General features: G+C 31.5%; 16 protein-coding genes, 1 long non-coding RNA gene, 1 other non-coding gene and 1 pseudogene across 45 annotated transcripts; 9 read left to right on the top strand and 10 right to left on the bottom strand.

Annotated features, from left to right (window-relative positions):
* Nucleotides 1-22,919: 22,919 nt before the first annotated feature.
* On the top strand, nt 22,920-28,454 carry LOC107418362 (probable boron transporter 2). 2 transcript variants are annotated; one of them, XM_048473142.2, is made up of 12 exons: nt 22,921-24,351; nt 24,551-24,633; nt 24,729-24,921; nt 25,019-25,157; nt 25,375-25,540; nt 25,774-25,940; nt 26,079-26,252; nt 26,354-26,449; nt 26,765-26,902; nt 27,004-27,323; nt 27,527-27,797; nt 27,916-28,454. In XM_048473142.2, exons 1-12 carry the CDS (start codon nt 24,248-24,250, stop codon nt 28,231-28,233), a joined length of 2,169 nt encoding a protein of 722 aa, XP_048329099.1. In that variant the 5' UTR covers nt 22,921-24,247; the 3' UTR covers nt 28,234-28,454. The 2 variants fall into 2 exon arrangements, with proteins under 2 accessions (XP_060670263.1, XP_048329099.1); XM_060814280.1 differs by lacking the exon at nt 26,354-26,449 and having other exon boundaries at nt 22,920-24,351.
* A 3,249-nt stretch (nt 28,455-31,703) lies between these two features.
* On the top strand, nt 31,704-35,074 carry LOC107418344 (GDSL esterase/lipase At5g62930). The gene is made up of 6 exons (XM_048473150.2): nt 31,704-31,922; nt 32,086-32,163; nt 32,953-33,093; nt 33,581-33,657; nt 34,205-34,369; nt 34,649-35,074. The coding sequence occupies exons 1-6, from the start codon at nt 31,824-31,826 to the stop codon at nt 34,815-34,817; spliced, it is 729 nt and encodes a 242-aa protein (XP_048329107.2). The 5' UTR covers nt 31,704-31,823; the 3' UTR covers nt 34,818-35,074.
* Nucleotides 35,075-36,013: 939 nt separating this feature from the next.
* Nucleotides 36,014-38,245, top strand: LOC107418345 (transcription factor MYB98). Its single transcript, XM_048474676.2, has 3 exons — nt 36,014-36,654; nt 36,854-36,980; nt 37,271-38,245. The coding sequence occupies exons 1-3, from the start codon at nt 36,014-36,016 to the stop codon at nt 37,976-37,978; spliced, it is 1,476 nt and encodes a 491-aa protein (XP_048330633.2). The 3' UTR covers nt 37,979-38,245.
* Nucleotides 38,246-39,111: 866 nt separating this feature from the next.
* Nucleotides 39,112-43,416, bottom strand: LOC107418346 (phosphoenolpyruvate/phosphate translocator 1, chloroplastic). The gene is made up of 9 exons (XM_048473143.2): nt 42,658-43,416; nt 41,717-41,839; nt 41,461-41,613; nt 41,089-41,174; nt 40,878-40,962; nt 40,612-40,731; nt 40,438-40,506; nt 39,585-39,714; nt 39,112-39,495 (listed from the first exon to the last, which is right to left on the bottom strand). The coding sequence occupies exons 1-9, from the start codon at nt 43,078-43,080 to the stop codon at nt 39,419-39,421; spliced, it is 1,266 nt and encodes a 421-aa protein (XP_048329100.1). The 5' UTR covers nt 43,081-43,416; the 3' UTR covers nt 39,112-39,418.
* Nucleotides 43,417-44,837: 1,421 nt separating this feature from the next.
* Nucleotides 44,838-47,795, bottom strand: LOC107418364 (probable BOI-related E3 ubiquitin-protein ligase 2). Of its 2 annotated transcripts, XM_016027048.4 has the most exons (4): nt 47,400-47,795; nt 47,161-47,282; nt 46,114-46,475; nt 44,838-45,551 (listed from the first exon to the last, which is right to left on the bottom strand). In XM_016027048.4, exons 2-4 carry the CDS (start codon nt 47,276-47,278, stop codon nt 45,018-45,020), a joined length of 1,014 nt encoding a protein of 337 aa, XP_015882534.3. In that variant the 5' UTR covers nt 47,279-47,282; nt 47,400-47,795; the 3' UTR covers nt 44,838-45,017. The 2 variants fall into 2 exon arrangements, with proteins under 2 accessions (XP_015882534.3, XP_015882535.2); XM_016027049.4 differs by having other exon boundaries at nt 46,114-46,526; nt 47,161-47,795.
* A 1,425-nt stretch (nt 47,796-49,220) lies between these two features.
* On the top strand, nt 49,221-52,228 carry LOC107418365 (uncharacterized). Its single transcript, XM_048473148.2, has 6 exons — nt 49,221-49,692; nt 49,834-49,947; nt 50,808-50,888; nt 51,057-51,229; nt 51,370-51,466; nt 51,867-52,228. The coding sequence occupies exons 1-6, from the start codon at nt 49,387-49,389 to the stop codon at nt 51,981-51,983; spliced, it is 888 nt and encodes a 295-aa protein (XP_048329105.1). The 5' UTR covers nt 49,221-49,386; the 3' UTR covers nt 51,984-52,228.
* A 5,588-nt stretch (nt 52,229-57,816) lies between these two features.
* Nucleotides 57,817-65,237, top strand: LOC107408297 (uncharacterized). Of its 2 annotated transcripts, none has more exons than XM_048473144.2 (9): nt 57,817-57,983; nt 62,010-62,361; nt 62,912-62,945; nt 63,085-63,315; nt 63,697-63,786; nt 64,171-64,236; nt 64,327-64,418; nt 64,524-64,571; nt 64,804-65,237. In XM_048473144.2, the coding sequence occupies exons 1-9, from the start codon at nt 57,959-57,961 to the stop codon at nt 64,919-64,921; spliced, it is 1,056 nt and encodes a 351-aa protein (XP_048329101.1). In that variant the 5' UTR covers nt 57,817-57,958; the 3' UTR covers nt 64,922-65,237. The 2 variants fall into 2 exon arrangements, with proteins under 2 accessions (XP_048329101.1, XP_048329102.1); XM_048473145.2 differs by lacking the exon at nt 57,817-57,983 and adding an exon at nt 60,750-61,103.
* A 2,220-nt stretch (nt 65,238-67,457) lies between these two features.
* LOC125422298 (uncharacterized) lies at nt 67,458-70,622 on the top strand. 2 transcript variants are annotated; one of them, XR_007240747.2, is made up of 3 exons: nt 67,490-67,667; nt 67,751-67,931; nt 68,445-70,622. It is a non-coding gene; the product is annotated as an uncharacterized LOC125422298 (long non-coding RNA). The 2 variants fall into 2 exon arrangements; XR_007240746.2 differs by having other exon boundaries at nt 67,458-67,931.
* Nucleotides 70,170-76,264, bottom strand: LOC125422292 (uncharacterized). Of its 2 annotated transcripts, none has more exons than XM_048473106.2 (5): nt 73,931-76,264; nt 72,320-73,306; nt 71,896-72,121; nt 71,452-71,594; nt 70,170-70,963 (listed from the first exon to the last, which is right to left on the bottom strand). In XM_048473106.2, the coding sequence occupies exons 1-5, from the start codon at nt 75,782-75,784 to the stop codon at nt 70,652-70,654; spliced, it is 3,522 nt and encodes a 1,173-aa protein (XP_048329063.2). In that variant the 5' UTR covers nt 75,785-76,264; the 3' UTR covers nt 70,170-70,651. The 2 variants fall into 2 exon arrangements, with proteins under 2 accessions (XP_048329063.2, XP_048329064.2); XM_048473107.2 differs by having other exon boundaries at nt 70,170-70,960; nt 73,931-76,261.
* Nucleotides 76,265-76,551: 287 nt separating this feature from the next.
* On the top strand, nt 76,552-81,192 carry LOC107418372 (M phase phosphoprotein 10). The gene is made up of 13 exons (XM_016027058.4): nt 76,552-77,348; nt 77,470-77,531; nt 77,796-77,913; nt 78,040-78,150; nt 78,276-78,413; nt 79,181-79,249; nt 79,388-79,429; nt 79,618-79,686; nt 79,798-79,869; nt 79,999-80,052; nt 80,153-80,294; nt 80,676-80,738; nt 80,819-81,192. Exons 1-13 carry the CDS (start codon nt 76,662-76,664, stop codon nt 80,845-80,847), a joined length of 1,656 nt encoding a protein of 551 aa, XP_015882544.3. The 5' UTR covers nt 76,552-76,661; the 3' UTR covers nt 80,848-81,192.
* A 3,022-nt stretch (nt 81,193-84,214) lies between these two features.
* LOC107418371 (phospholipase A1-Igamma3, chloroplastic-like) lies at nt 84,215-86,157 on the top strand (annotated as a pseudogene).
* Nucleotides 86,158-87,638: 1,481 nt separating this feature from the next.
* Nucleotides 87,639-90,123, bottom strand: LOC107418382 (uncharacterized). Its single transcript, XM_016027069.4, has 5 exons — nt 89,809-90,123; nt 89,306-89,410; nt 88,767-89,022; nt 88,512-88,589; nt 87,639-88,101 (listed from the first exon to the last, which is right to left on the bottom strand). Exons 1-5 carry the CDS (start codon nt 89,851-89,853, stop codon nt 87,953-87,955), a joined length of 633 nt encoding a protein of 210 aa, XP_015882555.1. The 5' UTR covers nt 89,854-90,123; the 3' UTR covers nt 87,639-87,952.
* A 1,370-nt stretch (nt 90,124-91,493) lies between these two features.
* On the top strand, nt 91,494-93,497 carry LOC107418381 (uncharacterized). Its single transcript, XM_016027068.4, has 3 exons — nt 91,494-92,823; nt 93,058-93,105; nt 93,301-93,497. The coding sequence occupies exons 1-3, from the start codon at nt 92,004-92,006 to the stop codon at nt 93,339-93,341; spliced, it is 909 nt and encodes a 302-aa protein (XP_015882554.1). The 5' UTR covers nt 91,494-92,003; the 3' UTR covers nt 93,342-93,497.
* A 285-nt stretch (nt 93,498-93,782) lies between these two features.
* Nucleotides 93,783-97,670, bottom strand: LOC107418380 (anthranilate phosphoribosyltransferase, chloroplastic). The gene is made up of 10 exons (XM_016027066.4): nt 97,100-97,670; nt 96,805-96,948; nt 96,437-96,598; nt 96,241-96,324; nt 95,646-95,834; nt 94,825-94,915; nt 94,659-94,718; nt 94,418-94,536; nt 94,185-94,319; nt 93,783-94,085 (listed from the first exon to the last, which is right to left on the bottom strand). Exons 1-10 carry the CDS (start codon nt 97,307-97,309, stop codon nt 94,077-94,079), a joined length of 1,203 nt encoding a protein of 400 aa, XP_015882552.3. The 5' UTR covers nt 97,310-97,670; the 3' UTR covers nt 93,783-94,076.
* Nucleotides 97,671-104,602: 6,932 nt separating this feature from the next.
* LOC132802736 (small nucleolar RNA Z103) lies at nt 104,603-104,682 on the bottom strand. The gene has a single exon (XR_009637841.1). It is a non-coding gene; the product is annotated as a small nucleolar RNA Z103 (small nucleolar RNA).
* Nucleotides 104,683-108,750: 4,068 nt separating this feature from the next.
* On the bottom strand, nt 108,751-123,729 carry LOC107418383 (protein MICRORCHIDIA 6). 16 transcript variants are annotated; one of them, XM_060814380.1, is made up of 23 exons: nt 123,708-123,729; nt 123,400-123,504; nt 123,230-123,272; nt 118,212-118,546; nt 117,580-117,654; nt 117,391-117,425; nt 116,773-116,884; nt 116,572-116,661; nt 116,415-116,490; nt 115,352-115,430; nt 114,614-114,742; nt 113,218-113,316; nt 112,998-113,099; nt 112,779-112,916; nt 112,414-112,506; nt 111,823-111,874; nt 111,610-111,721; nt 111,020-111,273; nt 110,837-110,949; nt 110,118-110,197; nt 109,980-110,022; nt 109,287-109,383; nt 108,751-109,192 (listed from the first exon to the last, which is right to left on the bottom strand). In XM_060814380.1, the coding sequence occupies exons 1-23, from the start codon at nt 123,712-123,714 to the stop codon at nt 109,104-109,106; spliced, it is 2,358 nt and encodes a 785-aa protein (XP_060670363.1). In that variant the 5' UTR covers nt 123,715-123,729; the 3' UTR covers nt 108,751-109,103. The 16 variants fall into 16 exon arrangements, with proteins under 16 accessions (XP_060670363.1, XP_060670365.1, XP_060670367.1 ...); XM_060814382.1 differs by having other exon boundaries at nt 108,751-109,175; XM_060814384.1 differs by having other exon boundaries at nt 108,751-109,157.
* Nucleotides 123,730-124,859: 1,130 nt separating this feature from the next.
* On the bottom strand, nt 124,860-131,050 carry LOC107418367 (serine/threonine protein phosphatase 2A 55 kDa regulatory subunit B alpha isoform). Of its 8 annotated transcripts, XR_003056021.3 has the most exons (15): nt 130,766-131,049; nt 130,414-130,517; nt 130,120-130,224; nt 129,886-130,005; nt 129,254-129,445; nt 129,050-129,141; nt 128,682-128,800; nt 128,106-128,229; nt 127,840-127,963; nt 127,119-127,187; nt 126,586-126,677; nt 126,384-126,458; nt 126,040-126,317; nt 125,296-125,369; nt 125,126-125,191 (listed from the first exon to the last, which is right to left on the bottom strand). XR_003056021.3 is itself a non-coding variant. In XM_016027052.4 (14 exons), the coding sequence occupies exons 1-14, from the start codon at nt 130,854-130,856 to the stop codon at nt 125,055-125,057; spliced, it is 1,518 nt and encodes a 505-aa protein (XP_015882538.3). In that variant the 5' UTR covers nt 130,857-131,047; the 3' UTR covers nt 124,860-125,054. The 8 variants fall into 8 exon arrangements, 4 of the variants coding, with proteins under 4 accessions (XP_015882538.3, XP_015882539.3, XP_015882540.3 ...); XM_016027052.4 differs by lacking the exon at nt 126,040-126,317 and having other exon boundaries at nt 124,860-125,191; nt 130,766-131,047; XM_016027053.4 differs by lacking the exon at nt 126,040-126,317 and having other exon boundaries at nt 124,860-125,191; nt 130,120-130,215; nt 130,766-131,047.
* Nucleotides 131,051-131,571: 521 nt separating this feature from the next.
* LOC107418373 ((+)-cis,trans-nepetalactol synthase NEPS2-like) lies at nt 131,572-132,652 on the bottom strand. The gene has a single exon (XM_016027059.4). It carries the CDS (start codon nt 132,487-132,489, stop codon nt 131,692-131,694), a length of 798 nt encoding a protein of 265 aa, XP_015882545.3. The 5' UTR covers nt 132,490-132,652; the 3' UTR covers nt 131,572-131,691.
* Nucleotides 132,653-135,195: 2,543 nt separating this feature from the next.
* Nucleotides 135,196-136,368, bottom strand: LOC107418376 ((+)-cis,trans-nepetalactol synthase NEPS1-like). Its single transcript, XM_016027063.4, has one exon. The coding sequence runs from the start codon at nt 136,168-136,170 to the stop codon at nt 135,376-135,378; it is 795 nt and encodes a 264-aa protein (XP_015882549.3). The 5' UTR covers nt 136,171-136,368; the 3' UTR covers nt 135,196-135,375.
* Between the last annotated feature and the right edge of the window lie 4,335 nt (nt 136,369-140,703).

The following is a 140,703-nucleotide window of genomic DNA, read 5'->3' as shown; positions in this document are numbered from 1 at the left end:
CCTCCAATTTTTGCTTTTTGCTTTCCATTGAAGCACTTGAATCTCAAATGCCTTGCATTGAACCAAAATTGTAAAATAAGGCAGAGAGACACCTTCACCATATCCTCTGCCCTTTCTTACCCCAAAAAAGGAAAAGATAGATTCCAAAGTGCTCAATTACATTTTCAGCATTACTAGTACGTAGCCTTGATTCTTGAACCTGGTTGCCATGGCTAAGAGAGTGACTGCAAAATATATATTGCTTAGCTTTATTTTATTTTATTTTTTTCTTTGTCCCTTTTAGCCTCTGTTGTATCTGTATAGGTACTTTAAAATTGACCTTCAAATAGTTCCTGAGCACTGATGGGCTAGTCCTACTAGGATACAACTGGAACAGAACCAATCTAAATGCTCAATGAGGCAATTTTTCAAACAGAAGACAGACAAACCATGGGAAAGTTAATGATGATCTTGTTCTTTTTGGCTAATTTCTGTTATCTGTCTAGGTGTTGAAATTTGACCCATGAATGGTTGAGTCGTCAACACTAATTTTATAGCAACTAGAGCTCTAAAACATGTTAGTTTTTTTTCAATTCTAAGAGATTAAACAGATAGGAAGAATACCCATTTATGTGTATCAAACCAATTCTGATATTTCAATTATACTATAGCAGAGTGGAAATTTCCCATGAATGATTGAGCCGTCATTGTAGCAGGGTGGAAATTCTCAGCAACAATGCCTCTTCTTGGGTTAGCTGTTTATAATTTTTTTTTTTTTATATTTGAGATTCAGTGGGAGTTGGTAAAAACTGATGAGATATATATAACAGCAAATACAGTAAAAAAACTTTTATCATGTTGATTCAGACAGAAGCAATATATAATTTCCCTATTATTTATCAATTTCATGTCCATATTTTTTCAGAAGAAGCGCATGCTGCAGCTTTTTGAATCTGATTCTGAGAGTAACCTTTGTTTTGGTCTGAGAGAAGTAATTGAGTAATTTTATTTGAGGAACTGTACCATGATCTGTAAAATTTTTTCTTACAATTCAAATATTCAATTCAACAAATACAAACAAATAAATATATATCAGTTTGAAGATAACTTTTTCTACAGCAAATATGTTTTTATCTAATATTATTTTTGATAGTATTAGTGAACAAGGTTGTAGCTTTTTAAAAGACCAAGATAAGGTGTGGTCTTGTTTATAGACCTAAAACAAGTACCTAACCTCTTTGACGATGCTTGATATATATATATATATATATATATAAATTTATATACATATTGAAGGTGTGATCTCTATATTTTTTTGTTCTCTCACCCTCCATTTCATTTGTTGTTGTTCCTTTATGGGTCATTATCTTTTGCTTACCTTAAAAAAGAGGATGATGATGAAGAGGATAATGACAGGGGGATTCCTTCTTCCCATGATCCAAAAACTTTGAACTTTGCAGATACCACCAATCACAGTAGTTGCATAAAGGAGGATTACAGCCAACCATTTTGGTACATGATAATTCTATTTATAGTACCATATGTAGTAAAGTTGGCAAGCACTATCTTTTGAAGCAAATATATATATAGTCTTGCTCCAATCAGTATAGTCTAATTAGATAATTATCTTTATATATATATATATATATATATATTATCAATATTATAAATATGTTCTTATTATATTCACTCATATGATGCAATTAGGAACACAAGTTAAGTTGTTCCACAGTCTAAAGATTTGCACTAATACAAGTATTAGGATCCACACTAATGGTTATTTTTAATAACCTTGTTTATATGATGGGTTATTCAGTTGATAATTATGTCTCTAAGCTCCATTTAGAATTGATTTTGGAGCTCCAAAACATGTTATCCAAAAATCTAAAGCTACTTTAAATGTTTGGTAAAATTTAAAAATTCTGTTTTTACAAGAATTTATATTCTCTAATAACCGTTTTTCAGAAACATAAAAATTAACTTTTAAAATTCTGATTTTATCTTCTTTAACTATCCATGATTAAAATACCAATTTTAACCCATAATGAAAAGTTAATATTATATTTGTCCTATATCTATTGATATCCTCTTGAACAACTTTATAATCAACATTTTTTTTTCTTCATTTTTTCCCATATACTATTTTTTTTAGATCAACATTTACTGTAATTGTGATAAAAAAAATTATATTAAATATTCAATAATATATGTTATAATGATAAAAATATAATACTACAAATAAAGAGATGATAATAAATAATATACTCTTCAATCATTATATATCATAAGAGCAATCAAATACTATTATTAACTAAATAATTAAATATTGATTTTGAATCATACAATAGTTTACCAAAACTTAATCGATTATTTATAGATTTTCTTATAAATCTTAGAATGATTTTGTATTCAAACAAAACTACTTTTAAAAGAATAAAAATAAAAAGTAAAAAATAAAAAAATAAAAAAGCTTTTGATAGTGTTTGGAAAAAAATGAAAGGAATCTATTTTTTCTTTTGCAAATCTTATAGTTTGTTGGTTCATATCAAATTCACTTGGTGTCAATAAGTGATTCTATGAGAAAGTGAAGTTTCCTAGTATTTGGGTACATTTTTGGAAGAGAAAAAAAAAGAAGGAAAAATGTTGGCTCATAAGTAATCAATTTCAACATTGAAAAACAAATTGTTTCTTTGGGATAATCCAATTGGCAATAATCACAAATAATAGCTTATATACTTTGGGTTCAACAATTGTGCCTTTGAACTTTGCTAAAAAAGATTGTGTGCAATCCCATCTTGACATCGTAGAATAATTAATTTCCTTCCAAACTTTACTACGGACCAAATGAATTAAAACCCACTTCCTTAACATAATTAAATCCTACAAATCATTTCCATGTGGAGACTTAATTTATTTATTAAAAAAAACTTTTTTAACATAATTTCAAAAAAATAAACCTAAAATAAGAATATTAAACATTTCTCTTATATTTATGGCGTGTGCTTGATTAGGTTTAAAATAATGAAAATAATAGCTGTTATTTGACTTGGTAAGAGAAAATGTGCGAAGATCTTGTAATTGTGTTTTTCGACGTTGAGATTGTTTTCCCATCTACTAAATTAAAATTGTTTCGGTTTTAAACAATAATTTTGCATTTAAATTAGGAAAATGTGGTTGTTTTCAATATGTGGCCAAATATAAACACTCTTTATCTTATTCGTTTGGCTAAAATTAAAATATTATGTATCCCTGCGGATATTGCAATCCTTTTGCACTATATATATATATATATAATTTTCTTTTTTTTGGTAAATATTCCTTTTCCTTCTCCATTCTCTCTCTCTCTCTCTCTCTCTCTCTCTCTCTATATATATATATATATATATACATACATGTATCATATTATACTTTCATACATATAATGCATGATAAAAACATTTCTAAGTTGTATAGTTTTTTTTTTTTTAATTTACATTTTTTTAGTTTTGATATTATTTTATTTGAGCCCTTTTTAAAAAAAAAATCACAAATTATCTCCCTTTAGTTGTTTAAATTATTAAAAAAGATTAATTTATCCCTTTTTGTCAATTTTTACATAGTTTTTACATTTAAAAATTAATATTTTATAATATTATTCAATCTTAAAATATAGATTTTTAAATTTTTTTATTTCTTAATTAATAAAATTAATTTTTAAAAATAGATAAAAACTGATAAATAAATCTATTTTGATATATATATATATATATATATATAATTGAAAAATAAATAAATTATAATATTTTAAAAATATAAAATTTAAATAAAATAACAATGAAAATAAAAAATTAGAAATAAAATTTGCCATATTTTTTTTTTTTGGCCTTTTCTGTTTGGTACAGTTGGAGTACTAAAAGAAAACGACAAAAAGTCTCTTGATCTTTATAAGAGATCAAGAATAGATGGAATAAAATTGTAACGCATCAAAAAATAAAATAAAATAAAATATTTCATGGCTGCAAATCAGACACGATAGCAGTAATTCTTGACTTTTAATTAAAAGCAAATGCATGCTTGGGTCATATTCATATAGTTTTGCCAACTAATTAAATATTTATATGTATTATATTGCATATAATTACACTACTTTATACTGAATACTTGACTTCGATTTTTTTTTTTTTTTTTTTGGTTGGTAAAATATGCTTGACTTCTAATTGGTCATTTACCTTTATATTTTATTGAAACCCAAGTGTCCAAATCAACATATATTTATATAGTATAAATTTCCAATATAATTCATTCATTTTCAACTTTGGGAGTTTATTTCTCAACTCATCAAAGATGGAAATTACAAATTTTCTATTGTCCACAAGCAAATATCTCCGCAATAATTTATATTTTTTTTTGGCTGAATATCTCTGCAATCTTTCACTGTCACAGAGACAGGCCACGCAAACTTAGACAGAGAAGCTACATATAATTTTGTATTACAATTGGTGATTCTTCAAAAAATTTTTTTTTTTTCTTGGGTTTTTCCATGTATAATCCCAACCAACTCCCTGTTCAATCTTATTAACTGTTTTTTCTTTCATAAATACAAATGTAGTGTCGAGAAAAACCTTGGAAAAAATTACGGATTGGAATGTTTTGTCTCTTTGTTCAGTTTACATTTATATTCTATCAATGATATATAATGTCTCACTCTTTTAAAAAACTGTAGCAAAACCAGGGATAGAATATCCCGATACGAAAAATATCTGTCTTTTATTCCAAATGAAAATTATTTTTTTACCTTTTTTTTTTTGTTTTTTGGACATATTGTTAAATTAGAAAATTGATATTTAAACTTAAATATTTTAAATTTTTTGGACATATTATTTTTTTATTTTTTTATTTTTTGTGATCACTTGGTGTTAAATCAAACTAGATGAAAAAAAAAAAAAAAAAAAGGAAAATGGCTTTTGCCATTCCATTGTTATTTTCTAAACTTATAACAATATGTATCTTCTCTTTCACTTTCTCTCTCTCTCTCTATCTCTTCACTTCTTTTATCATTTTTATTTTTATATGAAACCCATCAAAATTTTGCAAATTAAAGCCAATCATTTTTTTATGAGAAAAACCGAAGCAAAATAGGACGCCAACACAAAATAATATTTGATATTGCAGCCTCTTCAAACAATGTACGGAATCGTCTATTTTTTCTTGGAACTTTATCGTACAAAATTATAAGATAATTTGTATTCCCCAATATATAAAGAATATTCAATCTGGAACTCCTGAAAAGGAGTAGATGATATTGTTTTGATCAGTGAGAATAAAATAACTACGGAGAAAAATTATTATTATTCGAAATTTTAAGATGAAGTTAATATTATTTTTAAAACTCGAAAAATCAAATTATTTTTAAATCAAATATTAGGAAAGGTGGATAAAATTAATTCAAATATGTATATATCTTTTGTATATAATAGGTCACATGACTCATCTTACATGGTGGCTACATAGGGTTGAATCAACAAATTATAGATAATAATATTGATTTACAACATTTATTTTCATTTTTAAGATCAAATACATTTTGTCCTAGTGAATTATTATATTTTTTTACTTTACTATTTAAACTTTAAAAGGTATTACATTACCATCAGATTTTTTTTTTTTTTTTTTGGGTCACCTTAGTGCAACTCTTCGGTTTTTTTCAAATAAATTTGGCAAAATTAGACCATAAACATTAGTTAAAAATAAAATAAGAAAAATAAAATTGTTTTTCAATAGAGTTACATTAATTGTGTATGATCAATTTCATAAAATTCATCTATCAAAATGACATAATTAGATTCAAGTGATAAAAAATAGCCATAGTAATGTGACATTTATTTAAATCTTAGATGATAAAGTGTAAAAGGTGTAATAATAGAGTTGGATAAATTATATTTAACATTAATTTTTAATACTAAAAAGTAAAATTTAATATATAGAAGTAAACTTTTTAATAATAGCTAATTAAATTGTTATGATGTATATATATATATATAAATATTTCGCAAAGAAATAGAGAAATTTTATTAAGAATAAATCAAATTACACATATTTAATCAATTAATTTAAGAAGCTAGTTAGGTCCATTCTTAAACCAAAGATTCAAACGAGCCTATAGAAAAAGCATGATGAGCAAGAGACAGCGATCTGTTAGTCTCCTAGTTGCATAAAAAAATTGATAAAAACCCCACCTCACTAAATCCTAACATAGACTCAATTTTTTAATCAAAAAATATTTCTCTCCCAAATAAAGCTCACTATCAAGAACTAAATAAATAGCAAAATACGAATCACTATGTAATATTCCTACTATATAATACGAACCACTATGTAATATTCTAAATTTTTTTCTCAATGATATATAATGTTTGGACCACATATATTTAATATGGTAAACAAAATAATATTCCAATGTTATGTCATCAAAATACTTCTAAAAGAAATGGAAAAGAGAAAATTAGGTTAACATTGACTATAGAAATTAGATTGACTATAGACAATGAGGGTGACAATTTAATTATTTTAAAATATTACGTTTATAGTTTTTTTTAATTGCAAGCTAACTTTTTATCACATAAGCACTGTTCACGCCAATAAAATTTGCAACCAATTGAAAATTTATGAGACAGCGGACGATAATTAAGTCCAAAACATTAAACAAAACAAATTATATGGGCTTCGCATGTCTAGCATCAAGGGGAAAACAATAATGTTCATCTTTAACTTCATATATTACTACTTTCTCTTCCAATTCAAACTTGTGCATCTAAAAAAAAAAGAAAAAGAAAAAAAAAAGGACTTGTGCACTATTTAATTTCCAGTGTCAAATTTTTTATTTTTTATACTTAATAATTAATATTTAATAATATGCCAAAAAACCTCCTAAATTATTCCTTTAGATGTGGCTGTTATTTATTCCGTACTTCTAGTACGGTGAACTATATCATTTATATTAATTGTTAATTTGCTATTTAGGAAAAATAATTTATAGATTAAATTTAAAAAATATTTAATTAAACTTTTTATAACAATTATTATGGATTTAATGCAAAACTAACATGTGGTTACTTTCTCATTTAAATTTTATATAAGAAAAATTTTAAATATTTAAATGATGTGATATTATAAATTAATTTTTAAAAGGATGAATGTTACCAAATATAAACTAATCAAATAATAATATATATTTTTAGTAAATATATTAGTTAAATAGATAATATTTATAGTATTATTTTTTATATCATCAAATCTATATTATATCATCTTTTTAACTTTTAAATTACACCATAATTAGTTAAATATGGAACAATAAACATATGTAAAAAATATGTACGTATATAAACCGTTTTATTTATTTAAAGATACAGATAAAAATTCGGCCAAAATATATATAAAGAGAGAGCGTATAAATTCAGTTTATATGTGTATAATATATTATAGATTAATAAACCGAGTAAAAATTATTTATTAAAATTCATTATTTATATATATATATATATGATAAAACAAATATAATTATTAAAAAGATAATAATGAATTATATATTAAAAAAATAGTAAATAATTATTAGAATCTTTTCATATATTTTTTTTATATTGTTGTAAAAGATAAAAATAATAATTAAAAGTATTTATTTTTAAAAAAATTCATATTTTTTCCACATGTATAATATAAGGAAAACGTATAACTACTATAAGGAAAACTTCGGTGTGTCCGTCCTTCTATGGGGCGCACCCACAGCATTTATGGGCTCCACATAGTGGGTTTTACCAGCATGTAAGTACACCCTACAGTAAGATGAGTGTACCAAAGTACTTTTTATATAATATAACAATATGATTAATATGCGTTTAATCCTTTTCATTTGAAAAACCATGTTTTATTTTTTGTATATTTGAAAATAATAATTTTTTTTATTATAAAATATGTATGTATGTATATCATTTGCAAATTTACTGACTAGGATTACCGTTATTAAAGTGATTGAATAACTTATAAAAAAAAACAAGGTAATAAAATTATGTAAGATCCAAAATGATAGCCTAACTATATACAGAGAAAGACAGAGAATAAATATATTAAATGAATTAAAGTAAACCATTAATGTATACTCTAAAGTAGTTTAAAGACAGATAAAAAGGACGGTCATTCCATACCTATATATAAATATTAATTGATTCAATGCATTCTAATACTAGATAAGATTGCATCATTTTGTTTGTACTGATATTGATTTTTGGACTATAAAAATTAGAGTGGCTAACCGACCAAATTTATCCTTATACACGTTATGTACACATCTATATATATATATATATATATATATAAAAAATTAAAGGAGAAAAATTTAAGCAGCCTTATTTACCAAAATAAAAAACCAAAAAGAAGGGGAAAAGTTTAAAGGTCACCTGGTGTAACAAATTAGGCTGACTTTTTTGGACAAAGAGGTAACAATCAACAAATATTGCCAACTTGAACAAGCTATTGCTATATAAGATTTTCAATACAAAAAAAAAATTGACTTTTACCATGAAAAATTTAACGAAATTTTGTACTTTTTGTGATGCCGTAATAGTTTATCCTCAAAGTTTTATAGATTTAGTTTCAGATCATCGTATATTTAATTAATTTGTATAAATAGTGTTTTTAATTATAGGTACTAACCAACAAAAAAAAAAAAAATTATATATTATAATAATTTGTCTATGTGGGAACAGGCCGGTAATAAAAACTGCTATTTTATCTACCTGTAACCAATGCAAAACGTGGGTAAGAATATATATGGACATTGAAAGGGGAAAAAAAAAAAAATTCACAAATCCAAAACATTTTCCTTAATATATATCACAGTAATTAGAAAATGAAAGATACATAGTGACATAATGATATAATTTGGTGAAGTGTATTTTTGTTAATCTCATAAACGATTAGGATTATATTGGTCGATTTTTTTTGTTAATCAAATGTACAATTTAGGATTATGTTGGTCAATTTTATCACATTGCATCATTGTGACACCTGTACACGTGATGGCTCAGTTAATAAATCTCTCCCTCATTAATAATTATTCCAATGATCGTCTAATAAAATTAAAATATATATAATTTTAATAACATCTCATAATTTCACTTAAAAATGTCAATTCAAATTAATCTCTAAGTTCTTATATAAAGTGATCATATATAATTTGATCTAGGAATGATATATTGAAATAATTCTAAATGTAATCATGATAGTGCAGCCAGATATAAAATTGAAAGTGTAGACATTGTCAATTCTGATTTTATCTTCTTTAACTATCCATGATTAAAATATCAATTTTAACCCATAATGAAAAGTTAATATTATATGTGTCCTATATCTATTGATATCCTCTTGAACAACTTTATAATCAACATTTTTTGTTCTTCATTTTTTTCCCATTTACTAATTTTTTTTTAGATCAACATTTACTGTAATTGTGATAAAAAAAATTATATTAAATATTCAATAATATATGTTATAATAATAAAAATATAATACTACAAATAAAGAGATGATAATAAATAATATACTCTTCAATCATTATATATCATAAGAGCAATCAAATACTATTATTAACTAAATAATTAAATACTGATTTTGAATCATACTATAGTTTACCAAAAGTTAATCGATTATTTATAGATTTTCTTATAAGTCTTAGAATGATTTTGTATTCAAACAGTCCAAAACTACGTTTAAAAGAATAAAAATAAAAAGGTTTTGATAGTGTTTGGAAAAAAAATGAAAGGAATCTATTTTTTTTTTTTTGGCAAATCATATAGTTTGTTGGTTCATATCAAATTCACTTGGTGTCAATAAGTGATTCTATGAGAAAGTGAAGTTTCCTAGTATTTGGGTACATTTTGGGAAGAGAAAAAAAAAAAAAAAAAGAAGAAGAAAAATGTTGGATCATAAGTAATCAATTTCAACATTGAAATTTTTTTTGTTTCTTTGGGATAATCCAATTGGCCATAATCACAAATAATAGCTTATACACTTTGAGTTCAACAATTGTGTTGAAATCTCCTCTCAATACCCAAAAAAAAAAAAAAAAAAAAAAGAACCTTTGAACTTTGCTATATAAATTGTGTGCAATCCCATCTTTACATCGTAGAAGAAAAATTATTATAAATTAAAAAAAAAATCTGATCTTTTTTGAAATTGAATTAATTTCCTTTCAAACTTTACCATAGACCAAATGAATTGAAACCCACTTCCTTAACATAATTAAATCCTACAAAATCATTTTCATGTGGAGACTTAATTTATTTATTAAAAAAACTTTTTTAACATAATTTCAAAAAATAAACCTAAAATAAGAATATTAAACATTTCTTTTATATTTATGGTGTGTGTTTGATTAGGTTTAAAATAATGAAAATAATAGTTATTATTTGACTTGGTAAGAGAAAATGTGCGATGATCTTGTAATTGTGTTTTTCGACGTTGAGATTGTTTTTCCCATCCACTAAATTAAAATTGTTTTGGTTTTAAACAATAATTTTGCATTTAAATTAGGAAAATGTAGTTGTTTTCAATATGTGGCCAAATATAAACATTCTTTATCTTATTGGTTTTGCGAAACTTAAAATATTATGTATCCCTGAGGACAATGCAATCCTTTTGCACTATATATATATATATATATATATATATATTATTTTTTTTGGGGTAAATATTCCTTTTCCTTCTCCACTCTCTCTCTCTCTCTCTCTCTCTCTCTATATATATATATATATATATATGTATATATACATACATACATGTATCATATTATACTTTCATACATATAATGCATGATAAAAACATTTGTAAGTTGTATAGCATTTTTTTTTTAAATTTTTATTTACATTTTTTTAGTTTTGATATTATTTTATTTAGGTCCTTTTTTTAAAAAAACAAAATCACAAATTATCTCCTTTTAGTTGTTTAAATTATTAAAAGAGATAAATTTATTCTTTTTGTCAATTTTTGCATTTTAATTTTTACATTTAAAAATTAATATTTTATAATATTATACAATTATAGACTTTTAAATTTTTTTATTTTTTAATTATTAAAATTAATTTTTGGATTAAAAACTGATAAATAATCTATTTTGATATATATATATATATATATATATATATGTGTGTGTAAATCTAAAAAAATAAATAATAATATTTTTAAAATATAAAATTTAAATAAAATAACAATGAAAATAAAAAAATTATAAATAAAATTTGCCATTTTTTTTGGGCCTTTTCTTTTTAGTATAGTTGGAGTACTAAAAGAAAACGACAAAAAGTCTCTTGATCTTTGTAAGAGATCAAGAATAGGTGGAAGAAAATTGTAACGCATAAAAAAAAAAAATTCATGGCTGCCAATCAGACACGATAGCAGTAATTCTTGACTTTTAGTTAAAAGCAAATGCATGCTTGGGTCATATTCATATGGTTTTGCCAACTAATTAAATATTTATATGTATTATATTATATATAATTACACTACTGAATACTTGACTTCGATTTTTTTTTTTTTGTTAGTAAAATATACTTGGCTCCTAATTGGTCATTTACCTTTATATTTTATTGAAACCCAAGTGTCCAAATCAATTTCCAATATAATTTATTTATTTTCAACTTTGGGAGTTTATTTCTCAACTCATCAAAGATGGAAATTACAAATTTTCTATTGTCTACAAGCAAATATCTCCGCAATAAATTTATTTATTTTTTTTTTGCTGAATATCTCTGCAATCTTTCACTGTCACAGAGACAGGCCACGCGAACTTAAACAGAGAGGCTACATATAATTTTGTATTACAATTGGTGAATCTTCAAATTTTTTTTTTTTTTTTTTCGCTTGGGTTTTTCTATGTCAAATCCCAACCAACTTCAACTCCCTGTTCAATTTTATTAAGTGTTTTTTCTTTCATAAATACAAATGTAGTGTCGTGAAAAACCTTGGAAAAAATTACGGATTGGAATGTTTTGTCTCTTTGTTCAGTTTACATTTATATTCTATCAATGATATATAATGTCTCATTCTTTTAAAAATCTGTAGCAAAACCAGGGATAGAGTATCCTGATACGAAAAATATCTGTTTTTTATACCAAATGAAAATTATTTTTTTACCATTTTTGTTTTTTTTTTGGTTTTTTGGACATATTGTTGAATTAGAAAATTGATATTTAAACTTAAATATTTTAAATTTTTTGGACATGTTATTTATTTTTTGTGATCACTTCTTGGTTTGAAATCAAACTAGATGGGAAAAAACAAGAAAAGAAAAGAAAAGAAAGAAAAGAAAAGAAAGGAGAATGGCTTTTGCCATTCCATTGTTATTTTCTAAACTTATAACAATATGTATCCTCTTTCACTCTCTCTCTCTCTCTCTCTCTATATATATATATATACACATAGAAATTCTATGGTGAGGACAGTCCGTATGAGAACCGCAGTATTAGTAACGGTTTTTCATACTATTAACGACGGTTTCTTAAAAAATCGTCACCAATACTATGAAAAACCGTCACCAATACTGTGATCCGCATGAGGACCGTCCGCATTACAAACGGACTGTATATATATATATATATATCTTCACTTCTTTTATTATTTTTATTTTTATATGAAACCCAATCAAAATTTTGTAAATTAAACCCAATCACTTTTTTTATGAGAAAAACCGAACCAAAGTACGGCGCCAACACAAGATAATGTTTGATCCTGCAGCCTCATCAAACAATGTACGGAATCGTTTATTTTTTATTGGAACAAAATTATAAGATAATTTGTATTCCCAAATATATAAGGAATATTCAATCTGGATATTTTAAAATTTGTACTGATTTTAATTTAGTTTATCAAATTTTAAGAATAACAGCAAGCATTCCTGGAAAGGAGTAAATAATATTATTTTGATCAATAAGAATAAAATAACTACGGAGAAAAATGATTATTATTTGAAATTTTAAGATGAAGTTTATATTATTTTTGAAATTCGAAAAATCATATTATTTTTAAATCAAATATTAGAAAAGGTGGATAAAATTAATTCAAATATGTTTATATCTTTTGTACTATAATAGGTCATATGACTCATCTTATATGGTGGCTACATAGGGTTGAATCGAAAGAATTATAGATAGTTATATTGATTTACAACATTTATTTCATTTTTAAGATCAAATACATTTTGTCCTCCTGGTGAATTATTATATTTTTTTTACTTTACTATTTGAACTTTAAAAGGTGTCACATTACCACCACATTTAAAAAAAAAAAATTTTTTTTGTCACTTTAGTGCAATTCTTCAGTTTCTTTTCAAATGAATTTGGCAAAATTAGACCATAAACATTAGTTAAAAATAAAATAAAAAGAATAAAATTGTTTTTCAATAGAGTTACATTAATTGTATATGATCAATTTGGTATAATTCATCTATCAAAATGACATAACTAGATTCAAGTGATAAAAAACAGCTATAGTAATGTGACACTTATTTAAATCTTAGATGATAAAGTGTAAAAGGTATAATAATAGAGGTGGATAAATTATATTTAACACTAACTTTTAATACTAAAAAGTAAAATTTACTATATAATCTCTTTAATAATAGCTAATTAAATTGTTATAATATAAATATATATATATATATATATATATATATATAAATATATATGTATAAATATTTTACAAAGAAACAGAGAAATTTTATCAAGAATGAATCAAATTACACATATTTGATCAATTAATTTGAGAAGCTAGTTAGGTCCATCCTTAAACCAAAAATTCAAATGAACCTATAGAAAAAGCATGATGAGCAAGAGACTGAGCGATCTATAAAAACATTGATAAGAACCCCACCTCACTAAACAGAGAATTTTTTTAACCAAAAAATAATTCTCTCCCAAGTAAAGTTCACTATCAAGAACTGAATGAATAGCAAAATACGAACCACTACGTAATATTCCCACATGAAAACTTATTTCAACATGAAAAGATAAACTACTTTTTTTTTTTCTTTTTTTTTTGGCTATGCCCCCCAGCGTCCGCTGGCCGGGGCTGTGGTGCTCTAACCACTGAGCTCCCACGAGAGTCATGCAAAAAGATAAAACCTTTAGCTATATCCATTTCATATGATGTATACGTTAATGAGTTCTCCTTAAAAAAAAAAAAAGAAAAAGAAAAAGAAAAAGAAAAATTTATCCATTTTCTTTTTACCTCAAACTTAATATTGTGCCAAATTTACTACATCAGAATCCATATATGTGATGTCCTCCTAGTTTTTATAATTGTTTATCTTGTATTTTAAACATATCTGTAGATATATTCTAAACTTTAATCTAAATTTTTTTCTCAATGATATATAATGTTTGAACCATATATATTTAATATGGTAAACCAAATAATATTCCAATAATATGTTATCAAAATACTTCTAAAAAAAAGAAAAGAGAAAGTTAGATTAACATATCATGAACGTAGAAATTAAATTGACTATAAACAATGAGGGTGACAATTTAATTATTTTGAAATATTACATTTATAGTTTTTTGTTTTTTTTTCTAATTGCAAGCTAACTTATTATCATACAAGCACTGTTCACGCCAATAAAATTTGCAACCAATTGAAAATTTATGAGACAGCAGACGATAATTAAGTCCAAAACATTAAATAAAACAAATTATATGGGCTCCGCATGCCTACCCTCAAGGGGAAAACAATAATGTTCATCTTTAACTTCATATATTTCTACTTTCTCTTCCAATTCAAACTTGCGCTCTCTTCTAAATCAAACTTGTGCGCTCTAAAAAAAAAAAGAAAAAAAGAAAAAAAGGACTTGTGCACTCTTTAATTTCCAGTTCAACTTTTTTTTTTTAATACTTAATAATTAATATTTAATAATATGCCCAAAAGACCTTCTAAATTATTCCTTTAGATGTGGCTGTTATTTATTCCGTACTTCTAGTACGGTGAACTATATCATTTATATTAATTGTTAATTTGATATTTAGAAAAATTAATTTATCAATTAAATTTAAAAATATTTAATTAAACTTTTTATATCAATTACTATGGATTTCATGCAAAACTAATATGTTGTTGCTTTCTTATTTAAGTTTTATATAAGAAAAATTAAAATATATTAAAATAATATGATATTATAAGTTAATTTTTAAAAAGATGAGTATTATCAAATATAAACTAATTAAATAATAATACATATATGTAATAAATATATTAGTAGACTTGAGGATACTTATAGTATTATATTTTATATCATCAAATCTATATTATATCATCTTTTAACTCGGAAATTACACCATAATTAGTTAAATATGGAACCATAAAAGTATGTAAAAAAATATGTACCAATATAAACCGTTTTATTTATTTAAAGATACAGATAAAAAGTTGGCTAAAATATATATAAGCGGAGAGCTTATAAATTCAGTTTATATGTATATAATATGTTATAGATTAAAAAATGGAGAAAAAAATATTTATTAAAACTCATTATTTTATATATATATGGTAAAAAAATATAAATATTAAAAGATAATAATAAATTATATATTAAAAAATAGTAAATATTTATTAGAACTTTTTTATATATATATTTTTATATTGTTGTAAAAGATAAAAAAATAACTAAAAGTATTTATTTTTAAAAAAATACATATTTTTTCCACGTGTATAATATAAGGAAAACGGATAATTAATATAAGGAAAACTTCGGTAAGTCCGTCCTTCCATGGTGCGCACCCACAGCTCCTATGGGCTCTACATGGTGGGTTTTGCCAGCATGTAAGTACACCCTACGGTAAGATGAGTGTACCAAAGTACTTTTCATATAATATAACAATACGATTAATATGCGTTTAATCTTTTTCATTTGAAAATTCATGTTTTATTTTTTGTATATTTGAAATTGGAAAATAATAAATTTTTTTATAAAATATGTATGTGTATGTATATCATTTGCAAATTTACTGACTATGATTACAATTATTCAAGTGGTTGAATAACCAATGATAAAAAACAAGATAATAAAACTATTAGATCCAAGATGATAGCCTAACTATATATAGAGAAAGTCAGAGACTAAATATATTAAATGAATTTAATATGAATTAAAGCATTAAAGCAAACCATTAATGTATACTCTAAAGTAGTTTAAGGCAAGATAAAAAAATATAGTCATTTAGGAATGACAATTTGCCCTATATGATTCGGTTCCCACGGTACACCACTCTTAACGGAGTGGTTTTTTTTTCTTCGAAAAATCGGAATTAGGAGACAAATTTGGGGCAAAGGTTTAAAACCTAAACCGGAAACGGAGAATAAACATCCCGTTCCAAACTCGGTCCAGTATATATATTTATTTATTTATTTATTTAACTTTTTTTTGTAGTTTCATTTATTTAAAATATCATTTTTTTATTTTTTTACAAGCTCCAACATTAAGCCTTCAACTTTGGCCTCCGATATCGATGTATTGTATTATATTTTAATTACATTTTGATCATTTTATTTACATTTTATTTATTAAAAAATATTATATAAATTTTTTTTAAAAAAATTATATGAATGATAAAAAACAGAAACGAAGAAAACCATTTTATTCCGTTCCCGATTGGAGAATCCCCATCCCTGTCCAGTCTATAAAAAAACAGAAAAAACCACAGGACGGGATAAAAAATCTTCCATGGAGATGGGGATGGGATTTTAAAAACCGGTCACGTCTCGTTCCATTGACATTTCTATGATCATTCCATACCTATATATAAACATTATTTTATTCAATGCATTATAGTACAAGATATAAGGAACTAAATTAAATTACATAGAAAATGATGGAAGATGATTGTTTGTGCACGCCATTAGGCATGGAAGATTGCATCATTTTGTTTGTACTGATATTGATTTTTGGACTATAAAAATTAGAGTGGCTAACCGACTTTGCTGTATAGCAGCCAAATTTATCCATATACATGTTATGTACACATGTGTATATATAAAATCAAAGGAGAAAAATTTAACAGCCTTATTTACCAAAACAAAAAACGAAAAAAAGGGGGAAAATTTTAAAGGTCGACTGAGGTGACAAATTAGGCTGACTTTTTTGGACAAAGAGGTACCAATTAACAAATATTGCCAACTTGAACAAGCTATTGCTCTATAAGATTTTCAATACAAAAAGAATTGACTTTTAGCATGAAAAATTAACGAAGTTTTGTACTTTTTGCGATGAAACTATGCTTTTAGTAGCAGAAAATGTACGTGTTGTGACCAAGATGTTCTTTTACCAATTGGCCGTAGTAGTTTTTCGGCAAAGTTTTATAGATTTAGTTTCAGATCATCGTTTATCTAATTAATTTGTAGAAATAGTGTTTTTAATTATAAGTACTAACCAACAAAAAAAATATTATAATAATTTGTCTATATAGGGACAGCCAGGTAATAAAAACCGTTATTTTATCTACCTGTAACGAATGCAAAACGTGGGTAGCAATATATATGGACATTGAAAGGGGTAAAAAAAAAAAAAAAAAATTCACAAATCCAAAACATTTTCCTTAATATATATCACAGTAATTAGAAAATGAAAGATATATAATGACATAACGGTATAATTTGGTGAAGTTTATCTTTGTAATCTCATAAACGATTAGGATTAGATTGGTCGATTTTTTTTGTTAATCAAATGTACAATTTAGGATTATATTGGTCAATTTTATCAGATTGCATCATCGTGACAGCTATACTTTGATCGGTCAGTTAATAAATCTCTCACTCATTAATAATTATTCCAATGATCGTACAATAAAATTATAATATATATACTTTTGATAACGTCTCATCATTTCAACTAAAAATATCAATTCAAATTAATCTCTAAGTTCTTATATAAAGTGATCATATCTAATTTGATCTAGGAATGATATATTGAAATAACTCTAAGTGTAATAATGATAATGCATCTGGATAAATCTTATATATATATATATATATAAGAAGACGCTAGGATGCGGTTTGTTCATATGTAGATTCATAAGGCCAATATATATTTTTTTTATTTTCTAAAAGCATCGATTTTAGTGTAGATTCTCATCCAAACGGACTGCACCGTTGCCTTTCTCATGTGTATATATATATATATGATCAATTGTTTATCATATCCACAATAATAATATTGTACAATAAATATATTAAATTAAAAATTAGTTTAGACTAAAATTTAAAATATAGTTTCAGCCCACTTAAAAATGCAAAGAAATCCATTTCTTTTATTACCAAAAGAAAATCTTTTTTTTTTTTTTTTCTAATGCAAAGAAATGCATCTATGATAAAAAGATTTTAGTTGAACATCATCGGATTGATGTAAGAAACTGATCGGAAGTGTACTCATAAGTAAATATAAATTCAATCACAGCAAGACAAGTATGAGGGTTGTTTTGTGCATTTAGGAGAGGACCACATGAAAGCATAAGTTTGTTGATCAATCTTGTCATGGAAAGTGACAATAAATAAATAAAAGACTTCAAAATGACAATTATTTAATGGTAGGCTTTACCATGGTGGTGATGCTGCACTTGCGTTTTGAACACAAATTAAAGGAGATATTTTATTCATTATTCATTTTGGACTCATTTCAATCTCCACGTAACCATCTTCTAAGGACCTTACATATACTTTAATTTTTTTTTATCGGTAATAATACATTAATTTAATACATTTTGGATGTATTGTAGTAGAATTTTTCCAAAAGAAAAAAGAAAATTATGTGTAATAAAATTTTATTAAGTCAATATATTTCTTTTTGCGTACAGAGTTTTCCATTAAGTTTTTTATATAAACCACTGGCATGCTATCGTCATTTAATAATTAATCTTAGAAACCAAAAGCAATTTTTGTTAGAGCACCATAACAGACAAGATCTAAACTAATTTAATTAAAAATACATATATAGTACTGATCTTTTAGGAACAATCTTTGATGTGGTCAAGTTATTATTTTTCAAGATTATCTCTGGGTTCAAACTATCAAACTAATGACGTATTGTTCACAGTAAAAATTTAAAAACAAAGTATAAAATAAAATAAAATGACATATGACATGGAACTATATGTGGTTGATAAATGATGAACAAATAAGGATGCGACAACACTACCATGAACTCCATGTACCATATATAATTCTTTTGGAAGGGTATTATCAATTAATTATCATATGTAAATTATAAACTATTATTTTGGCAACTAACAAATAAATTAAAGGAAAAAAAGAATCTCCACTGAGAATATTTTTGTGCTAATTATTTTTCATGTGAAAAGTTTGAAGAAGTTAGTTTTTATAGGCACCCTTTTCAACATATCAAACCTAAAAAGGTTTGCTTAGCTTTTTACTTAACAAATTAAAAACTTTTGAGATATAGATACCACTCCAAAAGCTTGATCTTATTCATCAAATATATTCTTTTGCAAAAGATAATCAAAGCTTTATTCCCCAAATAAGAAACTTATATACCGTATGCCTCTTCTTCTAATAAAATATATATATATATATATATATATATTATATGTAATTTATCGCTTTTCAAGTTGTTAGCCCAAAAATGATATAAATAAATAAATAAATGAACAAGAAGACAAAAAAACAAAAAATAATAAAATAAATAAATAAATAAAAAAAGGGAAAAAAAAATCATTTCTTTTTTTTTTCCCCCCCTAAAAATATTGCATATTAATTTTAACTACGCATAGTATATAGGTAACTTGTGTGCATGTGCATGGTGCATACCGGCCATTAACTGCGTGCTGCTTTAAATTACAACTTTGTCCTTTCATTTTGTTTTAGTTTTTAAACATCTTATGTTTAACGAAATAATAGCATATTTATCCACAGCTGCATTCTCTTTTTCTATAATTAGATTTTCCAATAAATTTTAGCATGATGAAAGATAGATTTTTCAATGAATTAAAACTAATGTTAACAAAACCAAAATATATGTTTATTAAATTTATTTACCAAATAACATGGTAAATGATGTACAATTTTTTATTTTATTTGTATTATAATTTTAATATATTAAGTTAAAAGTTTACTTATCTATGTTTTATATGCTCAACAGTAGTATAAGTTCTATCTTCATTTATTATGTCTTCAAGTTTAGCAAAATCATGAATGCATCTATAAAATTAAATCCAAAATAAAAAATAAATAAATAAACTTTTAGTGTGATTTCCTCCGATCGTTTGTTTTCGGATGCTATAATACAAAACCAATGGTAATTAGTTTCAAATTTTTGTCCTCTAATATGCCAGTGAATTGTTATTATATAATATATTTCTTATCTGATGTCCACTGAATTATTAATTTGTTATAGTTTATGATTGTCTCTAACTAATTTTTGTCGTTAGTAAACCTAGTCTAAGACCTACTTATGTGACAATTAATCCAATATATATTTTGAGCCTAGGACAAAACGTCAACGGGCTCATCTTCATGTATGATACACAGAAATTAATGTGGTTATCCATTTCAATGTAAATGTGATTTAAGTATATAAATATATATATATATATATATATATATTAAATTGTACTGTAAAATCTCTTTATAGTCATGTTGTTGGGATTAAACTATTTTTATAATTATGGAAAGATTATCACTTAGAGTAGATGTAATTAAAAATTCTATTATTTATATGTAATTCTCAATCAATCAAGTTATATATTACTTTATTAAAAAGGAAATTACAAATAGTTTATTAAGGTATACAAATATAATCTTGAGGAATAGTATAGAAATACATATCAAGAAGCTCTAAAATTGTTTGACAAGTTAAAAATATTATGGCTTCAATAAAAAAGTATCTATATTAACAAGTTATTACATATCTATATATTCATAGGTATTGTAATAATTTAAAAAAATAAATTGATTTTCTAAACAATTTTGCATAAATATTTTATATCATGTTAAAATGTAATGTATAATATATAAATAATTATTATTATGTTGGGAGAAATTTTTTTAAAATGAGTCCATAAAAACTTATAACTTATTGCAATTAATATATAATTGGTCAAAGTTGAAAATAAAATTTTTTATGACTAAATAGAAATTATTCCATTATAGGATATTATTATAAATATGCTTTTATTACATTTAGAAATATTGATAATTATGAAATTGTGAAACAGTTTACGATTCAAGAGAAAAAGGTCAAATCTAATTCTGAAAGCACATATAAAGAAAAAAAAAATTTATTTACCATAAAGTGCTAGTAAGAATAATTTGTAATTTTATTGTAAAAAGTCAATGCATTTGGCGTTTCGACAACTTCAATATTAGACGCAAAATTATAACAATGTCAAATTAATATTCCATCCAAATAAGGTTAAAAATAATATTTACAATTATTGCCGCATCAATTTCTAATATTGCCATTTTAATATTTTGTGTTGAGATCGTATGTCCAAAATTTAACAATATTCATTTCATCAAAGAAAAATAAAATATTGTTTGTAACTAATAGAAATTATTCTTGCAAGAACAATCAACTTTGTTGGTTTCCAAATTAAACAATCATCCCAAATTTAAATCTCTTTATTTTCAATATGAAAAGAAAAAAGAAACAACAAAAATTGATAATAAATAGGAATGAAAATAATAGAACTGATAGTTATATGATGATTATCAATAGATAGAATATTATAAATTTAGTTAATTTTTATATAGATTTTTAATTTTATTTTAAATAAAATAATAATCATATCAACCTTAACGTGAAACCTACGATTATTACTGTAACAACAGCGTCAATTTTCAATGTCACACTTTGAGTATTTAATTGCATATGTGTATAGAGAAAAAACAAAAAAAAAAAAAAAAGAGTATATATATATATGTAAAATAAAATAAAATAAATAAATAAAAGAAACTGGCAAGCTCGCCGGTATGTTGTTATTTCTTAAAGCCAGGAAGGGTAATTTCGGAAATTTACCATTTATCGAAATTGTTCATTTTTCAGCTTTTAATATAATTTTTTTGGGTTAAATTCATTTCAGCCCTTTAAATGGTTTTTTATTATTTATTATTATTTTTGTTTTAATATTTTTTTAATTATTCTTTTGGTGTATATATATATATATATTTTTTTTTTTTTTGGGGTAAATGTGGCTTAGCATAGAGATAAAGTTTTGTGGCATGGGTATATTCTATATTACCCAGATCTTTTATTTGACTCTTTTGGGTGCTTTTTTAAACCCTGTTTTTGGTAAATTGCTTTCAAACCTGTTAACCCAAAAGACCTCATACGGATCAAAGATTGAAAACGTTGGGGTCCAGAACACACGTGCTTTCAGTGAAAGCTTACAAATAAAAAATAATTACTTTATTCTCACATAGTTTTCCAACTGGTTTTTTATTAAATAACCCATCAATGAGATACTATTTATTTTTGTTTCCCAAAAAAAAAAAAAAAAGAGGAAAAAAAAAAACCTTAACTGACCTAAAAAAGTTAGGTCTGATTGTACCAGTAGCACCATGAAAAAAACATATGAAAAACAACAAGGATTTTTTTTTTCTTTTTTTTTTTTGGGTTAATAAAAGCAGAAGGAACTTATGTAGGCACTGTTTGGTTCTTGAAGTGGACTAACAAAAACAATGTAAAAGCAGAGAGGGTGGAAAATATTTATTTCGTAGTTGTAAGACGATTGATCGAATTTGGAAATGATTTTGTCATAATTTCATTTTGGAAAACAGATGGGCATGCCAACTTTGTGGTTGATTAAACTATTTGGTTTTTTGTTTTTATTTATTTTTCAATATATATATTTTTTTCACCGTCCCTCTCTTTTTCTCTCTCACTCTGCTATATGGTAATGGTGATATTTATGCTTAGTCACCAAACACTATCTCTTTCACGCGAAAAATCCTTACATTGCAGAGTTTGTTTGCAAAAAGAACACACCCTCTCTTTGATTCTTTTGCTCTGTTCATTTATTGCTTTAGAATCAGAAGCTGTCATTCTCCTTTACCTGAATTTTCTATGCCTTAAGCTTCCTCTCTCTCTCTCTCTCTCTCTCGCTCTCTCTCTCTCTCTCTCTCTCTATATATATATATATATATATATCTATCTGCTCTCAGCTCTTGTCATGTAACTTAAAGCTTTAAACATTCCTCATCGATTGTGTGTTATCAAATTGTTTCCTTTTATGCTCCTGAGAGTCTTTTTCTGAATAATGTAATTTTGATTTTCTCCCCATCTCGTTGGTTCTCTTTTCTGTTTGTTAAATGCTCATTTGCTCAATAGTTTTCTGAGTCATTCCTATTATGATTTTAATAATGGGTTCTCGTTAAGTTTACGGTTTGAAGATCTCTTTGTTTAGTTTTCTTAGATTTCAAAGTTTTCTTTCTTGTGTTCTGTGAATGCCCATTTGCTTCAAATTGTTCTAAACCATTCCAAATGCAGCTATCGATGATGGGTTTTCGTTAATTTTCTGGTTCTTGCTCTCAATACCTCAAAAGCCTAAAGCTTGACTTCAATATTCATTACCCAGATTTTAGATCGAAAATTATACTATGTAACAGTTTGTTTAGCATTCTTCTGGTGGGAGCTAGCTGATGAAAGGGAGGGCTTTTAGATAAGAGAAAAGAGAGGTGATGGATCTAAGCTTCATCGAAGTCCACCGCTAGTAGTTTTGTGATTTGATCATATGGAGAGGTCCTCTTTAACTCGTTAGTATTGAACTTTTTAATTCATAATGAATTCAATTCGCTAAAATTTTCTAGTTTTTATCTAAGATATGGAATTCAAGTAGCAATTCATTACTCATTCTTTTGTTCTTCATAGCTTAATCCAATTATTCTTTGCAAATTACTCAGGAATGTAAATTCTTTCCACTGGATTAATTCATTATTTTCAGGACCTATACCAGGGGTCTATATTATACTTCAGAAATAATGAGTTTGATATTCTTCTTTCCCGCTATTTTTATCCTTCAAAGTCCTGTTATGATCAAGAATTACTTGCTTCTCTGCCCATAATTTTGGATATATATTATCACTAATGCAAATTTAAAACCACTGTGGCCTCTCGAGTCCCTTAGAATTTGGATCTGCCTTCAGCATCTTATTGTTTTTACTACCCTCATATTTGTTTTCTCAAACAAAATCCGGGAAGATTCTATTTACTTATTCTTCCCTAAGTATTAAACTTATCATGGAAGAAACATTTGTTCCCTTCCGTGGAATCAAGAATGACCTCAAAGGAAGACTTTTGTGCTATAAACAAGATTGGACTGGTGGTCTGCGAGCGGGCATCAGGTTTGTTAATCTCTCATATCTCATTTAGCATCACCAACAAAGTATAAGAGCTTCTTTTCTTTTTATGCTATGATCATCGAGGTGGTTGCTGTTGCTGTTTAAGAACAAAATTGCTGTTACTTCATTTAGTATGCTGTTGCATATATTCTTGTTTTCAAATTTATTACTGAAGTTATAATCATTATTGGCTATCATGCAGGATCTTGGCCCCAACAACCTATATATTCTTTGCTTCAGCAATTCCAGTTATATCTTTTGGGGAGCAGCTAGAAAGAAACACAGGCAAAAATTCTCTTCATTTTTCGAGTGTCTATGCCCTCATATGGTGCTATTTAAAAGTAGTTTGCTAATCAATACCTTGTTTGCATGTCCTGCAGATGGAACTCTGACCGCAGTGCATACTCTTGCATCAACAGCCCTTTGCGGTGTTATCCATTCAGTTTTTGGAGGACAGCCCTTGCTTATACTAGGGGTGGCTGAACCAACAGTGTTGATGTATACATTTATGTTCAACTTTGTTAAGGACCGGAAAGATGTAGGGAAGGAACTCTTCTTAGCCTGGACAGGATGGTATCTCTTTGACACTCTTTTCTTAAGTGTGATAAATATCAAAATCTACTGGTGTAACTAAATATTTTTCATTTTTCCTGCTTCTTTTTGCATTTAGGGTATGTGTGTGGACAGCCCTTTTACTTTTCTTGCTGGCCATTCTGGGTGCATGCTCCATTATCAATAGGTTTACGCGTCTTGCTGGTGAATTATTTGGTCTGCTAATTGCAATGCTTTTTATGCAGCAGGCCATAAGGGTGAGAGTACCTACTGATCTTGCAAATCGAGTATAGTTTGGTTTCCAAAATATAACAAATTGGAACCTATTGACATGGATGTGGAAGGAAATGGTTTCGTTCAAAAACTTTATTAGCAATGATAGGTTTCCACACATAGCTTTCCCCCAGATCAATCAGTTTGCATAAATGCTTATCAATCCTTGTGGTATTTTCAACTTATGCCTCTCATCTACAGGGAGTCGTGGAAGAGTTTGGCATACCCAAAAGAGGAAACTCTAACGGGACTGCACTCCAACCTTCATGGCGATTTGGAAATGGAATGTTTGCATTAGTTCTCTCTTTCGGCCTTCTTCTTACTGCACTTCGAAGCCGTAAAGCTAGATCCTGGCGCTATGGTACTGGTATGTGGATGTTAGTTTTGAACTCTTAAGAGCTAAAATAGCTAGTTGTTTTTGTTAGAATAAAATTTTTAATTTTTATATGGTAAAGTCTATATTGTCTCTTATTGTGATCATGTTTCTGGCTCAATTTACTATTTTCTAAAATTTGGGTATACTTTATTGAAATTCAGTTTCTTGCTTGGGAGAGAAAGAAATTATGATATATGTCTGATAAGTGTGCTTTGGTGCTGTAGGCTGGCTGCGAGGATTTATTGCAGATTATGGAGTTCCTCTTATGGTGCTTGTATGGACAGCCATTTCTTACATACCAGTTAAAGATGTTCCCAAAGGAATCCCAAGACGGCTTTTCAGTCCAAATCCATGGTCTCCCGGAGCTTACTCTAATTGGACGGTTATCAAGGTACGAATTATAGTTTGGATTTACCTAGTATCTGATAGAGAACTTCTGCTAGCACTTGATTAAATCTTTGGACGTAGAACCAAACTATGCGTTATGCTTTAAATCCCAGCTTGGAACTCATGCTTTCAAATTGTGCAGGAAATGCTGGATGTTCCTCCATTATATATAGTTGGAGCATTTATACCAGCAACCATGATCGCTGTGCTTTACTACTTTGATCACAGTGTTGCATCTCAACTTGCTCAGCAGAAGGAGTTCAATCTGAAAAAACCAGCTTCGTATCACTATGACCTTCTTCTTTTGGGTTTTCTGGTAATCTGCATTCCTGAAATACTATCTTTAAAATTCTGGTGAATGAACTCATTATTTTGGGTAAAACATTTATTTTGGTTCCAATATCCATCTCCTTCCAGACCATTCTATGTGGGCTTATCGGTATTCCTCCTTCCAATGGTGTAATTCCACAATCTCCTATGCATACAAAAAATTTGGCCACTCTAAAACATCAGGTATTATCCAGTTTACTGGGCCTTCGAAGTTTCCTGGATTTTATATCATGCCTTGAAAATAATTTTTGCTCTTTAAGCTAAAAAAATTGTTGGACTTTTTGGCTGCTATTAATCTCTTTGCCTTGCGTTTGGCCAATTGAATATGGATAATAGGAGCAGAGATATTTTCTGTCTCTGTGATAGATTCCTGATGCACAGGCCTTTGTTATAGTGTCTTTCAATTCTGCATTTGAAGAAATCTTCTGTTGATACTTGTCTGTAGTTAATATATTCTTTTTCCTAAATTCTAAATTGAATTTTTTTCTTTGGGATTAGCTGCTGCGGAATAAACTTGTATCAACTGCACGAAAAAGTATTCGTAGAAATGCAAACCTGAGTCAATTATACCGCAGCATGCAAGATGCTTATAATGAAATGCAGACTCCACTAGTATACCAATTTCCATCTACTCTGGTAAATTTTGCTCATATACGACTTCTGATGCAGAATCTTTTTACCTTTTTTTTTTTTTTTTTTTTTTTTTAAAAAGAAAAATGTTCTCTGCGATTCAACAGGGATTGAAAGAGCTCAAAGAATCCACAGTCCAACAGGCCTCAAGTTCTGGCTATATTGATGCCCCTGTTGATGAAACCGTTTTTGATGTGGATAAGGATGTTGATGATCTTCTGCCTGTTGAAGTTAAAGAACAACGTCTCAGCAATCTGCTTCAGTCATTGATGGTTGCTGGTTGTGTTGCTGCTATGCCTCTTCTGAAGAAGATCCCAACTGCAGTTCTTTGGGGTTATTTTGCTTTCATGGCAATTGAAAGCTTGCCTGGAAATCAATTCTGGGAGAGGATATTGTTACTTTTCACTGCTCCAAGTCGAAGATACAGGTAAGTTTACAAACATTCTTAGCTTTTATTCATGTTATTGCCTCATGTTTTAGAAACGAACTCAGACATTCTAAGCTAGATCGATTCATGCACACATGTATCTCTGGCAATGTGTACGTTCATTTGAATTGCAATTAGTACCATTTCCTTGAGCTTATAATAATTTTCAGGAAAAAAGCATGATTGTTGTCTAAATTGTTTAGGGTTCTGGAGAAGTATCATGCAACATTTGTTGAAACCGTGCCCTTCAAATCAATTGTCGCCTTCACCATGTTCCAGACAATTTATTTGCTTCTTTGTTTCGGAATAACATGGATCCCAATAGCCGGGGTGCTTTTCCCATTGTTGATCATGCTTCTTGTCCCGGTGAGGCAATATTTTCTCCCTAAGTTTTTCAAAGGAGCTCATCTTCAAGACTTGGATGCTGCAGAATATGAAGAAGCCCCAGCCATTGCTTTCAACATGTCATTTGGAGTAAGTTGTCTAAATCCGGCCTTATGGATCAAACATGATGTTTCAAAATGTTCGGTTTGGTAGGCATTAGTAGTTAAACATTCAGTATTAATGCTGACATCTTTTTTGTACTTGGCAGGAACATGATCTTCATAGAAGAAGTGGTACCATCGACAGTGGAGAAATACTCGATGAAATCTTCACAAGGAGTCGCGGTGAGATCCGCCACTCTCAAAGTCCGAAAGTAACAAGTTCAACACCTACTTCACAAGAGGGTATAAAGCCTGCCTGCAGTCCACAGTTGTCACAGAAAATATACAGCCCGCGTGTAAGTGAACTGAGGGGCGAGTACAGCCCCCGATTGATTGGAAAGGAAGCTGAAGCAAAACAATCTCCCAGTCCTGGACCATCTACACTTGGACAAAGTACCCCTGGTTCTTCGTCAAGCCAAACATAATAAAATTATAATTTCTGGTGAGCTCATTTGTCAGTGGTTCTCGAGAGGTTCCGTATGTTTTATGTGTGTAACTAAGAGTAATGTTGTAGATGAATGTGTTTCTAACCTTTCACAACAGTATAGGTCGTTTGCCAGTGTTACTATTTATTTTATTTTCCTTTACATCTGTTGGGCAGAGAACATGGTCGTTATAATGGAAAAGTTGTTTTTATTTTTATAAACATGTCCTGTTCTTTGTTTTTCAGTTTTTCATTATACCACCCACAGCTTCATGTAACAACAGCAAAATTAGCAATCAAACTTAAGAAAATTAACAGACGGATTAGGAAGACAGAGATGAGAGAAAGATCTCTATAACTAGCTTTTGATTTGTCTGCATTAAGAATTTTTTTATTTTATTTTTAAATGATAATAATATCACTGTCGATCTTTAGTTTTGATATAGGTGGTTTTTTTTTTTTTTTTTTTTTTTTTTTTTTTTTTTTATAACTTGGTTTGGATATAGTATACTATAAAAATACGCTCTATTTCGTAATATTTATGTGGAATTGAAATTTTTAGGATACATAATGATTCAAGTTATATCAAGAACTTTTGCAACTAGAAAGTCTTAAATTTAAGCCTTGGTGTCCCATTAGAGCATGATCGATATTCATGGACGTGCTCAGATTGGCTTCCATTGAAAATGACAAATTCCGTGCTTACATTGGCTTCCATTGAAAATGACAAAAGTCCTGTCTTTATCGTCTTGATTACATGAATGATTATAACAAAAAATCCATGTGTGCGATTCTCTTAAATTCGGTGGTTGTCCACTTATCAAGCTTTCAGGTGCTTGCCACTCTTATATATCCTTGGAATGAAACATCTAAAAAGCACCCACTTTTTGAATGCCCATTTCACTAACTTTTATCCACCATGATGCAGAAAAACACAAACTGGAAAAGGAAATAGAAATTCTATATTCTTAGGCTTTACTAAAATTTACCCTACACAAATTTTTGGGCTACTGTATATAAATATGCATAAGAACCTTAGATTCCATCTCCACCCATGTCTTCATTGGTCTTCCTCAACAAATATGTCTGCAAATATTTATTGATTAGGACTTTACGCATGTAACTTCTAAAAGCTGGATTCTCTATATATGATTTTGTATGATTCTCTTAAATGCATTATTTTTAATTTTTTATTATTATTATTGTTTTTTTGTTATCCTGAATGGGTATATGATTTTGCTGATCCTGGTCTGCCACTTGGAGTAAGCTGGTGGAATGCAAACTTTCTTTCCATTATCTCTTTTAACCAAGGGGATCAACCTACTTGGGATCCTAGCTGTCACTGTTTCATAAATACCATTGTAAAAAAAAAATAAAAAAATAAATGTTTTACTTTCAAAATCAATATCATTTTTCAGGTTTTCATATTGATTGATAACCACTTTGGAAATCCATTAAATCTGTACCACCTTTCTCTGAAATTTAACATTATATTTTATTTATTTATTTTTAACTTGGATAAAAGTGAGAGGATAATGGAGACAACCAATGGTACAATTAAATCCTGTTATGAACAAAATAGTGTCCATCTTTTTTAAATGTGGAAAATCTTAAGTATTTTACGGAGTATGTACTTTCACCCCTCAATAATGAAGTGGATTCAACATATTCTTGAGTGCGGATTCGAAAGAATTATGACCTAGACCCACATATATATGCTTACCAGGGTAGGAATGTTGTAGATTTTCTTGATTAAATGATTACAAAGAAAGTTCATTTATTAGAGATTAATGTATGGCCAAACTTTTTATGAGATCTTTATGCTGATAAGGGTATTAATATTGTTGATTTTCTCGATTAAATGATTACAAAGAAAGTTCATTTATTACTTATTAATGTAAGGCTAAACTTTAATTAATTAATTTATTTATTTTTGAATTCAAGGCCAAGCTTTTATGAGTTCTTAATTAATTCTCATATTTTCTTAAAAAAAAAAAATAGTTTTCCCATGATTAGCAAAAATAAAATAAAGAAAATAAAAAACTAGTCATAAAGGGTTTTTTTTTAGGGGGAAAAAAAAGAAAAAAAAAGGTTCTCATAATGGGTTTAATGTGCTGAAAAACACAGAAGGATTATCATAAATCTTGATGAAAGTTATGTATAAAGCTGTGAAATTGTTCTCTTTTTTGCAATTTTGCTCACCTTTTTAGTATGCCCAAAAAATGGGTAGTTTTCTTTTCTTAGTGAAATCGCTTCAATGTTGACCTTAATTAGGATCCCATTATCATTTGTATTTGCATCAAAAAATTAAGAATGAAAAAAGAAAGTGTCACAGATTAAATAAATGGTTAGTACTAAGCTCCAATTAGCACATTTGGAACTTTACGATAATCATATTATTTTTTTCCCAAAGAATATGATTTGCTTAAGTCATTTGTTTTTTTTGTTAGGTTAAGGCTCAAGTAGCCTGCATTTTGTAGCCATCAAAGAAAGAAAAATTAAATTGTAAAGCCAAGATTCGTTGTACTAAGTGACCTTCTAAAACAGCAAGGGTCAGAATATTTGCTATGTTTAAATTAAATAAAGAATATGAGCATTTCTTTTTCTTTATGATTGGCTTAGAATAATTCCACCCGTTACGATCCAGGAACAAAAATACTCATTTTATGACATACCTCTTATTGCATAAATAGTTTGTTAATCAACATCAAGGGTAACAAATCTTAATTATTTAATATAATAAAATTCCATATATATTAAAGATGAATGATTTTTACTAACATAAATAATTCGATCTTATCTTATGATTTATTTTTTAAATCAATATAAACGCCAACTAAAATCATATTACTTGATGCCTAATCACAATATTTGTTTTGACTTTTTCTTTGTATAGAATTTTTATTTTGTTTATTGAAAATTGTGACAAGTTTGATTGCAAATCAACATGGGAATTCATTGGAAAAATGGATTAAAGAGAATGGGGAAACGACTTGGGCCCTGTAACTTACAAAAGAGTAAAAGGACGCGACGTGTCGTTGCAGATGATCAGAGAAGACAGGTGTCACATGAAGAGAGAGAAGAAAGAGGTAGTGATTAGTGAAAGTGTGAAACGACGTGTGCCGTTTAGTCGTTACTCAGTACTTGGATGGGTGACTAAAACGCTGCGTTTAATGGGTAGAAGGCCTTAAACAGTTTTTCACCGACGACCTCGAGAAACCGTTGCGTATTCAAAACGAATCAAAATCCGACGCCAAAAAAAAAACAAAAAACAAAAACAAAACGGTGCGTTTTGGCTAGTCAAACAAAGTCGCCTAATAGTCCAAATCGTGAAGCAAACGGTGCGTTGTGGACGACCATGTGTCAAACTATGGTCCATACAGTACCACGTGGAAGCAAATGGTTGGTGAAAACCTACCGAAGCGTTTTCCTTTTGCAAAACCACCACAAAAACAAAACTCCACCTGAAACGTTGCGTCTACTTCATTCTCTCCCTCTCTTTTCTCGGTGGAAGAATCTCAGTATTTTGCATAGAGAGAGAGAGAGAGAGAGAGAAGAGAGAGAAACGACTTAGTATCGGAAGGAGGGACAATGAGGCCTCAGATCGTGTTGTTTGGGGATTCAATAACAGAGCAGTCCTTCAAACCGGGTGGTTGGGGTGCTTTTCTTGCTGAAACCTACTCTCGGAAGGTCTTTTCCTTTTAAATTTAATTTCTTTTCTCTAATTTGATTTCCCAATTTTTGTTTTTTTGGGAAAATAATAAATACCCACAAATCAATTGGGAATCGAATCTTTATTAGTAAAGTTGATTCTTTTTTTTTTTTTTTTCACAAATTAATGTGTGTTTGATAGGCTGATGTATTAGTTCGTGGTTATGGTGGGTACAATACCAGATGGGCTTTGTTCTTGTTGCACCACCTTTTTCCACTGGTATGCTACTCTTCCTTACGCATATTCTTAGCTCCACGTGATACTTGTTGGAATGGAATGTATTGTATGTGTTTGGGGAGAATTCCTAATTTTATGGATGAGTGGAGATTTGAAGTTTGTCAGTGTGCTAACATGTATTGATCTTGAAATGGTGGTTTGTCTGTTTTATAACATTTTTGTTGATAGGGCATTTCTCGAATAACATTGCTTGAATCTATCATTATGCCTATGTAAATGTAATTACGATGGCAACTTCTTGTTGGCTTTTTTTTTTTTTTTTTTTGCTTTGGAATTAGTTTAAAGAGCTCAAATGAGATATATTTACTGCTTGTAAAATTTGCTTGTTTTTTCTATTCATTAATTTCTCTAAATGGTAATTGCTATGAGAGGGATTTAGTGAATGTTGAAATTGATAACTGCACTGGTAATGTTAACTCTATTTGTTCTGTTGGATTCTTGATCATCACCCATGACCCAAATGACCTTTCTTGCATCTTTTGATATTTTTACAACTTTTTGAGATATATTTGTTGAAGATTGATACTTTTTCTGTTTGACTTGCGGATTGTTAATCAAAGTTTTATTTTCTTTTTTTACCTTTTAATTAGCTCTTGTTTCATGAAAGCTGATAAAGAATATTACCATTTGACAAACTATAAGGAAAGACGAACTTACTATATAGACAATTCAGTTAATTGTGATAAGGACTTGTAAAATTCTTTATCTTTTATTGTTTGATCAAGGATAAAGACTTAAATTTAAACATGTTAAAATATGGCTTCTTTTCAGGACTCTACAAAGCCTCCTGCTGTTACCACAATTTTCTTTGGAGCTAACGACGCTGCTATCTTAGGGAGAACAAGCGAACGACAACATGTTCCTGCTGAAGAGTACAAGGAGAATCTTAGAAAGATGGTTCTTCATTTGAAGGTTTATATCTGATCCTTTAATTCTTAGACAAATATTCAGTTTTTTGAATTCTTATGTGGAGATATTATATCATTTGATCTTGGAGTATCCATTCAGCTCCCTTCTAGGAGTATCCATGCTACCTAATGAGCTATAATGTGCTTAGTAATCATAGATTTATGAGGCTTTTGATTTATAATTTTAGCATGCTTTGTCTGGGTAAACTTTTAGGCCATTTTTGTAGAGCTTAAATGCTTCCAAATTCTTACTTTCCTAACATCTGTCCATGCTAATAAATTGTGTAGACCTGATATGACATTTACATTGTGTTTCAAGCACTACATTGTCTATTATCAGTTTTTCCCATCTTTATGGTTTCATTTATTTATTTTTTAAAAATTTCCAATTATGATCCTCTCACACTGCACATGTTGTTAAGTGACAACTGCTGTCTAAGTGCTCAATTATTTGATCTCTTGTTCACTGTGTTAATGGAATTTAATTGCAGGAACGCTCTCACACCATGCTGGTTGTGCTTATTAGTCCACCACCTGTGGATGAGGAAGGGCGTAATGAATATGCACGGTGTGATATTTTGTTCTTGTATCAAATTCTATATTGATAAAGCATTGTGCTTTGTTGCTTCATTACAGAATTGTTGTGACAGTTAGACATTGACCTCTCTTCTGGCCATCGTCATCAGGCCATGTATTTTACATGCCATGCCACGGCTTCCTGTCTCTTAAGCCATTGCTGCGCTGGGTCTTCATAATCCTTATCGTCTTTTTTCCAGCTCATCTCCATCCTCCCCTTTTATCTAGTTTTGCCTCTGCTGTACTGCTTTGGATTCTGATTTCAGTTTATGATAATCACGTAGCTGACCGTGCTGCTTTGCAGCATTGTACCTCTGCCATGCCATTGTCGCTCCTCAACTGTACTTACATTCCCTCTAGCAGTACAACCACTATCAGTATCTCTTTTTATATTCGCCTTTATCATTCAAAATCCTTGAGAAAAGAATGACTTGGGAATTCTTGAAACTTGTTCTTACAGATCTGGAGGACTTTTGATATTTTATCTGAATATGTTGCCTATTTGATCTGTTTGATAATCTCATTATTATGTTCAACAGATCTTTATATGGTGAAAACACCAGAGAACTGCCAGAGAGGACAAATGAAGCAGCCGGAGTTCATGCTAAGAAGTGCATTGAACTAGCTAAGGAAATGAGCGTGCCTTTTGTTGATCTATGGTCCAAGATGCAGGAGACAGAAGGTTGGCAGAAGAAATTCCTAAGGTTTGTCATTTAAGCCTCGTGTCTAAAGTTCATGATCATTAAGAAATTGGATTTGACTGTTGTCCTATTTGTTCCTTGTCAGTTTTATAAATATTTTAGCTTCTGCTAGTTAACCAAATGATTTTCTTATTATCAATTAGAGAAGGGAAAAACTAAGATAAACATACATGTAGTTTAGGCTCAAACAATGCAACAATTTTGCTTAAAAAGAGTTACACTTAGGCAGAAGTACTAATGAAAATTGCTATGTCTGAATTCATTTGTGTTTCTCCATTACAGTGATGGTCTGCACCTGACACCAGAGGGCAATGCTGTGGTCCACCAAGAACTCGTCAAAGTTCTTAATGATTCATGGTTTTCTGCTGAAGAAATGCCTTCTGATTTCCCTCACCACTCGGTAATTGACGGGAAGAACCCTGAGAAAGCTTTCCAGCAACAGTGCATATAAAATTTTCTATTTTACCCGAATACATCTCAAATCTGTTTCTAGTGTGGTCAAATTCTTGGATTCCAAGATTTTTTACTCTTCGGGCCCTTTAAGAAGTACTGCTGTCTTTCTATACTGTATACCGTATTTCTCAAGCTGCTGTTGCCTTTGTATAAAATTTTAGTATAAATGGCAAACATTGTATACATGATTCAATCAGCTTCTGGAAATGAATTCTGTTCTTGGATATATATATATATATATATATATATTTTTTTTTTTTGGGTCAAAATATTTCTCTCTTCTCTAGCTTCAATGTCTTCATGGAAAGTGGCAAAATGGGATATAAAAAGATTGTGTTTTTCTGTCTGCTTGAAAGCTGTAGTTGAGTTTGTACTAACATGCAAGCAAAACCCATTTCCTGTCGCTATAATATATTCATTAATTTGGTAAAATTTATGGCTTTCAATTAATTGTAAGTAGGAACGGTTCGCACATGAGGGTAATAAAAATTCTTAGCGTTACCTCAACATCTATACTAGTAATTAGTGGTGATTTTAAGTCTAATAAAGATCGACTTTTTTCATTTTGCTTTCATTTTTGAAGACCGAATACCGTATTAATTATGTTATTAATGGCTTGCTAATTTTTACATTAATACTGATTATAAAATTAATGATGTTGAGAAGGAACTAAATTTCAGTTTTAGATTTGAAAAAAAAAAAAAAAATCATTTAATATGCTCCTATTCAAAATTTGTGTATTATTTTCATTTCAAGTTCAATAAGTCTTAATATTTCAATCTCCTCCTACTGAGATTAGAGAAATTTCCTAGGACCCCATGTCGTGGCATTATTTACTCGTCAAGTCTTTGTTGGACTTTTTTGACCATATGTTCCAAGATGGTAATAAACATAACGGCACTTTAATACTTAAAATTTTAAATGGTACTTTAATTGCAGTAGCTAAAATACCCATCAAATATCTGTTAATCAAAATAACTTAGTTTTTAATGATACCTTTTTGCTTATGCAAAAAGCAACACTGACCATTAGATGATTTAGAACTAATGGTCATGATCAATCACTATAGTAAATGCTCAACCATCCTCACCTATTAAGCAAAGAAATTAAGAAACATAAAGTTGTGAACCTCCAAAGAAAGCTTTTGGCCATTTTCTCTGTAAATGTTTATTTATTTTTTCCTGGTTTTCTCTCATGGAGCTTGACGACAAAGTAAGAGAAAACAATGTCTACCACCATCCATCACTTTTATCCAATCAGAATTATATGAAGCCCTACAATATGAAAGATCATGATTTTCCCTTTGAAGCTTCTTCATCAAAGGGTGATTACTATTTTCAAGATTTTCACCATCTTGATGATCAAGCATTCCATGTTAATGGGTCTTCATCAGGACCCATTTTTGGGTCCCAATCCCAAACCCCATGTTTTGACATTCATCATCCTTGTGATCCTTATTACATATATGATGTGGGACCCACAAACCCCGATCAATTCTATGAGTGCAAGCCATTTGTAGAAAATGGTGGTCATGGCCAAGTCATGGACAACTTCCAAGTTGGAGGATATTCAAGTTTCTCTAGTAGAAACCCCATGGACATGATTGGACCTGCTAATTCAAGTTGCTTGTTACCATTTAATTTCCATGGCCAGGAGATCATCAAACCAGTGAATTTTGTAGTACCAGATGAAGTTTCTTGTATCACTGCAGAAAATGGGTATTACAAGAAAGTTGGAATGAATAAGAGCAGGACTTCCATGGTGACTAGAAAGACATGCAAAACCCGCAAGAAGTCCAATGTTGTCAAGGGCCAATGGACAATCGAAGAAGATAGGTATTCGTTACATACACATAAACATATAATAGTCAATTCTTTTTCAGATTGACATGATAATATTATACTTAAAATTTATCGTCTCAAATGCATCAGATCGACTTGATAAGAGACTAGTTGTATGTATTTAATCCAGTTTGATTTGATAATTATTTTATATGATCTCTTGATGAAAATCGTGTATTGTTTATACAAATAGGCTTTTGATTCAACTAGTTGAAGAATATGGTGTGAGAAAATGGTCTCACATTGCTCAAATGTTGGCTGGAAGAATAGGAAAACAATGCAGAGAGAGATGGCATAACCATTTAAGGCCAGACATCAAGGTCTTCTATCTTTTTTACTTTCTTTTATATATTTATTAGTCAATCTCCTATCAGATCGATATGGTAATATTATATTAAAATTTTATTATATTGATATTTTAATTTTAATTTTTAAAAAATAATCCTATCCAATTAAAAAGGTAAAAAATAAAAAACCTTATGATTGACTGTGATGAGAAACTTTAATTTAATATATTATGAGTTGATGTGATAAAAGATTGATTATATATATAAAATCCCAAAACATGCATTAGGCATTGGTTATATATGTATTTGATGTGGTTGTGCAGAAGGATATATGGAGTGAGGAGGAGGATAAGATATTGATCGAAGCACATGCAGAGATAGGAAACAAATGGGCTGAGATAGCAAAGAGATTGCCAGGGAGAACTGAAAATTCCATCAAAAACCACTGGAATGCAACAAAACGAAGACAATACTCAAAAAGAAAATGTAGATCAAAGTATCCAAGAGGTTCTCTTCTTCAAGATTACATCAAAAGCTTGAACTTAGATTCTTCATCAAACAAAGGAGGCCGATATCAGCGAAAAACTACCACCACCACTACTACTTCTTCAACCAGTATTGACATAAGAACCAAAGCACCAGAAACCGACCAGCAAAACTCCTTGGAATTCTGTCCTAATAATCGTTTGGTTTCGAGCTGCTACGGAAATTTCGATGAGGACCCAGATGAGTTTTGTTTCGATGAGAATATCTTTCAAGAGGGTTGTGCTATTGAATCTCTTCTTGATGATATGCCTGCCGCTTGTGCTCCTGATCTTGATGCTGGGATTAAATTTCCATTCCATCCATCTACTTTGGAAGACAATAAATTTTCCGGGAAAATTACCGGTGATATTGATCAGAAAAATTGTGATACGGAGATGCCAGAAATGGATGGTGTTGTTGCACCAGTGATGAAGAGTGAAGTGTTGATGAAGAAGGAGATGGATTTGGTGGAGATGATCTCCAAAGTTAATGAAGCCGACAAGTAAAAGATAATTAATCTGAAGCCCAGTAGATATAAATATATTTACGTATCATAAGGGGTACTAACTAGAAAGAAGAAGCAGAAAGATTTCGGATTCCAAGCATTCTTTATTTCATGGTTTCTTTGTGTAACATGCAAAGCGTTATTAGCTAAGAGAACAGAGAATGCGGGTGGCATGAAAAAAAAACAAAGGTGCAAAAGGCCAAAAACAAAAACAAGAAAAACAAATATTATATGTTATACAATAAAATAAATAAAAATTTTAATTGGAATATAATAATCAGAAATAATAATTTACTGAAACAGAATTTTCCCACCATTGTTTTTGAGTTCGGTTTTTCCATATTTTTTTAATGATTTCTAAATGCACCACATTAATTTACATCAAGCATGGTGTGCAATCTTTTTTTTTTTTTTTTTTTTTAAATTTTTTAAATCAAGCATGGTGCACAATTACGGGAAGTATATTATGTATGTACAATCTATATGCCTAATTCTATATTACATTAAATATATATATATATATATATTCAATTCAGGTTAAAAAATTTTCCAGATCAATGTCTTAAGATATAATGCAAAAAAGAATTTATCACATAATATATTAAGGAATGTAAGTTCAATCGAAGTCCTAAATTTAAAGATTTTATCCAGTTTAGATCCTATATATATGTATATAGTTAAATTTAAATTTCATAAATCTTTTAAATTCCGGATTTCATTCAGACCATATTAGTCCTTTTAAGTTGAAAACTTCATCTAGAATCATTAACTTAAAGACCTTCATTGAAATACCTGACTTGAACTAAACTATATGCAAAGTGCAAATGCTTAATAAACATCAAAACAAGTCATGAGAGTAATTTTAAAAATTCTATTTATATTGGATAATTAATCATGAAATAGAATGGAGAGAATGGAAAAGGGCCCATTTGCGACACGTTCTTATTCTCAGATATTAGTTATCCTTTCAACCAAATACATAAATTTTTTTTTTAATTTTTTAATTATATAACCAAAGTAATATTTGATTGCAACTGAAAGATACCCGCTCTGCTTGCATCCCATTACTATTTAGCCAAATTTGCCAAAAAAATCCAAAATGTAAAAAGTGACCTCTTTGTACCAAACCGTAAATGTAGAAACTACACTTTTTTTGTTTTTCCTTTTATAACAGATAGAAACTACATTATACATTCAAAATTCGTGAAAATTCAAAAGTATACCTGAAAATTGTTCTCAACAGTTACGCAAAGCAATAAATTTTATCCCCCGAATGCAAAAGGAACAAAAAAGTAAAATAAGAAGGGAAAAAAAAAAAAAAAAAAAAAAAAACAGAGCATTAGTTCCCTTTGACCTACAAACAATTTCTTGAATGCAACAAACAATATCGATCTATGCATCTAACAACTTCAATTAGCGAGCAAAAATTCTCCATAACATTTCAAGCAGCCTTTGGCTTTGGCTTAATACGCTTCACCCTCGAATACAAGAACACTCCGGCAAGTGCCACCCCAGTTCCTGCATAACATCCAAAGATATTAAAGCCTATGTTCAACAGCATCTCTAACATATTTCCTTCAATGGTAATCAAATACAACCAAATTTACCTAGGGAGTTGATAGGCGAGACGGGTGTTTTGAAAAATAGAACAGAGCTCACAATGACCACCACTCGCTTCACACAATTGCCCACAGAGTGGGTTACAGGTGATACCCTCTGCAATATCATATAAGAAACCTGCATGGTTCAACCAATGAAGTGTCAGCAAAGTTCATAGGACAGTGCAAAATGAAGGTTAGACAAGTAATACACAGAATCATCTGATATGTATCCACAAATACCAAAGATCAATTCAAAGGTTTCAAATCCTTGAAATGTTTCAAACATTTTTTCTTTACCTTATTCTTACATTTCAGCACCCTCACTGTTCTTGACAATTAATTCAGTAAATTAGACTACTTCAAAGGAACATGAAGAATAAGGAGAAAAAATTGATGGTGATTTGACTTGACCAAGAAAGACTTTGTTTCGGTGTCAATCATGTATTCACCCAACTACAAGAATTACTAGCTAGGAATTCTCACAAAAATGTCATTTTTAAAATCACAAGACAAAACCGTTAGAGTCATCAAGCACTGAAATCATTTGACCTTCAACTCAGAGGAGCAGGAAACAGCAAAATACGGGCATGAAATATCATTCGGTAGTGTGATAAAACTGAACCAACCAGCACCTTTCCAACAACATGATGCCTATTTCTCATAATTGTGAATAACAATATGCAAATGCACATAAAGTCCTCTCATGAGAAGCCAATGTCCAATATTGATTAAATTAGTTAATATTGATATTCCAAAGTTCTACATTGCACCATTAAGAGACACCCTTTCTCTAATTAACTTTTTTCTTTTTCCCTTTTTTGAGAAGCATAGGAAAACCACATGTTAGGAATAACCTCACCTGCTGATAAGCATGGAAGCAGAAAGCAGCAAGAAGAGCCCTGATGTAAACTTGTTTAACATTTAATCCCTGTCATTCAAGACAAAAGGAAAACAAATAAATAAATAAATAAATAAGTACCAACTAGAACTGTAATGGGTCTCTAGTAACTTTTAGCTCTAGAATGACACTCACAGCAGATTGCAGATATGCAGGTGTAAATTTAACGCCTTCCATGAATATAGCCACAGGGGCTAACAAGATAAAGGACATGACAGTTATTATTGAGAAGAGAGTAATATTGTCCATAGATTCCTGCATAAGACAAAGTGAGTGTATAAGGTCAATTCCCAAAAAAATAAAGCTAAAGAAAAGCAAAAAACTAGAGTGAATAAATACAAGAATGAAATACAAAAGACTAAATGTATTATACTATGTTTCACTTATCAATCATATAATACCTCTTTCTTAACCATAACTTTTTTGCTAAGGACATTGCGAGATTGGTTCGCCAAATTGGATGCCATTGCTGTCCAAAATCCGGCCCTTTACAAAGAGAACAACAATATGGTCATATAACAAGTTTTAGAAACACTAATTCTTGTAAACTATATGCTGTAGTCTTTAATTTTAATAAATGAATACTTTATTCAATATATTTATATTTCTCACCAATTGAAAGAGGCCTCAGTGACTGACGCCAGTGCTACACCGCCAACAATTGGTACCAAGGAAGCAACCACCCAAGCAGTAGGCAACTGAAATGATTTCAGAGAAATGATGTTGAAACCATTCAATTGGGAAAAAGAAATAATAATATGTATATATACATATAAATAATATGAAAATTCAACAACCGTTGCACATATTTATAGGCATCAATCATAAAACAAAACAAAAAATCTTTTCACATGAAACATTAACAAAAATGGCTATGCAATGGCATAAACTTTCATATCCCGATGGTATAAAAATTATATTGACACTGTTAATCTACATCCAACATGTCTAGGAGATGCGAATTGATGGTTGAAAAGTTCTTACCTCCCCAAGAAACATAGCAGAGAGGATAACCGAAAAGAAAGGTTCCATAGCTTTAATTGTGTGAGTGAAGGAGACAGCCACTTTTCCAAGACTCATATTCGTGAAAAGGTTCCCTAATGTGTGAATAAGAGCCAGCGGCGCTACTGCTGCAAGCTATCAGTAAAATTGTTCACAATTAAAATCACTCAACTGAAATCAATAAACTATATATCAATCAAATGGTACAAGTGTGCAACTTTAACACTGTAATATGTACCTGTGAACCACTAACTTTCGGCTTCTTATAGAGATTGAAACCCCACATGGCTAAGACAAGCACGGTTCCAACAGCAAATTGAGACGCAGTAATAGTCACTGGGTATGGGAACACCTTCAAGACCTGTAAACAATAATTAGCATTAAATATGTTTTATTCTCTTTCTCCGGCATAGCAAAGTCACAAAAATATGTCAATGACCAAGTACAATCAAAGATAATATACATCTCAGTACTTATAATATCTATAGTCTCATATACAAACTTGCTGGTGACTATTGTTTCTGTGTGTGTGTGTATATATATATACATATAGCACAGGTAACAATTGATTGCTAGAGGCTATGTGTTTTTGCAAAGGGTCTGATCATTTCAATTTTAGAGTCCATGAAATTGAAGCTCTAATATTCCACATAAATTACTTTAGGGAACAAATCATTTTACAAGTAGCCTGTCCTTTACCAAGATAGAATAATGAGAAATTATTTCTTTTTTGTTTTTGCTTTTACTATATTAAATCCAGAAAACTGCTCAGAGCACACCTTAGAGACCAAAGCTTAGGTCTAAAAAAGTTTTACTCTTTTTTTTTTTTTTTTTTTTTAGCACAATAGAAATTTTATGGAAGACATTTCCACCAAGATAAACAGAGCTCCACATTAGCAAAATAAATAAATAAATAAAAGCAAATTCCAAGCATCTTATGCTCTAAGAAATAAATTTCATAACGAAAATGGCTTTGATTCCTAGAAAATCTCACATTTTCGCTACCAAGAAAACGCATAATTTCACAAATTTTTTCAACGCTCTTTTAATCAACCAAGACAGCAATTACACTAAAATCACCGAGAAGAACAAGATAATCCTAAACTCCTACAAGGTTCGATAACATTTTTTGCACATATAAATAAAAAAATTAAAAATTAAAAAAAAAAAGGCCGTCACCTGCTTGTTGTAGATATTGAAGTAGATGTTGAAGAGGTACCAGAGGCCAAACAAGGCGCCGAGCTCCAGCGTCTTGAAAAGGCTATTGGAGTCGGCGGCGCTTTCGCCGGCACTCTCAGGGACCGAAGTAGCCCTAAGCTGAAAACGATTCGCATGGGAATCGGCATTCAGGCTCTCCGGTACGGAACTCCACGTCCTGAACTTGAAAGACGAAGAAGAAGACGACGAAACGAGAGACCAGGATCGACGAGGCAAAGAAGAAGCAGAGACGGCAGTGACATTGGAAGAGTTTCCAAGATCATGAATCTTGGAAGAAGATACGCAAACAGGATCTAATCTAGTACGGCCTAACGTAGGGCTAGAAGGTCTCCGAAGCTTGGGGAGAGAGAGAGAAGCAGAGAGAGAAAAAGCTGTGCTCTGCATCTTTCGTCTTCGTCCAGAGGCTGAGATCTGGAACGAGGAAGAGAGAGAAAGAGGGTTTTAGAGAGAGAGAGAGAGAGAGAGAGAGAGAGTTCCTCGGCGTGTCCGTCGAGGAAGCGAGGTTGGTTTGGTGTGGTGTGGTTGTTTGTTGGTTTTGCTTTGGTGGGTATATACAGTAGCGAAGCGGAGAGTGTAACGATCGCAGGCCACACTGGAAAATGTAAAATTGAAAAAAAAAAAAGAATCTAAAATTTTAGGATATTCTTCTTCTTCTTCTTTTTCTTTTTCCTTTTTTTTTTTGGTAAAAATAAATTAAATTGTTTTTGCGGGAAGCGTGGGAATTTAATATGGAGCAAATCTATCTTTTATCACCATGAGCTTGTTTCTGCCTTTCTCATAAAGCTTTTTTTTAAGAAAACTATCAAAACAATTTTATAAACTGTTTTTGAACTTCAAAAATAAATTCAAAAATGGTATTTTAGAAGCTATGTCAACCATGGTCTTAATTGGGTCTCAAATTTAATTCTTTTTTTTCTTTTTGTAATTTTTAAAATTAAAAATCTATATGAGAAAAAAGTGAATTTTAATGGTAGGTTATTATTAAATTTTTTTATGTCTAATAGTAGTTTTCTTCAATATCCATTTAGAATCCGCCAATATGGGTAGGTGAAGTGAACTTGCAATTTTATTTTTTATTTTTCTTTTTTCCTTTTCTTGTTGGATATATATTGGGTTTTGCTTTCTATGTAAAAAAGAAAAGAAAAAAAAAATGTCTAGGTGTGTTGCACCAATTGACTTGTTTTTTTGGTGGGTGGGTGGCTGGAAGGTAGGGAAATTGGACTTGAATCTTTGTATTTATGGGTCCAATGACCGGCGATTGATTGAGAAAGTTAATTTTAGATATTTTATTGATATTATCGGATATATTTTTAATTCTTTTTTTTTTTTTTGGAGAACCATATAAAAGTTCTATAAATATTATAAAATTGAAATTTATATACATAATTATTTATATCTTGTACCATTAACGTTATATAACGGTTGTACTTGTAAATTGTAATTAACTATTTAATGTTATTGCTCAACAATATTTGATTGGTTTAGTGACGATACGATTATTACAAGATGGACCAATGTTTATTTTTCCTTTATTATTACTTTTTTTTTTTTTTTTTGGGATAAAGACTAATGTTTAGTTTATTTGGCTTCATTTGGGGTCAAATTTAATTAAAATATGATTGAAATTCAAGACTGTATGAATTCCAACTTTATTGGTTAGACATTCCAATATGATGTAATACATTAACCAATCAAACCACCAATTTGTATAAGTTTGGATCATTTTCTTGTAATAAAATCAATGTTTCATTGTTCCCTCAAATATGGTCTGAGTTTGCATTCTTTCATTTTAAATATAGAAAATAAAATAAAATCAGTATTTTATGAACACCACCCAAAAATTAAAATATTCATAAGTGGCTTTTTCATCTTCTAGTTTAAAAAGTAATAAAAATAATATAATTTAGCTTGACAATATGCATGCCTTCTCTCTACTTATTTTTAATCTCTTTTTTTGGAAACGGAGCTTTCCACATGCAAAGCAAAGAGGAACTCCTTCTCATTAGATTTCAATCATCAGCCAATCACAATAGAATCTTTTAAAAATCTATGAAGTAAAAGACAAAGAAAACTTATTTAAGGCGATAGAAACAATGCAAAACACACTCATAAGTTACCAATAACGACAATGGAATATGGAATTAACATAACAATCAACTCTCCAAATAAATTTTATTATCAAAACAAAAACCAAAGTGGCCATCAACGTGAGCTCTAAAGAAAAAATAATAATAATAAATAGAACTCCATTTGATTCCCATGTTTTGCCATCAGGGAAATAATGATGAATTATAATGTGTATGAAATATACCATTACACCCTCAGGACATGAAAACTTGAATACTTGTCGTCTTTGTTATCCTGCAGAGAGGGCATTGATGTATAGAAACTTCACAATCTTTACACAGACACAGGTGTCTACAGGGTAACAATATGACTGAGACTTCTTTAACATTGCACACCCTGCAGTTTATCTGCTTTTTAGTAAGAACAGAATCTCCAGAACCATCAACAAATTTGAGACGTTTTGAGTTCGTAAAAGAGGCCGTATCATCTTCCTCACTGTCCCCATAGCCTTCTTTCCCATACACAGAGCCTCGTGCCATAACCTGCTGTAAACTGTTATTCAAGAAATTGACAACAGACTCATTGTACTTCGCTCTAGAGTGCCAGGACTGAACCTCCGCCGACACATGTTTTATTCTCTCTGTTAGTTCCTTGTTCTTGCGATTTATGTTGTCCATTTCTATCTCTTTTTCGTGCAGCTTCTTGACAACTCCTTTCTCAACGGAGCTGAGAAAATGAACCATATGTCTTTGATTCAGCTCCATAACACCCTTGGCGATCTTCTCTTCCTGCTCAAAGTTGAAAATTTCACCATATGAAGAAGTAGTTGGTAAAAACTACATAGATGTTTTTATCTCAGATGAGCTGTATGTATAAAGCTTATTCAAATAGAAAAGATGAAGGATTTCAATATGCAATTCTTGATCATTATGATAAATTCTTCAAATAGTTCAATTCAATACTTTTCATTTGTTCTATCCTCACTTGATTGGAGACATAAAGGAAATAATCCCCCATCCTGGCAGGATTTGATATACGAGGTGTAAAATAACTTTGGCAAACATAATGCTTTCTTAAATATGAAACTATAAAGAAATAGGTAAAAGTCCTATGTGATCTTTATACCATACATGTAGCTCACTTAACCTCCAGCTTCAAAATTTAAAACTTAAAAGAATCCTGAGTCTTATGATAACACTAAGGGAAGAAAAACTGCTGATCTACTATATTGGTAAAACTTCTTTCTCTTATTTTTTCTTAAAGATATATATATATACATTGATGAAACCACTTATAACTACAAGTTTTAGCCATCAACTCCTAATTGTGAAACAGATAGCATGACAATACCTGAATTTTTATGTAACGATCAACTTCTTCTTTCTGTCGATCAATCTCAACCTTCAGGTTATCTCCAAGAGATGTAATAACAGGCAGGACAGCTCTCATGCTTTCACTTGAGGAAGTAACAGAAGAGTTGTATTCATCCTCCTCACGGGAAAGTCTCAGCCCAGTTGACACAGGATTTGGATTCAGAACGCTCCCAGACCGACCGGCTGTATCTTGACGAATGTTATTATTTAGAGATATAAGATGCTTTTGCTGTCTCAAAATTGATTCTGTATCCATGCTTCTACTACTTGGCGGATCCACTTTAGTTGAATGATTGTTTGCCATATGGTTTATGGGACTAATATTGCATCCAACTTGGACTGTGTTAGATAACAACAATGCCTTGTGAGACTAGACTGAAACATAGGACGCTGCAGATAGATGGTTTTAAAGAGGGAAAACACAACATGTCCACAAGCAGTTTGAGCAATCAAACTAAGTAAACACAACATGTCCACAAGCAGTTTGAGCAATCAAACTAAGTAAACATTAAATAAAGAGGGAAAGCACAAGATGCCTAATAATAATAATACTTAAGGTATCCAAGTATCAGCGTGCTTAACCATTATGATGAACCAGTAGTTACGGATCCTAACTACTTGAATAAGAATGGTACACAGTGAACCTAAAAGGAAATGCAAATTCCTTCAAAACATCATCAACGTTTTTGTTAAACTGTTTTTTCTCAACAGAACTCTAATTCAACAATCAATTAAGCAAGGATGAACCACAATGCAAGTTTTTCACTTGACGGAAATTATCAAAGTAAAATGTTTCAGAGTCATGCAATCACACTTGAATTTCAGTACATCAGGAAAAACAGTTATGGCCAAGCATAAATCAGCCTTTCAACAAAGCATTAGCAGAACCAGCAGATGCAAATGAAATTTCCGAAACAAACCAAGAACCCAAAAAAGAAAATTAATAACAAAAACAAAAAGACAAAATTAAAAAAGCAACAACGTAGAGAGATGAGAAATAACTTGATCAGAAAATAGAACTCACCGTTTCCAGATAACTGCAGCCGATGCAGCGAGATTGTATCATATTGGAACTGGTGGTTTCCTTCGTGGAAATCAGGTAGCAGCATAGGATTTCTATCACCACCTCCAAAACCAAACATATCTCTGTAATAAAAAAACACAAAACGCACACCACCACCATAAAAAGGAATAAAACTCCGTGACCATTAAAGTAAGCTCCTTTCACTTTCCATTGTGCTTTACCAAAAAAAAAAAATTTACCCGAGTTTTGTTCAACCGGATTACGGATCAGAAACACCAGAACCAAGGAAACCGCAGCGATCGATGATCGTTGATCGATCGGGAAGAGAGAAAGAGAGAAGAAAAAGAAGAAGAAGAATAACCAAAATGGAGAATGGAAGAGATGAGAAGCAAAAGAAAGCGGTGATAATTGGTGGGTTTGTGGGGAAAAACAAAAAAAAAAAAGAGGGACTTTGTTGAAGAATAAGAAAGCTGAGGATTCCATTAGTGTTGTGTACGGGGGGTGACTTTGGTTGTTGTTGTTGTTGTTGTTGTTATCGTTGGTGTTGTTGTTGCTGCTGTTGTGGAATTCTTCATCCGCTTCTTCCACCTTTATTTTCCCTTTTTTTTTTTTTTTCTTTCCCAGTATCTGTTTTTTTATTATTAATATTAAATTTATTTGCTCGTATTCAGGTGAAATGATGGAAATGGCCTTGGAATTTTTATTCTTTGGTTTTGGTGGACCAACGTACTTTAATTTCATCGTTGGTGTACTGCATGGTTTTGGAAAATTCTTGGGGCTGATTTCTCTCAATAATGGTGAGATTAGCTTTTGATTCTAGCGAGTGCAAAATTGTCTTTTTGTGCTTTTGTCACCTTTTCTTTTTTCTTTTTTTCTTTTTTTAAAGTACAATATGTCTTAATCTAAGTATCTATAGAAAATTCAATGCACGAAATGCTAATTAAATATGTTCTGTATTTCATTTTACTTTTTTGCAATGTTTTAAAAATTTTCAGATACCGACCTACCAATCACAGCTCATTTAAGATTTTAACACGTTAATCTTGATTTTTCAAAGAAAATTGAAACAAAATGAATTATTTGACATTTTGTCAATAAAGTGTAGGGTGATATTGCTTCAAAAAAAATGCAAAAATCATTTTAGCACTCCTAAAGTACGATAACATTTTATGTAATTAACCCTACACTAAATCAAAATATAAACATATCAAATTTTATAGCTAAGTACGAAATGTTTCTTATTATCATTCTTATTTTTCTTGGGTCATCTATATTTTTTTTTATCTTCTTTATGGCAATAAAATGTTCATCATTTTTTTCTCCTCTACATTACTCTACTTAAGTAACTTGTTAAATTTAAAATAATCTATAAATACGAATATTGTATTCTATAGAGTTTGGTAGGAAGAGCTTTTCTATGTATGGATATGAGATATTTGAAAATTCATGATTCCAACCTACATACATATATATATATGTTTATTTCTTACTTTTTTGGCAAATAAAATTATTTTTTACTTCACAATATAAAATTTTACTAGTTTTGTTAAATCATATTGAGTTTGTTTTCTGAATTATTAATTGCATGAATATGAAAATGTTTTTTTTTTTTTCCGCTAAGAGCATGAATATGAAAATGTTAAGAAACTATTCAGCTGGTAAATGCATAGAGCTTGTTACCGAATCTTACATTACACAAAAATTCACAAGATTTTTATCCAAAAATATTTGAAAAAAAAAAGATTTTTAATTTAAGGTTATCTACAACGCGACGCGTGTAATTTTAGCTTCCATTAATCCGACAACAGCCGGTAATTGGGTGAGCCTCAGATTGAGTCCTCCATAAATAGTGGAGCTAAAAAAATCCATAATATTTCTTATTATCCCAAAAATACCCTCCACTTCCTTCCACAATTTCTTCCAATCCTACGGCTATTTCAGTAACTTCACGCTCAAAAATGCAGATAATGGTCAATTTAAAATATAAATAAAGATAAAAATATATATATGGTATTTATAGTTTAATCCCGAAAAACACGTGCGAGCTATTTCTTCCACTTTACCGCGCGCGCGCACACAAAAAAAAAAAAAAAAAAAAAAAAACTCTAAATTCCCTCATGTTTTTGGTTTCAGATTAAAGAAATCCTTTTCTTTAAATCGTTGTTAAGAAATTTTCCCGGAAAATTAGTTTTCGAAGGAAAGTGAGAAAAAAAGAAAAAAAAAAAAATGCATTCTTTGAGTCTCAGAATTTTTACCGGTTTCAACAATTCGGCGGCGGCAGATAAGAGAGGCGTGAACGGGGCAGCGGATTCGGAGTTCGGGTCGAGGAGAAGAGTCGGGTTTGGTTTGAGGGATTTGAGTGGCAAGGATTGTAGAATTGTGGTAGCTTGTGCTTCGGGGAGGAATAGTAATGGTGGAGGTAGAAGTCAGAGTTCGAGTTCCACTCCGAGCCAGAATCCGAGTTCGTTTCTGACTCGGAGCCAAACCTATGCTTTGTTGAAGCAGCAAATGGAGGTCGCCGCGAAATCTGAGGTCGTTGGTTATTTTTTTATTTATTTTCTGAACGTTATTTTTTATTTTTTTTTTGGGATGTATTTGAGAATTTATTTATCTTTTAATTACCAGGTTTTTTTTCAGGGGAAATCATGTTCTAGCTTTTGTTTTTGCTTTTAGGACTATGAAGAGGCTGCGAGGATAAGGGACTCGTTGAAATTATTCGAAGAGGAAGAACCGGTTTTGCGGCTACGTAGGTTGATGAAGGAGGCAATTGCTGATGAGAGGTTTAAGGTAGATTTTACTTTGCAAATTTTCCCTACGATTTTCCGACTTTCCAATCTTATTCTTTTATCAGTAATCTAAGGGAAAAAAAAAAAAAAACAAACCCAAATTTTTTTATGCCAAAATGAAAGTTCTAGTTTCAAGTTACTTATAGGTGATAATTTTGGCATTTGGGTTTTTCATAGCGCAATTATTTTCATATAATAATTTTCTATTATCCACTATATTCGTTACTTTTATATATAGCTTAGCGCTTGCGGAACATTTTCTGGTGCTTTGGTTGTGCTGTTCTCTTTTCGTATTTTTAAGTTTGTAAATTGCTAGGTATGTCAATTATTCAATTGTTACTGTGTGAGACCTCGCACTTCTAAATTTTGTTTTTCATCTCTCCTCTTCTGGAAGAAAAGTAATAAAGGAATCTCTGTTCCCATGCTACTGTAGGAATTTAATGGGTAAAATGTCGGTATTATAGTTTTGGGCTTGGCATACCGAGAAAAATGATTGGGTGGAGCATAATCTCTGTCCTTTTGGTTCATGACTGTCTAACCGTTTGAGTAATTGATGAATGTGACCTGTTTGAGCTAAGATTCTGTTAGAAACATCTTCAATTACATCATCAATTGCAGATTCATTGTAAAATTCTGTTCTTTTTCATCCCTGTCACTGACTTACCAGGAGGTCTGTATTGTTAAGAAGATGATATGAAAATTAATGGTGTGGTGTTATAAAGCTGAGGAACGTTATTACTTAAAAACTGTTCCTGCAAACTGTTCCTGCAACTGCAATGAAGTTCTTAGTCATTGGATGTGTTTATAATGCTGAGTGTTTTGTCCCAAAACTATTTCCTTTACTAAATATGATCTTATCAGGATGCGGCAAAGTATCGTGATGAACTACAGGAAATTGCACCCAATTCTCTCTTGAAATGCTCTAGTGATGCAACAACCTTGGTAAGACAGAGACTTAAAATTTTATACTGATATTTGTGTGGCACTTTTATATGAGATCTAAGCGCTATTTCCTATAATAGGTTCATACAGCTTCTGTTTGCACTTTAAATTGGTTCCATTTCCAATGTCTCGATAATACTGATATCTGTAAAATGTTTGATTTTGTAGGGGATCAGGGTTCAAGTAAGGAGTGTGTACATAGAGGGACGAAGTCAGCCTTCAAAGGGACAATACTTTTTTGCTTATAGAATAAGAATTAGCAATGATTCGGACCGTCCTGTTCAACTTCTTAGGAGGCATTGGATTATTACTGATGCCAATGGAAAAAGTGAGAATGTTTGGTAAGCCACTTTTTGTTCTTGATTCCATCTGTTATGTCTTAGTCATTCTGGATATCTTATGTTCTATTATTCTCTTGGTTCATGTGGAATTTTCATTCCTTCCAATCAAACCATGTTCTTTTTTCTATTCCTCATTACAGGGGAGTTGGTGTTATTGGTGAACAGCCAGTTCTACTTCCTAGGACTAGTTTTGAATACTCATCGGCATGCCCATTAAGCACTCCAAATGGTAGAATGGTAAGAATGGAGAGTTTTGTTCTTTTCCCTCTTGAAAATTTTCCAAGTCTTATTTCATGTTGTTGGTTAAATAATAGTGAAACGAAATTATTACAGTGGTTTCCACCATCATCAAGTTGACTTTGATAAATTAACTATAGTCATTAAACGAAAAAAAAAAAAAAAAAAGAAAGAAAAAAGAACAATACTTTGCATTTTTATAGGAGGAATTTTAAAATTGCTAATAATAAACCTATTAACTACATTTTGGCCCCAAATGCAAAGTAGTGTTTTTATTGCTAAAATCTTTGAGACATTATTGAGATATCCATCAAGTCATCACGTTTTGTAACATCTTGTTGTTTAATATTTTGAAGCAATCTATGTTCATTATAGTTGGTATTTATTTATTTTATTTCAGGAAGGTGACTTTGAGATGAAGCACATCGATAAGGTAGGTTCACAATCTTTTCATGTAGCTATTGCTCCATTTTCTTTATCTATACTAGGAGATGACAGCATTAATCTTGAGAAGTGAAAGGAATCATTTCCTTTAGAAAGCGTGAGGAATCTCATCCATAGCATCTATTGAAGGAAAAAAATAAAATTTGCTTGTAGAATTAATTAGTTGTTCATGTCAAATTGTTTGTTGAAAATAGAAAAATAGTTCTGATTCTGTATGTGGCAAACTCAATAGATTGGTCAATATGTAAAGGTGAATATTGTATAGCTTTCTTGAAAGTTTTGAATGAATTCTATTCGTATGTTTGAAGTGGTGAATAATTATCAATTTCATTTGTTCATAGCAAAATAAATAAGAATAACTGAATTCAATAATAAATAATAAAAAATATGTTGAAAATATCGCTACCCAACTCTGGATGAGATTAGTGTCCGTTTTGCGTATTTGGTGGGTAATGCATTTATTCTTTTCATTAATTTTTCTTTGATTCTTAAGTTTCTCTTCTCAATCTGATTTTTCCACTTTGATTTGTTTTCATTCCATTTGATATGCTTCTTCAAAATGCCTTGCATGGTTCCATGATGTGATCGCCTCCTAAATTCAAAACCCTCTTGTAAATATTCTGATCAAATGTTGAGAATGTGAACAAAGATTCTCTATTTATCAATAATTTCAAAATGCTAAAGTGTCTTTTAGTAAAAATTATAAAATTTAATCAAATTATATGTAGCACATCTATTGCTAAAAATGTTTGTCCGATAGCTTTGGCTAAAATAAAACTTACAACTGTTCATATTGAGTTACTCTATTTTGGCTTATGGTAAGTTTCATGCAATGGAGAAGTCTCTAGCTATCACCATGGTGAGTAGACCTCAAGATGGGGCATGAAAATATATAATTAGAATATTCCCTTATTTTATTTTATTTTTTTTAATAATTATGAAATGGAATCTTGTATATGAATTATAAATTGAATGGGGTTGACTCTAAACAAGTTCCACTTCTGGCATCAACAATCACAGTTTAATTTATGTAATGAAAGGTTAATTACTTGAATTAGAATTTTAAACTAAAAACTATATTATAACTTCTAGAATGCACAAGACTTGATATATTTAATTAATTCATTTGTTTTTCCGAATTTTTTGTTTGAAATTTGGTCCGACCAAAGAAAATCAGAAAAACAGAAGAAAAAATTTAATTAATGTCCCTTCAAGATATTCCAATCTCCAAAACTTTTTTTTTTTTCTTTTTTTTCAATATACCGTATGGATTCTATGGAAAACTTGCATATATATATTTGGTAACAATTTGTTGTTGATTAACAAGGGGAACCAAAAAAAAAAAAAAAAAAAAAGGACTATCAATAAAAAAAAAAACAAAAAAAAAAAGAAAAGAAAAGAAAAGAAAAGAAATACAGTACATAGTGGAGTGCCTGGAAGTAGGGGTGGACAAAATCCAATCCAACCCGTTCAACCCGTCCAATCCAATCCATTTTTAACGGTTTGGATTGGATTTTTACATCAATTGAATTGGATTGGGTTCAAAATAATATAAACTGTATGGATTGGATTGGTTATGGATTAGAAATATAAATCCAATCCAATCCAAATAATATATTATATAACTAAAAAATTATATATTTTTTATTTTTTTCATTTTATATGTTAATTTTAGAATATTTTTTTCATTTTTATATATTAATTTTTAATTTTTTTTCCCATTTTTATATATTGATTTTTAATATATATATATATATATATATTTTTTTTTTCTTTTACATTCCCATATCCCAAATCAAATTGTAAGTTATAATCCTAAACTAAACATTTACCTTTATTGCCATCCACTACCAATCCATCACCATCACCATAATATATATATATATATATATTTTTTACATCCCCATCATATATATATATACATATATTGTATCCGATTGTTACTTACATATATATATATATATAAATGTTTAAATATAATTTATTGCTAATTTTATTGTTTTGATCTTTGTAGAGCTTATAGAATCAACTAAAATTAGTGAACCTGTCAACGTTGATTGATTTATGATTTACCAAAGTTTTAAGGTTAAAAAAAAAAAAAAGAATTATGCATTGATTCTTGAGGGAATGAATTTTGACGAATATATTATTTTACATTATTTGTTCTAACAATTTTAATTTGATTTTATAGGAGTGAGATGATGACATTAATGTTTGCTATTTAATAAGTGCATGATGTGTATCATTTGCTACATTTTCTTCTTTATTTTTCATTGAAGACTATGTTTTATTATTCTAATTGTATTTTATATTTGGATAATTATAATTTATTATTTATATTTTATATTTAAAATTTTTTTTATTTGTATTATATATTTATAAATTAGTAAGTTTCAAACCGATCAACCAATCTAAACCAAACCGATCATAAATGGTTTGGTTTGGTTTGGATTTAATGCTTCAATGGTTTGGTTTAGATTGTAAATTAGAAAAACCGATATGTATGGATTAGATTGTATTTCGGTCCAAAACCGAACCAATCCAATCCATGCCCACCCCTACCTGGAAGTCTGATATATTTTGTATGAGAGAGTATATTTTCCATAAATTTCAAATCACGCTCCTCCACCAGTAGCACTTCTTCCTCTTGATATTTACGTTTCCTCTCTGCGGATTCCACTTTCCAAAGCATCTGGAAGCAAACTAACTAATTCCCTCTAAAATGGACCTTCTGAGAATATGTGGTTCCCCCACTAGTACTTGACTCATTTCTCTTCACAAAGCCAAACTAAACCACTTTTGGCTTCCCACCACTATTCCCACTGTCTTTAGGATATCTTATATTCTACCATTCTCTTGGTTCATGTGGATCGGAATTTTCTTTTCTTCCAATCAATTCATGTTCTTATTTATTTATTTATTTATTTTTATTTTTTCCCCCTCATTACAGGGGAATTGGTGAACAGCCAGTTCTACTTCCTTGGACTAGTTTTGAATACTCATCGGCATAAGCCCATTAAGCTTCTCCAAATGATAGAATGGTAAGATCGGAGAGTTTTGTTCTTTTCTCTCTTGAAATTATTCGACAATGCCATATTGAAATTTATTGTGCTAAAATCATTTAGTTCATGTAAGTTTTATTTCTACATATAGCTATTAAGTATTTACAAAATGTAAGTATTTTATTTTATTTTTTTTGCAAAAAGATTATTTACAAAATGTAAGTAGTTTTTTTCTAAGTAAAAGAATTATTTACAAAATGTAAATAGTTTTATTATTATTATTTTTTGAGCAAAAGAAATTATTTACAAAGTGTAAATACTATTATTTGCTAATAAAAAAAAAAAAAAAAAAAAAAAAACTAGGTGATACTACTGTCTTGTCTTTGTCCATTGACCTCTTTCAATCGGTTTCACTTCTTACCTGTCCTATTTGTCAGCCAGCAAGCAACTTGAGTCATAAATTATTAGTGACTAGCCGTGAGAAAGTTAGGGAACGTGATTCACATATATATAAAAGTGTGTTTGGCAGCAGGCTTTTCTCCATCTTCACTTATTAGGCTGCCAAACTTGACAGTCGTTGTACATCAGGTTTATATCAACCCAAGATCATGTTGTCTATCTTCCCAGCAAGATTACCTTGTCCTAGCGCAGCTTAAGATTGTAGAATAAGAAAAGTTATATGATCATATCATCTAGAATACGTATGTTCTTACTGAAGAATTATATTATAATTAATTCATGTCTACAGAACTTATGCTGGTTCAAGCAAGCAGGTACTTGCAGCTTTGTAATAATACCACAGCTGCATATCAAAATCGGACTGTATGTATTTCCTGCATTCATTTCTCTGTGCTATTCATATCTTAAAACAATGTAACTATTTCACTTCATAATCAGAGCAGACAAAGAAATTGTGGAAGAGACTTGAGGAAGATTTGTTGATAAGGGAAACAAAAATCCTGATGAATCACAAAACAGTATATAGAATTTATACCACAAACAATGGTTTGCACTTTGATGCAGTATAGAAGTTAACAATGAACGTATATCAGGCAGACATCACCACTTATTTTTGGCTTTAATCACATAGAGTATATAGCAATAGCATTCCAGAATCCAGAGGATACACCTTTCAAGCATTAAAAAACATTTTTCTGGAGTGCAAGTGAAAAAGGTTTATACCTTGTGTTGCGGCTTCTTGAAACTTCTTCCTTATGCTTCTAACAAACCCATTAGAAGATGATTTTGATAATTTGTGGTAAATTAGAATGGTCAACGTGTAAAGGTGAATATTGTATAGCTTTCTTTAAGGTTTTGAATGAATTCTATACATATGTTTGTCTACGGTGAATAATAATCAATTTTATTTGTTCACAGAAAAATAATTAGGAATAAATAAATGATAATAAATAATAATGAATTATGTTGAAAGTACCTCTAACCAACTTCTCGATGAGATGAGAGATTTGTGGGCTTCCCCCAATTTTTTTATTTATTTTTTATTTTGGATAATAGTAATTTGTTTATTTTATTATTTTAATTCTATGGTACAAAGATTCAAATTTGAAATTATTGTTCTAAAAAACAATGACTAATGGTTTATCTCTATGCATTAATTTTTCTTTGATTCATTAGTTTCTCTTCTCAATCTTCTGATTTTTCCTCTTAGTTTTGCGCTCACTTCATTTGATATGCTTCTTCAAAATACCTTGCATGATTCCATGATGTGATCAACTCCTAATTTGACAACCCTCAACTCCTAATTTGACAACCCTCTTGTAAATATTCTAATGAAATGATGGAAATGTGAACAGAGATTCTCTTTCTATCAATAGTTTCAAAATTTAATCTGTCTTTAATATGGTAAAATTAAAAAATCAAATCAAATCAAATGTTATAGCACATCTACTGTTAAATGTTTGTTCAATAGGTTTAGCTAGAATTAAATTTAAACTTTTCACATCGAATTACTGTATTTTGGCTTTTGGTGATGCCCATGTAATGGAGAAGTCTCTATCACCTTGGTGAGTAAACCCTAAGATGGGGCATGAAATTATATGTATATATATATATATAATACAATATTTTTTTCATTAAAATTTTTGTGAATTATGAAATGGAATCTTGAATATGAATTATGAATTGAAAGGCTGCATATGGATTGTTTGACCTTCCCAAATTTATGGAATCAACAATCACAGTTTAAATTGTGTTATGAGAGGTTGGTTCGTTACTGGAATTAAAATTTTAAACTAAAAACTGTATTATAATTGCTAGGACTAGGATGCACAACAACTTGATATATAAATATATATATATTTTTAATTAATTCCTTTTTCTTTTCTTTTCCTAATTCTTTGATTGGAATTTGATCCATAAATCAGAAAACAGAGAAGAAAGATAAAAACTGAAAAATCCTTTATATTTCTTTTTCCCCTTTACTTTTTTCATAGAGAAGATATGCATGTACATTTTATTCTAATTTTGATATAATATTTATTATTTTCTTTAAAAATTTTAAAGACTAAAGATAAAGATACTTTATAATTGTCCCTCCTAGATTCCAAAACCCCTAAATTAATATTTTTTTGTAATATATTGTATGGCAAACTTGCATTTATATGTGGTAAGAATTTGTTGGTTAACAATTAAAAGATTAAAAAAAAAGGACAATAAGTATAAGAAAAGAAAATGACATAGTGGAGTGCCTGGAAGTCTCATATATTTTGTTTGTTTTCTTATATATACATATAGAGTATATTTTCCATACATTTCAAAATCATGCTCCCCACCCTTCTCCCACCACTTCTTCCTCATGATATTAACGTTTCCTCTCTGCTAATTCCACTGCCCAAAACACGGAAGCAGACTATATAATTCCCTGCTAAAATCAAAGTGGCCCTTCTTCTAAAACATATATATTCCCCCATTTACCACTTTTTTGACCATTTCTCTTCACAAACCAAACTAAACATCTTTTGGCTTTCCAGCACTACTCTCACTGTCTTTCCCTGAATAAAAGCTTTAAGTTTTCATTGCCATAGTCATGCTGTTTTCAATCAATATGAAAGGTGACTCTCTATCCTCTCTCTCTCTTAATATATGTGTGTAGATATGTATGTATGTGTATGTGCTAATTTGTATAAATTTATAAATATATGTGGGACTTGAATATTGGATAGCGAATGAATTTATCTAGTAGTATTTCTTCAGCTTGAAACTATTATTACAAACCCGTCATTCGATAATGATTATGTTTTTGATAACTAATTACACTATTTATACATGGTGATTAAGATGTTTGTTTTGAAAATATATGTAAAATGTGGAAGCTATTAATAATTTCCTACGATGTCCATGTTAATTGCATTTTTGCATGCAATGAATTCAAAGAGGGATATTCAAAATTATCCAACGAATCCATATTGAAATAACTTATTATGCTAAAATCATTAGTTCGTGTAAGCTTGATATAATACATATAGCTTTTAACTATTTACCAAATGTAAATAGTATTTTTTTTTTTCAGCTGACACGTCTAACTTACATTTTGATACATCTCAATTGCTTTTGAAAATGGGTATTTTTTTTATTTTAGCAATTAAAAGTTCTAATACATTACAATTTTTATGGAATTGGGATTTTGTTTGTTTTGAACTTTATACTGCATAAAAATGAGAATAGAATATTTTTATGTATATTAATATGCAAGGATTTCTTTTTCCTTTTCTAGGGACCTCACAATACCTTTTGGGTGGTTCATGCTTTTATTATCATTTTTAGTCAATGGTACATGCTTTTTGTTCACCGCAACTGATTTCTAGATTCTTGTTTCGTATAGGACAATCATCCATATTAAGCACGGGAAAAGAATGATAAGATATTTGCACTATATTTTAATATATATTATTCTCATAAAATAGTTTTTTTAAAAACAAAATTGGACAATATCAATTATTATTTTTGTTATGTAAAACAAAAAATGAAAATAATTTTGTTTTAAAAATCTATATATAATTATGCAAGGAAGTTTATTATTAATCAATTAATTATTATTATCATTTCTTTGGTGCACGTGCATCGAGGGTTTCTATTATATTTTGAGAGTTCTTAAATGATAATTATTCTCACACGACTAGCTCTCAAAATGCCAAAAACTCCTCCAAATTATTTTGTTTTTTAAATTTGAAAAATATATTTTTTACAATACCAAACCATATTAGAGTCCAATTTTCTTTTTTTCTTTTTATATTTTTTACAATACCAAACCATATTAGAGTCCAAATTTCTTTTTTTCTTTTTTTTTGAAAAAAGTATTTTGAAATATACCCCCCAAAAAAAATTTAAGGATTACTTGATCTCCAAGAAGGAAGAAGCAGAAACATCAACACTAAAAGGACACCCGAAAATTAAGGTTGTTTTCAGCCCAAGTAAAACGGTGACGTATAGGGAATAATTTAGCTTGGCTGCCACGTTTCTTAACAGCCTTAAACAAAGCAACACACTTTTGACACCTGTTTTCTCACTCCACATGATAGAGAAAGAGGGACACAATTTCTCTGACTCTGCAACTCTCAAACTTTTTCATCCCCCCAAAAAAAAAAAAAGAAAAAAAAAAAAAAGAAAAACAATTAATATGGATTTGATAAATTTTGCCTTCTTTTTTTTTTTTTTTTTTAAAAAAGAAATGGGTCTTTTTTTTATTCTCTATTTTTTCTTTTTATTTGGTTTTGTTTTGTTTGATTTTGGCCCTTTTACTTTACTTCATTTTTTTTTTTCACTTTTTCTATTTTTTTTTTAATTTCTAAATTTGTGGGTGTTTCTTGGTCCCCAATTTAGACAAAAGTTGCATAAAGTTGGATTGAATTGAAGTCGGCGACACTCTTTCTTCATCTTTTGTGCCACGTTGGAGTCGAAATTGGATAATGTGTGTGAAACTATAGGTGGTTTTAACGTTGTCTTTCCACCGTCCTATTTTCCACGTTTGTATTCTCTAAATCGCGTGCATTAGGCACATGAACTTGAATCATCACCAATAAACAAAAGACGCGTGTCATTCTTAGGCATTTTGGCGATTCAAGCAGACACAAGAAGAATTTAATTTACCGGATATACCCTCCCTGGTCCATTTTCTGGTCTAAAAAGTCACAGCCAGGTCAAGGCAATTTCACGCCGTGTGGGTCCCACTTTTTTTTGAGGCGGTACATCAGCAATCTCTTGCTTTTTCCAAAATCTAAAAAATTATAATAATAATATTAATAATTGCTCTTTACGATACTGTATAAACGACCAGAGAGAGAGAGAAAGAGAGAGAGAGAGAGCCATGCAAACCTACAAAACCAATAACATCCATATGGGTCCCACTTGGTTTTTTTAATCACATCACCACTCAATTAACAAATCATTACAATGTCGATGGTCCAACTCATTGGTAAAAGACCCAAGGTCCCACCATAAAAATCATTGAGTTATACCAATTTAATCTCATTTTACATCCAACGGTTCAGATCAAAATTTCAGACTCAAAAGGATGTAGAAATGAATGTAGGATATTAATCTCTCTCTTTCTTCCAGTTAACTTTCCTCTTTCAGTGGGTGGCAGCCATGAAGCACCAAAACCAAAATGATTCTTGTACTCCACAAAAATGCATCTTAAAATCAAGCATTCCAACATATAATCCAAACACAATTGTTCCTCTCCTCGTCTCTCTCTCTCCTCCGTTCTGTCTCTTTCTGTCCCCTCTGTCTTCTCTGTTTTTTGCAATAAGTATAAAAAAAAATGTCCTTGTAAACAAAATAAAAAATTGGGTTTTATTTATACCCAAGAAAAGAAAAAGGTGACACAAAGTCATGCAAATGCAATGCCCATGAGGAATTTTTATATATATTGCATGGAAATATGGAAGATAGAGACTGGAGAGGACTATATATATATATATATATATACTAATATAGTTTATATTTACAAAATTACAAGATCTTGATTTGGGTTTGGGATAAAAAGGAAAAAAGAAGAGCAAAGGCAAAGAAAGAAAAGAAGCTTATGCTCAAAGCCTACCACCCTTTTATCCTCCTCCTTCTCAAAGCCAAACAAGCAAAGCATCTTCTCCATTCTCACACTCTCACCACCACCACCACCACCACCACCACCACAACCCTCTTCCTATCTTACATTTTCTTCCTCCTCCACTGTAAGTATCAAAACTTTTCTTTGCTTGGAGTTAAGCTGCTTCTTTTTTTTTTCCTTTTTTATTGGTTTATTTTGATTATATTATGATAAATGTTGGTTTTTTTTTTTTTTTTCTTTGAAATCTTTCTCTGTGTGGAAAAAATCCACCTAAAGTTTGGAATCTTTGCCTGGTCTTTTAGCTCAGGCATCAAACGTGGGTGGAATAGAAAATGGGTTTCGTTGGGTTTTTGTGTTTCCAGCTTTTTATTGGACCTAAATCTTCTGCTGATGGAGGAAAAACCATAGCTTGCGAGAGACTTCCTGATTAACATTCTCTTAAAATGTGGTTTTTCATGGCATTACTCTGGTTTGAAAGCACTCTGTTCTGATTTTTTGGGAAACGGAGGTTTTTGAAAAATTTGTGAAATGATTTTGATTTTTGGTTTTTGGGTTTGAGCATTTGAGCTTTACTTTGTCTTCAATTTATTCTTTTACTTTATTCTTAAAATTTTTTGTTTTTTACTGGATAGATTCTGTCACAAATATTCCTATCTCTGAAGCAATAATTTTCAAAAATTACTTTTTCCTTCATCATTTTCTGGATAAATCTTGTTCATAGAAAATTTTACTTCACATTTTTCAAAGATTTTTTTTCATTAAATTCTTTCGGGCTCCTAATATTCCATTCTAATAATTTGTTCATACTACTACTAATGTACAAAAATCATTCAAGTATTCCTCAAGAAAAGCATTTACATCAGTTTGCTAAGCATTTCCAACTGAAATATATTCTTTTTTTCTTTTTCCTCAGAATCATCATCCATATTACTTTCCCTTTGATAAATTTGAAACAAACTGACAATTATCCCAGATCATATTGAGTATTCAATCGAAGAAACTAAAAGTAACAGGATGAGTTTTTTAACAGGATCACCAAAAAATTCTTGGTTGCCAATCATGACCGGAGATACAACAGCCTCTAGTTACTGGTTGAACTGGAGGGTCTTGGTTTGTGGCATATGGGTCTTAATCTCAATGACGCTGGCATTAGTTTTGGTATTGAAATTTGAAGGTTTCCGGAAATCAAAACGCGATGGCCGAGAAATCCAGAGAGATATGCCAGGAGTTTTGTATGAGGATGAAACTTGGAGACCATGTTTGAAAGAAATCCACCCAGCTTGGCTTCTAGCTTTCAGGGTGATTGCTTTTGTGGTGCTTTTGATCCTGCTCATCGTCACAGCTTTTGTGGATGGAGGCAGCATATTTTACTTCTACACACAGTAAGCAATCCTTCTCTTTCTTTCCTCCAATCTCATAATTCATGCGTTTCGGATATCTATAAATCATGCTTTGAAAGGGATTTAATTGATTATTTGTAGTTTATTATGCAAAAGGATCTGCTTGTATAATCTTCTTCTTCCTATTTAAGTCTGACTGAACTTTTTCTGTACGTTTTTACTCATATTAGATTTATTATTTTGTGGGTTTAATACAAAAAAACAGACTGTTTATATATAGAGAGCAAAAAGTTTTGAATATCATTGTCATTGAGAACAGAACAAGTTTATAATCTTGAACTTTTTAGTTTCTGCCAATGAAAGCCTCTTTCTGCCAATGAACGCCTGCCCTTTTCTTTGTCTAATATAAGAAGTTAAGGACTTGCTTGAGAGTGAAGTAAACTAAAAATCAGTTCAACTTATGTATTCCAACATAAAACTTTGTTCTGTTTTTTTATTTTTCATTCTTTTTTCCAGGCTGATTATGTGAATCATGCATCTCAGTAAATATTTTATTAGCTACTAAGCAGTGATGTTTTTTGTGTTTTGGCAGGTGGACTTTTACATTAGTTACCGTCTATTTTGGGGTAAGTAATTACAGCTTCAAAGAGCATTCTCTAATTGTTATTTAAGAACTGATTCTTGCCTCTCTATGTTTCTCTGACTGTTTGAATCTGTTTCTTTTTCAATTTGTTAATTACTGCTGAACCAAATTTCTGCTTGTAGCTTGGGTCGTTGCTTTCAATGCGTGGATGTTACCTACATCATAAGAAAGCTTCTGGTGATAAGGTTGATAATGTAGAGGTAGATACAGAGCAAGGCTCCTATGTGACTCCCGTTCATGGAGAAATTCCTGATACCTCCAACACTGAAAAGAGCTTAGGTATCAATGTAGTAGAACATCATGCTCGCCAACCTGCAGGCTTTTGGGGTTATGTCTTCCAAATAATTTTCCAGGTATGGTGTCCAAAACCATTAACTTTATCTTTACGTATGAGAAGGAATTACTTTTTTCAGCTACTGCAAATGAAAAGAGTTTAGAGTAAGATCTGGGTCAGCCTGATTTGTGTAGATACTTGTTAGTAGTAACCCTTTTCTTTTTTTATCTTTTCAAGGTACATTTGGGTATCCAATTTTGCTTATGATGTTTTAAATCTGTTCATGCACCAGAGTTCAATTTTTGATTTCTAAAGCAGTATTCGCTGGAAAGATCTAGGCTTAATGGTTTATTCAGTAAATAAGTGAAAAAAAGTGTGTTAATATTTGAGCAAAGTAAATAGTTTTATTAACTTTCATATTATTGCTTGTTGAAACTTTTCATGTTTATATTGTAAACAGATGAATGCAGGTGCTGTTATCCTCACAGACTGTGTCTTTTGGTTCATTATTGTTCCATTTCTTACCATCAAAGATTACAACTTAAATTTTGTAAGTTTCATACGTTTCCTTATGTTTATCTTCAATATTCTTTATATTTATCAAAACAAAAGATTGTGAAAAACAAAAGTGAAATTACTATAACAAAAGATCGTGAAAACAAAAGTGAAATGACTCAAAACAAAAGATTGTGAAAAACAAAAGTGAAATGAAAAAGGAAAAAAGTTTATATGTATCTAATTGGTCTATCTCCACCATCTTCCTGTTCAATTTAGAAAACAAAAGATTGTGAAAAACAAAAGTGAAATGAAAAAGGAAAAAAAGTTTATATGTATCTAATTCGTCTATCTCCAACATCTTCCTGTTCAATTTAGATTAGGAAGAGGTCCTTGTATTACTGTGCACTAACCAACATGGTTTATCCTTTTATTGCAGCTGATTATAAATATGCACACAATCAATGCTGTTTTCTTGATTGGTGAAACTGCTTTAAATTGCTTGGTAAGTTGAATCTATATCACTAAGAACTCCAATTCTGTCTCATAAACAAAAACTCATTTTATTTCGTTGTAAATTTTTCTTTCTTTTCAGCGATTTCCTTGGTTTCGGATTGGATATTTCTTCCTGTGGACCGTCATTTACGTAATTTTCCAGTGGATAATTCACACCTGTGTGAAACTCTGGTAAAAACCATCATCCATTTTTCATGTTTCTGCAGAACAGAACTAGTTAATCCATATACTTAAAAATTGTGACTTTTTTTTTTTTTTTCCTTCTTTTGATAACAGGTGGCCATATCCATTTCTTGACTTGTCATCACCATATGCTCCATTATGGTGAGTACTAAGTAGCATTAGAAAAATAATCTTGCTTCAAGTTTCATCCCGAAAATTTTCTTGATAACGAAATTTTGGAACGAACTGAAATACTCTAGATTCATTTGGAACTGATTAACTCCAAATTACATAACATAGTATGTATATATTTTGGCTTGCATTGTTGCTTATTAGATAAGATTGAACAAATATGTTGATCCCTTTGCTCTGGATTTACTATGGAATTTTGTAGGTACTTATCTGTGGCTCTGTTGCATATTCCATGCTATGGCATTTTCATTCTGATGATGAAGCTGAAACACCACCTTTTCTCGACATGGTATCCTCTCTCTTATCAATGTGTGAGGTAGCTTGGGCTAGAAGTTCGGCCAAAGCAAAAATTTGTTGAAATTCTTTACAGAAGGAGAAAGAAAGAGCAAAAAAGATCAGAGATTATATTTTAGAAGTATAGTAGATCCATATCTTGAGCAGGTTCATGGACAACAATATCTATTATAGTAAGTTTTGGATGATACACAAAGATGTACAAGAAACTGGAAAAACCAACATTCTTAGTTTGTTTATACAAGCATTATTACTGGAATTGCAAACTTGTAACTACATAAAGATTGGAAAGGAATTGCTGGGAGAAATATTCTTTCTTATAGATCTTTTATCATTTTTTTAGTGTGTTTTTCTAGGAAGACTTGAAAGTTTATTGTTTGGGAAAATAAATTTGGCTAATGGCCGTCAATTTTTACAGAAAATGGATGCTTGTAATATAAGATTTTTTATTTTATTTTATTTTTTATCGTTCTTGACAAATGATTTTTAGTGTAATAGTACTTAAATCTGCCAAATTATGTAGCAGTGATTATGGTCCTGTACTCAAGAGTCAGAGCCACTAAGTTTAGCATAGCAACCAAATTTTGTTTAGTTTTAATCTTATTGGCAACTCTTGTTTTACAATTCCAGATTCCATGTTTTCAAACCCAAAAGAGAAGGAATTGAGGAAAAAAAAGTCATTCACATTCAGCTGTTTCTTGCAGATTACCAAAATCTCTCAGAAAAAGAAAAAGATTAAAAGGAAAAGGTCTGTGTAAACTGGAAACTGACCCTTGCTTTTAATTTATAAATGATAATTGACGCAAAAAAGTTTAAGTTGCAAAAAAGTTCATATAGCTATCCTAGTCAGCCATTATTATTATTATTATTTTAATGAATCAATTTCCATTACAATCAAAAAAGGCTAAGTCAAAGAAGGTGAGGAATAATAAGGACATCTTTTTACTTTTTTAAAGGTGGTGGTTTAGGAAATATATCTGTTTTTGGATATGTTTTTTTTTTCCTTTTCATTTTTTTTTTTAAATGAGAAAAGAAAAGCATTGTAGCAACTGTTTTTGATGTTTTTTGGGGCTACAACAGACCGACCTATGTACCATAAAAAACCCATCAACCATCAAAAAAGATTCCTGCTTTTTCAATGTGCTAATTATAAACTCAACAACATAATCATGTTTAAGGGTAAAAAAACATTGGGCCACAGTTTTGTGTTGTTCTTTAATTGCCATGTCTAATGTCGATTATTTTGTCTTCTCATGTCCTAATTAAACTACGACCAACATCTACGTGATAGGTTATTTTTGGACATTAAGCAAGAAACAGGTTTTCACTATTTCAGAGAGAGAAAATGAAACTATTTTTGAGAGAAAACAAAGATTTTCTGTAAATTTCTCCCTAGAAGAACATGTAAGACAGAAAGTTAAATTTTGTAATTGACTATGTGTGAATAACCAGCCTGATGGAAAAATCAGAAATACAAAATCCCAACCTACCTCAAAAGTTTGGCTGCCACGACAAATAAAAATTAGTTAACTAATAATCCAAAAGGTACTGGGTGCAAAGTACGGATATGTGGATCTGAATAAAAATCGATATTTAAAAAAAAAACTATCGATTTTAATGTATACTGTATACAATAAAATTAATATTCTTTATAAAAAAAATATCAATTTTGATACAGATCTATATGCTGACAGATCGCATCATAAAAACGCTATATATATATATATATATATATATATATAATATAAATCAGCTCATCTGTGCTCACATTTGGAAAGAGGTCGGCAAATGACTTGCTGGCATGCATAACCTGTAAAAGATGCACATTAGGCGTTTTTGAAATGGACACCTTTTTTCATCAGAGTAAATCCATATATTATATATATCATGTTTTTAAAAAAGTTAAATAAAAAACCAAAAATAAATAAAAAACCACAAACAAATATGATATTGATACCGTGTAAAAGACATGTGGTCAGGATAAGGAAATTAGAACTTTTTTAAAGTAGCTATAGCTTTTGTTTTTGAAATATAAAAGTATTATGCTAGTCTAATAGTCTACTCTCTGTCTAATAAGAGTATTTTAATTAGTAGAAAAACAAAAATGTTAATACTAATTTCTCTGCTCTAATAAGAGTAGAAAGATGAAAATATTTTGTATTTTATCTCCCTTGAAACCAATTACACTTGGATTTTATTTTATTTTTTTTAAAACCATAAACTCTCTTCTTTGTTATATAATTCTATTAAAATCACCCATAACAAAGGTTTTTTTTTTTAATTTTTTTTATGCTGAACTTTGTTTAGCCGAATAATCAATCTTCTTCTTAATTTCTTTCTGTCTTTCTTTCTTTTCTTTTTTAAGAAAAATATTCTCAAAGGTACCTTTTTTTCCACTCCAACTTATAATGAAACTCATTATTATTATTATTATTATTTTCCAAAGGGTCATAATTAATTACATTATTTTTTTGTTCTGAATAAGTTAATCCTTCTCCAAAGAAATATATATATATATATATATATATATATATAAACTTTGTTCTCAAAATAAATATTTTCCAATCATAATTTTTTTTGGGGTGAATAATTAAACAAATGATAATTGAAAATTTTATTAATTATGGTTATAACTTAGAAATGGAGACTCACTCTACAAGGTTAGAATTTTGTGATGTCATTGCATTGCAATTTTCAATCCAAAGACTCATTTTCTCACTTTCTCCGACTCTTTCTCTCTCTCTCTCTCTCTCTCTCTCCAAGACTTCTAAGGTACTCTCTCCCATTTTCCTTTGCAATTAGTTTTTTAGGGTTAAAATTTTGGATTCTGTTAATTTTTCTATCATCGTTTTCAGATTCAATGTGAGTGCGATTCTGTGTCTGTTGTTTGCTTACGGAGAAAACGGTGATGAAAAAAACAAATTATTCGAGAAGAATGAAAATTTTTAGAATAGAAAAAAGTTATAGCGTCGTACTCTTCGAATTGCGTTCCCTCGCCTTTTCGCACTTTTCTGTTGTTTGGTTACGAAGAAAATGGTGAGAAAGAGAGTTCTATGTCAAATTCAAAATACAATCGTGCTCACTTCAATTTAGCTAACGTAATATTAGGGAAAATGAGATGGAAAATGGCGTATAGAAATAGATTTTACTTTGAAGAAATTCTATGAATATCTGTTTAGCTCTCTAGGGATTTTTTTTTTTTTTTTTTTTTTTTTGGGCGCCGGGGGTGGGGGGGTGGTTTGGTGTTGAAACACTTATGTGTTTGTTCGGTTACACAGAAAATGGTGGGGAAGAAAAATTCTATATCAAATTTAAAGTACAAGGCGTGCTCATGGTAGCTAACCTTAGTATTGGGGAAAATGAGAGGGAAAATAGCATAATAGAAATAGATTTCACTTTGAGGAAATTCTATGAATATCTGTTTAGCTCTTTGCACCAATATATATATTTTTTTTGAGGGTGATATTTTTGTTCTTAATCATATCATAGTTTCAAAAATTTTGTATATGATTCTTTTTTTTTTTTTTTTTTTTTTAAATTTATAAACAGAATTAGGTTTTCTTTGCATTCAGTTGCACGACTATCACATTTCAAGTGGAAGATTATTGCACTTGGGCTTGTTTGTTGTAGCTCACCACGAGTACCGGTGAGCTATATGGTGGATAAAAAACATAAAAGAGCATTCAACGGCGGAAAGCAACAAAATAGGTCAAGGGTTTACTAAAAAACAAGATAGCTCATGGTTTTACTAGTCCAAAAGAAAAGGTAATTATTATAATTTGAAAACATAAAATTAAAAATTCTTGCTTTAGTAGAATTAGAGATAAAAGTCAAATGGGTATGCTAGATATCTCTGAAAACAAAAACAACCTTTCATTTCAGGAGGATTCATACAAATTCTGAGCTTTTTTTTTTTTTTTTTGGGTAATAAATTCTGAGCTAGGTTGGAGTTCTATTGAACTACCATTTTCCATGGACACTAAAACTAGTTGATAGCAAATATAATATTACTTAAAGAATTTGTAGTTATTATGCAGGTATAAGTGTAAATATAGTGTTACTTTTTGGTGTTGTACAAAGAAAGGCACATGGTTGGAAGGTTTAAATATGGCCTAATGGGTGTCAATTTTCACAGAAAATCGACGCTTGTGATATGAGATGCTTTTATTTATTTTTCTTTGGACGATTTTATTTATTTATTTATTTTTATTTCAATAGTCCTAAATCTGGCTCAACTTCGGAAACCAAATTTGTTTAGCGTTAGTATTGCTGGCAAAAGGGTTTCTCAGCCTCACATTTTTATAATTCCAGATTCCCAACCATGTTTTCAAACCCAATAGAGAAGGAATATAGCGGAAAAAAGTCATCCCACATTCAGCCGTTGGTTCCAAAAAAGTTTCATGCAACTTAATCCTAATCAGCCATTCTGTTTCATTATATATCAACTTCAAAGTGCAATCTCAAAAGACAAGTCAAAGACTCAAAGTTGGTCAGGAATAGGGAGTTCTTTTCACTCAAAAAAAAAAAAAAAAAAAAAGGTGGTGATTCAGGAGAAACTACTGTTTTCGGATATGTTAACAAAGAGTTTTGGTAAATTTTTTTCACAGACGAAAATGTAAGAAAGTTAAATTTAGTAATTGACAACGTGTGAACGGTTTCCACAAGAATTATTCTATGTGGCTCTTTAGGCAATCTTATATATGGATTTATTTTTGTGATTCTTTTAAAGAATAGTAGAAAAGGGTTTCTTATATATATAGCATCTCCACCACAATTTATATGCATTATATTCCTTATCATAAAGAATCAATCAGTCAAAGCACATTTTATTCTCAAAATGTGGGGAAATTCATACTCTATATAAATATTTTAGTAACAAATTTAAATTTCTTTTTCTTCTATTTTATCTTCACTTTTACAAACTAGGATACAGTAAAAGATAGAAGTGGTCTTAAATATAAGTCCCTAAAATTCACGTTAAAACTCCAAACAAATATTCCATAAAGCATAGAGATCATTTAGGATGTGAAAGAAGTGGCATCAATTCTTCATAAACTTTATAAGATCAACAATATTGTCAATGAGATTTTAACTGCAAAAATGAAGATTATAACCAAATATCCAAATTATCAGTTCTTACTATTTTAACATTTGCATCCAAATATTTTCCCAATTTCTCTATCTTTAAATAGGGGCTGAAAATAACAGTTCCTTAGTTTTGCTTAAAATATGGCCACAACACATTAAAGCAAGCACCCTGTAGTAGAGAAAAAATAATAATAACAATAATAAAATATATTATAACTTTCCACTACTACGGGAGTAACATATTCCCAAGATTCAAGCACAAGTGTAGTCCACATGAAACCCACATGTGTTTGTGTCTAAGGAGTACAAAATTCTCCCTGTTTCCCACCTAGTAAGCCATGGAAGCAGCTCTGCTCAGAATTTTTATTTGATACAAAAGAAAGTTTGAATTCTATTAATACAAACTGAGAGGACAACTTATATTGTGATTGTATGTTACAAAGAATGACCAGCCAATGGAAAAATCAGAAATACAAAATTTCAACCAACCAAAAAGGTTTGGCTACAGCAGAGTTTGGCCTGTAAAAGTTATTTGACTAACAAACCAAAAGGTACAACAGATATTTCCATGCTTCAAAAATCAAACGCCAAAACAAAAACAAAAAAATAGAAAAAAAAAAAAAAAAGAAAAAAAAGAAAGCATATGCTACATTGCAAAATACATGTGGTCATAATGAAGTACTTGGCAAAGAACCCATTAAGATGATATTATCACCATTTTTTTGCTCTCTTAGCTCCTCTGACTTTGTCTTAGTAAACAATCTAGAGAGAAATCCTACACTCACCCCAGAGCCTGATCGTCCTAAAAAGTCTAAAGCTCCAGATACCTCACCACTGGTCCCACGACTTACTTTCTTAGTGAGCCTCAGTGCCTCATCGATCCTGAGGTAAGCCCCGCAAGGGCAGTTTGTAAGCTTGCTGAAGCAAAGTTTGTGGAATACCGATCCACAAGAGGGACACCTTTCAACCTCACCTTCCTGCTGAAAGGTTTTTAGTCAGATTACAACTATGCTTATTAATTGATCAATTATACTAAGGTTAAGGAAGTTAAAACTTTTTTAAGCAACTATGAGGGGGCAGAAACCTTCACTTGGCTAACGTTGTTTTTCAAACATAAAAGGTATGGGTGCCCAAGTTCATCTGCAGCCCTCGACAGACCCTATGAAGTATAAAATATGAACTATGGACACCTCCAAACATGTTTCTGTTGTGGCAATAATAGAAAGAAAAACCAGATGGCAACGATTGAACATTACACAGTACCTCACTGGGGAGAAAAGCATAAGCAAGGATGTGTACAAAAATTCCTAGGATCATAAGAAAAATTATGTGGAAGACTCTTTCAAATGCTCCCTCTTTGGCATATAAACAACTTCCAGTACAGGTGATTAATCAGGAGAAGAGAAAAATAAAAATATTAATTATATAGCCAAGTTGTAGGCAACCATATCAAATACAGGAAGCTCACCTGGAAAGGAAAAATGAGAGAAGATGGATCATTGCAATCTTGTCGAGCACCGCATGCAACTCCAACATCACAGCATATGAGGCATTGCTCAGTTATATGCTCCAGGATTTTCTTCAAGACAGTTTCCACCATCACAGGTAGCACTGCCAAAAATACATCAGAATATGCATTAGTTCTCACAATTATTGCAGAAACTAAAGAAGTAACAGGCATTAGCAGCAATCAGTAGCATTAAAAACTCTGAATATTACTTAAACACCTGCTAGACTTTGAATTTGACACCAAAGTAAATAATTTATCCAGGGCTAGTGGCAGATCGGGAACTGATGCCAATTTTTGAAAGGTAAACTAGTTCCAATCAACATGATAAGCCTTTCACTATATTTCAAAAGTAAATCAAGAAGCCATTAAAGTAATGAATTAAGCTTGTGATTAGAAGCTAACCAGCAAAGGCCCCTTTTGAAAGATCAATGAGGTCTCTAAGTGCAAAAAAATCATTGCTTTCAAGAAGATATCTTCGAGACCCAAGTCCTTTGATGATAGACCTTCGAAATGGGCACCGAACATATGGAACTATGGTTCCTATTTTTTTCCTGACACCCATAACATGAAGCAATGCTGGGACCTTCGAAAAAAGGAATGGATTTACTGCACTGACACAAAGCATGGGCTGCATCACAGAAAAAACTCATTAGCCATAACAAATTTCATCAGCTAAGATTTACAAGGACAAAAGGGAAATCTTAATACAAATTCTAGTACTTTATCATGTTATTACTTGTCTAATATCAACTCCTAACATACAAAAAGCAGCTAGACTCACGGAGTGAAATATTCATGAAAAAGGAAATGGCATTCTTTAAATCACCTGCTCGTGTATGGAATCCAGATATGATTTAGCCAACTGGGATACTGGATATTGAGTAAAATCCCAACTGTGCAATACTCTTGCTGGTAAGACTGCAGTATCATTTGTATGGCATGATGAGCAAAATAATTGACCCGTGTATTCACAAAAGCGAGGCTTTCCCCATCCCAATGTCTGTGCAAAGTCTCGTATAAGAGTCTTTCCATCATCAAAATGCTTGTGGCATCCAGCACAAGTATAATGTTGAGCTTCTAGCATTTGCTTTATCGACTTGTACGGTTGAATTTCAACGATAAGTGATATGGTCTTCCCCAAAGGAGAACTGTTTTCTCCACCTCCTCTAGTAATAGACTGAGGCCCCATTGTATATGTCACAGGTGAACTGGGAATTGAATCTTGAGGAGATAAAAACCATATCAATGCACTCTGTGAAGTGGAAAAGAATCTGGAATGGAGAATCGAGCGTAGACACTCTTGAATGAGAAGACTCCTTTCAGCAATAACATCAGGAGATGCATTCCCAAAAATCTTTCTAGATTCTTTTTCCACAGAGGCCCATGGAGAAGGAAGATCCCAACCATGGTCTGCAAATAACGTTTTAAGCCGACGATAGAGAGTAAAGAAATCACGGTATCGGCGTTCAATCTCCCATTGATCCTTGCCGCTCCATACTCTAATTCTGTACACAGTGTATTCCTTCACTCCAACTAGCCTTTCACTTAATGAGACATCTCCCTTCTTCTGCCTTGCCCCTACCACCTCAATCCCATCAATTCTCACTGGGTTCTGAATAAATGAATAAGCATCATCAGCACCCGATATAGAAGCAGTGGATCCACCATCTCTTAATGGTACAGATAGCTGTGGCTGTAATATCCTGTTACCCTGAGGGAACCTTGCTCCAGGAGACTCACTGGAGTCAAGTAAAATTTCTTCCATTTCATTAACTACCTCATCATAGAATTCATTTAGCTCAAAATTTTCTGTCTGCAAAGTGGAATGACAAATGATTTACAAACAAAAGTTAATTTCTAACTTTAATACAGGCACATCTTAAAAGTTTCACATTAGAGACTTGGACTCCACTGGCACAAAGGAGACATGTTGGTAGATAAGGTAGGAAGAAGGCTATTCATCAACTAATTTAGGTGACCCATGTTTAGGACAGCCCCTTGTAATCCACCCAACGGTAAAAGAACAATACTTGTGACTATAAAAGAATGATGCTTCCCTGAACCTATGACTTGAACTAGGTACTTATTTAAAACGCCTATCCTACAGGTCAAATATTGTTCAGTAAAATATTGAAAAGGAATCAGTGTGTTCAACCACAAAAGATACGATGGACAGCTCTAATTACAAAACTGATTACGTTACAAATGAGGCGCTTCTACTGTGGTAGTAGTAAATATGCATACATCAGGTTTTAAAGCTTGTTCTAGGACCGGAACCAAAAGCTACAAAGTTAATTCCACTTATTTCTATTAAATTCCATGTCCCAAATTGACTTTGCATGGTAATGAATACTCCATTACAACCAAAGAAATTCTACCACGAATAAGGGAAAGAACCAGAAAAGGTAAATCTAACACTAATCCAATTATAACTGACCTTAACCGGTTGTGGATGACCTCTAGCGTGATCTGATGAAACAGGAGGCTTCTTCCCTGGACTATCTTCAAAAGCTGATGGTTTAGCCTTTGGCTTGCAGTCGTCATTAAATTTTTCTTCGATATTTCTAGGAGACATAGTTGATTGCGAGCTAAGTCTGTTACTTGATATGTCAGCAAATGGGTCCAACTTTACTTCTAATTTGCCCAGCTCTCGATTCTCCAAAGCTTGATAATCATCAACCTTAATGACCTCCTCAGTATTCATACTTTGATGCGCTTTTGGCGTGGCATTATCTATGATGTTCGTACCTATTTTTTCAGCAAACGTTTCTGCTAGTGGACCCTGCTCTATTTTGAAAACATTGCCAACAGAACGATTTTTAGGACAGCCTACCAATTCATCAACAGCTTGAACTTGATTGTTGTTAAAAGGAATTTCCCTTTTGTCAGCTTGATCTGGTTCATGAACATTTGAATAACCAGATTGGGTTGTAAAAGAGCTTTTGGTAAACTCGACCAAATCATCAGTAGCTTGTACTTGCCAACTGGCGACAGCAATGTCCCTCACATTTTCCACTTCCTCTGGTTCACCAGAATTTGGAAAACCAGTTGCTCCAACAGTATGGTTTACAATTTCTGCTGATTCAGAATCAACTTGAACTTGAGTACTGGCCCTAGGCAAATCTGTCGATTTTTTAACTTGCTCAATTTGATAACTAGTTGGAAACCCAACTGAGGTTACAGGAGCAGAACTTAAAAGCTGCCTTTCAGTTTCAACAGCTTTTCCTTTCTGGTTCCTGAAAGCACTCATATTAGAAGATGAAAGTAAAGCATTTCCGGTTTCTAGCTCAAAATCATCCCAATCTTCTGAACCAAAGGCTACAGATGAGTTATAAAGCAATGGATTTTCATTCTTTGCTTTAGCTTCTCGTCCATAGCTTACATTCCTACCATAATCATACCCAATTTTACCCTCATTATCTGTACCATAGTTGTACACCGAATCCTCACCCTCTGAATGCTCATTTCTAGATGAAGTTCCATCTTCTTCCCTCTCCAACTCGTTTACAACACATTGCAACTCAGATTCTGGTTCCAACCCATCAAGGCAATTCCTATCCTCCGTTGGTCCAGATTGGGAACCATTTCCAAACCCATCTGGATTCTTAGTCCCTTGAGTAGAATTTTGTTCAACAATACTATTTCCTACTACTTCAGCACCTTCAAGCCCTCTGGATCCTACAGAACCTTCTTCATCATCTTCGCCGCTATCGCCTCCAACATCATCGTTGAACTCTGAGACCCCAGTTCTCTGAGACAACTCACTGTCAACCTTCCAAGAAAACAATTCATTTACACCGAGCTCTCCATGATTAACCTCACTTGAAAAACCAAGCTCATCATTACCATACAATTCAAACCCACTAGACCCACCAAAATTCACACTCTTTTCATCACGAATATTACCACTACCACTACTACTACTTCCTTTACCGAATTCGATTCTTTTATCACTCAAAACTCTAATTTCGTCACGATTCCTTTCTATCCTCCCTCCCAAACTGAAGTTCTCCAAACCACTATTATCATCCCCAAACCCCACCAAACTCTTCATGGACCCGAATTCAGATTCCCCACAGTCGTTATAAACCGTGATTGTACTACACATGCTCGGCGTTCCCATAACCGAGTTGGCGCTACAGTACCGCTCGAACTCCGATTCTCCGAACGAAGAGTACCGAGATGACGCCGCATCGCCATCGTCCGATTTGTGATCCAACGAATCGTGTCGATCGAGGAGAGAGGAGGTGGCTTCGGAGGCGACCCTATCAGTCCCCTCTCCATTGATCATCTGAGAACCAATAAATTCATAAAATTCGACACAAAAAATTCAGGAAGAGAGAGCGAGATTACCAAAATTCAACAATCAACAACTCCGGTTTCGGTCCCCGATACGATCCGTACCCCCAAAAAAAAAAAAAAAAACACAGATCGTCGAAAACAAAGCTAAAGAAAATCTGATCAACTACAGGTTTCACAAAGAAGAGGGCTTAATTTCGTCAAGAAAAAGCAAGACGAGAGAGAGAGAGCGGGAGCTTAAGAAATACAGAAGGTAGAAATTTGTTCTTGTTGTGTGTGTGTTTGCGTGAGAAATGGCAGAAAAATATTTTCTTTGTAATTTTGTGTGGGTATTTTTATTTTTTTGCTGTGAGACAAGGATGCCTAAAGCTTTGGGTCTGCAACACTAATTTTCTGGATTGTTGTTTGTTTGGCTGCTTGGATTAGACAAATCATTATCTTTCTGGTCCTACCTACCTACGCACGCATTGAATTTTCCTTTTCATGGGGATAATTATGGATTCTTTTCTTTAATTTTTTTACAGATTTGTTCTAAATTTGCCGTTCTTGTTAGAAATATAAATTTTGATTAACATAAAAAAAATATTATGATTTAAAGCCCATTTTGTTGCCATCTTGAATAAGCCCATAATACTACATTAAGCCCGTTTAAGCTGAGCCCATACCATAAGTCCATTAACCATTTTTCTTTTTGGATTTTTTTTTGGTTTAAATATTTCGTTGATTTTAATTATTTCTTCTTTTTTTTTTTCTTTTTCTTACGTGGAATAATTACCGGCTAAAACCCTAACTTCAAAAACCCAGAACAAAGAATTCAGAACCAGAGAAGTGTGAGAACACAACTGGCTTTGGCTTTGGTTTGGTTAGCCATGGCGACCACTAGCGAAGCTGGTCTAGAAGCCCTGCATCGACTCAGAGAGACAGACCCGGCTCAGTGGCTAACCGAAGATTCCACGATCAAACAAACGGCTCGCGCCGCTTCGCAGCAGCTTTTCTCCTCCCTCAGGCCATTCGCGCCCAAATCGCCTTTCGATCAGCTCTTGGTCGATGGTTTCGACGTTGAGCAAATATGGCAGCAAATCGACCTCCAAACCCAGCCTTTGTTGTCGAACCTCCGTCGGGAATTGAAGCGGTTTGAGAAGAACCCAGAAGAAATTAAGAAGCTTAAGCTGGTTGGACAAGGCCAAGATAAGGTTTTGGAAGAAGAAAGAGACGGTTTCGATGAAGATTTGGACGATTTTGATGTGGATGATGATGTTGATGAAGATGAGGATGAGGACGATGAAGAAGGTGGTGAAGAGAGAGAGAATGAGCGTGAAGAAGAGGAAGAGGAAGAGGAAGGCAATGCTGGTGAAGGGATAGAGGATAAGTTTCTGAAAATAAAGGATTTAGAGGAGTTTTTGGAGACTGATGAGGCAAAGGAGTACGGCTTAAAGAAGAAAGGTAAGAAGACGGAGGACAACAAGCAAAGCGATGATGGATTGGAGGATGAGGATGAAGAGGAAGATGGGCATGCTGAAGAATCTGAAGATGAAGACGATGAGGACAGTGATGAGGTATATTTTGGACAATATATGCGTATTTTCATTGATTGACCCTGTAGATGATTTTCTTTTTTCTACGAACCCTTGTTGGGATTTGAATTTTTTTTTTCTTTGGGTATTCTGCTCATTTTAGAATGGAGAGTTTGGGTTTGGCGATGATGAAGAGGACGAAACAGACGAGTTGGGAAATGCAAGGTGCTATATTCTTTTAATATTCTGTTATCATCCATTTTCTTCACTATGATATGTTGGTTCTGTGAGTATATTGTGTATATGAGTATAATGTTCACGATTATATGTTTGTTAATCATATTTCTATATTCGTGTTAATACCACTTGGGATGACAATTTCTGTTCTGAGACTTGTAGTTATACGTGAACAGTTATGGAATGTACGTTGTGTGACCACTAACTTTACATATATAGTATGTTCATACTAATTTTTTATGTCCTACGCAGATATGAAGACTTCTTTGGTGGTAAAAAGAAAAAACCATCTAAAAAATCCAAATTAATCGATAATTCAGAAGATTCTGCCACAGATGATGAAGAAGGCGACCAAATATTTGAAAATCAGGTAATGACTATATCTTTGGTCAATTGATGTTTAATCGGTACTATGGTTTGGTGGTTAACAAAATCATGTTTTCCTCATAAGAATTATTGACTGATGTGACTCTTATTTTGATTATTTTTATTGTAGAAGCAAAAGAACCTTTCTAAACATGAAAAGGAGCAAAATAAGCTTAAATCTGAAATAGAGCAGATGGAAAACGCAAACTTGGGTCCAAAAGATTGGACCATGCAGGGAGAGGTAATGTTGCTGTTTCCTATCAGGTTCACTGGTAGTTGTATAATTGTGTTGTGATAAATTGGCTTTGATATTATTCCTTAATCTAATTTGGAATTTTGTGTATTTGCTCTGGGTTTGGAAAACAGGTAACTGCTGCAAAAAGGCCAAAAAATAGTGCATTAGAAGTTGATCTAGATTTTCAGCATAATGTGAGACCTCCTCCTGTGATCACAGAGGAGATTACAGAATCACTTGAAAATATGATCAAGCAAAGGATTGCCAATGTAAGTACATTTGATATTAATAAGTTTTAGACCTTCCACTCATCTAATTGTTCTTTTATTATCGAAAACATGTAGAGTAAAGTCTGATTCATGATTGTGAGCTATATTTTGATTTATTATCTTGTATTCTAGCTGCTGCATTGATTATGCTATTGTTCTATATGCTTTGGAAATTGTCCACTTGAGGGTAGATGGTTTAAATAGCCTATTTTGTGAGATAGGTTAGAGTTCAGTCTTGAAGGTAGTCATAAGCTGACATACTAAGATACATACGCAGAATTCCCTTTATTGATTTTTATTTAACAATTTTTATCAAATTAAGCAAGTCCACTTTTATTGTGGTTAATTTTATATTTTTGGCTGCATAGTTAATCAAAGGTATCACTTGATGCACGTTGAATTGCAGGGAGAGGATATTTAGTGTTTGATAATTTGATCACTTTTTATAGTTACAAGCTTTAAACTTTGATTGGATGTCAGTTGAAACTTGAAACAATTAATGTCAATTGTTTGTTAAACTTTATCTCCCTTTTGCTTTTGACTTTGTCTTTATTGTTTGCATGATTTTCTGTTTTTAGTTTTCCCCCTCCTTTTTCTGGACTTTTAGTTTCATCACGTTTCAATGTTTTTTAATGTCCAGATTTTCTTATTCATTGTTTTTGCTTCTTTCATATTAGTGCTTCTGTCCCTTCTTATTTGTTTCAGCTTTACACCCTCTTTATCTCAGGATAATAGTCACTACCAATATTGCTATGGTGTTTTTGCAGAGACTATTTGATGATGTTCAAAAGGCTCCTACTCTGCCCTCTAAAGCTCCCAAAGAAATTAAAGAGTTGGTAAGCATTTTGTAAGTATTTTGTGTTAATATAAAATTTGTTGAATGCTTTTCTTTGTTACGGTGCTTCTTCTGAAGCTAACTTGTTTCTTTGTCTATCTTCATTTTATTTTATTTTATTTTTTTTAAATATATACAGGATGAGAATAAGAGCAACAAAGGCCTGGCCGAAGTTTATGAGGTCTGTATTTCCTAACCCATCATTCATCATTTAGCCTACTCCCCCTCCTTTATTCTTTCAAATTTCCTCTTCTCTGGACTGGTTTTCTTTTTGTCTTAGCATTTAATTTTCGTATGAAAACTTGTTTTTGCTTACTTTGATATATTCATCTTCGGATAGTGCAATTTATTCTGTCTCAAATTTTGCAGGAAAAGTATGTTCAGGAGACTAATCCAGCTTATGCCCCACCATCATTTACTGATGAGCTGAAGACAGAGGTAAAACTGACTTTAATGTACCTTTGTAATATGCATGTCTGCATGATGATTCCCTTCAATTTTGGATTTTAAACTCTATAGGTTAACCTTGTCGTCCTAATTTTTTATCAGGCAAGCACGCTGTTCAAGAAACTTTGCTTGAAGTTGGATGCTCTATCTCATTTTCACTTCTCTCCAAAACCTGTATGCTTTTCAATAATTAAAACAATTAATCTATATGCATTTAAAGCTAACAGTTCAGATATATGTTCTATCAACAATGTTTTATAAAGTATGCAGTGCTAACTTATAGATACCTTCTCTTTTGGATAGGTTATAGAGGATATGGCTGTACAAGTAAATGTTCCTGCTCTAGCCATGGAAGAGGTAGGTGGCGCTAAATACTTATTTCATATTATCATTATTGAAGTACAATTTGCAAATCAGCAATTGAGTAACTGAAATCTGTGATGTCTTTGATGGACAGATTGCACCCGTGGCTGTATCAGATGCAGCAATGCTAGCTCCTGAGGAAGTGTTTGCTGGAAAAGGTGATGTTAAAGAAGAAGCTGAACTTACACAGGCAGATAGAAAGAGGAGGAGAGCTAAGAAGAAGAGGAAATTTAAAGGTACTCATGGATTAGTAGTTAGTCACTCTTAGTGACCTTAAACTTCTAAATAATATTCTATTTTCCTTGGTGTGGCTTATAGCTTTTGCATCTCCTTGGAAAATGAAAAACTATCGGTTGGGTGATTGTTAAGAAATTAGTTATGTAGGATTTACTACTTGGTTTCATTTCAGCAACCAGTAAGCTTAGATAGATAAAAGAAGTCCGGTTATTACCAGTCACTTGATGGCTATCTGTTTGAGTCGTTTTAATTAGAATATTACAATTGTCTGATTGACTGTGCACTGTCAATTATTTTGCTTTGGCCCTAATACTTGTTTCTCTTGTTTATCTCCTTTTTTTGCTTGATAAAATGTCCAACTCACTCATTTCTGTATACAGCTAAAGCAGCAAAAAGGAAGCAAAACTATGGCCAAGATAACACATTGCAAACCTATGATGATGGTAACCTTTAAGTTGGACCATTGTTCTGCAAATAAATACGATTATCTTCCTTGGTACTCAAAAAGTTCTTAAATTTGCAGGCAAGGAAAACAAGAAGCTAAAACTTTAAAGGTATTCATGGATTACAAGTGGTCAGACAAATCTCATTTCCTTTACTACCAAAGCATCGTCATCAAGTTTGCAAAGAAATCTTGTGATGTAACTTACTCAAACTCGCTGTACTTGAAATGCTGGCTTAGCAACATTGAAGAAACCTTCTCCAAGTAATGCAAAAAGGAAAGCAAAATCACCCACAAGGGAACTCATGTAGAGTCTTAATATTTATTTTCCCCTGTAACATCAAATTTGAAAATGAAATTTTGGTAGGTGATATAGGCGGCATATTATATATTGTTGTGCAGACTCTCTATTACATTCGTATAATCATAAGAAAGAAGTTCAATTTTATTATTAATTTTTTTTGGTTTACAAGCGGTTCAATTATATATCCTCATTTTCGGTTTCATTTATTCTCATTCCAGTTTCAATGTTCATAATACAATTTAATCATCGGCTTCTCGATAAATCTTTCTCTTTTTATTTTTCGTTTTAAGGTTTCGGTGATAAATTTGAAAATAATCTCACCGATTCTTTTTTTTTCAATTTACTTTTTTCAGAAGGGATTATTGAATAACATATATATGCCTGTTAAAAATAAAAGTAAAAATTACTACAAAAGAAAAAAAAAACATAAAAAATAAATTATATTCATTGTCATCATTCAATACCACATTGAGGATCCTTGTCGATGTCACAGAAAAAAACATTTAAAAGAAAAAAGAAAAAAAAAATTCCTTAATGAACAAGATACCACTGAGGCTGAGTGGCCTAGGTCTATTTTCTAGATCCGTCAGAAAAAGAACCACTTTTTTTTCTCAATCCTTTCATCTGGGATAGTAGTATATGGAGCTAGAATCTCTTCCTCTGTTTTCTCTTCAAGCTTCTGTTGAACCCAGCCTGTTACAACATGTAATTTCTATATCAGCAATTCATTATATTCTCAATCCTCTAATGCTTTCTTTCATTTATCCTTCTCTTTTATTTTATTTATTCATTTTTTTTCCTTTTCAATGCCCGGAGTCAGTTAGGGCTCTAGTAATAAAATGTCACATTCTTATGCCCTCCAATAAAGTCTCCTAAGTATATGAAAAATTAAGTGCTTGCTAAACACTGGCTTTTATCATTCTAATGTAATGTGATATTCCTATGCCTCAAGATCAGTATTTGTCATGTTTGCAAATCACCCAAAGAATGTCTTGGAAAGAAAATGAAAACTTGATAACTCAAAGCTCCAAACTTATTACCAACTGGGGAAGCAAACAACTGCACCAAGGAGCGAACCAATCATAGCATTCGTTGGAGTGATCCTGGCACTGATTTATAGTAGAAAAAGAAAGCAACTTAGATATGCAAAATGTTCTTTTTCTCTTTGCTTAGGCATTCAACTTTAATACTAGTCTGAGGGGCTAAGAGAGTGAAGAGGTTAGTCTAAGACAAAAAATTCGGTGAGTTTGAATATGAAAATTTGGCAAATAAGGCAGAACTTCATACATAGCAAACCAAGTGTAGCAGCAATCAGATTTTGTAAACCATAAAATGCAGCGCTGAACATTCCAAAGCACAATCCACCAACCATCGAGGTCTTAGCAAATCGAATACTAAATTTCTTCATCGCATCTCTCATTAAACGGTATTGCTCATGCTCGTCTGTCTCTGAACTCATAAGCTTCGACATTAATTCAGCATCCTGGTGCAGCCAAAAAATAAAAAATGAAAAGAGGAAGTCTCACTGACAAGTTTCTCACTCACAACTTTCATTTTTTTTTTTTTTTTTCATATTATGTAAGTGGCAATGAATCGCAAAATTCAAATGTTGCAGTAAAAGGAAAAGAAGCGCTTACGTTTGAGACATTTTCTTCGGATTTTTTCGGAGTTTCCATCATAAAAATGTATGCTCTAAATATTCTAGTGGGCTGAAAAACATAGGGAGAAGGAAAAATAGTCTTCTTTTTTTTTTTTTTTTTTTTTTTTTTTTTTTCATTTTTGGAGATTGCCTTTGGAGCGAGAAAATGAAGGACATCAAAATCTCGCTACTTTCTCGAGAGCCAAACAGAGGAAGCCGTTACGCCTGAACTCGAGCAGGTTTCGTGAGAAAAAGTACTTCACTCCTCCCTTGCTACGACGGATCTACTAAAAGCGGCCCATGATTATTTCTTTTTCTTTTTTCTCTTTTTACTTTTCTCCTTTTTTTTTTTTTTTTTTTTGAGAAAATAAAATATTCAGGACCTAAGTTTTTTTTATTGAAATTGTCATTTTTTTTTTAAATTATAATATCCCTTAATTGATTAATTGTTAAGACTTATATTAGTCATTAATTCTAATCCCATGCTCACCAACAATATCCTTTTATTATTCATTAATGATTTTATTAAATATTATACAAATATATAAATATATATATATATATATATATATTATAGTTCTGATATACTGGATCAGAACTATCTATGTTAAATTAAAAGCCATACCTATTACATATAATAATAATAATAATAATAATAATAATAATAATAATAAACTAAAATATCATGTAAATAAGACATTGAAGATCTTTTGTTGACGGCCCAAAACTAAATAAGTGATAATAATAATAATAATAATAATAATAATAATAATAACTATTATTATTAGTTTCAAAAAAAAAAAACTATTATAATTAATATATATAGGATGAGAAAAAGAGCAAGAATGACCTGGCTGAAGTTCATAGGTCCATATTCTTTGAAGTGCAATGTGCCTTGATCTAGTATCTATAAAATCAATTCACGAAATGCTAATTAAATAGAATTGTATTAAATACTTCTGCATTTTATTTTATTTTGCAACATTTTTTATTTTTTTAGATACCAACCTATCAATAACCCTTTTAAAATTTATGTCCTATATTAAAATTTTATTTTAGAAAGTAAAACTGATATATATATATATATATATATATATTTTTTTTTTTTTTTATAACAAAATCAATTTATCTATAATTTTGATTTATTAGGAATATAATTCACTGAACATGTAATGATATGGTAAATATTAAAAGTTGTTATTTGTTCAATTAGAATTTTAATATTAACTCATTGGTTGAAGTTAATTTAGAATTTTATACTTTACTAGGTATATACTTATATATATATATATATATATATATATATATGTATGTGTATATATATACACACACGCCCTCATAATCATCATTACAAATATTGTTATTCATGATTATACTTCAATAGGTATCTACTTGATATATATATATATATATACATAAAAATATATACACACGCCCTCATAATCATCATTACAGATATTGTTATTCCTGATTACACCCATTGGAAGTCATCCGTTAAAAGAGCATGGCATTATAATGTATATAAATATTTATAATGTACATAAATATTTGTCAAAAAGGCAAGTGAAATAACAAATTTTGATATTCCTTCACATGGCTTCTTCACTGCCATGCCTTAAGAACCCCAATCATACCCTACCCAAAAACTCTAAAACTAACCTCTTCCCAAGACAACATGATTATTATTACCTTATAAAATCCAAAACTCTCATCGTTTCTGACAGACAACCGATCTTCTCATCACCAACGCTCAAAAAAAAAAAAAAAAAAAAAGCATCCGATGTTCTTCAATATCAGTTTCAAGTGATTGCTATGCAGAAACAGAAACCATTTTAACCCCACAACTGGATCAAGACGATGATGATAATCATGATGATGAGGAAGATCCTGAATCCCTTCTCTTCCACGAGGACCAGAGACCACTGAGAGATATCTGGAAGGAAATTCAAGGAAACAACAACTGGGAAGGACTTGTAGATCCATTGAATTCCCATCTACGAAAGGAAATCATCCGCTATGGAGAATTTGTTCAATCCTGCTAGGATTCCTTCGATTTCGACCCTCACTCCCAAGTACTGCGGCACATGCAAGTATGAAGGAGCACATTTCTTCGAAAAGATGGACATGGCGGATCGAGGCTACAAAAATCAAGCCGATATCTGTATGCAAAATCTCAAACATCAACCTTCCGAATTTCTGGAAGAAGTCGAAAATAAGCAGCATTTGGAGCAGGCATGCAAACTCGATGGGATACATAGCGGCAGCAACCGATATGAGGACGAGATCAAACAGTTAGTCCGCAGAGACCTAGTCATTGAATGGAGAGGCACTGTCACTTTCCTCGAATGAATTTACGACCTCAAAGATATTCTCAGGCCGGCTCATTTCCGTGACGGCCTCGACGACGATTCAATCATCAAGATCAAAATCCTTTTCTATGACTTGTACACCAAGAAAAAGCAAGCCTGCAAGTATTGCTCATACTCTGCTCGAGAACAGGTCCTCGCAGAGTTGAAGAGGCTAATCGAACTCTACCGCAAAGGGGAAGAAGAAGGAGAAATCAGCATCACCATCACCGGACACAGTCTATGGTGCTGCTTACGACATATAAAGCCAAGATGACGACGCCAAGCATAGTTGGAGACGAAGCCGGAGAAAGATAGGAAAATTCCAATCACAGTGTTCTCTTTCTCACAGGTCCAAGAGTTAGTAATCTCCAGTTTTCAAAGAACGGTGTGATCATCATGAGGTAGATGTTAAGGTGCTAAGAGTGGTGAAAGTTCATGATGTTGTGCCCGGAATTCTAGCAAATGGGAAGTTTTCATCATGAGTTTCAGAACATAGAGCAGGAAGCCATTTCGTTTCCATGGAACTAGCTATATGCTCATGTTGGGATGGAACTAGCACTTGATCACACACATAATCCGTTTCTGAAAACCTACAATAAAGGACCTTGGCTGTGCTCACAATCTTCAAGTCCTTTTTTGCATTTGATCACGGCGGTTTTTGTTAGCCATCAAGAAGGATATAGCCCTTGTCAATAAGAATTGTGACCTGTTGATGATTAATGAATATGGTGTGCCGCCGAATTGGAGGCAAGATGAGAACAAAGGGATGTTGAGGAATTCTGACGGCCGGTGGGTTTTGCCGGAGAGACCTACAATTGATGCTCATCCACCGGATATGGCCCACCATCTTCCACAAGTAATATTGCTCAAGATTAATGCAAGTTCACCATGAAAACTAGCCGCCTACTGCTAAGCTTTGATGATTATAAATTTTATGTTCTGCACGAAAAATTCTGTGTTTTGCAAATTTGAGATGTGTGGTGGTCTTTGTCTGTTTCTTGTTTTTATTTTAATTGTAATTAAAAAATGTCCTCCAAAATTGTCCTATTATTATTTTCTGTGCTAAATAATAATAAAAGGAATGAGCAAAAAGAGAAAGCAAAAATGGTGGTAGGGTTGTCACCACAGTGATTTGGCCTCCTTTACTGATTCAAGGTTTCATGATCTTTGGGTCAGCAACTTCATGCAGTAAACCCCAAACGCAAAGACCAAACCAAGGAGCTTCCACTTAAGTCCTTGCCCAAGGTTTGAAGAGGATGGATGACATTCCAGGCAATTGTGGACGGAGTTAAATGGTAAATTAAGTGTTTCTTTGGGTGAAGAATTAGATTTTAAATAATGTCTATTAATAGTGCACATGTCACTAGCTAATTATTTGTGAATGTGTACCAAGTCATATTCCATTTTTATTTATTTTTTATTTTTTATAATTTATAGTCCATGTTGGTATTTGACGAGAGTGCAACACGATCTTACGGATTCTGATTTCATTCATTTAATTAGTAATGAATATATTAACTTAAATAAAATCCATCAAAGTACGTAAAACAAATCTCTTGTGAAATAATTAGATTAATTACAGAAAAAGCAACATGTAAGCATTTGTGATATAATTAGATTAACTATAGAAAAAGCAACATGTAAGCATGTGTGTAGGTCATGACTAGTTACTAGGATCACCTTCTTCCTACATCCTCTCAAAGTCATGAGTAATTATATATCAGTAACTACCTACTTCAAATGAAACCTGCTCTGCGTAAAATCAGTAGGCAATGAAGGGAGTAACCCACTTGGGTTTGTATAGTGTATGCTCTTTTGAGTTTGTTATTGATATGGGATTTTGGTTTGCATTTTTTTCCCAACAATCAGCCCCTTGAATAAGGATCACATGCCCATTTTCATTTGGTACCCCTTTAACAATACCCCCATCTCGTCGAGAGATCTCCCATTGCGGCTATGGCTCCTTACTGCATCACCAAGAGTTTCATGGCATGGAACCTCCATATGGAGGCTAGCATGGAGGTTCCCATCGTTCTACCACCTCAACATGAAATTTCATCATCTAGTTTGACCATCAATCATGAAGGTCCCCATTACCCTAGTACCTCGAGAAAGTTGGTACACCTTGACAGATTAATAGACATCATTTATATTCTAATTATTTGCCTTAAAAAAAAGAAAAAAAAGAAAAAGAAAAAAGAACCCTAATCTACAATTTAGCTCCATCCACAATCGGCTTGATTGTCATCCATCCTCATTCAACCTTCAACCTTGGGCAAGGCTTTAAGTGGAAACTCTTTGTTATGTCGTCTTTGGTGTTTGGTTTAGAACATGAAGTTCTTGACCCTAAACATCATGAAACCTTGAATCGACAAGGGAAGCCAAATCACGGTAAAGGCAACCACTATTTTTACTTTCTATTTTTGCTCATTCCTTTTATTATTATTTAACAAAAATAAAATAAAAAAAAAATAAAATCAATTATTCGAAGCTGCACACTTTCAGGCTCTTAAGACAATTTTGCAAGTCATTAATTTCAATTAAAATAAAACAGGAAACAGACAAAAACCACAAATTTTAAATTTGCAAAACATGGTATGGACGAACCACTAATCGAACACGATAAAGACCTTTTTAAATCTACTTTCTTATTGATGATACAAATTTTAGAATGAGATTGGCCAATGTGTACCAACTCACATTCCATGTTGGTACACATTATGCACCACAAATTTCTCTCAAAATTTAGGTGGTCAATATTTTTATTTTCTCTACTCGAAAAACCCGCTACACCTAATGTACAACATGTTGTCATTCGCAAAATTCAATACCACACTGAAGATCTTTGTTGATATCTCAGAGAAAAAAATAAAATAAAATTAAAAATGGAAAGCAAAAACAAAAACAAAACAAAATTTCTTTGTTTATGTGCTTCTCTTATTAAAATTTTCTTCAAGCCTCTCAATTGCAGCACCAACACCACTTTTTCTCTCATCCCTTTCATCTTCTAAGTTAGTAGATGCTGAAGGATTTCCTTCATTTGCTCTCTCTACAAGCTTCAGATGAGCCCACCCTGTTACAAACAAACATGCATCTTCTATATCAATAATTCATTCTATTCTCAATCCTCTCAGCTCTCATGTTTATTGTGTATTCTTTTTTTCCTTTTTTTTTTTTTTTTCTAATTTTTATTTTCAATCTCTGCCGCCTGCTGGGTCTCTAAAAACTGCTGCAAATCTAGAAAAACTCGATAAGAATAAAATGTTGCATTCACTTACCTGCCAGCAATCTCCTAAAACCATCCTACAAAAAATGAAGTGCAGCTAATTTCTGTTTATAATTCAATTTAATGTGATATTCCTATACCTCAAGGTTATTAATTACCCAGCAGAGAATGTGTTGGAGAGTTCAACAAATTGAATAATAACATTTACTGGAAAGAAAATGATATTTGGTAACAACTCAGAGCCCCAAAATAATTACCAAGCGGGAAGCAAACAGCTGCACCAAGGAGTGAACCCATCATAACATTCCTCGCACGCCATTGGAGTGATCCTGGTACTGGTTTACAATTGACAAAGAAGCAAGTTAGATAAGCAGAATACCACATTTCATCAATTCTTTTTCTCTTTCTTTACAGGTTAGGCATTTCAACTTTAACAGTAGTCGAGACAAAGAGAGTTAAAAGATATAATTGGGGAGTCAAATAAGCTTGGCAAATAAAGCATGATTTCATACATAATAAACCAAACGTAGCAGCAGTGGCTGAACCAGCCCCAACAACATTGAAGACATCATGAACACCCCGTTTCTCAGCAAGCAGATTTTGTAAACCACAAAATGCAGCGGTGAACATTCCAAGGCGTACTCCACCAACTATTGAGCCCTTAGTGACTCGAATAAATCTTTTCTCCATCGCATCTCTCATTAAACGGTATTGCTCACGCTTGTCCGGTGTGCTCCCAAGCTTCAACATTACTTCAGCATCCTTGCTCTGTGAAAGAAACACGAAGTCTCACAAGTTTTATAAATATGATTAAAATACAATGTCAAATAACAAATCTTATATGGACAAGTAGTAGTAGTAGTCAATATTCAACAGATTCCACATGAAACTATTAAGGGAAGTAAAAAATTCCTAAAACAGCCAGCATCCCAATGTGAAGCACGTAAAATCTTTGAAAAATGATCATTTTATTCTATTGAGAAAAGCATTTAGGTCAGTTACTAATAAAAATTTATAGCTTGGAAGCATTATTGTCTAAATGGAAACTTACAACTGAAGCAGATGCCTCCTTGCTACCTCCATACAACATGCCTGCAAATACTCCAATCACAGTTGCTGTGCCCCAATTCACAGTTCCTGGCACTCTTACAGAATCCTAATTTAAACAAATTGAATTTAGTCTCTATAACCAAAATAACCCAAATTAACATATCCAAAAATTCAATAGATTCAGATACTAAACAATATCGAGAACCACCCAATTGAAGAAATGGTCTTTATTCATTGACATCAATAGTTATTTCAGTCAGTTCAGCTAAGCTCCTAATTTTTTTTTTTTTTTTTCCCCAAATGAATTGCAAGAGAAAAGGAAAACCCAAAACACCGAGAATTGAACAGTAAAAAAAGTTCAAAAAGATGAACAGTTCGAATCAAAACAAGAAATTTTCTTTTGCTTTTTGGAAGCCCGAATTCAAATATTCATGCGGTATATGTAAGTCGCAGATGAATCGAAAAATTCAAGTGTTGTAGTAGAGAAAGAGAGAAAAAGCTTACATTTGAGACACTTTCTTCCGATTTTTCAGGAGCTTCCACCATCATAAAAAAAGTATGCTCTCAAATTTCTAGTGGCGAAGGAACATAAGAAGAAGAAAATATCGTTTTTTTTTTTTTTTTTTTCTTTTCCTGAATTGTCTTCGGAGCAAGATAATGAAGGAAATCAGAGTTTCTTTCACTTTCTCGTCAGCCCAACAGAGAAAGCCGACTGCTTTTGTGAGAAAAGTCGGGAACTTGGCGGCGAGTTCAGCCCTTTGTTGGGATCTACTTCCCGAAGTGACAAATATGGCTTTTTTTTTTTTTTTTCAACAAACTACAATATATCAGGACATAAATTTTTATTTTTATTTGTATTTAAAAGAATGATTATTTAAAAAAATATAATTGGTAACTTATAGGCATTTTATTTTATAAGTATTTAGAAGTATATTTAATTTAGAATTTAAAAATTTTTTAAAATATTTAGAAATTTAATGGTATTAAATTTATATTTTAAAAAAATTTATAAATTTAATAACATTTAATTCAAATTTTATAAAAATTAATTAAAATTTAGATATATCTAATTATAATTTTGTAAAATCCTTTTAAAATTTATAAATATTAAAAAAGTTATTAATTTTTAAAAATAATATATTTTAATAAATTTAAAAAAATTTTAAAAATAAAATTATAAAGAAAATTATTAATATGAAATTTTAATTTTATCTTAATAATTTTGTTGAATTCTTATAAATTTTTTATAAAATTTATAAAATTTCATAACAATCCATCAAATCCTTTAAAGTTTATATAATTCATTTCAAATCTATTAAATTCTAAATTAAATACAATCATTTAAAAAAAAAAAAAAGTAGAGTAACAACATATTTTATTGTAATTTTTTATTATTATTTACATGTTATAAAAAAAATACTTTATAAAAATATTTTTATTTTACGAAGAAGATAGTTCCAAGGATTCAGCACTTCTATTTATACTATAAAAGTATGGATTCGAATTATATAGATGTAGAAATTTAGAATTATTTGTAATGTAAAAAGAAAAAAATGTTTTTATTTAATCATAGTATTTTCCATCTAATAAGTAACAAAAATATTTATACATCCTAAAACAAATTGTTTTTCTTTTTTGTCAATGTACACCATGTTGAGTACAGTAATTTCTGCACGATACCAAATTAAATTGGATAAGTAATCCTGTTATATATAATTGTAATAATAATATTAGATTTATCAAATCAAAAATTCATTAATTAAATAATATAATAGTTATAATATAATAGTTGATATGGTAAAATTTAATTTAGTTATTTTTTATATTTATTTATTTAAAAAAATTTATTTTTTTATATTTAAACTATATAAAATATATCAATTAATAATACTTTTAATATATATTTTGGGCATAATTACCATTTTATATAAGAATTTTTAATTAAAATTTTTTATTTTATTTTTTTTATAAACATTTTAATAATAATTTTTAAATACTATTTAACATACAAGTTCAATCCTTCACCTTACTTTTCCTTATATTAACGAACTAAAACAACAATGTATAAATTTTAAAAATACAAAACAAGGAAACATCTAAGAATATCTTACAGCAATATCAACCAGTCCTATATCAAACTGGAGTGAAGTGAATGAATGTCACACCTTCCATCTTTTGTGCTCTGATGGTTGAGTGTGGTGGGTTCACATCATCAAGAGCAAAAGTTTCAATGGGGTTGGTAGAGGGAGGAAGAGAGAAAAGAATAGAAAGAATGTTTTTAATTTTCGTTTTTTTAGATTCTCAAATTTGAATCGAGTTTTTAGTACTATTATAGTCATAGAGAAGGAAAGAAAAAGAAAAGAAAAAGAAAAGAAACTTGATCATAAAAAAGCAAAAACCATGGCCATGTTCAAAAAGCTCTCCAGCAGCAGGATTTCAAAAAGCCACTCCCTCAATGATTTTCAATCAATCCCACCCAAAAAAAGAAAAGAAAAGGAAAGTAACAATCCCATTAACAATTCTCTCTCAGATTCTTAAAGAAATAACATGAATAAATAAGCCCCCCCCTCTCTCTCTCTCTCTCTCTCTTTCATTTCCCACAAACCCATTGCAAAAGCAAAGTATCCTCAATTCCCCATTTCGCTCACTTACTCACTCACTCTGCTTCATCTTCTTCTTCTTCTCTGCAACAAACATCCATGATCATCCCCATTTTCACCACCTTCTTCTTCCTCACCCAATTCTTTCAATTGGGTTCGACAACCCACACCAACACCTGCAGATCCTTCTGCGGGAATCTCACAATCGACTACCCATTCGCACTCCAATCCGGATGCGGACACCCGGGTTTCCGAGACCTCCTCTTCTGCATGAACGACGTCCTCATGTTCCACATCGTCTCCGGATCTTACCGTGTCCTTGACATCGACTACGCTTACAATTCTCTCACCCTCCACGACCCCCACATGTCCACCTGCGACGCCATCGTTTTGGGCTCCAAAGGCAATGGCTTCGCCGTCGAGCCTTGGCGTGTCCCCTACATGAACCCCACCCCCGATAACGTCTTCATGCTCATCGGCTGCTCAGCCCAATCGCCGCTCTTTCAGGGTTTTCCGGCGAAACACTTGCCTTGTCGGAATGTTTCCGGTATGGGCTGCGAGCAGTATTATGGTTGTCCGGCTTGGGATTCCGTGGGTGGTCATACTCATAAACCCCCGGGTTCTGCGTTCGGGTCGGATCCACCCCAGTGCTGTGCGCTGTCGTTTGACTCCATTAAGGCCATCAATCTTACGAAGCTTCAGTGTGGAGGGTATAGCAGTGCTTATAGCTTGGCTCCTTTGAGAGTCGATGGGCCAAACGACTGGTCGTATGGTATACGTGTGAAGTATTCTGTTCAAGGGAACGAGGAGTTTTGTAGAGCGTGTGAGGCTACCGGTGGCACGTGCGGATATGGTACGGACGGTATTAGACAGTTGTGTATGTGTGGGAGCACAAATTCTACTTCAAATTGTGACACAGGTAAGTGCCGAAAAGAACGTGTTATTTCTCTACTATTTTTTTTCATTGGGCTACGCCGAATGCTGGGCAACTGAATCTGGACCTTTAGATCTGGGTTTTTTTTGAAGGTTGGGACCATCTAAAAGCCCAATATATTGAGCCTATATTGTAACCCAAAAGCTTCCCAATGATATATTATAAATTATTGGCAAGGCATTGATTAGGTGACTGACTATTTGTAAACATGAAATGCAGTCAAGTCATCATCAAGGAGGATTTACTCTGCAGTGGACACACTATCAGGTACCTTGGCTTTCTTCAACCATAATTCATAATCGTTCAAGATTTTATGGAGCAAATATATTTTTACCATAACCTATGATTTTATTTTCCCCATCCTTGGAGCAACCAGAATAAACTTTTTATAATATTTTTTTTTTCATTTTAATATACAACAATATTGATTTCCTTAATTTTTTAAAAACATACATTTTGTAGGATTTTTGATGTGTTTGCTGGCATGGATGGCAACCAACTAATGTTGAGAGAAGGAAATGCAGCATCTGCCATGCATCAGAACCATGTAAATGCCATTGTTATTTCATTTGGAGTGAAGAGATTAAACACATTTTTTGAGTTTTCTTTGCACTTTCAATTCCGAGTTCATAGATGGAGAAACATTATAGATTCATTTACATTTCTATTGTTTACTACTATTTTTGGATATGGAATTACATAATGTTATAAATTACATAAAATTTGAAATTTGAAACGTGTGCACTTTTTTTTTTCATTTCAAGACTGCTTAAATGAGGTATGAGAAAAAGTAATAAACATGTAATCTAAAACCGACATATTTGTCGACCATGGAACAACACAATCCACTGTTTGCTAGAATAATAATACGAGTTCAAATCTAAGATCTCAATATATACATATCTATATATATATGTGTGTGTGTGTGTGTAATATTAAAAAAAGAAAAAAAGATCAAGACATATTTTATGAAGTTAAAAAGCAGAATACAATTATTTGTTATATGTAAATTGATTTGGCACTAGAAGATGATCAACCATGACATCAACCATGACACCAGCGTATCAAAAATTTAAACACCATAAAATCCTTTCACGTATTTATTTTTTATTGTATTTGCCTTGAACATTGTTGTCTTTGACAATGATGATGAACAATATGGCTTTCAGTCTCTACAGCTCCACAAGCGATAGATATATTCACACCAAGTACCAGACCTCCTCAACATGTCTCTACTTTTAAAATTTCTGCAGCATCAAACGAAGCAGGGGTTAAAGGAAACTGATATTGAACATGGAAAATTTTTTGTTGTTAGAAGCTCAAAATCATTACTTGGTTTCACTTACATTGGAGATGTCTATCCATTGATCAAGTGTCTCCATAGCTTTTCCTGATAATTGTGTCTCGCGGGCCAGAGCAACTCCTTCAGCCAAGTTGCTCACACAGCGGCTAACCAAGAGAGCTGCTGCAGCATTCAAGACCTGTCCATCGTTTTTGGCCATGAAATTTGAGTTCTAAATCACAGAAAGTAACTGATAATAAAAGTTAGTTTGTTACTAGTGATCGAAGTAGAACTTACAAGTGCATCTGCAATGGCACCCTTCTCCCCTGACAGTACACGCTTTAATACCTCAGCATTATACTGGGGGTCTCCACCTCGCAAATCGTCTAGGGTACAACGAGGAATTCCAAAATCCACTGTAGAATAAAAATTATCATTTTAGAAGATTGAAGTAATTAACAAATCGATGACATACCTGAAAGGAAATTTAATGAGTAATAAAAGAGTGAAAGATCAAGATATAGAGCAATATTCTCACATGGATCAAAGGAGAACTTCTCAATCTTTTCTGGTGTAACATCATAGATCAGCCCAGGTCCTGTATGCGCAATAATAATGTATGACTCAGACAAAGTTATCGTAGAAATTAGAACAAACTGACAATTAAGTCTTTCTATCGAAATGCGAAAAGACGGGGATTTTACCAAGGGGACTCATCTCATCCAGGCCCTCTGAGTGAACAACTAATGCTCTTTGCATACCAAATAATTGTAAAGATTTAGCCATCTTGAGGACCTATCCAAGGTATAAATTTCAATTAATCAAATGCACATGGAAAAAGCTCATTTTAAAGGCAAAGTCTAAGCTTCCTGTAAATACTTATTTCCTAAGTGCCAATGGATTAGAATATGTACATAATCAATGCACTCTTGCACAGGAAGTGATAACCATAATCAAGAAAAGAGAAAACTTGGTTCTACATGCTCCTCAACTTTAAAGTACAGAAGACTATGCGTATCTACAAATCAGGCAATCTCTGCTCCGATAAGATTTCATTTTATATTGAGCACAACTTGAAGTACGCTAGTTGAACGACAAGCCTTAAAGTAAGAGGAGTGCTCAAAATTTTAAATCACATATGTTATTTTTTATTAAAAAGATACCATCGTCTTGACAAATTGATGACCGTATTTTTTTTGGACCGTACTGGAAATCACCGTATCATCACTTCAAAGAAGTAGTTATCATGTTTGCAAAATCTCCACAGTTTTGGTTGATCTTATACCAGGACAATTCAAATATAGACCCCAATTCAACAAAACTATTTGAAGCAAAATTTTAAATCCTACAGTATAGGAATTTAAAATAAAACCTTCTATACAACTAAGCAGAGTGCTAATAACAATATTAGCATATCAGATATTATAAAAACATATTATCTACCAGTTAAAAAGACATAGTAGATCCATTTAAAAAAAGATAATATAAAAGTGAAATTAAATTAAGAGATGCAGTTTTGTCTTACCAAGTCGTCAGTGTACACACCAACAACAGCGAAAGGTACATTTGCCGGGTTCAACATTGGGCCCAATATATTGAACACAGTTTTTACTTTTAGCTTTTTTCTGATAGGCCGGACAATCTTCATTGCTGGATGATAAATTGGAGCCATCATGAAACCAATTCCTGCTTCATTTATACACCTTTTTACCCCCTGTTTGAATAAAAAATATTACCAAAATTGAATGGCCATCTGCTTATATAATTTGTTTGGTCAAATTTATGACTCTGATCACTTGTCAAGATATTTCTTTAGGGTATTCTCCAAAAGTTCTTTGTTCTTTTAATAACAAGTTCAACAAATATTTGCCTTTAGGTAACAAAAAAGAAAAGAAAAGCCAAAAGAAAACACAAACACAAAGACTTCTCCATGTTAAATTGTACTGCTTATCTTTCATCGCACAGATTCAAGTAATAGGCCTAGATCTTTGGCATTCAGTATCTGTCTTTTGCTACACAAAAGTTGCAATCAAACCAAGAGATTTAACCATTCAAAACTAATTTGATACATACTATACCACCAATCCAACAAACAAAAATCAACTTTTGAATATACCAACCTCAGGGCCCAGGTCAATAATTACTCCAAGTGCTTCTAACACATCAGCACTTCCACAAGCAGACGAACTTGACCGGTTTCCTTGCTGTAAAAGAAAAAAGGAAAAAATAGAAGAAAGCATTTGAGCAATCTCTATTAATTGTTTATACAACTTATGAACAGAGAAACACATTCAAAGAATAAGTTATGGATTTCACCTTTGCAACTTTGGCACCACAAGCTGCAGCAAGTATTGAAGCACCGGTGGATATATTTACTGTGTTTGCACCATCTCCACCTGTTCCAACAATGTCCACCACATCAGTTAAGCCTTCTACCTTCAGACTATTATTGATCATTGCCCTTGCCAATCCCACAATCTGCCATTAAAATCACACAACCCACCCAAAAAAAAAAAAAAAAAGGTAAATATCAAACTACGCCCTCACTAAGATTTGAAAAGTAATTTCATAGAAATGCTTTTCTTTTCTTAAATAATTTCTAAGATTTGACGGAGAGATTAATAAACGGTGTCAAAATGCTGGAAAAATATCAATGTACTCTTATGAATAATTATTCTACTTACTTCCTCATAAGTCTCTCCTTTCGCTCTCAACAGTACAAGAAACGCACTGATCAAAGCCTCATCAGCCTCATTCAACAAGATATTCAATGAATTTTCAGCCTGTGACTCTGATAAATCCACGCCGGTTATTAAAGAGTCAATCAACTGCAAAAGGAAAATAAAAATTATAAAAAAAAAAAAACCCACAAAAATATAATCACAAACCCATTTCCAGTTTTCCCCCGGAAAAAAAAAAAAAAAAAAAAAAGCCAGAATTGAAATCTAACATCAAAAAGGAAGAGAACCCAATTCGAACCTCACTGAAGGAAGTCGCAGGTGGGCTTGAATTTTCACTGACAATGGGCAGAGACCGAAGTCCAGTGCTCCCACTACAACCCAAGCTTCTTCCATTTCTATTGTGAATCAAAGCTGGAAATAGAGGATTTTGTTTCTGAATCTTAGCGCATTGAGACGACAATGAAGAGATACCCACCACGGGCTGTGGAAGCTTTAAGCAGATTTCCATTGCAAAGAAAAAATAATAATAATAATAATAATAATAATAATAAAGAAAATTGAAGAATAAAGAAGTGAACTTCTTTGCACTCAGATCTGGTTTGTGGGTCTGCTTTTATCCGACAAGATAAGCACGAAACGAGGCACAGAAACCGAAACTGAGATTTAGGAAACGGCTCGACTCTCCGCCATTGTTTTTGTTTTCTTTGTTTGCAAAACCGGCGTTGAATATTAGCATATTGGCACAGAAAAACATTGGCCTGTCCTCGTACCCAACCACTAACAATATTTATTTAAAGAAAAAAAAATAAAAAAAAGAAAAAAGAAAAAGGGATATTAAGGTTTCTAAAACAATTTTCATATACCACAATCTTGTAGACAGAAAATTGTATAGTGGCTTTGGATAAGCTCAATTGGTAACAATGGCTGTAAAAGTAGTAATGACTATATATGATAACTGTATGATTGTATATTTAAAATATTTTTATACAAATAAAAATAGTAAAATAATGTTCAAAATATTTTAAATATCATATATTACACATATATGAAAAAAAAATTATTATTATTAAAAACTGATAATCGTTGTTACCCCATATATGTTATTTATGCTATAAAAAAACTTATTTTTAATTTAAAATAATAAATATTATTTATTCCTCAAACATGTAAAGAAAAATTCTAAATTTATTTATATTTCAATAAACTTTTAGCTTTTTTTTTCATATTTTATATTTTAAAAAATGGCTACCAACGACATTTTCAATCATTTTTTAAATTTATAAATGAAAAACCGTTTTGGAGTTGGTAGAGGACATACCCTAAGAATTTGGAGCTGGATAGATGTTGGTGCCAAATGGAAATTGGAAACAGAAAATCCAAAATTACAAAAGGGTGGTGGCAGATAGGCACTGGAAGCCGAAGAAGAAGAAAGTAGGAAAACTTTAATTGCAAATATGATTGATAATAAATGCTTTTGCTTTTTAGGGAAAATACAATCTGATACAGGAATATTATGACATTTATTTCAATAGCTGTGGTTTGGTTGCTGCTGAGGAATTAAGATTACCAGTTTTTAAACAGAGCGTCAGAGATCCCTCCTTCAGCAGCATAAAACCAATCTGTCTGCCTTCCTCCTATCAAAAAAGAAAAAGAAAAAACAATTCGTCCAACCCATTAATTTACAATTTAAACTAAAAACTATTATTATCCATTAATTAGACATTTATTTATCTTTTTATCAAAAAATAGCAGTTTTATTACAGTTACAGCCCAATTCTCTGGGCCTAGCACCTTGCAGAATAAGCGGTCTACAATTAGGGATGTCAACGGAACGGGACGGGACCAGTTTTTAAAATTCTGTCCCCGTCCCCATGGAAAATTTTACATCCCATTTCAGCAAATTTTTTCCGTTTCTTTAGGTGCGGGACGGGATTGGAGATTTTGCGGGACTGGGACGGGATGTGACGGTTTTTTTCATTTTATTTTTTAATTGATATTTTTTTTAGAAATTTATATAAAAAATTTATTTTATGATTAAAATATAAAGAAAATGACTACAATGCAATAAAAATATAATAAAATACATCAAGAAACAAATTTACAATTATAATAAAATACATATTTAAAAAAATAAATAAAAAGAAAAGAAGAAAATGATTTTACATAAATGAAATTTTGTAAAATAAATAAATAAATAAATAAATATATATATATATATATATTTATATATATATCGGGGCGGGTTCAGGGCGGGGTTATTATTCCCCGTTCTCGGCCCATCTCCGACTCGATTTTTAGGCATTTATCCCGAGTCCGTCCCGCATTCCTAAATTTTTGGGAAAAAACCATCCCGATAGGGCGGTGCACTGCAGATATTGGGCCATGCGGGGCAAATTGCTATCCCTATCTACAATCATATTCTTTTGGTTTGGGAATGGCATCTAGATGGGGCCCATGTGAATATAAGATAGATCCTGCATACCATGGACTTCAGTTTCTCCATTTTGAGGTTTTTAAAACCGATCAAAATTTGATCGGTTAGTTTTATTGTTCTCTACGTCCTATTCCTTTTGTTGGATATAAATTCACATGGTCAAATAGATATGTTGGTGATACTAATGTGAGAGAATACACAGATAGTTGTTTTGCTACTATTCCAAGACCGCTACTATTTCCTCGAGCGACTATGCAACACATTAACAATTCGGTTTCAGATCATAATGCTATTTGTCTGTTTCTGGAAGGCTTTGCTAATCATGGGTTCTGCTCAGGTAAACATTTCCATTTTGAATCTGTTTGGTTGGAGGAGGCAGATTGTGAAAGGATTATTGAGAGAGTGGAATTATTTAGATACCACAACAGTTTCAATGCATGATATTACAACTAGGATGTCAAAGTGTGCACGTAACCTTCAACAGTGGAATAAATTTTCTTTCAATCACATAAAGTTACGTCTCAGGGAGTGCTACCAACTTATTTCTGAACTTCAAACAAAATCTCCTACAGCAGACACTATTAAGTCTCTTCAAAAGGTAGAAAGTGAGATTGATTACCTACTAGACAAGGAGAAAACACGTTGTAAACAATGGTCCAACCTTTCTTGGTTACGAGAAAGAGACCGAAATACCAAATATTTTCATAACCATGCAACAAAACGGTATCATCGGAATTTAATCAGTGGTCTCACGGAATCAACTAGTCAATGGGTAACAAATCAACATAAAATCATTGATAATTTTTTGCAATACTTCCAAACAATATTTACTTCTACAGGATCAAATCCTAATACCAACCTAAGCTATGGTGTTCAAGGAAGGGTGACACTATCTATGAATGAAAAACTATGCAAGTCATTTACTGCAGATGAAATCAAGACTAGTCTGTTTCAAATGAATCCCTCAAAGGCTCCTGGTTTTAATGGACTCCCTGCTTTATTCTTCCAACATTACTGGTCCACGGTTGTTGAAAAATTAACAACAGCATGTTTGTGGGTTCTTAATGACGGTGCGGATATGGGCGACATTAAGCATGCCCTCATTTCTTTGGTTCCAAAAATAAAAGAGCCTTTACATGTTAATGATTTTAAGCCTAGTAGTCTTTGTATGGTTGTATATAAGACAGTATCAAAAACACTAGCAAATAAGCTTAAGAACCAACCTTTTACCTGATCTAATCTCGGATGAGCAAAGTGCCTTTGTCCTTAGCAGGCAAATTTCAGATAATGTCTTAAATGCTATTGAGCGTATGCATACTTTAGCAACAACAAAAATTGGTTCAGAGGGATTAATGGCTATAAGTTAGATATACGCAAAGCATATGATCGTGTCGAATGAGATTTTTTGTGCTAGATGATGCAGGAGATGGGCTCTGATAAAAAATGGAACAATCTGGTAATGCGTTGTATATCTAATGTTTCATACTCACTCCTAATAAATGGTAAGTAATGTGGTCTTTTGGCCCTAGTAGGGGTTTGTGCCAGGGTGATCCATTATCCCCCTATTTGTTTCTTATCTGCTCTGAACAGTTATCCTGTCTGTTTCTGCATTCAGTTTATTCAGCTACTCTTATTGGTATTAAAATTGCTCATACCTCTCCTACTATTTGCCAACTATTTTTTTGTTGATGATTCACTTCTATTTACCAAAGCAACTCTGAATGATTGCCAAAGGATTCTGGAAATTTTACGTGAATATGAGGAGGCTTCTGGAGTATTAACTTGTAGAAGATTGAGATTCAATTAGGGATTCAATTAGTCATTATTTTCATATACAAGGGGCGTACTGGTCACCATAAGTATCTTGGTTTGCCCTCTCTTATTAGGAGAAAGAAAATAGAAATTTTCCAATCTATTAAACCAAGAGTGTGGAAAATGTTAGAAAATTGGAATGGACAATTGCTTTCACGTGGTGGGAAGGAAGTTCTCCTAAGAGCTGTGGCACAAGCTATACCAACATATACTATAACTTGTTTTAAATTGCCAAAACATCTAGTTCAGGATCTGATGAGTTTAATGCATCGTTTCTGATGGGTTCATCTGGGGGTAAAAGGGGTGTTCCATGGATTAGTTGAGCTAAATTAACACAACCTAAGGCAATGGGAGGTTTGAGTTTTAGATCAGTTGAAGAGTTTAACAGAGCTCCCTTGGCAAAACAATGCTGGAGGATTATACATTATCCAAATTAACTTGTTTCTAGGGTGTTGAAAACTAAATATTTCCTAGATGCTCTTTCTGGGAAGCCAATGGTGGCCGAAGACAATCTCATGCATTGAGGAGTATTTTGTTGGGACGACCGGTGTTGGAATGGGATGGAATTTAGCTTATGGGTGATGGTCATACTACCCGCATCTATAAGGATCCTTGGCTATTACGTTTAGGATCCTCTCATGTATTATCGCCACAAGTCTTGGATCAAGATTCCAGTGTAGTGTGCTTGCTAACACCTTCTAGCCATTGGAATGTGAATCTTATTCAAAATATTTTCTCGATTGATGAGGCTGCACTTATACAATCCATACCAGTTGGTGGGATGAGTTGTATGGAAATATTCAGCAAATGGTGTGTACTCTATTAAATTAGGATATTGGGAAGCTAGGAAGATTGGTGTAGGTGGAAAAATTGCAGGTCCAAGCAATTCTCGATCTATATCGTGGTCGCGAAGTCTTTGGAAAATACAAGTGTCAAATAAGGTTAAGATTTTTCTTTGGCATTTTTGTCATGAAGCCATACCGTGTTTGCACTCTTTGGCATTAAGACATGTTGCTGAATCTAGGCTGTGTCCGATCTGTCAAACTGCAGATGAAACGGTTCTGCATGCATTATGGAGATGTGGAATTGTCAAACATATATGGAAGGAATTTGATTTTACCTCAACTCTCAAGCATGAAAATTTTGACTCGTTTATTGATTTGTGCTCCTCTGTTTTCACTCTGTCATCGGCTCTGCACTGTGAGAAATTTGCATAGATTTGCTAATGTCTATGGAATAACAAAAATGCTTTTATACATGGGAGTTTTGTTAAGTCAATTTGCAAATTTTGGATACAGTGGCTCGACTACATGTTGAATATAAGGAGGCATTGGGGCCTTCTGCGGTAAGAAAGCAAGAACAAGTCAAGCAACTTTGGTCCCCTCTGCAAGGTGATATCTTGAAGGTAAATGATGATGCTTCCATGAGAGCAGGTGTTCAGAGAGTTGGAATCGATGTGGTTGTACGGAATGCTACTAGCGAACTGATGGGGGCTCTAGCGAAAACATTTGTGGCTTCTTGGTCAATACTCCATGCTGAATTGATTGCTATCCATGAGGCCATTATTTTCTGTTTGGAGGCCAGCTTCAATTGTGGGGAAATTATTAGTGATTGTTCCTGTGCAGTTCGATTAATGAACGATGGATGCCATGACAATCAACTGGATCCTTTGTGTTTCCTGGTTGAGGATATTAAAAAGCTGCTCTCTATTAATTCTGGCTTTACTTGCTCCTTCAAATACAAGGAGACTAATATTGTTGCCCACTCAATTGCTAATTATGCTACGAGCTTGTGTATGTATGAATCTTGGCTTGAAGTTGGCCCACTGTGGCTGAGTCATGCTTTTCAAGCTGATATTTGTATCTCTCATTTTTAATCAATGAATTATCCCTTTGGGTCTATAAAAATAAAAAATAAAAATAAAAAAAAATGAGAAAGTTGAAAAAAAAAAAAAAAAAAAGAAAAAAAGCTAACAAAAGTAACAAGAATAATAATAGATTTAATTTTAATGGTTAAACATTTTTATCTATGTCATATGAGTATAGATAAGTTCGAATCATACAGAATATAAAAAATTTTAGATAGTTTGTAAATTAAATAATTTATTTAAAAAAAATTAACAATAATAATAAATTAATTTGAACGGTTGTTCTTTTCGATTATTTCAGTTTTTGATCGTTGTTATTTTAAAAAATAATATTAAATGTATCAAATATTCATATATATATTTTTTTTCAATTTGGTTTCGGGTAGCCATCGATTTTTAAAATTTAACATCTATGCGATCAATTGATCAAATACACATTTATTTGTCGGGTTAACAACTAATCACAGTTGGTTTTTTTTTTTTTTTTTGGTTGGTTTTTCAATTTTCTCGGTTAAAAGTGCCATCCCTACTTGTCTTGTTCTTATAATTACCCCCAAAAAAAAAAAAAAAAAAAAAAAAGGTTCTTGTCTCTATTTATAGTGCAAGTGTATACAGAAAAACGACTCCAAGTGTATGACGCCCAATAGCATTTTCTTTCGGCTCTTTATTTCTTTGTTGAAGATCAATGATCCAATTAATTTGCCCCAACTAGGGCTGGGCAAAACCCGATCCAAACCGACCAACCCGCCCGAACCGAACTATTTGGGTCGGTTTGGGTTGGTTTTTAACTGTTAAACGGGTCGGTTCGGTTACATATGTATTGAACCCGTGGTTTTCGGTTCGGGTTACGGGTGGGTAGAAAATTTACCCAACCCAAACCGAACCGACCCATAATAATCCAAAGGTGAAGGTTTAGTCATGAAATATGCATGAGGTCCAAACTGGCCCAAACCAAAAATACAAAAAATTGGGCTGAAAGTGAAGTTCATCATAAGGCCCAAACCGGCCTAAACCAAAAATAAAAAAATTTGGGCCGAAGCCCATCAGAAAGCCCAACCCAACCCAACCCGTGAACCCAACCCAAACCGAAAAATATTCATTCGGTTCGGTTCGGTTTGGGTTGAATGTAACGGTCGGTTCGGTTCGGTTTTGTATCCAACCCAAACCGAACCGGTCGATTCGGTTTAAAAAAGATCACAAAACCGAACCGAACCGAGCCGAGCCCACCCCTAGCCCCAACACATTCAATTTCAGAAAATTTTATTCATTTACTTATATATGAAACTCAGATTAGATTGTGTTCATATTATACAAATATCACTTTTTATTTATTTATTAACTTTAACTTCTTTTCTATATGAGGTTGGATATTAGAATTCGAGAATTTTTATTTTTATTTTTTTTGTTTTTTTTTGGGTAATTAGGCAGCCTCGAAAAGGACTTTTTAACTTCATCTTAAATTTGATTACTTTCTTGCAAGGCTCTCACATAACTTTTTGAGCCGGCCTTTATGTCTTGACACAAATTTTAGCATATCATGACTTCCCATGTATTTTATCTATTTAGAAGCCTAGTGCAATAAAATGCAGATTTATGGCTTGAAAAATAGTCCTTAATTATAGCACACACAAGAAAACTAGTTTTTTAAAAAATGGATTAAAACTAGGAAGACTCTGTCGAATTTTGAAATGGACAAGAAAATATAAAATATAATATAAGCATAGCATAATCAATATCGATCAGCTCGGGAAAAGTTCATCACCTCCACCCCTTTCATAACTTAAAATAAAAAAATTAAAATATCTTTTAAGAAATATAAGAATTATAATAAAACTAATGATAATTTTTATTATTATCTCAAAAAAAAAAATTACAACTCTCATTGTGTTTACACAAAAGGCCCAACAAACACAAGCAAAAATGGGCCGTCTTCAAATTTCTAAGGTCCAAGTCAATGGATACGACCTGGTCAATTTGGTCATGATAATGCCTATTTTGGATTGGTCGCTTTCAAGGAAAACAGATCTCGCTAAAATAAATACAAAGTAATTGACAATGCCCTTTCCACATTGAAGTCGCTTTCGGTTTTCAAAATTGCTGCATTTACTATACATAGAAAAAACCAACTTTTCCCATTTACACAAAGCAGGCCCATTAAAAAACGTTTTCATTTTTCTTTTGTTGTTTTCACAAATCAACGAATCAAAAACGTTTTTGATTTTTTATTCAACTCTTAAAAATATATATATATATGTTAGCTGGCAAATCCGGAGAGATTTTGTAGAAATAATGACAAAACCCCTTGAAGAACGCAGCTCAAGTACACACATAAAGGAAGTACTTGATTTTTCAGTCGATCTGTGCAAAATATGGCCGCTATGCTCACCAAAAAAGTTTAACACGCATGCGGATGGAAGTTTTTTGCACGTAAAAATAAAAACAAAATATTGTTTTTGGAAAACATTGAAAAAGGTTTTACTACTACAAAATCAAAAAATATAAGAAAATGAAGACTTACCCAGTTAAAATCAAGCTCTATATTCACAAGCCCATTTCTCAAAATCAATTTTTTTGGCACTCGAAAACATAGTTTTCTTATACTACATATAAAAACATATATGGACCAAAACTATACATATATATATATATATATATACATATATCATGGACTAAACTAAAACCAAAAACCAAGGACGTAAAGAAAGGAATCCCAACCAGAACACGAAGAAGAAGAAGAAGAGGAAGAGAAAGGAGGCCAATGGAAGGAAGAGATTGTGAAGAGGGCTTTTATAAAGGGGATCTGTAAGATATTCTAGGGCATAAGTTTGGTGGCAGCAAATGGTATAGCTAGGGTTTCGGGCAACGGGCAGGTCGGTAGGCTAGAAGAATGGTGTTTTGGACAGTGCAGAATGTGCTGCCCTAATATTAAAAATATATGCAACTTGCCTTGAAACACTGTCAGTCTTATCTTGTTTGGGGGGTTTACTTGTCTATGACATGCAACTTGCATATGATTTGCGTCCATCGTAAAGATCCCCATGATGACTCTTTTTCCATGAATCATGATTTATAATTATATATTTATATTCTTTCTCTTTTAATTGAATTTAACCAACATGTTATTTGAACTTTTTTTTTTTTTTCATATAACATGTTTTTTGGTGTAGACATACATAAATATTGGATATCCACACAATATAATATATATATATATATATACACATTTGGTCTTTCATTAAGAGAAATTATATAGATTATTTATAGTTTAAATAAGCAATCTTACAAAGTAAATTAACCAATAAAGAAAATTATGCAAACAATAGATGATCTTAGCCACAACAATCAACCACCTAAATTGAGAAAGAGACAAGCAAATAAACAATAAAAGAGAGAGTAATAAACAAAAGCATCAAATATAACGAGGTTCGATCAGGTTGATCTGCGTCCATAGCAAAGAAGAGTATCTTTCATTACTCTTGAAATATAAGCTGAAGACTCCTAACAATAACTTCCAAGAGAATACACACTTTCTCACTCTAAAACAGGATTTCCTACGCATAATATGACCCCTAGCTGAGTCCCAAGAATAAAAGATCGTTAAAGAAGGGCAAGAAAGTCTTTTTGACTCCCCTAACACACTGCGGCAGTCATTTTTGAATTTTTTGAAAGGTTAAAATTTAAAGTTGTATTGATAATCTAAATGAGTTGGGTGATGAAGGGCAAAGCAAACATTGTTTGGATTCATTTTAAATCCAAAAATAACTATAAATTTCAACCTTTAAAGCAATATAAAAATTGAAAAATAACTATACATTTTAATCTTTAAAATAATCCAAAAATTGAAAAATGAGATTTACCATCAAGGCATCATGATAATAAAATTCTCCTATATATATATATATATATATATATATATATATATATATTACCATATATGACTTCGTAAAAAACAAAAAAATAAATAAATATATATATATATATATATATAATAAATTAATTTAGTTATCCAACATTAAAATGAGTAATTTTTTTTTTTTGGGTAATAACATTAAATTAAAATGAGATAATATAATACATATATCATATAGATTACATTAAGCTGGTATACCGATACCAGTCGATCCCTTATATGGTCAATCCTATAATATTAATATTTAAAAATAATAATATTGTATTAAAGATAGAAAAATCCAATATTAGATTTATTTGCTTCATGCACAGTCTAATAATAAAAGATGTTATCTCCTTATATAGTGATTCAAGCTCAAATCTCCCATCCTTTTTTAGTAAATTGAAGAGGAAGACCAAGTCCCCTTAGAAGGAAATAACTATATATATATATATATATATATAAACTATATATTTAGTTTTAAAAGATTAAATAATATATAGGAATTAAAAAACCAAACAGTATAAATTATAAAATTTTAAAGTATTTTCAATGGTGAATGTGCATTGTTCTATATAGATATAGAAATTGTAATTGTCTAAATCTACTAAATGTCTATTTGACAGAGTTTTTTTTAGGTTAAAAGCTTTATTTGAAGGCCAAAAACTTTTTTGTTAAAAAATAATAATGTTTGGCAACAGTCAGCAAGTATTTATTGAACAAAAAAACAGCTTTTTTAAACTGTTTTAGAGAAGTTCAAATTTTATACTTCTCTAAAAAGCTTTTTCTTTTTACCTTATATGCAAACTCAATGAGCATTTAATATAACTTTTTAGTTTATATGAAAATTCATTAAGTATTTAATACAGCCTTTTTTATTTACAACCAAATACTTATTAACTTTTTAATAAAAGATTTTTTTTAAAAAAATTTATTATATAAAGTTTTACAGATTAAAACTTTACTGTATAAATACATAATCAATTGAAAAATAGTTTTTCAATGCTACTACATAAAAACTATTTATGACCATCAATTAAATATTTAATTAGTTTGTTATAGTTTTTGAATAAATTAGCTATCATAAATAGAAAATCATTCTAACTGTGTTTAGGATGTTTATACACATTCATTAAAAAAGGTTTTTATATATATATATATATATATATATATATATATTTTTTACTATGACAAAAGAAATCTCTTAATAAACAGTATTATTAGATGTGCTCTTATATATTATATCAAGACCATCTAATGAATGGGTTATTTTATAGTAAATGTTAAAAAATTGTCACTTTTCTTTCACACCCGAAGTTTATAAATTATCAATTGAGGTAATACAATTTGCATTTATCAATCAATAGGATTCATCTTTTATTGAAAACATGAATATGTTCCAAAATAGATCATTACCCTATCCGTTTCTCTATATTTATCTCACCAAAAAGTAAGTATAAAAAGTACAAAATTTTGTTACTTATCATTTCTGTCACCTTTACTCGGCGTTGTGGGGCTGCGGAAATTGGATACGTGGAGCCTAAACCTAAAGACACCACAAATGGAAAACAGTAGTCCTTGAAATCATCTTCTTCCGAAAAATAAAAAAGAGCAAAATTTGAAGTGGTCTGTAAACGTGAATGTAAGTGTTTCTTGTGCCAGAACATTCAGGTTTCTTACTCTGTAAATAACCATGTTCTTTTTTTCTGTGTTTCTTTTTCTTTTTCTTTTTCTTTTTTTTAAATATCTGTTTGATTCCCTTGATGAAAGAGAGAATAGAATAATATTCTTAACTTATTTCCATAGAAAAGAGAAATAAATATGTTCCAGTTTTATTTCTCTCTTATTATTCTCTTCTCAACAAAGAAGTCTAAATCTTTAATGTTTTCATTCCCATTTTCCTAAAACATTTCAACTCCAAAAAAAGCCTAAAAGGAAGAAAAAGAATAAAAATGAATGAAGATGAATCTTTGATTGCATATACAGTTTGGCAAACTTCTGCACTGAAAGTTGGGGGCAAGAAAGTGAGCCTTTGATTACATGGTAACTTTGTACACCAAGAATGCTCAGCAACAAAAAAAATGAACCTTTTGACTGCACATAAGTTCACAGCTTGTACAATGAAAATTTTTCATGTTAGCTGTGCCAAAATTTGAAAATTTGGTTTCGCATAAAGAAACAATTTGCACCGTGTATATGTCAAAAATCACCAGGCATAGCTTGTACAGATGAAGCCTGATTTTCCATATATATATATATATATATATATCATATTAACCACGTTTTCAGTTGCAATCAACTCATCTTGCTATAAAATCCCGGTGGATGTTCAAGAACCGATCTGCTGTAAAATCCTGTTGGTGATTGACGAACTGTTGGTCACACCAAGCTATCAATACAATGTGGTTTTCAAAAATATGTGTATATATATATATATATATGTATATATAACTTAACCCAAAGATGTTAATATATTTACACACCTTTTTCCTCCTTTGCTGGCTCTAGGGACTGAAATTCAGCCAACAGCCTCGAGTATTCATTTTCAACCTCCTTTATTTCACTGTTAAGTTGACTCACCTGCAAAAACAATAACAGTGACTTTCACTAAATAGCTAAGGAGTATTCTGAGAATACACTTCTCGCTTTGTTGCATTACAAAATTGTAACCAATAACATGCTTTAACTTGACCGAAGTGACATAATACTTTAGTTTCTATGGTGGTCACAATTTTGCCTAAGTACTTTAGAGGAGGCAATTTTGTGGCAGGGGCACTTAAGTTTCACAGAGTTTGAAATGAACAAATTCTATGAACAAATTCTAAGGCATTCAAACAGTAGTTCGTTACAACAGATTATGCAAAAGATATCCTGTAAATCCCCAAAAACTGACTCCATTTATAAGACAAAGATATTTACACTCTTCCTGTTTATGTTGTTTGCTGATTGCCTCCAAAAGGACAGAAGTTTTTCTTCTCTTGTTTTATGAATAAATGCAAAAGAGTAATAAATATAGAGCCCAAACACTAAAAACCATAGTAGGATCTTTGGAACATGTTCAATGAGTTCAGAATATCTGAGGATTATATTAATCAATATAAAAAATGTCTGACTATTAAGAACCAAGCTGCAAAAATTTTAAATCACATAAGAATTAAGGATGACCGTTCAATTACCTTGAGAAGAAGTTCTTCCTCCTCCTTTTCATATTCCAAGCATCTGAAAAAACAGTTCACAACATACAGATCCTTCATACAACAAACATGACTACATGGGCAGGTAAAATGTGGATAAACCATAAATCATGAACTCACTTTGCACGGAGCTTCTTGTTTTCTTGTATCAAAGGCATGGTTTCTTGGTCTTCCAGCTGTTGTCCACTAGTATTCATAAGCTACAAAAGGGCATAACAAAAAGACCAAATCCACATAATGATTGTTAAGAGCAAAAGTTGAGATAATTTAGGCATAACAGAGAATGGAAAACTAATTCATGGAAGCAAATTAATTAAAAATACTAATTACTTGATACAATGCTGTATAATAATCTTTAAAGGTGGAAAAAAAATAATAATAATAACAATAATAATAAGTGTGTTGGCTTATAAAATAGTACTTAAAAAATGCCTTTCCCTAATGCACAAAACAAGACAGGAGACAGTTGATTAAGGAGCTTTCTATCACATTTGAATTAATTTGAAGAATTGAACTTGACTACAGAGAAAGAGGTCAACAAGCTTTGAACTGAAATGGACAACGTGGAAGCACTGCAAGGGATAAATTAAATTAACCTCCCCTATTTTACAAGTTTTGCAGAGTATGCCTCCACGCTCCTAGATATTATTGAAAACTCCCCTTGAATTTCATTTTTGTTGCACTCTCCTACCTTCAATACATTTAATTTACAATGTATAACAAAAAAGTGCAACAAAAATGAAATCCTAGTGGATGTCTCTGAAATTTCTGGGAATACTAAGGAGGAGATAATGTGATTTACCAAAGCAAAAATTGTTATGTATGCTGCCTACACAGACCTGAATACCCTGATTCTGGCCAGGATCAGCCACATTGACTTCTTTCACTCCCTGCCTTTTCACCATTTCAACTTCCACAAAATCACCATGTGCCTTCCTTTTCAGCTGTTGTCCTGCTTTAACTCAAGCCATGAGTATTGAACTAGTGGTTACCATGAACGCTGAAACGATTAAAATAGTTACCTTGCCCATATCTGCTTTGGGAGTTGGGATTTGATTGTTCAGGTCTCTCAAGTGCCACTTTTGAAGCACAAACAGCAGTGGAAGCATCATTAAATGGGAAAAGTTGTTCACCACTTGAAGCTTGTGCTATGATTGGTTGTTCACCACTTGAAGCTTGTGCTATGATTGGTTGTTCACCACTTGAAACTTGTGCTTTAGTTGGTGCTTTAGGCTTCTTGTACTGCTGATACCCAACTAATCCACAATGATAATCCCTGACAGATTTCAATAATGTTAAACATGGAGGCATTTTCAGTTTATGTTTAGTAGCCACAAAACTAAATAAGAGAAAACAAAAGAATAGAGCTTTGCAGCACCCTACACAGGACCTCACTCATTGGTAAAAAAATAAAACTAATTTCAATTGAAGTATCAACGCTATCTAAATACTACATAAATCCCCTAGATGTATTAAGAGCCAGCCAGTGCAATAGACATACTGACATAGCAAGGTTACGAGAAAGGCAAACAAGCAGGACAACAATTTATAGCATAAATAGATAAATAACAAAATTGTTTGCATACGACACATAGAAGAACAAATAGCTCACCAGTATTCGCCTACCATTTCCTTCAAGCGAACTTCAAGTTTCCTGAAAAGTGAAGTTGCTTCAAAATCTTGTTTGTTGTGAGTTGGCTTGATAAAATTTGCTTCCAGAACACCTGAAAATGAAATAATAAACCAGTGAGACCAATTTTCTGCAACCTTGGGGGAAAAAAAAAAAAAAAAAAAGAATCCAAACAAGCTTTTAACAGTTTCTTACCAATAATTCCCCTCCCCTTACTTTGTGTATACCTCAAGACCTGCCAAAATGGCTGCAAAGGAAGAGAATGAGGCAAATACAAGTATGCAACCTCTTAAAACATAAAAGTTAGAGAGAGAGAGAGAGAGAGAGAGAGAGAGAGAGAGAGAGAGAGAGAGAGAGAGGGGAGATGAACTACTGTAGAGTAGAAGCCTTACTTGAAGCCAAAATAATATTGCAAAAATAATAGTACTGGATAAGTAAAAATATATGGACAGTTTATTTTATTTTAAAAATTCTAAAGTTCTCCCCAGTCATTAATGTGAAAATGTTAGTAAACGCCTTGGCCAACAGATAAACAATGAAAAAGTCATCCAAGGTACACCCCCCCCAAAACAAATTCAAGCTGTAGGTTATATTTGTGGAGTCCTATCCACACCTATGTTCCTGTTAATATACAAAGTTAATCTCTAACATTTGTGATCCACCAAATTAGCTGTACTTAACAAGTAGTGCTAGTAACATAAACCAAACATATCATGGAGCAAAATGGAACACACACACACACAGCCAAAATGCCAATAGAAGGTCGATATTTCTGAAAATACTTACTCGAATTAAACGATTTTTGTGGTATACATTGAATCCGTGGATCTGTACAAGAGGGGCTTCTTTATCAAATCCAATAGTAGTAATGACTTGACCCTGCACGGCAAAGCCACTTAACATATAAACAGCAATAACTCAAACAACAACCAAATTTCTATTCAATGGATTAGTATAATAGTTAAAGCTTGCTAGAAAGAGTATAATAGTTAAAGCTTGCTAGAAAGATTGTTTACCATCGTAAACTTCTATATGTATATGTGTCTTGAGTACCATAGCGCCCAAGAGGATAATTAGACAAAACAGAACTTATTAAATGAAAATTTAAGTCAAACAAAACTAGGAGTTTTTAAAGATTCAGTCAAACCAACCTCTCCAGTTAGAGGTTTATACAAGATACATTCTGGAAATATGAGATCATTGGCAATGCTGTGGTGCTCAACAACTTTCCCCCGCAGTATTATATTGAAACTTTCCGGTATCTGCAAGTACAAGATGGACAAATATACCTATGGAGCAAAAGGATACAACACTCAGAAAATTTTGATTTCTTAATCAAATTCAAAAGAAAATTTCCTCCATAGCCTTACCCGGAGAGAGTACTGGAATCTGTTACCAATGTGCTGTTCATTTATGGGTATCCAAGCAGGACATGTGTCAAATTTTTTTGTATCCCCACTAATGCAAATATCCTGTTGCCACCAAGTTAAAAAAGGATAACAAGTTTGAGGTCAGGTCATAGAACATTTTTCTGAGAGAGAGAGAGAGAGAGGGAGGGGGGAACAAAAAAAAACAAAGGAAATTGTTTACCTCAGGATCTGAATCGAAATCTAGCTCTGCATGCCCATCATCATTAAACCATAAATTGTAGATAATAACTTTTGTCCCATGAGATCCAATGTCATCAAACTGTTATTTCAGGCCAAAAAAAATCAATTGGAATTTTTATAATAGAAGAATGGTATGATCACAAGTTGATAAACTGTCATCAGATTGTTTAAAGAGCAAGAAAAAAATTAATAGCATTTCTTGTATCCCACATTTGCCATAGAGATGTGTTAACTTTGACCATTTCCACCAGCTCCTTCTGCCCAAACAAATAAATATAAAGCATATATGTTTGCAAAACGCATAAACAGAGACCAGTACAAAAGACAACACAACTACAGCCTGGATCTCTCAACCTTTTTCTTCCAAGCTACCGTTTCAGTTCACAAGATGTTGCATTGCTAACCTAGGAATACAATATTGCAAATGTACTGGGGTCTTAGCTTTATTGCAGACTCGTGTGCAAAAGCGCACAATTTCTGCAAGAAATGCTACTAATAGGCAGAATGCATGCTGCAAAGTTAACATGAAAAGGATAAAGCTAACAGAAAGGTTAAAAAATGCACATAAAAAAACTGAAAGAATTGCATATTTAAACCAAAACAAATAATAATAATAATAAGTCCGACATTAAACTTATGAATATCAAACATGCTTCTGAATGAAGTAGCTATGCTCTAAAGAAAGCAGCTGGCATGTTGTACACTGGGTTCACAAAAATGAATCAAAAAGCAGCAGGAAGAAACTTTGATGCAGATCCTGATTATAGTTGGAGAATAAGGGGTGGTAAAGAAAAAAGCAGAGGGAACAAAGAACAAAGATTTCATTATTTGTAATGATTCAATGTTAAAACTAAAAAACCTGTTACAAAGAACCTATGCATAAGGCTGGTTCGACAAAGAAAAGGAATATAAAATAAAGACAACCTAGTAAAAATAAGAAAATCCCAAACAAAATAAAAACAATGAATAATTCTAAGTAGCTACTTTGTAAACATACCTACAATGTGGTTATTAGGGAAATAAATTATTATAATAAAAGCTTGATATTTATAATTGGTCCCACTTTCTATTAGTTTAAGCCTTAGAAATCAGCAGTAACATAACATAGTATCAAAACTTTGTTATCTATCAAGTCCTATGCTCAAATCCTGCAAACCCAATTTCCATTGACTAAATGTTCTAGATGTGAAGGAGAGCATTAAAACTATTAGCTTGGCATACATAATTGGGCTACTTACAATGAGCATTAAAACTTTTGGGATGATTGGTAATTTAACAAAAATAAAAGAGAATAATAAGAAAATTCTGCATTTAGGTATAGAGTGCTAATAACACAGGAAGTCACCAGAAAAGAAAAAGACATCATGAGAGCCTACTTGCTTCAGAAGCTCTGCCTCAGTTGAATAAGGGGACCACTTCAACAGCAAGGAAAGATTAGACATATAATGCTCCCTACCCTGCAATATTTCCAAACTTCCCGTTGATGTGTTGTATTTATAATCAACCTGCAATTAACATGAAATATTAATAGAGGAAATAAGTAAACACAGTAAAAACCAGAATACCAGCCGGGTGCATCGTACTCTTAATAGGACAGCAGATTGGATTGCAAAGAGGACCCTTAAAGGTGGTACTACCACTAATTTTGACCCCATCAGACCAGCATGAACCGGCAACTTTTTTATTGTCTGATTCCTCTTTTCCTCAGACCAGTCTGGGTTTCATCAATAAAACCCACAACCAAAACGTACAAGATAATTGAAATGCACGAAGTAATTGAGGCACAGTGCTCATTAACATCAGAGATGTTGCTAACTCAACCAAACTTTATCACTAAAGTTGAAATACAAACCCATTCATTATGGAACTGTAGTTTATAAAGCATTTACTCAATCAGATCATTTTGGATTCTAAAGGGCAGAACATCAAGATAGTACATAAGCAGTTACAATGGTATATCATAAATTTATCCTAATAACAGAGTTTCCATATGTAGTGAAAAATGGCATTGTGGTTTAGAATATATAAGACTTGTGCATGGTAGCAAAATCTGATAAACAAGAATCTATATAAGTATTCGGAGAGAACATCTTAATTTCAGCAATGAAGCTCACCATAGGTACAACTATTCTGTTATAGCCTGTTCTTGTCAAGAATGAATATGAAAGAAGGCCAATGCTTTGAGTCAATATCCTGATCAAGGTACAATAAAAGGAGGAATAAATAATGTTATTGCTTAATATAGGGAAGAGAGAGGATAGGAAAGGAAAGAGAAAAAGAAATCCATTTCTTTTCTTTATCACATATTTAGAGAACTTGGAGGCCTAAGTACCCAGAACATTTGACCTTCAATATTTTTTAATGTCTCAATGTAATAATTCCACCATATTCAACCCACAACAAATCTAGAAAGGGCGCACAGCCTAGATTTGAGGATTTCACGTAATTTATAACAGTAGGTAACAAAACAAATATAAAAGTATTTAGTTAAGGAATGCATAGAATATATCCAAGAACTGTAAATAATATGTTCTTTTGCATAAAAGAGTTCTCTGTCCCCTTGTATAAAATCAAGTCAACCAAACATCATTTCTTTATTTCAAATGTAGCCTCACTTAAGATCCTTCTAATTCCTTCTCTCATGATCCTCCAATCCCCAACAAGGAAAGAAAAGAAATGCAGCATAAGCTCTTGAATGAGGATTTCATATAATCTACAGCAATAAGAAAATAACAGCATATGCTTAATGTTTGGCTGACATTTCAAAAGATTATCCTACTATCTTGTTTTCAAAACCAAGTCAACAAAAAAATAAAATAAAATAAAAAAAGGACCAAAAATAAGGGAGAGAAATACAGCAGGGCTTACCATCTCTTCTCAAGCCCATATTTTTTTGAATATATTCATAATGAAGTATCAATTTACCTAACATCTACAACTATCTCTATTTACCTCCATACAATGTCCAAAATAAGAAACGAAAATAGAGAACACTATAAGTAGTAATCTAATTTTGAAATATGATCTTTACTTTGAAAAGGATGGTCTCTGCTTTAGAGATCACCATAGGAGATGCTCTAAATGTGCCAAAATATGAATAAAAGCTGGCAAGGTGAATCGCTAAGAAATTTGGAAATTTAAATAAAATGCAAACAATACTACTGGTTGAAGCCAAACCTTTCATCCAGGTGGCGGCTAAAGACAATAACATCTGCACCAAGTCTCATAGTACCAGTCTTGAAGCCATTTCCATCTGGAAAGCTAGAAGTCAATGAAAAAAAATGCCAAAGGAGAGAACAGAACATATTGCAACTACAATTGATAGAATCCGTACATTGTCCAATTGCAGAATTTGAATTCTTATCTGAAAATCCAAAGCTCATACACCTTCGCATAGCCTCAGGATCCATCCCATCACCATCATCTAGATGCAGAAAAAGTTTTGTAAACATGAGTTAGGCAAAATACAGTGTAGCACAATGCATATATCTATGGATATATAGCAATGACAACCATAAACAATACTAAAAATCACATTTTGGTAGAAGACGTTGCATAAACACAACACCTTGAATCAACAATGCTGGACTTTCATCTCTTGGATTCAAAATTTTATCCACAGCAACAAAAGTCGCTCCGTTTTGGATCTGTCAAATCAGAAAAAAAACAAATAAATAAATGCATACCATAATATGATCGGTTGAAATTAAACACTTGGGTCAAAAAAAAAAAAAGAAAAAGAAAAAAAGAAAAACAAGCATACAGATGCAAATCATAATATGATTGATTGAAACTAGCAAGATTAACAACATCTGAATTCAAAAAATGCAGATCCCAAGGCATTCAAACTCAATCATCTATCCTCCAAACGAGATCACAATTACTTCTAAAAAAATTTTATATAAATTATCGAACTAAACATTATGTAGGTAACCAAAGAATAGTCTAAGGAAAAAAGGAGCAAATATCCTGGCCAAGATCACATACGTAAACTCTATAATCCAAAAACTTTCAGAAAATAAACAACATTCCTATAAATGTTGCATTGAAGTAAACTCATTACATATGCACACTCCTTCCATTCAAATTGTTTCAACCCACAAGGAGAAACCAATGAGCAATTAAGAACACCTAAGAACTAAGTTAGAGTTACCTCATCAACTGCATTGTCAAGCAGTTCTGCGACAGCTAGAAAGCAACAAGCAAATGAAAGAGAAAAAATTAGTTCCCAAAATAAATAAATGAGAAAAAGTGGCATAAGAAAAAACAGTAAGATGAATTCATCGATTGCAAGACATAGATGAAGAACAAGATCATGAAACAAACTAAATACTAAACATACCACCAAAGGCCCACTTATGCGAAGTGGCATTTGAATGAAGGAACATGGGATGAACATGCAGACAATTTTTCCCATCTGAAAACAAAGACATATCATATCATATCATAAAACAAAGACAATCTTCCTAAGCATATGGAAAGTCACAGCCATCAAGCTGAAAAGAACATGTTCTTAAAAGTAGTAAAACCAGGAAAATCTATGACAGGGATTTAATAGAAATACAACTTCTCAGCCATACAAACTACTAAGCTGGCTGCATATTATTTCGTTGAAATTAGCACAACACAACATGCATTTCCCTTCATGCTGAGTAACCATCTATCTCAAAAGCTTAAACTGATAGGAAATGGGCTCAACTACGTTTATCAAGCTCATAAACAATTTATTATCGATACTTCCACCCACGTATAAGCCCAACCATGCACATGGGCCTTACATGTGCACATGCAAATAAGGATACTACGGTTCAAACTCAAGATCTCACGATCACTAAGGCTATGATAACATGTTGAGGTATCATTTATCCCAAAAGATTAAGCTGATAAAAAAAGACCCAACTACATATATAACAAACTCACACAAAATCCAATATGAACACCTTAGATACATAACTAACATAGATAGCACAATACTTTGAAGTGTGACTTTAGAACTAAGGCCACCATCATAGTTCCCAGCTTTCCAAAATTGTCGACATATTGGAGCTTGACATATAGGTGATGAGGAAGAAAGGCCTATGTCATCCACTGGGGAATGCGCTTGATCCAACATACTAGAGCTACTATGACCAGTGCTCCAAGCGTTTGGGCTCCTATTTTCATCAAATTCTTGTCTTCCACATTTAGTTGTTGATGTTTGACTCGTAGATAGGCGGGCTTTATTATTCTCTTCTTGTTGCATTATGCTCCCAACCAAATTTGATTTTAACTTTGCTGGTTTTACATCAAACTCAACAAGTTCATCCCCACTAGATAAATCCACAATGTCTATGAAAGTCATCTTGAGCACTATAAAAAATTAGATATGAATGCAACAGAGTACACATGTCAAGTAAATGAAGGGCACATAAAGTAACTGAAGAAATAAGATTAGAAGACATCCAATATATAAAAAACAATAAGCCAAGTGACAAATATATAATAGTTTACTTCCAAAACAACCCAACAAAAACCCATTATAAAAGACCTCCAATTTGTTTTCACTATCTTAGGGCGGGCATTTAAATTCAAGGTTTTGCGAAAACAATTGACTCAGTAAGACGTCTAGATAGGACTCAAAAGACCTCCGTATCGTCCTTTTCCTTTATGTTTCCAAAAGCCATCGCTAGAAACCTCAATAACCTCTTGGTCATTTAGATTTCTAAATGAATAGAGGTTCCAAAATGAAATATTTCCTCAACATGATATCCTTAGGCATTAGATAATCCATAAATTCTAAGAATATGAGTTAAAAGGAACTCCATTCTACCAACTATCCCAAAACATATACTTTTCCCATCCCCAACAACCAAATTTCTATTGGCTCTCAATTTTCAAAACAAAACACCAAATGGTTCACCACCTTATTTACCAAGTAATGTGGCAAATACAACATGTTACAATTTTATCAGTTAAAAATTTAATATAACCTAAATATGCATAAATAAACTATTAACATTTAGATTAAAATACAAACTGGCTTAGATTGAAGTAAACCATTTTAAATCCAACCTATTCCAATTGGGTTATTTTAAATTTTGCGCAGTTCAATCAAATAAGTCTAGTCTAAAAAACTTGCATTCAAAACGAGTCCTAAAGAGAAAAGTGAAACTATATATAAATAAATAAAGCATCTCATTTTGCCACATCACTTGATAAACTAGTTCATTTTCTATATCTACTTGGATTAATTTCATATATACCCTTGAAATATGGTATAATTACAAGTGTCTCTATAGCTTCATTAAAATAATTTGTACTCCTATACATGGTTTTAATGATATTAATTCAAAGGATTAAATAAAACATTTGATGATCTTTTAAAACTAACTAGAAGTCATAATATTTTGAAATTGAAAATATCCAATTAAATATAACTAGAAGTCATAATAACGCTGTTTTGGCACATGGAATAGTGCACTCAAATTCATTTCGTCGATGAACAAGTTCAACTTGCCAACACACACCCTGGATTGAATCCTTGGATGAATATTGTGAATAAACAATAGGCGAGTAAAGTTGTTTTTTTTTTAAAACATATCAAATTTTATTTAAGTCAAAACCTTAAAAGCAATAGACGAAATTCGTCCTAATGCGAATAAAACATTTGATGTAAAGGGTTTTTTTTTTTTTTTTTAAAACTCATATCAAATTGTATTTAAATCAAACCTCAAAAACGATAGACGAAATTCGTTCTCATGCAAATAAAACATTTGATGATCTTTTAAAACTAACTAGAAGTCATAATATTTTGAAATTGAAAATATCCAATTAAAATATAACTAGAAGCCATAATAAAGCTATTTTGGCACATGGAATAGTGCACTAATTCATTTCGTCAATCAACAAAATTGAATCCCTGAATGAATATTGTAAATAAACAATAGACGGATAAGGCTGTTTTTCTTCCAATATATCAAATTGTATTTAAATCAAATCTCAAAAGTGATGGGCGAAATTTGTCCTAATGCGAATAAACAACTCACTAAAACGTATACATCATAGATCGCCACTTGCTTTATCCATTCCATAGGCTTGAAGCTTTGTTTTCTAGTAAAAGGATTACAACTACTCAAAACCCAATGAAATTAGGTTAGGAGTAGATGGAGGCACACCTAGCGTTTATACTCTAGGTTATGCCATCTAATATTCTTTTCTTGAAAAGATTTTTGTATGTTATTGGCCCAAAATAACAATATCACAAAAAACTTATTTGCTTTAATGTCCGGACAATAACTTTTACTTCTGCTTTTCCAGAACTTTAATTACACCAAAAAACCTATCTCATAAGCCACACTTCATTTGTTTTGAGTAAAAGCTCTTTTAAAAAAAATCCAAATATTCTCAATCATTGCTTTTTAATCTCAAAAGACAAAAGCAACCAGTCAAACTACACCATCCAAATGTGGTATCTTGTACTTCTATATGCAAGGAAGAGGAACCCCACCTTGTTTTGAGTTTCAGGCTTCAAATAGAAAGAGGAACCCCACCTTGTTTTGAGTTTTAGGCTTTAAAAAGAGCTTTTAACTAAAATTAGTAAAATAAAACTTCTCACAAAATTCTTTTTAAAAAAGAAGAAGCTCTAATCAAATAAAAACAACCACAAACTAAATCTAAGTATAAAATATGTGATAATTTAAAAAAATAATAAAATGAAATTTGACAACCCAACTATAAAGTTATAAAATTATTGTTTCTTCTAACAAAAATTTATAGTTTGAGCAATAAAGAATTCCACCTCATCCAAGATTAAAAATAAAATAAAATTATTCCAAAAGGAAAAAAACTAATGTACATTGAAATAGTTTTGTATATTTTTCAAAGATTAATATAAAAACACATCATATGTATTTAAATAATAAAAATTTGCACCTTAGAGTGATTTCAAAATATCTAAAATCAGTTTTAAAAGCATTTTCATATGAAGTTTGGCTAAGAGCATTAAAAGCCTCAAAAATATTGAAGTAATTGTTTATCATGGGTTTGGATTCACCCACTTCAACATAAAAAATAAAAAATCTTAAATACACCATTCAAAACAGACTTGGTCACAAATCACGTGAAAATCCGAAGAGAAAAAAGAAAGAAGAAGAAGATTGTAGTAAAGTAGAAGGATCTAATCTATATTACCTTAATTTTTTGCATGAAAGTTTCTGAATTCTTCTCCCTTTTTTCTATTTTTTGAGAGACAATTGCAAAGAATCGTGAAGAATGAACTGTGTATTTTTCCCAGAAGAGGCAGATGGAGGAGAAAATCTCCCAGATCAATGTACTTTTATAGGGCAACTAAAATCCCGGTAGGGTTTCTAACGGCGGCGGGCCCGATGGGCTGGCAAGGTAGGGTTCTAAGTTCCAATCTTAGCGGCAGCCAGATGCACTTTTATTGCATTTAATTACATAAATATCCCCTTTTTTTATAATAATTACTTAAATGCCAAAACAGACCATTGCCATCCACATCAATTTAATATATTAATATTAAATTGGATAATAATTTAATTTTATCCTGTTTATTTATCAAATATATAACTGCATGATGAAGTGGATTAATTTTAATAGTAAAATATTTTTATTTGTATTAATAAAAATATAAATTCAAATTATATGAAAGATAAAAAAAATAAATAATTTATATTTAAATAGTTTATTTAACAAAATATATATATATATATATAACCGTATAAATTAACCTCATCTATCTATTCACTTTTTATAAAAATTTAATTATTCATATTCATATTTCAATTATATAAATAAACCAACAAATATACTAATACATATTATTTAATAAATATTTTTTTAATAATATTTTAAATTTAATATAAATTGAATAAAACAATAAAATACAAATATGATAAATACAATATGTTATTTATTAAAGTTAGGGTATCCTAAAACATTATTAACTATAAATAAAATAAAATGCATCCTAGAGGTAAACAATTGGAGGTTTTTATAAAAATAAAACTAATAAATATTTTTTTATGTTTTTCACATGAATAGTATTGCAAATATCAAAATTTTTTAATAAAATTTTGATAATCTATTATAAAATAATTTTTTAATAATCATTAAATTGATATTATCAATATACACGCAAAATAGTTAAAAATGGGCTAAATTACATAGATATCAAAATTTTAACCCAAAAAAATTGACACTTTAAATTTACTCTTTTCAAATTGGAGATGTAGGAATTCCTGTATAACTTTATTTTTATAAATTAAGCTTTTAAAGGAGACTTTAATTTTTATAAATTAAGCTTCTAAAGGAGACTTTTTCTTCTTTTTTTTTTTTAAAAAAAAAAAATCATTCCATTCCATTCCTAAATCGAGATCCACTCGGTTGTACAAGAAACAGAATTAAGTATAGATCAATTCCATAATCTTGTTCTGTAATTCAATTTGAAATACCCCAAAGATAAAAAATAAAACCAAAAATTTGAACTCAGATTTTAAGGGAATAAATTTGTCTTTATAAAAATAAAAAAATAAAAAAAAGAGTGAAAATATATTTTGTTATACTAGAAGAAAATTCTGTTGAAGGAAGATAAACATATTATTGCTCTCATTTTATCTTTCTAGAAAATTTATAAGAGTATTTTTAATAATTTTATCTATTAAAATATATGCGATCTAAAATATAGAAAATATTAATATATATGTGGCATAATATTTATTTATTGACAATGTTTTTAAAAACTCCTTGCCAATTAATTCTGTTTTAAAATGGAATGGTACGATGATATGTAATATTTTAGCTGATTGGTATTTTATTTTTTTTATTATTTTTATTCCTTGTTTTTTATTCAGCTCCCTTTCTTTAAAAAAAAATAATAATAATAACAAAAAAATATTCAAAGCAAACGTGTGAAGAACCTATCGAGAAAAAGAAAAAAATAAATAAAAGTACATTATTTCCTGGGGATTTCTTTCTACCATTTTGGCTATTACCTTACCTGCTGTTCAGGCTCAATCTCTGGCTCCGATTTGCCTCCTACCAGCCAGAGCAACGTTAGTTAGATCAGTATTCAAATCTATTTTCTTTCCAGTTTAAACTAAAAGCCAAAACCCCAAACCTTCAATTCACTACAAACCCACCAAACAAAGTGCCCAAAACCTACCCAAGCAAAGACGGAGGCGAATTTGACGACCTAGATGCCTCTTCCCCAACCCGATCTCTACGGCAACCTTTTTTTTTTTCTTCATGTGTGATGGGTATTGTTCATCTGTGATGGAATTGAAGGTTATGATGATGTTAGAACAATGGATTTTGTGTTTTATAAAGGAAAAAAAAAAAATAGTGGAAGAAGAAGAAATTTTTAGCAAACAATCAAGGAAGAAGATAGAAAAATTTGAAGGCTGAAAAATAAAAAATGAAAGAAAAATATATTAAAATATTGAAATTATTGACACTGCATGTTCAGCAGACTTTGCATTAGCGGTGGATGTTATAGATGGTCTTTGCTTTATTTTCTACCTTTATTTTCTATCACAGCTTAATAAAACTATTCATAAAACGTTGGAAAGGATTTTTTTTAAAAATACTGTTAATTTGTCTTATGTAGTTTTTTTTTATAAATAAACAAATTATTTAAAATACTATTGTTATATTTTAGAAAATTACTTGCATATTCTTTTTTAAAATTTCTTTAAATTCTATATAATATCATTTTTATAGATTACCATTTAAATATATAAAAAATATAAAATAATTTTATATAATATTTATAATCTAAAATATTTATAATTTTAAAAACCTTTAACTAAGTCAAAAATATTTTTTTTTCTCATAAATTGAATATTTTTTCTTAATAATTTTTTTACAAATTAAACATCATTTCATATAAATTTTTAACAATATTTTTAGATAAAATTAATAGTCATAAAAATTTCACAAGATATTTTTTTCCATTAAAATATTTTTTGATAATGAAAAAATATATTATTAAAATGTTTAATTTAAAAATTATGAAACCCTTTAAAAATATTCAGTAGTATATTTTTAAATACATTTGAAATATTTAATTATATATTTTTAAATATATTTGAGATATTTGAACATTGTACATTTTTGAATACATTTGGTATATTCAATCATATATTTTTTAACACATCTAAAATATTCATATCTAAAAATATTCAATTATATATTTTTAAATATATTTAAAATGTTCAATTACATATTTTGGAAAATATTTAAAATATTAAATTCTATATTTCTAAATATAAATATATATAATTAATAAAATATTTAATAATAAATTTAAATAGGTATAAAAGTATAAATTTATAATGGAACTAGATAAAATTTATTTAATAGGTCAACTAAAACAATTCAAAAATAAATAAATAAATAAAATACTTGCACATCTTATTGAATTTTAAAAGCTCGATCTATCTGAAATCAACTAAACGCTCACAATTCAAAATCCAATGAGATATCTAAAATTTTTTACAATATAAAAGTTATCATTGTGATTTTCTTGTAATTTTCTTTTTTATTAGTTTAAGTTACAAGAATTTCCATTTGGGTTTAATAAAAGTTATTAAAAAAAAATCAAACCTTTTTCATTATACCTGATGCAAAGAACAACAAAGAAAACCCTTTTATATAACCTTTGCATGCTAAATATACAATTAGTTTTTTTTTTTTTTCCCCGATTTTTAGAAAGGACAGAAATAATTTACACACGTGAAACATCTAAAATTTCACCTACTTTGAGAGATGAATCAGAGGCCCCTGGTTTCACTTTCTAAAAGTGTACTGCACAAAATCCTATGCATAATACATGAACAAGCTGTTCCCAGCACCACAAGCAATCAAATTTCTTGATGGATGCCATGCCAGATGTAGCAGCTTAGAGTATAAATTACAGCTCAAGTCATTACGATCTGAGCTTGAATTTTCATGCCCTGAAAAATCAGAAAAGATAGGTTAATCTCAGATGGAAGCTCGAGCAAATTAGAAGACTATGAGATAATAAGACTGAAAACACAACAAATTTTGAGACTCCAACCTTGTCGGTAAAATCGTGTCAGATTGCTCAAGGAAGACCTTCTTGTCCTGGACGCACCTTGGGGAAGTGGCCTCCTGTTAACAAGTCCAGAAAAGTACAGTTTAAATTTGATCAAAAAACGGTCATTATAAGCATTTTATGTAACAATCAATCATGTTGGAATTAACCTAGTGTTTAGCCTATCTTGGAGAATCAAGACTTCAGTACAGGGGAAACATAATGGTATCATTGGAATAACTTAAAATTACACAATGCACAGCCCACATATGTAACTACAAGTCTACAACAACCATTGCAGAAGACTGCCATAATTGAGAAATCAACATGATTTTGACGGAGAAAACTTTTGAAAAAGACTACGCACAGTTAAAAGGGTACTCTCAGAAGGAAAAGGTCCAGATACTCCTTTTCTGGGGACCTCTTAGAATGGCTTTGGAGGTACTTATTTAGTGTCCTAGTCTACATCAGGAAAGCATTTCCTAGGATAGAAGTTAATCTAGAATTTACAACTTGACTCTAGGTCCATCCTTGCCAATAAATAAATTCTCATTACTTTCTTTATGGTAGGGGTTGCATTACCTTGTGTTCTAAGATTTACTTCCTAAGAATATATGAAGGAGATGAAAGTTTTGTGTTTAATTGCATTAGAAACATGTGCATAAACAAAAGACAAAAATAATTATGTAACATAGTAGCAGCTGCTTGGGGTATCTTCTCATGACCAAAAGGCCTGGATATCAATACCTTCCCAATGCATTTTGCCATTAAAAAAAAGTTGAGCAATATAAGTAAGCTCTGAGATCGAACTCGGAACATTTAACCAGTCTGAGCAGCTCAACCAACAGGCAAAAAATAGTTCACACTGAGATTTGACCAAGAACAACTCTGGTTCCAACCAGCCTGGATGTGACCAGGTCCTGGTTCAGGCAGTTTATCTGGCCAGTCCTGTATGGGATTTAAACTATTGGCCAAATGCCATCATCCCAGCAGAAAATTTTCGTCTCTGATTTTACATCCAGGTTCTGCCAATTCAACAAATGCAATTAGGAAAACTATAAACAAGAAAAATAAAAGAGAGAAAAAGCCACCTCTCAGGATTTCTGCTAGCTTCTATTGTGATTCCTTCACTTTGAATTCCACGGGAGAAAATGCACAAACGATTGCTAATTCAAAATTCAAGAAACTTATTGTCACTAGAACTGCATGTTTGGAAAAAATAAAAGCCAAAGTTGATCAACAATAAAATTCCCCAGAACTTAGTATGCATCTGCATTAGAGTCAAAAGAATACCTATAAGATCCAGTGGCAAACAGAAGTCCATCTCCACTGAGGCCACAAGCAAATTTATCAAATAAGCAGTCATTATCATACAACTCACATAACTGCCAAAAACATGGAAGCCGTCAGCGCCAGGAGACTTGGCATGTAGGTGGTACTTAGTGAACCTCATGCTTAATGGCTAAAGATTCTATAGGGCACTACATGATTTCTCCTAGAACAAAAAAGTATCTATTTGGTAGACTGGAAGGTTTAACAGATCAATCTCCTTTAGGAATAAGGTTCAAGATTGTAATCAATTAACATTGGCAAGGTATATACCATAAGAGCAGTTAAGCTCTCTGGGTAAGCTTTCCCATTACAGAATCTGTATCCTAGAATTTCGTAACCAGAAAGTACATACAATGTCAAGCATAGCATAATAGGTCCCTGACAGCTAGTAAGAAAAGAATAACTGTATTTCCAATCAACAATTGAAGCAGATGAAACATCTAGACATCGACAAAAAACATCTTCAATTGGGTGTTGTCAAGATATGCACATACCTTAGGGCGCAGATGCTCATGAACCTTGTACGTTGCAACTGGGGAAGAATCCATATTAACGTCCCACAGCTTAAACAAGAGAGGAAAGCATCAATAGAGATCCTATGTTATAGTGCTCAAACAACATTCAAACTGACACATGTAATGTAGATGACTAACAGAAATCAAGAGATTGAGTTTTCGTAAAACTTGCAGTACACCTGAAATACATAACTGGATATCATTGATTTCCAGCACATGAAGTACAACATAAAATTGACACCTCCAAAGACAATTGGGCAGGAAAACTAGAAGAATAGAATGCTAATACATATACTATCAGTAGCTAATATGATGTTTTGTGCCCCTTCCAGAAATAAAATGTAAAATAAAATAATTATTCTGGAGATAATCTCTTATTGAAGGAAAAATACATTTAAGTCCAGAAAGATCCACAGACTACAGTCACAGTAAGATTGACAAAACTGTACCATCATAAAATAAGGTAAGATCTACCAAGAAACTATAAGAAAAGAATTGTATAAATGTGCCATCACAAGCATGGTTTGAAGAAAGAAAATTATGAACAGCTCCCACCCTAAATTTGGATTCTGCATGAAGAAACATACAGGAAAAAGCAGACTTGAATTGTCACACTTAATATGGTAATAAGATTTCAGACTCTTTCTAGCAAGAAAAGTTAAAAAAGGAAAAACTAAATAAAAAAAAAGTAGGAAGAAACCTTTAGACTCATGTAATCACGACTTAACATGTACCGCCCATCCTTCGAAAATTTTATATCAGAGATGGATGTAATGATCTCCGTGAAAAATGATTTCAACTCATGAGAATCTCCATCTTGTAATCTGTACACTCAGTGCATTGACTAGTGTCAGAAACAACCAGCATAATATGCAAAATTATTAGCAATTTAGATATAATATAAAATTCCTAACACAGAGAAGAAGAAAACACCAACAAAAGGTGGAATACAAATGGAGAACTAACATTATTGCACTGTGATCACATAATGCTGACTGTCGCATGTCAACTAGACGAATAAACCCTCTTGAGCTGCTGTATGCAAGCAGATTACAGTGATTTGGATGGAACTCAGCCGATGTTATGACCTCTGAGTAAATGAATTAATTAAAAAATCATTACATGTAGAGACATATTTCACAGCCGGCCTTAATCATGAGCCAAAGAATTAAGTTAACAATGTCGCAGCAGTAATTTTTTAGGATTGTTCAGACATAGTTCATGCACATAAAACCATTTGACGCCTTTATCTATTTTCTCTTTTCCTAGTCTAGGGAGAGATGAATCTGATTCTTAACAGAAGGCTCAAAATCTTTTTCCAGCACTCATTCCAATCTCAACTCTCAAGTAAAAAAGTTGGCGAAGAATTGATTTTGTAGTTTTTGCACTGCATCATTTCACAGGTGTATATCATTGCAACCTACATACCTGAACATATTTGTACCATGCAAAACAAGGAGAACAGAGGGTACTGCTAACATATCCCAGAAAAAATAAATACAGAAGCCCACCAAAAAAACCAAAAGGAAAAGGAATAAGTACCAGTTAGATCCTCCATGTTTGATGGCTTCATGTCGATGATATTGAAACACTGATCACTAATCTCAAGGTTCCACAAGTTTATTCTAAGGTCATCCGCAGAAATAAATGTCTCACCATCACTGGACATTGAATGTGAAACCAAATTATTATCTAAGACTAAACACAGCACCTGCAAACAGTTTAATGTCTATTTGGTATTTGTGCATAATGTTTCTGCAGTTTAAATAAAAACAAGAATAACCAAACCAGAAGAGGAATAATAAATGGTTTATGTGCAGAGGAAAACATGTATTATTGCATATCTGCAGAGGGACAAGGCAACTTATAAGCTAGGAAGAAAGAACTAAAAATATGCCTGCAAACTTCACCTGTTGGTAGAGACGGAGTTAATATTAAAGTCATGTGCATGAGCATACACTTTCCGGCATCTTGTTTGAGCAGTGTCTTCAATATCAGTAATCTATTTACATAACAAAACTAGCATGATAACCTTGTGCATTAAGCAGAACTTAAGTAGTCAATAAGTAAGACTAAACTGAAGAAAAGTTTCACCATAATCCACAAGTAACAACCTCGGAATGTATGTCTTGTGACAGTGACATGCTCAAGGCCATCTTTTCGGTCCATTCTGGATGATTGCCATTAACAGCAGATGACGTAACTTTTTCAGTAATGAAACTCCTCTCGGCCAAAAGTGCATTCTCCGAATTCACATATGGATAAGGATCCATTTCCTTGACTTTCTTCACTTTATGTTCCTTCACCTGGACTCAAGAACCAAAAAAACAAACAAGTCTGCATTACTCGACAACATGATTGCTGGAAGTAAGAAAACTTCTTTCAGCTTTGGTTAACTTAAGGATCAAGGTAATGAAACTCTTCTCGGCTGGTTTTGACACTGAACTATGAAATCCTTCATAAATTTATGTACTGTTGTTTCTACTTCATATAAAACCATTCAACATCCACCTGTTTTTGTCACCCAGCGATGCTCTTCCATTTAAGAAGCTAAAATTCTTGGAATAGTCAAATTTTTGCCAACCCCCTCATTAATCATATCAGTCCTACTCATACACCACGTCCTTCGAATTCCTACACTACCAGGTGGACAAATTGTCCACTCACTTCAGAAATAAATGGTTATACATAGCCATGCTTTATTAGTAAATTTAATTGTTTAAGAGAAATAAAAAAATACACTCACCTTCCAGAGCTTAATCGTCTTGTCATTTGTTGAAAGGATGAATTGCGACCCATTGGGCGTAGCAGACCATCTTAATTTGTTGATCTTCTCTTCGATTTCCAAACTCTTCAAGTAGTCAAACTATGGAAACAAATGAACACATGGAACACAAACATAAGCATTAATATATTCAAAAACAAGCATAAAACCCATTTTAGGTACTGCCTTTAAGTACAAAATCCAAAGCATGCATACCTCGGGCTTATGACTCTGAAATTCTGTCTTGTACTGGAAATCAGGATGCCATGCTGAAGTGAAATCCATTAGCTCCAACTCTCTATGGGAACGTTTCTGATTTAACTTGTCAAAAATATCATTAACTTAATTTAATCCAACAATAAAAGCCAACAAAAACCAATAGAGCTTCCAGCATAACCAAAAAAAAAAAAAAAAAGGCCAAAAAAATGACTTCAGAGAATTCTTCTTGCTGAAAAAAAAAAAAAAAAAAGAAAAGAAAAAGAAAGCTTAACGTATGTATAAAATTCTCACAAGTTTCCCATCCTTTCTTTCGAATATTACAACGCGACCACCTCGATCTCCAACGGCCAGATAATCACCACTTTTGTCGAATCCAATTGCAGATATAATATCAACTACAAAAACCCAAAAAAAATATATATATATATATATATTATAAAAAACGAACCAACAAAACAACCAGAAACTACAAATTTTGAATAAAACAAAAAAAAAAAAAAAAAAAAATTGGGGGAAATGAACTGAACAACCATGGTTGTAAATGGTATTCCAGCAGTTTCACTAATTGTTAATTTTCTCAGCAACCAAACACTGCAAAGGAGAACAAAATAATAAGAAGGAGAAGAAAATCGAAACCCCTCACCATCGTGGACGTCTTCTCCAGGAGGTCGCTCGCCGAAAACCTGAGAGAATTTCCACTCCATTTGGGTACGAGAGTCGGAGCTGAAAGTCATGGTTTAGCTAGTAAACGACAGCGTATTGTCTTCGTTTTCGTTTGGATTTTCATGAACCAACAACAACCATTAGAAGGAGCTCAAAAATGTTTTGAGGTTGATTGAACTGAGAGACTCTACTGACTCTCGGTTGACTTTCCTATTTCTCCGTCAGCCACTCGATTTTTCCCAGCAAAATTATTTTAGATATGCACCAAAAAACTATATATGTATAAAAAATTTACTTTTTTAAAAACCAGTTGTCTATTTTACAATTAATCTATTCATTTTTTTTATTGTTTATTTATTTATTACATTTAATTTAATATTTCCAATCGAACATTTTATAAGTCGGAATCAAAAATTGTAAATGTCAATGGGACAGGAGGATATCAGATTAATTCATTTATTCCGAGTGATACCTCATTAATTTATTCCGAGAGAATATTCATTGTATCAAAACCTCATTAATTTATTCCGATAGAATATTCATTGTATCAAAACCTCATTAATTTCTTTGTTTCATTTAATTTCTTTTAGACAAGTCTCCAATGACACAATTGATCATCAAATATGAACAACAAATGTATACCTGAATTCAACTTCAACTTTTTTTCTTTTTTATAATAAAATCCAGTTGAATTTTCAAAAAAAGAAAAAATTATCTTGTTCAAAACTAATAGTAAGATTATTAATTAAGATTTATATTTAAAAAAAAAAAAGAAAGAAAAAAAAGGGAAAATAAGAGTTCTGCCGGAAGGCCATTATTATCAAATAATAAAACTGGACACTTTTTTTAACACCATTGTCTTCTTAAGTGTCCATAACCAAAACTAAACTAAAATTGGCCGGCCAATCAACTAACGATGTATCCACCGTCAACAGCGAGGTCAACGCCTGAGATAAAGTCCGAATCATCGGAAGCAAGAAACAACACAGCATCTGCCACGTGTCGCGGTTTCAGAGCAACACCTTTCAAATGCGCAAGCATCTGAGACACCTTCTCTACATCCTCAACCTCCATCCCCAGGGCGTGACACGTCATCGGTGTAGGAACCATACTGGGCGACACAGAGTTGACTCTGATCCCATACGTGCCAAGCTGAACACTCGCCGAACGGACCAATCCCAGCACGGCGTGCTTCGACATCACGTAATCGGTGCATACTTTTCCACCGCAGCTCGCCTTCACGCCCGCAGTACACACTATGCTTCCCCTCACGCGCCCTTCCACCATCGCACGCGCCGCGTGTTTCACGCACAGAGCCATTCCACGGACGTTAATGGCGAAAAGACGATCGAAACCCGAGATGTCGAGATCGAGGACGGTCTGCGTCTGTTCGGAGCAGCTTAGAATCCCGGCGTTGCTGAACATGACGTCGAGTTGACCGAATTTCTGGACAGTTGATTCCACGGTGGTTTTGACTTGATTCTCATCGGATACATCGCAGTGGATGAAGGTGCACCTGTGGGCGCCGATGGATTCGGCTACTTTGTTGCCTAAATCGTCCTGGATGTCGACGATGACGACCATCCGAGCTCCGTGATCGGCAAAGAGATGAGCGACGGACTCGCCTATTCCGCTGGCACCGCCGGTGACTATGGCGACCTTGCCTTTTAGTCTCCCATTGCCGCCGGCGCCGTATCCCGACATTATTATTTCAATATTTTCTATGGAATTTGGGTGGTTTGGCTATTTTTCATTTTATACAAATGGAGTAAGAAAAAAAAAAAAAACTACCATGTTTTCGAAATAGGTACTCCTTCCTAGTAAATAGATGGAATCCATGGATACGTAGATGCCATTGAAAAAATGCTCATACAAATGGTGGGTCGTTGGGGATTTAAATGCAACATATTGATTAATTTAAACACCGTATTTAATTAAAACTACTTCAAAAATAAAAATAAAAAAAATTAAAAATAATAATAAAATGCTTTTCCATTTGTTTTCATTTTAAAAAAAACAGTTTTCCAGTTCCTTTTAAAATATTTTTATTTATTTATTTATTTTTTATATTTTCCATATTGTATTCTTTTTGGTCAAATAATTATTAAAAAGGTCCAAGAGAATACCAGGGCACAATCATTCTTTTTCGGTTAAACACGGCGCAGCCAATTCTTTTTGACAAATCTTGTCCCGTTCAAAATTAAATATCATTGTTTCGTTTATTTATTTTTTACATTTAAATTTGTTTTTGATATTTTCAATTCAACATTATCTAAGTCCCAGTCAAAAAATTATGCATGTCGTGACCTATTTATTCGTTTCACTTTCTATTTCTATTTTGCCTTTGCATAAAACATAATAAATTTATTAATTAACTAAAATGTTTAGTAATAATTTAATACCAAGATTCAAAATTTTCGGTATAAGTAGAAATATTAAAAATTTTAAATATAAATTTTTTTATAAAAATATCAAAAAATATTAAATATCGATAAAAATTTATAAAAATAATAAAAAATAAAAAAATTAATTTTTTTATTGAAATTTTAGAATTAATTTATTTAAATAATCAACTATCAGAATAATCATAAAACTAGTGAATAGATATTATATTTTTCTTAATCAATTTAATTTATAGTAAATGGTAAAAATTATAAATAAACTATTTTTGATAAAAATATAAATAAATATATATGTTTATTAATTAAGATAAAAAAATTATTATAATTACATTATATTTTATAAATATCATCTCAATACTCATAGAACATTTAAGTAATTAAAAATTATTAGTTTCTTTTTTATTATTATTTTAAGTAGTAAAATATAAAAAGTAATTATTAAAAGATATATCTCTTTAATGATTTTTATGTAATTATTAATATGTCAACTATAAAAATATTGTATTAAATATAGTTGTCCTTAATATTTAGCATAATATATTTTATCATCTTTTTATTTTTATTTACTTAATATTACTAATTTAAATGCTATCAACACTAATTCTACATATTATTATATTTTCATATTATTATTTTATATTATTATTTTCTATTCTTATGTAATCAATTATTAATTTATAGCATGTTTGGTTTATGAAATAAACATAAGAATAGAATTCTTATTCTATAGGTTTATTTTTTTCCTATGTTTGATAAGTATTTGAATTTGATAATAGTTATTTCATAAGAATAAATATGCCTCCATTTGAATGAATAATAATTCATTTTTAAAACCTTAAAATTCATATTTTTATTTTTTAATCTGAATAAACTTTAAAATATCCTTATCAGAATCATATTTAAATTTAACTTGATTATCATATATTAAAAATATATAAATAAATATACAATTTAATTTTTAATTAATATTTTATCAAATTTGAATACTTTTGAAAAAAAAATATTTATAAAGGCTAAACTTTGATTTTAAGTCAATATTTTTATCCAACATATAAATAAAAATTATTAGTGTTTTTCCTATATTCTATTCCTATGAATAGTTATTCTTAGTTTTAAATGAATAGTTATTCTATATACCAAATGTAATCTTATAATTATGGAATTTTAATAAATCTATCTTATACAAAATGTATCGCAATTATACATATATATATATATATATAATTAATGAATAAAATCTATCAAAGTTATTTAATTCAATTCACTCTATTTTATTTATATCATTAAATACGTAAAAGATAATCATAATGTAAAAAAAATTATAACTAAAGTTAATTTGCTAAAATAATTTACTAAATATCAATAATGTTTTTAAATTTTTTTATAAAATTTTTTAACAAATTTCATACATATTTTCAAAATTTCCATAAAAATTTAGAAAAGTTACATGAAAATTTTTGAAATTTTAATGGATATTATAGATTTTTTTACCAAATTATTAAAGATTTGATATGGATATTTTGAAAGAAAATTTTCTAAAAAATTTGATAAAAGTTTAAAAATTTTAATAAATATTATAAAAATTTTATATGTTACTATTTGAAATCTAAATTTCCTTTTAAACTTTTAAAACAACAAAAATTTCAAAAACAATTTTAAGAAGTTTCAATATTTAAAATATTGTTTAAGACATATGTTAAATTGGTGTGAGAATCTTTACTACACACAAACTAATCTAATCAGAATCTGGGATTAATACTAGAATTGGTGTGATAATTTTTACTACACACAAACTAATCTAATCAAAATCTGGGATTAATACTAGAATTAGTCATCTCCGAAGGGACAATTGATCATCAAATATGGACAAAAATGCATAATCTTAATTAAACTCTTTTTTCTTTTTTTAAATAACTAAGTTAAATTTTTTAATCCAAAAAAGAAAAAAGTGCCATTTTCAAAACTAATTGCAAGAATATTAATTAATATTCAATAAAAAAAGGCAAAATAAGAAATCTCACGTGAGGCCATTATTATTAAATAATACACATTGGACGGTTTTTTTGACCTTTTTTGTTTTTTTCATCATAACATTTTTTTTTTTTTTTTAAAACCCACAAGGAGTTTGGGTAAATTATTCAACCAAAAAAAAAAAAAAAAAGGAGGAGTTTGTGTAATGGCCGGCTAATCATGTATGGGCATAGCCTCCGTCAACTCCCAGATCAACGCCTGTGATGAATTCCGATTCATCACAAGCAAGAAACAGCACAACATTCGCCACGTGTCTCGGTTCCAGAGTAACACCTTTTAAATGCGCAAGCGACTCGTAATGCTTCTGTACTTCCTCAACCTCCATTCCAAGCGAGCGACACGTCAACGGCGTAGCCAGTGCATTGGGCGATACACAGTTCACTCTGATCGCGTACGCGCCAAGCTGCAAACTCGCCGAACGGACCAATCCCAGCACGGCGTGCTTCGACATCACGTAATCGGTGCGTCTTCTTCCACCGTGGCTCGCCGCCACGCTCCCAGTGCACACTATGCTCCCCCTCACGCGCCCTTCAACCATGGCACGCGCCGCGTGTTTCACGCACAGAGCCATTCCACGGACGTTGATGGCGAAAAGACGGTCAAACGCCGAAAAGTCGAGGTCGAGGACGGTCTGATCGGAGTTGCTTAGAATCCCGGCGTTGCTGAACATGACGTCGAGCTGACCGAATTTCTGGACCGTTGATTCCACGGTGGTTTTGACTTGGGTCTCATCGGATACATCGCAGTGGACGAAGGTGCACCTGTGGACGCCGATAGATTCGGCTACTTTGTTGCCTAAATCGTCTTGAATATCGACGATGACGACCATCCGAGCTCCGTGATCGGCGAAGAGACGAGCGACGGACTCGCCGATTCCACTGGCGCCGCCGGTGATTATGACGACCTTGCCTTGTAGTCTCTGTTTTCCTGCGGTGCCGGATTCCGACGACATTGTTCTGGGAAGTTTGGGAATAGACGGGAATTGACTATTTATATATGTATATGAAAAATGGTGGGCCCATGGTAATAATAGAAAGGGACCCACCTTATCAAATTTAAAGAACGCTACATGTATGAAGGGAAACTGTTTTTGATGTTGTGAGAAAATACAAGACTGTTTTCAGCCAAAAATAAAAATAAAATAATAAAAAAATAATAATAAAAAACGAGACCGTTCTTATGAATTTTTTTTATTTTTTATTTTTTCCACAGCGTGGTTGTGGCTTGCTCTGCCGTTTGAGCTGCCACTGCGACTCGACTGGTCTTATGAACTACGTAGTGAGGTAGGTGACCGTGCATGAAATTGATGCGTGCCAGCAATCAGCTCTGTAAACTAAAAAAAATTAATAATAAAATAAAATTTTACAATGAAGATATTTTTACAATTTTATTATTATTTTTTTTTAATGACAAATTGTGACTGCTATTTGGGTTGATTGCAGTTCGTATATAGATATTTGGGTTATGATTAGAATTATGTGTTTGAAATTTTTTACTAGAAAAAAGATTAAAAAAAATTAAATTAAAAAAAAAAACTCACAACCCGCATTACTTTTAACCACATCTCCTTTTCTTTTCTTTTTATTCTTTTGATGGCTGAATGGAGTTAGTTTTATAAACCAAAAGACATCCCGAAGTCAGAGGCCTACAAGAGGGAGTTGGCTTGACAGCCACACTCCTAGGATACAAAAGAAGAAAAGATAGCAGGTAGTGAATTAATAGACACCATACAAGTGGTGTCATTTTTAAGGGTTTTTTTGAAAACTAACCATACCGTAAATGATTTTTTGAAGAATAGTAAAAAAATTTTTTTAAAAAAAAAATTAACCATTTTAGGATAAAAATATTTTTGATAAAATTGAAAATTACGCAATATGTTTTTTTTACCATTTCCTTCTTCCTATACACAGCCATTCATGTTTTGTGCAAGGGTTTCTCTAACAGGCCACAAACACTCTTTGCATCTCATCTCCTCTCATTCTTATTTTCTTGTATTTTCCCATATCTGAAACTAAACTCGGGTAAAATTTTTATCTTTTTTTTTTATTTGATGAAATTGAGGAAATATGTATTTTTTCTCTTTTTTCTTGTATTTTTTTTGTTAGTTTTGGAATTTTTAAGCTTTTTATTTAATATGAGTATGCAAGAAATTAATTTATGAGCTGTTATATGTGAGTTTAAAGATACTTAGGTGGCATATGGTTTGAAAATGAGGGAAAATTTGTGTAAAACTGAAAAATTACGAAAAACAGTAAAAATGGAGAAAATTTAGTGAAAAAGATAAACTTCTGCCATTTTCCTCTAGTTTGTCAGTTTTTGCAAATTTTCTGCTAATTTTCCGCTAGTTTTCCGCTAGTTTTCCACCAGTAGGAAAAATGTATATTTGGCCCAAAAAAAAACAAAATCAACTTTTTTAATACAATTAATATATTTGTTTAGTATTATTCAAATTTGTATATATTTATTGATTTAGTTTAATGTTATTCATTTAATTTTGTAATAAAATAGAAGATAATGATATTGTAATTGCGGTTTTATACAATGGAACATTGGTACAAAATAATGGTGGTAATTGGAAATATCGAAATGATAAAAATATAATGGTTTCAGTCAGTAAGAGATGTACAAAATCAGAGTTAGAGGATGAGATTTTCAATTCTATTGAGATAGATCAAAATGAATATTTGCTAAAGCTAAAATGGATATATGGACGATATGCAGAAAAGTTTGATCCTACATAAATACGCTGTGATAGGGATGTGAAATGCTTTCTTCAATAAGTGAGGAATAGAGGGATGACAATGATGCGGCCTCCATTGTATGTTGAGGTGATTTCGAAAGTTGAACACGTATCTAGAAATGTTCATCAAACAGCATTTGCTTCGGATAGTGGGAGTAATCTTCATTCTTTTTCTTGTCCTCCAATTGGCGTTCGTCTACCACAAGTTTCTGATACTGAACCTATTCAGGCTACATCTCAGGAAATTATGGTTCAAGAAACTCAATTTAGAGATCAAGTTGATGTTCGTGGGGCCTGGACATCATTTAATATCCACGAAGGAGCTGATGTGGGGGTGACTATGCTGAATGGTTTCCTAACTATGAGGAGTATGAGCAGTTGCATAATATTGATCATGATGAGAATTACAATGCAACAAGGGATGATGTTGATCATAATGATGTAGATTTTGATCATGAGTTACCGGACAATGATAATGATATGCATCCTGAAATGAACAATGAAGGAGTTGATGATGTTAGGGTTCATCGTGCTACAAGTGACCACATATCATCGAGCAACAGAAGTGGTTCTATGGCCATATTTTCGTCAAAGTTCACTGGCTATAAGAAGATAGTAGTTGGACAATTATTTCGCAACTAACGTGACTTACAAAATAAACTGAGTATCTATTGCATGCGTGAAAATAAAGAGTTTAAGATGACACGGTGAACTACACAACGGTATGAGGTTGTATGCTTGGAAAATACTTGTAAATGGCAACTACGTGCAACCACATTTAAAAATGGAGAAATATTTGTTGTAAGAATTTTTGATAATGTACACAGTTACTCGTTAGATATCATGCATTTAAAATATAAGCAGGCCAGTAGTCGGGTTATCAGGCAACGTATCAAATCTAAATATAAAGGTATTGCACGTGTTTACAAACCCAAATAAATTCAACATGATTTCTTGCAAAAATATGGGGTAAATATAAGCTACAACAAAGCATGGAGAGGTAAAGAGTATGCACTTAACAGTGTTAGGGGATCTCCACAGGAGAATTTTGCTAAGTTGTCTGCCTACTATTATGAGTTATTGTCGAAGAATCCTGGGATTGTTACACGTATTAAAACAGACGATAATAACAATTTTATATATTTTTTTATGACGATTGGAGCAAGCATTAGGGGATTTATATCCCACATAAGACCCGTGTTGGCTGTTGATACGACTACATTGAAAGGGAAATACAAAGGGTACATCTATATTGCATCGGGCATGGATGGCAATAAGCAAATATATCCTTTGACTTTCGGCATTGGAAATGGAGAGAACGAGCAAGCATATACATGGTTTTTCCAAAACCTCAAGGATGCCATTGGACATTTCCCGAATTTGGTGTTTGTGAGTGATAGACACCCCGCTATTGAAAAGGCATTATGCAAAGTTTTCCCCAATGCATACCATGCGCTGTGCACATACCATATAAGCAGAACTATTAAAGCAAATGGACATGCGAAAGATGAAACAATAATACAATGTTTCATGCTTGCAGCTAGTGCATATTTGGTTGAAGATTTTGAGTTTTATATGGGGCAAATTTAGTCAAAAAACAGTAGGGCTGCCCAGTACATTCAATCATGTGACCCTACAAGGTAGGCACGTTCTCTTTCTCCATGTTGAAGGTACACTATCATGACCACCAATATTGCAGAAAGCTTGAATGGTATTTTTCTAGATGCTAGAGAGATGCCAATAGTAGCATTAATTGAGTACATACGAGATTTACTGCAAAGGTGGTTTTATGAGCGACGTACTGCAGGTGCAAAATTAACGAAGCCTATGACTGACTATATGGAAGAGCAACTTAAACTACGAAATTTGGAGTCCATCGGACTACGTGTGAAAGCCATTAATATGCATGAATTTCTTGTGGACGGTGGGAGTTTGAGGGGTACAGTTAATCTCCAATAAAAAACATGCTCATGCAAAGTCTTCGATCTTGATCAATATCCTTGTGATCATTGTATTGCCACTTGCAGAGAATGCAAAATTGCTCTTTATGGCATGTGTTCTCATTACTACACCGCGGATGCATATCGTGCAGCTTATGCTGAGTTCATTTACCTTGTATTAGATGAAAAACAGTGGCATGTCCCAGATGACGTGGCAAGTTGTATTGTTCTTCCACCAAGATGGACACGTAGGCAAGCCGGTAGGCCGATGATGCAATGCATACCATCCGAAGGTGAAGATGTTATTGGAAGTAGATGTAGCCGATGCGGTGATGTTAGACATTATAGGCAGAAATGTACGAATCCATTGTCATATGTTTCGAATTAGGAAGTTTTAATTTAGTGTTATGGTTTAATATGTTTTGATAATTATTTCATATCTTGGATATTATATTTTCTACTTGACGGTGGAAGATTTATTAGCAATTTTTTTTTTGAATTTAATCCCAAATGAAAAGAGGTTTTCTGGAGTTGATTTTAAATCTTTAGTTTACATCCTATTTTATGAAATGTCCAAATGATTTTGAAAAGAAAAACAAATATATATCATTTTTTCTTTTCTTTAAAATTGTTATTGATTTTAAATGTCAATACATTTTTTGTTAAATCTATCTTCATCTTATATAATATTTGTCTCCACTCTTCATTTTTTTACCCCACTATTAACTTAAATAATCTATTAGAAATTGATTTTCCAAGTGGAGGAAATTAGATTCTAGCAAGAGTAAAAATTATTCAATAATTT

The sequence above is a fragment of the Ziziphus jujuba genome, chromosome 2 (assembly GCF_031755915.1).
Source record: "Ziziphus jujuba cultivar Dongzao chromosome 2, ASM3175591v1".
Classification (NCBI taxonomy): Eukaryota; Viridiplantae; Streptophyta; class Magnoliopsida; order Rosales; family Rhamnaceae; genus Ziziphus; species Ziziphus jujuba.
This window is presented reverse-complemented; position numbering and strand designations above follow the sequence as displayed.

Bases quoted from the DNA above. Each gene is read 5' to 3' on its own strand.
- LOC107418362 (XM_048473142.2), top strand. From the start codon at position 24,248: ATGGAAGAAACATTTGTTCCCTTCCGTGGAATCAAGAATGACCTCAAA. The intron at 24,352-24,550 runs GTTTGTTAATCT...GCTATCATGCAG, and splicing joins GGTCTGCGAGCGGGCATCAG to GATCTTGGCCCCAACAACCT. The intron at 25,158-25,374 runs GTGAGAGTACCT...TCTCATCTACAG, and splicing joins TTATGCAGCAGGCCATAAGG to GGAGTCGTGGAAGAGTTTGG.
- LOC107418344 (XM_048473150.2), top strand. From the start codon at position 31,824: ATGAGGCCTCAGATCGTGTTGTTTGGGGATTCAATAACAGAGCAGTCC. The intron at 31,923-32,085 runs GTCTTTTCCTTT...TGTGTTTGATAG, and splicing joins CTGAAACCTACTCTCGGAAG to GCTGATGTATTAGTTCGTGG. The intron at 33,658-34,204 runs GTGTGATATTTT...TATGTTCAACAG, and splicing joins GGGCGTAATGAATATGCACG to ATCTTTATATGGTGAAAACA.
- LOC107418345 (XM_048474676.2), top strand. From the start codon at position 36,014: ATGGAGCTTGACGACAAAGTAAGAGAAAACAATGTCTACCACCATCCA. The intron at 36,655-36,853 runs GTATTCGTTACA...TTATACAAATAG, and splicing joins TGGACAATCGAAGAAGATAG to GCTTTTGATTCAACTAGTTG. The intron at 36,981-37,270 runs GTCTTCTATCTT...GTGGTTGTGCAG, and splicing joins ATTTAAGGCCAGACATCAAG to AAGGATATATGGAGTGAGGA.
- LOC107418346 (XM_048473143.2), bottom strand. From the start codon at position 43,080: ATGCAGAGCACAGCTTTTTCTCTCTCTGCTTCTCTCTCTCTCCCCAAG. The intron at 40,963-41,088 runs GTGAGAAATATA...CTCTTTGTAAAG, and splicing joins ACTGAGGCCTCTTTCAATTG to GGCCGGATTTTGGACAGCAA. The intron at 39,715-40,437 runs GTGAGGTTATTC...TGAACCATGCAG, and splicing joins GCTTCCATGCTTATCAGCAG to GTTTCTTATATGATATTGCA.
- LOC107418364 (XM_016027048.4), bottom strand. From the start codon at position 47,278: ATGTTTGGTTTTGGAGGTGGTGATAGAAATCCTATGCTGCTACCTGAT. The intron at 46,476-47,160 runs GTGAGTTCTATT...TATCTAACACAG, and splicing joins GCTGCAGTTATCTGGAAACG to TCCAAGTTGGATGCAATATT. The intron at 45,552-46,113 runs GTATTGTCATGC...AACTTTGAGCAG, and splicing joins ATCGTTACATAAAAATTCAG to GAAGAGAAGATCGCCAAGGG.
- LOC107418365 (XM_048473148.2), top strand. From the start codon at position 49,387: ATGCATTCTTTGAGTCTCAGAATTTTTACCGGTTTCAACAATTCGGCG. The intron at 49,693-49,833 runs GTCGTTGGTTAT...TTTTGCTTTTAG, and splicing joins AGGTCGCCGCGAAATCTGAG to GACTATGAAGAGGCTGCGAG. The intron at 51,230-51,369 runs GTAAGCCACTTT...TCCTCATTACAG, and splicing joins GGAAAAAGTGAGAATGTTTG to GGGAGTTGGTGTTATTGGTG.
- LOC107408297 (XM_048473144.2), top strand. From the start codon at position 57,959: ATGCTGTTTTCAATCAATATGAAAG. The intron at 62,946-63,084 runs GTAAGTAATTAC...TTCTGCTTGTAG, and splicing joins TAGTTACCGTCTATTTTGGG to CTTGGGTCGTTGCTTTCAAT. The intron at 64,572-64,803 runs GTGAGTACTAAG...GGAATTTTGTAG, and splicing joins TCACCATATGCTCCATTATG to GTACTTATCTGTGGCTCTGT.
- LOC125422292 (XM_048473106.2), bottom strand. From the start codon at position 75,784: ATGATCAATGGAGAGGGGACTGATAGGGTCGCCTCCGAAGCCACCTCC. The intron at 73,307-73,930 runs GTCAGTTATAAT...TCCACTTTGCAG, and splicing joins GTCATCCACAACCGGTTAAG to ACAGAAAATTTTGAGCTAAA. The intron at 72,122-72,319 runs GTGATTTAAAGA...TCTGTGATGCAG, and splicing joins TGGATTCCATACACGAGCAG to CCCATGCTTTGTGTCAGTGC.
- LOC107418372 (XM_016027058.4), top strand. From the start codon at position 76,662: ATGGCGACCACTAGCGAAGCTGGTCTAGAAGCCCTGCATCGACTCAGA. The intron at 77,914-78,039 runs GTAATGACTATA...TTTTTATTGTAG, and splicing joins ACCAAATATTTGAAAATCAG to AAGCAAAAGAACCTTTCTAA. The intron at 79,430-79,617 runs GTCTGTATTTCC...CAAATTTTGCAG, and splicing joins GCCTGGCCGAAGTTTATGAG to GAAAAGTATGTTCAGGAGAC.
- LOC107418382 (XM_016027069.4), bottom strand. From the start codon at position 89,853: ATGATGGTGGAAGCTCCTGAAAAATCGGAAGAAAGTGTCTCAAAT. The intron at 88,590-88,766 runs GTATGAAATCAT...ATTGTAAACCAG, and splicing joins TGCTACGTTTGGTTTATTAT to TACCAGGATCACTCCAATGG. The intron at 88,102-88,511 runs GTAATTATTTTG...TGTTTGTAACAG, and splicing joins AGCTGTTTGCTTCCCGCTTG to GGTGGGCTCATCTGAAGCTT.
- LOC107418381 (XM_016027068.4), top strand. From the start codon at position 92,004: ATGATCATCCCCATTTTCACCACCTTCTTCTTCCTCACCCAATTCTTT. The intron at 92,824-93,057 runs GTAAGTGCCGAA...CATGAAATGCAG, and splicing joins TACTTCAAATTGTGACACAG to TCAAGTCATCATCAAGGAGG. The intron at 93,106-93,300 runs GTACCTTGGCTT...TACATTTTGTAG, and splicing joins TGCAGTGGACACACTATCAG to GATTTTTGATGTGTTTGCTG.
- LOC107418380 (XM_016027066.4), bottom strand. From the start codon at position 97,309: ATGGAAATCTGCTTAAAGCTTCCACAGCCCGTGGTGGGTATCTCTTCA. The intron at 96,599-96,804 runs GTAAGTAGAATA...TTTTAATGGCAG, and splicing joins AAGGAGAGACTTATGAGGAA to ATTGTGGGATTGGCAAGGGC. The intron at 94,320-94,417 runs GTAAGTTCTACT...AACGATGGACAG, and splicing joins GTGCCATTGCAGATGCACTT to GTCTTGAATGCTGCAGCAGC.
- LOC107418383 (XM_060814380.1), bottom strand. The intron at 112,507-112,778 runs GTTGGTTTGACT...TTTGCCGTGCAG, and splicing joins ATAAACCTCTAACTGGAGAG to GGTCAAGTCATTACTACTAT. The intron at 110,198-110,836 runs GTCTGTGTAGGC...GCCCTTTTGTAG, and splicing joins GCCAGAATCAGGGTATTCAG to CTTATGAATACTAGTGGACA.
- LOC107418367 (XM_016027052.4), bottom strand. From the start codon at position 130,856: ATGACTTTCAGCTCCGACTCTCGTACCCAAATGGAGTGGAAATTCTCT. The intron at 125,370-126,383 runs GTGGCTTTTTCT...ACTTGTTAACAG, and splicing joins GCTAGCAGAAATCCTGAGAG to GAGGCCACTTCCCCAAGGTG. The intron at 125,192-125,295 runs GTTGGAGTCTCA...CTGATTTTTCAG, and splicing joins GACACGATTTTACCGACAAG to GGCATGAAAATTCAAGCTCA.
- LOC107418373 (XM_016027059.4), bottom strand. From the start codon at position 132,489: ATGTCGGGATACGGCGCCGGCGGCAATGGGAGACTAAAAGGCAAGGTC.
- LOC107418376 (XM_016027063.4), bottom strand. From the start codon at position 136,170: ATGTCGTCGGAATCCGGCACCGCAGGAAAACAGAGACTACAAGGCAAG.